Raw genomic sequence first — 107,959 nt, forward strand, 5'->3', positions numbered from 1 at the left:
TAAAGGTTAATAACCACAGACGTCTGTATTAATGTCCTTAACTAGCAAACTAGCTCACCATCCATTATTACACTGCGTTAGCTACCACTTTTTAGCCTAGTCAGTTTTTCCGGGCAACCAAATCATACGTCTGGGGAGGGCACTGGAGCTTTTACGTGCCCAGTGGGTTAGCTAATGAATGTATGATTTGTCCACCCCTGTTTGAAATAGGAGTGTTTTAGCTACAGTATAAACTTGAATGTTTGGTTTAGCCGTACGCCGTCTGGTTTCGCTGGACATGAGGTAACAGATCAAAGCACAAGGATAGGATTTACTGCCTACATTACTACTGCTACTACTGGTTTTTTTTTTCTTTGTTTGTTTTATTTTATTTTATTTTTCACAAGAATGAAGAGCAGCAATCATAAGATCATGACTGAATGAGACGTTACACATCATGCGATCTTAAGATGATCTTATTCCTAAATCTACAAACAAACATCTGAGATCAGGGTTAACTTGATCCGAGTTAAATCCAAAACCCAAGTGGAAAGACTCACAATTTGCGGTACGACGAAGATCCACTTCTGCTGCTCACGTACGAATGGCATGCAAATACTTACGCTGATGATTACACAAGTTCTAAGACACGTTCGATGATAATGGTGTGTTGTTGTTTTTGTTTTCTCACAGTATTTACAGACAGGAGCATGCGGTCAACTCAGTAGTTCAATACACAAACTAGCAAAATGAAAGTGTTTGAATGAACGCACATTAACTCAGGATATGTTTCTAAACAAAACCAAATATCACATTCATTTATGCTGGAGAACTGACCGTTTACACTTATAATCACAATAAATATGAAGTGATATGGTGAACGCTTGAAGCATTTATATGTACATTAATGGCTTATCCACCACACCACTGATGAGCTGTAAATGACATAGCCATGAATAAGATACGTATTTTAACACGGCGTTATGTGCATGTTTATGTTTGCTGCAATAAAGTACACTAGGCTGTGTGCAGATCCTTCAGTCTCGTGCGGTCCTGAGAATGCCGTTCAGCACTGTACAATTCACACGTACACGTGATCAAGGGTAGAACTTCTCTATCGCAGTATGATGTCGACTATTAGGAATATGTCTTTAGCCCTTGTATTACCCTCTCCTCTGCTTTGAATCACTTTACATTAAGGTGTCCAAAAACCGAATGACTTAACTGTAATGTATACTATTATTATCTTTGAATAATCTTCATTTGTTTTATTCATTTAAGAAAAAATTTTACTGGCCCATTTTAAACTCTTTTACACCTGTCTTCTGGAGCAAAATGGATGGAGTGTTTTAGACAAAGAGATTACTCAGCTTGGCTTGGACAGACATGTAGCAGGAGTGGACAAATCAGTAGTCAGTAGTTTAAATGTAATGCGGCACAACTCAATGGTGCAACAATAGCGCACACTTGTCGTTAAATTTCCAGCCACCCATCCATTTTCCGTACCACTTATCCTACACAGGGTCACGGCGGAGTCCGGAGTCTATCCTGGGGAATTCGTGGCACAAGGCAGGGGACACCCTGGACAGGGTGCACGCCAACCCATCGCATGGCAAAATCACACACACACTATTACACTACGGACAATTTGGACATGCCAATCAGCATAAAGAGCATGTCTTTGGACTGGGGGAGTAAACCGGAGTACCCTTAGGAAACCCCTGAAGCAGGGGGAGAACATGCAATCTCCGTGCACACAGGGCGGAGGCAGGATTTCATCCCCTAAGCCTGGGAGGTACGAGGCAAACGTGCTAACCACTAAGCCAACCCCCCATTTTAAATATAGTCAAATTTATCTAGTATTTCCTATTATAAGATGGCAATAAACCAAATATAAGATTATTAAACCTATTTCTAGATATTTTCTGGCTCATTTCAAACTTTATATCGTCTTATTATATTGGCAAATCATTTGGCTTATTTCTAGAAATAAAGGCTACAAATTAGCAAAATGATCTGCCAAAAAAACAAGATTATTTCAAGCTTGAAATAAATACAAAAATGGCTTAATAATCTTATATTTGGAGCACTGTAAATTTATCAAAGAAAATAAATCTGACTATATTCAAGGTTTTTCCAATTGCTAAGATGTCATGTCTTTTTTTTTGCAGTGTGCTGCACCGCACACATCAGCCAATCCGGTTGATACTAGAATGATTTTTACTATGCGGATTAGTTAGCAGGGACAGATTACAGACGTTCTTTACGGAATCAGGAACAGGCATGTATTTGGAAGCACGTCGCAGTTAAATATTTCGAAAATAAAGACACAAGCCAGGTACCAACCGGGGAGGGTGAAGGCTAACACGTGCTTCCTCTGAGACACATAAAGGCAGCCAACTGTATCTTTTCCCACTGTTGTTCATGCTGCATCAGAGTAACACCCTTGGACGAAAGTGCTATCCGCTCTCTTCCGCAGACATGAGCTCACAGGTGCCCCTGATTGGTTAGTGTCATTGTGATTGACAGGGGAGAAAGAACGATTTCATCCCGCCCACCCAGACAGCACGGCCAGCGGTTGTGGCATTGTTGGCATCGCGATCTCCAGATCTTTGTCAAAGTCGCAAATATAATGTGTTACATTACAAATTTGTTTGTAGAGAATCCATATCATATATCACTCCAACTAGCCATACATACATAATTACATTATATCAGCCACCACTTTTTAGCCTTAATCAAAACACAGGACTGGGCAGCACAGTGGAGCTTTCATTTGCCCGGTGGGCAAACTAATGAACTCATGAATTTATGATTTGTCCACCCCTGTGTGTATATATATATATATATATATATATATATATATATATATATATATATATATATATATATATATATATATATATATATATATATATATATTTTTCAGTCTGATTTAAGCATAATGTATAGTGATCCATCTTTGAACTAATTCTACATCCTACATATACCTTACAGGCATATGGACTGGCTTTGACCTCTTGTAGCCTGATATATACTTTGTCCTGTACAAACATCCTCTCATTCCTCGCCATGCAATATCTGCTCATGACATCACATAATCTGAAAAAATGTCTTTTTTTTTTTTTTTAAATATTGTGCTATTCTGTATAAGAAAAATCCACAGCGATATCATGTAACTGTCTGTAAAAATATTTCACTTTTCTTCCATTGCTCGGCCTGATTAAATCTGTTTAAATAAGATAACTTTGTTCTTTTTTTCTTCTTTTTTTTGCTGAAAAATATCAGTAAAAGTAAGCTTTACATAAAAATGTATAAAATGTTTAAAAACAGATTTGAAGTTTTAGTACATCTCTCTTGTCCTTACTCTAATTTGACATATACAGAAGAGTCGAAATGCTGTGGCTTTAAGGAAGGAGGAAGGGAAGGTTTGTCTCAGGCTCGTCTCGAGAGCCGACATCTCTGTTATGAAAAAAGCGGTTGGTTATTACAGTATAATTTTAAGAGCGAACCAAAGGATCTGATACGAGGGTTACGTGTGTTTGCTACAAAAAATGCATATGAAATGTGCTGACTCATCCTAACATGGATTTTTATACTGGTAGCTACTGGTTTCATTAGAACTTCAGATGTTTCATTAACAGGATTCTGCCATGCTGAGATGAAGCTACTGGTTTCATTAGAACTTCAGATGTTTCATTAACAGGATTCTGCCATGCTGAGATGAAGCTACTGGTTTCATTAGAACTTCAGATGTTTCATTAACAGGATTCTGCCATGCTGAGATGATTTGAATGCATCCGACGATGATCTGCTTCAATAACACTAAATAAGAGATGCACCGATCCAATACTGAGTATCAGCATCAGACAGATTTTGACCTGAAACAATTTGGAATTTTATACATTTTGTGCAACAGAAGATTGCACAAGAACCAGCCTGGTTACTATGACGATGTCAGTTAGAGCTTTCCTTGGGTCTTAAAATTTGGAAAACGATCCAAGAACATTCTGTCCAAGCTGTCACCCGAGCCAAACCTGCACCAACTGGACGCTAAATAAAACCCTACGCGGCGATCACATCAGATCAATAAACAAAACTGAGATGAATCATTAATATCAGTCAAATCGACTTAAAAAGTCCTCATCATCCAACCTCAAGTTTAAATTCCACCTTGCCTGTTTTTGTTAACCTTCAAACAACATCCCGAAAGTTACGTTAACGTAATTAACATTACACAACCTAACAATGCAGTGTTCTCAGTGCTGGCGTGTAGATTTGGCACGTACTATTATTTTCCAATAACAGCATGTCCCTAAACGCTTTCTTCCTCTTCCATCTTACATATTTGTGCAATTTTTCATGAGAATTTTTACATTTTTCAATTCATTTCCATTTATAGTTATGTTTGATGCTGTAGCGCGTCTGTGAACCAAGTTACTTCCTGTTATCACTTACATTATAGCAGCTATTAACAGTCTTTCCTTCACTAGCCTCTCTGTTTTTGCTCTCTTGAACATAGCAAGCTTGTCATGTTACCTCCAAGCCCTCCATCCTGAAGAAACTTAAAGTTACAGCTTTAACTCTGACTGTAACGAAGAGCTGACACTGGAGACTCCTTCCAAAAATGTACAAGGAATGTCTCATGACAGAAAACTGCACAATATGAACAATTACACACTTTTTTAATCCATTCATGTACAACAGCCTCCATAATAGTGCTTGTAAATGACCTGTTCCTATAGATATGGTAACGTACAGAATTAGAACCTGTGATTTGCCTTTCAGATGAACTACTGCCACTGTTATATACACCTTCTGACCAAACAGACTTGAGAGTTTAACAGTGCTGTGGTATAAAAAAAAAACAGGATTGAACGAGATGCTAAAAGCCAGGCCGTACTCCCTGACGTTCTGAGGAATTCTGAAATTGTAATTGTTAAGCTGTAAATTGTTCTGAGGAATTGTTGAGCTCTGTTGGGTTCAGACAGGATAATGTCAGTATCTAATCAATATCAGCTGTAAGGTGAGAATTACAGCTCTGATATCAGTATTGGATTGGGAATGAAGAAATGGGATCGGTGCATCCCCTCTTGAAGCTTCATACAGACTGATTAGCTGCTCTGTTTTTTTGGTGTTGTTGCTACAGATCTATTCTACTCATTCACTGCTACCACTAAAACTCTGCAACTTGCCTGGAACATTTGAGTTGCAGCTCAGCATTTGCAGCTCGCCTACAATTCATGGCTTTGCGTACAGTGGAGGGTGAATCCAGCCTGAGGGTGCAAGTTAAAAAAAACCCAGCATGAAGTTCGAGAGCAAACCTTCCTTCCTGGTCAGTCCATTCCCCTCCCCATGTCCCAATAGTTCATCCCTGCTGATGGAGGGCCTTGTAGCCGTATACTGTTAGATGTTAGTGTCAGTCTCCCCACAGATGCTCTGTCAGGAGCTCGAGTTTGTAGCAGAGCCAGCGGCGCAGCGGGCAGTAGTACTCATAGTGGAACTGCTCAAACTCGGGCGTCTCTCGGATGTCTTGTAGGAAGGAAACGTCCAGGTCAGACTCCAGCAGAAACAGCAAGAGGACCAATAGGAGAAGGAGCAGGATTGAAGCTACGGCTATGAGTCGGACAGCGCTGTGGAGGAATGCCTGGATCTGTGGCGTGTCGTTTGATTGGCTACACAGTGACTGACGGGCGGCCTCTCGGGTCAGTTCTCGGTGTCGCTCAGCCCAAAGCTCTGCCTGCATTTCCGGATCGGCGTGGAGTTCCTTCAGCAAACGCCCAGGGCTTTGGAACAGGAAGTCCACACCACCATGCTTTTCCTCCACCGGCGTGGGCATCACACTAGAACACGGGCTGTACGCTGTATCCGAGATGGCGTGAGACCCGTCTTCATCGTCCTCCTCTACCTCCTGCTTGCTCCTTTCTTCCTCCAGTCCGGTGCCAGGAATGGCTGATTCTTCCTGTCCTGTCTCTTGGACATGGCACTCCATCTCCTCCAGCTCAGGGTCTTCTGGCATCATGCAAGGCTTCAGTGGGGACAAGTGAACCGAGTCTTTCAAGGCCAGGAGACCTACAGAAGGACAGAAAAACATCACTTGACTTTTCTGTTATTGTATTTGGGATGAACACTTTAGTCTTTCGCCTTCTTATAGGCCAGTCTGAATATACAATCTGCTAAAACCAAGTGTACATATAAATATTTTAGCTCCGAGTACCCAAAAACACATGAAAAGACACCTGATTTACAAAAATTTTGATGTGTAAACTATGTGTACACATGTAAACATAACGGGTTGTATCAAAACTGAGTATATTGCAAATTAAACATTGTAAATATGTCTTTAAAACTTCATATTATAATTAAGCATTAATTTTAATGCATATTATTTATTTACTATAGTGAAATAATATAGCAAACGTGTGCATTTAGGCTAATGAGGAATGTAAGTGTAAATTGTCCTGCTCTCAGGGTGGACGGACGGCCATACTTTATCTTCCATTGATTAGAGTGATACTAAACATTGCTAGGCACTTTTATATGGAAGAGGGTTGGTGAGCACTTTTATATGGAAGAGGGTTGGTGAGCATTTTTATATGGAAGAGGGTTGGTAGAGCTCTCCTACAAGCGTGTTCGACTGTGCTGTGACATCACAGGAGCAGGAGTATGAAAAGATGCTCTCAGAGGAAGCATGGGTTAGCCTTCGCCCTCTCCGCTTGATAGTTGCCATGTGATAGGGGAAACCTAGCTAGTGGGTGGCAATGAAAAATTTGGGAGAAAAACGGGGTTAAAAACTGATCACAAATTAATTAAGGAATGACTCATCGGTAATACATCTTAAAACTAAAAGATATGTGTGCATGTGTGCAAAAGAACCAGGGCTTTAGCTTGTACTCTTTGGGTAACTCCAGTGTAAAAATAGACCCAGCTGTCGGGCCAGTGTGGATTAAGACAAGTCTCCTGACTAAGTCATCAGTGATGTCATCACCACTCCAAACTACTAGTCTCTCGCACACAATGTTGTAGTTTTGTGGCTCGTATTCATAAAATTTTACATATATAACACAATATTTATAAGTACTCTATAGTAGAAAACAGAATGTGGGTATAGTATAATAAAATTACATATACTGAGTATAAGTATTGCTATTTAACATACTTAAAATATCCAAATCAGCGGTCTTTCTGTATACTATAAATGGAAGAAATATTGCCTTAAGGCTTAAGCGAATGTAATAAACTGTAAGTAACAATAAGAAGATCATACTGAATTCCAGTGTATCATCTGCATTAGAGAGCTGAAAGAGCAAATGTAATACTAATCCCAGAAAATGGGGTCATTCTCGTCGCAATGTTGCATTACACAGCAGTCAAGATCAGAACACAAGCGAGAATCCGTCGCTATGGTGACACGAACCAAGAGAGACATGCGTATATCTTTGAACCTCGCAGGAGGAGGAGAGTCAGCAGTCCATCGCTGATTGGTGTCATGGCAACAGTAAGAGTCAACAAAGACCAAGTGTGTGTGGGCGACTTTCTGTAAGGATGTGAATGGGCCAGTAAAGAAAGCGAACAGATGTCGCCAAGTCGGCTTTTCAGCAAAAGAAATTCAAAGGTTGACATTGGCGTCATTCCTTAGCCCACATGTTTGCTGTTATTTAAGAAGTCTGAGAGGATGAGAAAACCTGTGCTTGGCACCTGGGGAAACCACTTAAACTTCTTGTACTTCTCAAATTCATCAATCCTAACCTCCAAACTTGTTATAACCTTTTATGGATTGTACGTTTTTATACAATCTAGATACTCTGTTGTTGGTAATGCTTAGTACTTACTCTTTTGTGACCTCACTATTCTAACTTTACGATGATTTGTGTGGAAGGCCTCCCTTCAAGTTCGTAGTGACAAAGGGAACAGAGAATATCTCGGTAGGAGTATTTCTAAGCTAAGATAAATCAACACTGAGTGGGCTAGTAACCAGTAAGATATTTATGGGATTATCATCATGATCATTGTTATCATAATCTGAGAAATATGCTTCCTTACCACTTCCTGCGATTCGTTCCCCATGGCTGAGCAGCCTCACAAACACATCCTGAGCTGTGTGATTGACCATGCGCAGCTGCAAACTGTGCCGTGTGGTGATCTTCACCTGGCAGCGCATGGTATCCATCCGCTCCTGAGTATTCAAAACCTCCTCCATGTCCACATTGTCCTCCAGGACCATGTCATGAGGCTTGTTCAAGTCCACACTGTTCTTATTTACATCCACACTGCCCTTCAGACCCTCACCTAGAGTCTTGTCCACATCAACACCGTCCTTCATCTTGTTTCGTACCTTATCCATGTCCTCAGCCTCCTCCCGAGCTTCCTCTAGAACGTTTTCCACATACACACTGCCCTCCTGAACCTTGTCATGAATCTCATCCACATCGACATTCCCCTTTACAAAATTGTCTTCTGCTGTGTTTAGACCCACACCGCCCTTCAGAACCTTGTCTTGGAACTTATCCACCTCCACACCAACTTTCAGAACTTTGTCTTGTACTTTGTCCATGTCCAAACCTCCCTCCAAATCCTTGTTCACTTCAACACCACCATCAAGAACCTTCTTGAAGTCTTGAAACGTGTTATCCTCCACGCCACCCTCCGTAACATTGTCTTGGACCTTGTCCGTATCCAAACTAGAATTTAAAACCTTGTCCACATCCACACCATCCTCCAGAACCTTGTCTTGAGACATTTCATTGTCAAAACAACCCTCCAGAACCACAGCTAGGACCTTGACAACATCTATACTGCCATCCAGAACCTCATCTTGAACCTTGCCCACTTCATTACTGGACTCTGGAACCTCATATTGAAATGTATCCACTTCCACACCTTCAAGAACTTGATCTTCATCCATGTATACACAGTCTTCCAGAACCTTGGTTTGATCCTTGCGAACATCCATAGTGCCTTCCAGAACTTCTCCCTCATCCATTCCTCTCTTTAGAATCTTGTCTGTCTCCACATCTCCCTCCAGAACCTTGTCTGGAACCTCTATGCAATCCTGCTCCGCCTTCTTCCCCACTCTCTGCTCCTCCATTACTACTCTGAGGTAGCTCCTTATCAACCCTGAGCTTCTGTTGTACTTTGTTCTGGTGTAATACTGGCTGCCATGTACTCCAACAGGGTTTAGTGTGGTCATACACATTCACATCCATACCCACACACCCCTTATACTTGGGTCCGACTGACCCCTGCTTGCCACTGAATTCCTGAGATGTCAGCAGTGTTAACAAAGACGGGGCATTAGAGACCGGATCATCCCAAATACAGGATGGGCTATTTTTACAATGTTATCCATGGCACATGGCAGTGCAAATCTCAGAGGCTGACTACGGAGATGAGAAACCCTCAAAGGATTGCTGTTAGACAGTGCATGCCTATAGGCAGTGAAAGGCCACAGTAAAAGAGAAAGCAATTATAGGCAGGGGGAGGAATGGGTCAAAACCTATAAATAAAGCCATCAAGAGTCATAGATCTCTCTTGAAAATACCATTTGAGATTATTAGATTATTGGTTGTGGAAGATTCATTAAAGAGACACATAAAGAGATAAGCCAATGTGAGGCATTACTCTTCAGGACAGATGTAGGAGATGGATTTGGAAGCAAATGGAAGAAGAAACTCCACTCATCTCATATATTCCTCTAGAAAATCTATAAATAAATAAATAAATAAATAAATAAATAAATAGAAGCTTGTGTTTGTTTCTCTATGACTTCTGACAACCTCGCCATAGGACATACCCCATGCTCAATAGGTGTCATGTTTGTATTTTGCCATTTCTGCAAATGAACTACACCACAGTTCAGAGGTCTTCAAACTGTGCGGGTGGGAGTGATGTGCAGGGTGAGATGGAAAATACCAAAAATAAATATTTGCCAACCTTTCTGCATTTTGCGTGGGGGGGATGATGGGGCAAGTGGGCCTCATGGGGGAAAAAGTTTGAATACGTCTGCCATAGTTAAGTAGAAGATGCTGATTAGTCCAAATAAAATGTGTATGTAAGTCTGGGTAAAGCAAAGGCACTTGATAAAATGGAAACAACTTCCTGGTTTACTAATCCTATTCTTAATTACAGAAATAGAGTCCTGATGCATGCATTTTTTTTTATTCAAAGACTCCTAAAATATCAAGCCCAGTTGAGGCCAGTAATCTTGCTGTTTTATGATACAATATATCGGCAAAGTATACAGTTCTTCCTGCACCTAAAGTTGCCTATAAATTAAGCCACTAGTGGCACTTTTATGTTCAACTGGCTCAATTGAAGCAATTCGTTTACACTGGTATCTGTGTTTCAAAGGTCTACAGGGGACATGAAGTAATATATTAAGCCTGTTAAGCCGCACAAAATGCAGGGGCCTTAAGATCCCAGGACATCCCCTGTATCCTCTCTCTCTCTCTCTCTCATACTCACACACATACACGGATAAGGTGACATGGCAGGTCTATGGAAGGCATCTTGGATTAAATAGCCTATTTTGCAAAGGACACAAATTCATGGGGAGTGTTGAGGATGTACTATGAAAGTTCAAACAGCACCACAGTCCTATAATAACAACTGTTTTGTTTTTCTGTGCGCGTGTGTGTGTGTGTTTGTCTATGCCAGTGACATATTTGTGCTCTGTTTTATTCCTCTTCAGACATTTATCAATGGTTTAAAAAAAAAAAAAAAAAAGATTAATTAAAGAACATGTCGTACTTTTTATCCGTTTATAGTTGCATTTCATGTTGTGGAACATACACAAAACAAGTTAGCTCCTGCTATCTTTTACATTAGAACAGCAGAAACTGGAGATGCCTGGAGATGTTAAACAAATGTCTCCTCACAGAAAACTGCGCCATATCGATTATGACGTTTTTTTTTTAAAGAATTCCAATCGAAGGGCAAAGATAACGATGGCTTCGCGACCGAATTTTGGGAAGCAATTCGTTTGTTTTTTACAGAATGTGAAGAAATATTCTGTTTGAGACTCCGCTATTCTGTACCTCAAGTCCTTCTGCTACTCATCTCAAAGAGTTTGACATGTCATCGTACATTTTCTCATGTCCTCATTGTGCACTCACTCGTGTTTCTGCATATTGCGTCCGGAGGACATCCAGTGTCATCTACAGCACATGTTTCGACGACTTTTCAGCACCTTAGAAGAACAACAGCTCAAGACTCGAGCTATATTCAGAAACACGTGTGCTCAGTCATAAGAAGTGTGAACGCTGGTGATACTGCTGTGTGCTTTCACGTGTGCCAGATCAAGCAGTTCTAAATTAGCATGTAGCTCGACACTTTCGTACACCCTCAGACGCTGTGCAAGCCCGAACACAGCTCTATTAATCAGAGCTAACGCTCTGTCCTCTCAGATAATCAAGTGCATATTTTTAACCCTCTGATTGGAGTCTCTGCAGAGACTGGGACTTCAGCTGCTCAATTCCCACTAAGCAACCAAGAACAGCGCATCTCCCACCTGTCAGCACTCTGCATGTGTGTGTGTGTGTGTGTGTGTGTGTGTGTGTGTGTGTGTGTGTTACCGCTGTCAGCCGAGGCCTCCCTGTATTCTCTGTTTGAGCTGAGCGCCGGCAGCAGCGGCTCCATGTTCATTATGAGGTGCTTATGGCTGAGCGAGGTAAAACTTCTGCTCTGACCCAATTGACACCTGCAGCACAATAAATCAGAGCAACAGAAAACAACAACGAAGAAAAGAAGGTCAGACGAAAGTAGAGTGGGATTCGTATCCACATGTGTTACTCAGATTCTGAATTTGTGCTTAAGAAAACCTGAACAGAGATCATGAGTTTGGACAAAAATACCAAAACCCTTTCTACAGGGTGTCCCAAAAGTCTCCACACATAGGCAAAATGAACACTTTTTAGCAAAATGTCTTCCAAAAGTTTTCATACTGTAGTTTATATTATATCATTTTTATTCAGATAGCATTTAAGAACGCCTTTGACAAAAGTAGAACGTATTGAAATCATTCTCATGGCTGGATTGAGAAGGTCGCGATGGACTTTAACAGGAAACATGGCGAGCACATCACACACGACACTGTTGCCAAATGCTCTTTTGATTTGCTTTTGTTCATAATATTTACATAATTTAAAAAAAAACAAACAAAAAAAAGGTGCTTTCACATCTGTAAGGTTTACACCATTTGAATCACAGCTTGTTGCATTCCCCTTCTTTTCGGTTCTTTAGGCAGGTGAGAACACAACAATCACAGATGGGTCTGAGAGCATCTGAGCGCCTGAATATCTGAGGTGGTCTCAGTCTGGTTCCCGTCAAACTGCAGTGAGGAAAAAACGATATGATTCTTGATTTGACTCAACTGCGGGAAGTAAACCAAAAAACAATCAGTGTTCCCTGTGCTCATGATTGTTTTGTGATTTTTATATGCACTTGGCACACAGAAATGTCTGTCCAATATACGAAAGAGTTTTACGAGCATTCAGCCGTACATGCCCGTCAGGCAGTTTTTTTTTACTTTCCTTTTTGGTTTACTTAATATAAATGTGTAGTGTGAAACCAAATAAACCAAATCCAAAAGTATCCATTTTTGTCTTAGTCAGACTCAGAAAAAAAAAAGACTTAATAATAGATGTGAAAGCAACTTAAAGGGTTTTCCAGTTTGTCATTCTGGGAGAACCCTAGAGAGGTTTGTGTATAATTGTACAAGAATGGGTTTTCTTTTTTAGGGTTCCATTTAGGGATGGGGTGATATCTTATCGTTTGCAATATACCGGTAAAAATTCTTCCCAAGATAAGAATTAGTCTTCCCGCGATAATAGCGATAAAGCCTAGTTGATGACGTGTGTCTGTGTGCGACGTTCTGCGGAGGTGGAGGTACAGTAGCTCCTCATTTAGCGATAAACGAGGAGGTACTGTACCTCCACAATCTGGAACCGTTTCAGTTACAGAAAATCGTCACTGATATCGTTATCGCAATACATACCGGAAAATATCGTGATATAGCTTTAAGTCCATATCGCCCATCCCTAGTTCCAATAGAACCATTTTAGGAAGTTATATTTCTTAACTATCGATAGAACACTTGAGGAACCCCTTTTTTCTAAGCATGTAATCAATGGAACCATGGCATAATTCCAAATTTCCCAAAATTGAGTCAAATTTCTATCATCTGGATGAAAATAAAAATGAAAATATTAGTCAGACAAAGTATGACATCAGATATACAAGACACACGTTTTCCTTTCAGATTAGGTTCCAAATAGAACCCCTTTAGGATACCCATCAATATCCAAGGCAGTCGCAAGGAATCCTTCTATCACGAACAATCAGAACAGTGTATGTGACAGCCTGTGACAAAATTATGAACTCAAAATCACCCAAAACTTGTTTTGAAGACTATAAATGTTCCTCTACAGACTTTGTGATACCTCAAAAACGTCATTAGACAGCAATAAAGGCACACATAATATGGAAAACAGCCTACAATGCATGTCTTTGGGCTGGGGAGGAAACCGGAGTACCCGGAGGAAACCCCTGAAGCATGGGGAGAACGTGCGAGCTCAGTGTACACAAGATGAAGGCGAATTCCTGATTTTATTAAATGTCCCTACATCACTTGTTGTAACAACAGTGTTAGTATGTACTCTCAAATATATTACATGGCCTGCATGTGTACTCGTCTGTATATGACATGGCCTGCAGTTCCACATGATCGTCTCTCGTATTTAATAACACTAGAAAGCCACCTGTTCAGAACTAACTCAGATTCGTCAAATAGGTTTTCAGCCCCTGTTTGTTAAGAAAACCTTTGCAGTGACATTTTATTTTGCTATTTGGATACTCCAGTCAATCAATCAAGTGGATTTAATCGTAAAAACATTCAGTATACAGCTTATGTAGGCTCAGTGGCCTTCGGATACATTCGGTGTAAGTCTGACCTGTGAAAGACTGGAGGCTCCCTCTGGATCTTCGAACTGGCTTCAATCACCTCTTTAGCAACACGACCGCTGTCGAATCAAGCCTTACATCATTTACTCATATGCAATACATATACTTTTCATTGTTTATATTATAATGCATATGTAACAGAGACATAACAGTGTACAGAAAATGAATTTTGAGGAATTCCCATTCATCTGAGCTATAAAGAAGTTTGAGATTCTTACCTGTAGCGAAATCTGGTCCCTTTGAAAAATATATTGCTGCTGTTGACAGTCTTGATCTGACTCGATTTTGCACATCTATTAAAAAAATAAATAAATAAAAAATCGGGAAAAAATTTAGTTAAAAAAATGAGTAAAGTAGGGCAATAAGGACTTTCTTAACAATATATAAAGTTATATTTCTTGGGGTATTTTTTTTTTTTGCCTAACATACTTTGACACCTCTACTTTAAGAAAACAGAAATACACTCACTGAGCACTTTATTAGGAAAACTGTACTAATCCTGGATAGGGCCTTGCTTTGCTCTCAAAACAGCCTCAGTTCTTCGTGGCATGGATTCCACAATATGTTATAAACATGTCTTTGAGATTCTGGTCCATGTTGACATGAATGCATCACGCAATTCCTGCAGATTTCTCAGGTGCACTTTCATGCTGCGAATCTCCTGTTCTATGACGTCTCAAAGGTGTTCTACAGGATTCAGATCCGGTGACTGGGAAGGCCACTGAAGAACACTGAACTCACGGTCACGTTCATGAAACCGGTTTGAGACGACTTTTGCTTTGTGACATGGTGCATTATCATGCTGGAAGTAGCCATTAGAAGATATTTAACTGTGGCCATGATCAGTAACAATATTCAAACAGGCCGTGGAACTCGAGTGATGATTGGTTGCTATTAACGGGCCCAAAGAGTGTCAAGAAAACGTTCCTCACACCATTACGCTACCTCCACCAGGTAGATGTTTTTTTCTTTACTGTACCATTCTGAGTAAACTCTAGAGCAGGGGTGTCCAATCTTATCCGGAAAGGGCCGGTGTGGGTGCAGGTTTTCATTCCAACCAAGCAGAAGCCACACCTGAGTCTATTGTAAGCCAAGATCAACTGATTAAACAGGTGGAATCACCCACACCCGCCCTTCGTGGATAAGATTAGACACCCCCGATCTAGAGACTGCTGTGTGTAAAAATCCCAGGAGATCAGCAGTTCTCAAACCAGCCTGTCTGGCACCAACAATCATGCCACGATTAAAATCACTGAGATCACATATTTTCCCCCATTCTGATGGTTGATATGAACATTACCCAAAGCTGCTGGCCGTATCTACGTGATTTTATGCATCGAACTGCTGCCAAATGATTGGCTGATTAGATAATTGCATGAATGTACAGGTGTTCCTAATAAAGTGCTCTTTGTGCCAAATGATATAATTTTGGCCAAATGATATAGAAATATAGAATAGCTTTACTTTTTAAACTTGCCTAGGCTTTGTGTGTGTGCATGTAGTCACTAATACAGCATTAAGTGTTCAGCGCTGTTCTTGCTGTGCACAGTGAGGCGTGTTTTCTATTCTCTCAATTGCTTCTTAATTAAAGAGCTTTAATCAGAAATTTGATTCTGCTTACGCTTAGATTATGGAGTAAAGAGCCACCTGTGTGTGTGTGTGTGTGTGTGTGTGTGTGTGTGTGTGTGTGTGTGTACACGTGCACTCACTTGTAAAATGCCTGATTTTCTATGCCACATTTCCATAGGTGTTTACAGGCTGCTGGTGTGGAGGTGTGGAACGTCAAAACCAGTTTCTTCTGCGGAGAGAAAGATGAAAAAGTGAAGCATCTGCATGTCAGCTAGAGTGCAAACAGAGAAGGGAGGGTTGGCTGAGGGGAGGAAAGAAGGACAAGAGAAGGAGAGAATGATTTAGGCATGGGAAGGAGGGAAGTCAATAAAGAACACAATAATGAAATCTGATGAGAGTTGAACAAACTGCTGACCCCGAACCTTCTGTCCCACACACACACACACACACAGAGAGAGAGAGAGAGAGAGAGAGAGAGAGAGAGAGAGAGAGAGAGAGAGAGAAAGAGAAAAAAAGAGAGTGGTCTTTAGTATTATTTACCGGTAGCGCAGTGGCATTATGGGAAGAACGAGCAGAATGTGAGAGTGGGAATCGATACTGCAGTATAAACCGCAGCACATTCATTCAATAGGCGGCATTACATGTGACTATGCAGAACATAAACTACTTAATACAATGACTATCAATACACTCTACTGTATATATTCATTTACAAATATGTCAATTCATTCAAATCATTCTGAATTTAAACTGCCTGCCATTACTTTCCAGCTATGTGACCATTGTTTTTCACCCAATATCGTCAACGTCAATGCCAATTCAGTCCACCAATTCTAAATAAACGTCATTTTGAACCGCTTTACGTGGAGCGTTCACAGTGAAGCTGCTGTGAATTAGCTCTTACTATATAAACGATATCGTATTAGAACAGGTGAATTAATATACGCAAAGCTTGCAGCCAGAACTAATGTCAGAGCAGCTGTTAGAGAAAATTAATCAGGACTTTCCGCCCAACCTGATTCAAGAATTCAACAGCGCTGTGGTATTACTTGTAGTAACTGCATGCTATAATACATTAGCCTGTGTGTTGACACACACACACACACACACAGTATGTTTTTTTTTTTGTAATACACAATTATTCCTTCAAATATTCAAGTCGTATGATATAAAATGGTTCTCCAAGCCTCTAGGTCTGACAGCTTTGAACCTGCTGTGTTGGTTCGAAGGAATACATGCAGCCTGAGCACTAAACGTGCGGCTTGATATTAAGGTTACTCTAACATGATCGTATGTCAGTAATTTAAACGAATTAGATTCCACTCCGAGTGAAACCGTATCCAAGCTAGAGTGTGCATTAGACTAATGAAGGTGCATTAGACCCGCTCTGATGCACACACATTAAAGAAACATGAAATGTAAATGTAACGTGGAATTCTCCACTTAGGTCTGCCATTTACTTACACCAATTGGCTGTTCTTTTATCTTATACACCTATGCTTTGAGTCTACAAATACTCAAAAGTATGGAAAATGATCAGCTACACATATTAGATAGACGGACTTTTCTCTGATGCACTGACAAATTGTGTAATACAATCCAACAGCCTACAATCAGTAACTGTACAACTGCGACATGACTTATATGTACTGTAAATAAAATGGTCAATAAGTGTAACGACATGGTAGATGCACATTCATTACAGGAAAAGACTTAGCTGAAAAGATATCTTTATTAGCTGCCTCTGCCATGTAGTTACACTAGGCATTTTCCTGTTCTCCTACATATATACTGATTGTAGCTAATCTATTTCGATTACACAGTTTGTCTGTCCATGTCTACCCCTTCAATCGGTAGAAACTCCATCTATCTGGTAGATGTAGCTGATAACTGACATATTTCTTGTTTTTTGGAGACTCAAAAAGTGTCAGTAACTCATCCATTCATGTTCTATACCGTTTATCCTACAGGGTCATGGGGAAGCTGGAGCCTATCCCAGGGAGTATGGGGCACAAGGCGGGGTACACCCTGGATGGGGTGCCAATCCATCGCAGGGCACAATCACATACACATTCACACACCCATTCATACACTACGGACACTTTGGACATGCCAATCAGACTACCGTGCACGTCTTTGGAATGGGGGAGGAAACCGGAGTACCCGGAGGAAACCCCCGCAGCACGGGGAGAACACGCAAACTCCGCACACACACAAGGCAGCGGCGGGAATCGACCCCCAATCCTGGCAGTGTGAGGCGAACGTGCTAACCACTAGGTAGCCATTAAATGTCGTGGATGATTGACTACATCAGTATGCCGATAGTACGTAAATGGATTACTACTGGATGGGGGTTATATATACAGTATATCATTGTATATTTATGCTGATCTGAACAGCAGTTAACATATTGCACGGATTGGATTATATATTACAGACCATTCAGAAGTGATATATGTTTTGGTTTATATTGTATGTGTTAGGCTGAACGAGGGTAAATATATGTATTGGACTGTGAATGTGTGCCAGACTGGTAGGAAGGAAATATATGTGCTGCATTAGAGCGAGTTGAACATGTGCTCCGAAGGAGGTGAAAAAAAGACAAACTGTCAAGAGAATTTGTTCCATTAGGCTCTCATGTTGTGTAATATGAGACAGAGGATCGATTCACCACTGTCTAAGCATCAGACTGGAGCTGGAAGAAATCAATACGGACCTGCATGCTGCTCAGCGCGAGAGTGCGGCCCCGGAAGAGTGGTATCGCTGCCAGGAAGTGGCCTTAGCAAGGTACATTTGGATTTAGTTGGGATCCATCCAACAGCCAGAGGAGACAATGATTCAGTATATGTCACGACATCTAATCACTCTGAAGAATGTGAGGGTGGAAATCTGAGCACACCTCGGAATTGTCGTGATTTTACCTTGTTAACAATGTACACCAAGATCTAAAACACATCTCCCCAAATTCCTCCAACAGCCATCACTATCTAGATCGCAGATAACTCCAGAGAGCCAAATATTGCTAGGTATCAACACATAAGCACAAGGTATGGCAACTGAAAATGTACTGTGAGCCACAGAGCCAAACTGTAAGCATTTAAAGTGTATTTGGACTCTGGGCCAGATTCCAGGAATCTCATATCTTTTGTACACTTTTCTGGCCACAGGCCTCAGAATCTTAAAGGCTAGAACCTGATTCGGTTGTTGGTTTCCAACTGAACTTTTCAACACCAGAATATAATGTGCTTTTTGATGCAAGATATACAGCAGTCACTGGATTGAAAAATGTCTATGACATCTTGCGTTATTATGGAACGTTATTTCCTGAAGCTACTACGAGAAAGCTAGCTACTGTTATCACTTTCATTATCAAACACATCTTTCACTTCTTTTTCTCTCTTAAAGTAATTAAAGGGGGAAAAAAAAAGGCATGATACTGTGAAACTGCAAAGCGCAGTTCTGTGATGGTAGACTGTTCTTGGCAATATGGAGTACCTTTTTTTCATAAAAAGTGTCTAAAGATAGCTAGAAGTCTGGCTAGGCTAAAGTGACCAAATTTGCATTCTGTCCATATCATCCCCGAGATAGTCTCATGAAGGTAAGGCACTTTCTGCCCTCTTCCACATACATGAGCTCATAGACTCCAACAATTGACTAGTGTCACTGTGATTGACAGGTTAGAGAGGATGCCATTCTTCTCACCCGGACAGCATGGCCAGTTTCGCTCTTGTGCTTCATCATTATTCAAACTCAAATACAGCAAACACTTTTATGTTGCGCCACTTCCTAAATCGAATGTAATTTTCATCTCTCCTAGCCCAAGTCATTGTAACTCTCTCTCCATGGTGCATAACATTGCTATTTTGGGAGTTCTTCCAACAAGCCATCATTCTGAATCACCAGCTTCAACTGGTATAGCTTATGTGGCTTTTCCTCATGCTGGATTTCTGACAGTTTAAGATTACACGGCACAGATCAGATTTAAGACCGGATGCATAGGAGCAATCAGACACTGTCTTATAAGACAAAATAGTTTCCTTTGGAACAGCACTGTCAGAGTGAACACAGATGAATATAAACGAATGTATGAAATATAATGGGAAGACACAACATAATGAAACCAAATTAGTTGTGCCTTGGGATGATGAAGTGACTAGTGTTCAATTAGCAAACCGCTGATTTTGCTGCGTCTGATATCTCTGACACTTCTGTGGAACAAATGAATGGTTCTGTAATGTAATGAATGAGATTTTCAGACCTGCAAAGCCTGTAGAGTAATAATGCATTTTCACGTGGAGAGGGGGTAACCACTGGGTACTTCTGGGTGGGAGGGGTGAGATGTTGTTCAAGTGGAGCAGTCACCGCTTGCCTAGTGGTTAGCATATACGCACACTCCAGTTTCTACAGCAACTGGCTTGACCTTGCTGTTTGACCGTGACCTTGATGACTGGCGCCGATGAGCAAGCAACGATTTTAATCACATACCAATTCTCATTCTCATTAAAATTATTTGTAAAGTGTCAGATTTTACACTTCATTGTAGGCCTATTTAGTCTTGCATGTTTTAGCATGAGGTTAATACAAACACTACCACAGCACTGCTATTTTCTACAACAGCAAAGCTCTGACAGTAGCTCCGCCTCTAGGAAATTCGCAGGTTTATATTAATGAGCCTGTTCCAAATAAGCAATAAAAGGTAACTGTTGTCGCCAGTCAATCATGTTAGTCGCTTATCCAGACTTTTATAAGCAAGAAATTTTGTTGAATACCCCTGTCCTAAATGATTAGTTGATTATAAAGTAAAAGCACAGATAATAAGGTCTTACAATTATTATAACATTTTACCTGAGCAGTCAAATTTCAGACACATTTGTGTCACACAACACTAGATATATTGCACCTATTATGCTTTGTTGGGCAAAATGACTAAGGTCTGTTTCAAATCAAGCATGTTTGGAGAGAAGGAAGGAAAGGTAAGGATGTATGAAAGTGGCGTGACTTGTATTATAGATGTTTATGGCATATGCGTGTACTTACCAGCAATGGAAAACAACACACACAGAGAAAAGAAGACAGAAGTGCATGTGAAACTGGATATTAAGCAGCAACACACAAACAGGATGATGAGCATGACAAGCTGAATCATTTCTTATACAGGAAGTCATTCTTTAAGGACATGCATGAGATGATACTATGAGTTCCTCTAGAGGTCTGAGGATTTTATGTTAGAATCACAGACAAACTGCAGTGAACTGAAGTGAAAAGAAACACTAATATTTTGTATGTAGCATGGCTGGAGTGCAGCTCACTACAGCAATAACAGCGTGACGTAACTTACCTCTCTCTGTACTCCGATAACGTAAAACGTTTTCCCTTCAAACTTAAATCTGCTGACATCCGGCCTGGGAGAGAGGAAGAGACGACCGTGTTTAGTGCGTTGGAATATTAATGAAACATCACCTGTACAAGGTTTGGACGTATTACGAAAGGTTAAAGAGTGGAAACTGTTCACCTCCCTATATAACATCCTGCACATGTTTACATATGTATAGTTCTTAACTAGCTTCCAAGCACAGATCGCTACAGAGAAGCATTATCGGAAGATGTACTACTGTAAAAGTGAAGTGAAGGAGGTAAAGACAGAGACGTGAGAGAGTTAAAAGTGGCTGAATACAGTGAGAACGTGAAGGAGAGAGGTAACCAAATAGATCGTACCATTTTAGCAAATGAATCCTCTTGTTTCCCTGGAAAACAACAAAGCCCCGGGCAGTGAATCCCAGAAATGCCGTTGCTCCGGTGAAGTCCTAAAACGAGGAATGAACATCGATCAGGGCAAGATTTAATTTCCATAAAGAGCGAGTGCTTTTGTAGACAGACCTACAAGAGTGCTGGCAATAACACAATAGGTGCAATGTAGAGCGAGGTGCAGTATTAATTCCAGCTCCACTGTCTGACAGTTAGATACAACCACAATACATCAAGCTGAAATCTATGTTTTGCACTGCCCAGAAAATCAGCATAAGCATGTGGATAACCCGACTCTCTCACCCTGTCATCAACCCTGAATATGGCCATATACTGTAGGTGTTTACTCACCATTAATGGAATAGTACATATAAAAAATATATTTCTTGTGCGAAATTTATTTTGCAGGTAGACTTTTCGTGATTAGTGTAATCTTGCCCACAGTTTATATCCTAAAAACATGCTTGATATCGAGATTTACAGTACAGAATATGACGGAGGTGGTACCTTGCAGGGATGAGGGTCCACGCCGTATGTGTCCAGGGTGTGAGCTCTCTGGAGCAGGTTCAGCTCAGCCAGGGCTGGACACTGACCCCTACAGAGGGGCAAAGAGAACAAACAGAATCTGTCACTACAATACAGCGAATATACTACAATCCATCCATTTTCTGTACTGCTTATCCTACACAGGGTCACGGGGAGCATGGAGTCTATATATCGGGGGACTCGGGTATCACAGCGTACAGTTGAACACACACTCATTCACACACTCATTCACTCACTACAGACGATTTAGAGATGCCAATCAAACTACAGTGCATGTCATTGGGCTAGTGGAGGAAACCAGAGAACCTGGAGGAAGCCCCCGAAGCACAGGGAGAACACACAGGGCAGAGACAGGATTCAAATCCCGAACCCTGGAGATGTGAGGCAAACACGCAGATGCTTAAAATGAATGGGGCCTTTCTATTTCAGTGTTATGGACCAATCCTTATTCAAGTAGATAGGAGCCTGGTCTTGTATAACTGAAAACTGGCCAGGAGTGCTGCCAAATGGCTGCCTAGTGGACAGACTTCACTATACCGGCTTCGCTCCCAATACTGTTTTTTTTAAATAGTGACTTCTTCTCACTAATTTTCCTTGGGATAGTTCCAGTCGCCAATTTAGAGGATGTTCCAATACTTAATACTTCAAGTGAAGTGTGCCAGAAGGCCCTTTGAAAGCCTGAGGGATCTAGTCAACATCACTGTAGGTTTCTGGAGCAGAACTTCCCCAGGGGGCATTACAATCTAGTTAATATGGGGGCTAGTTAGTTTGCAAGGTGATGGTAAATGAAAACAGTTTAGTATACTAATTTCTACACATTTTTCCCCCTAATCATTATACAAAAAAAATCACTTGGATGGTAGCATGTCTATTGTGTTTACTTCAAAATGCCTAATACTTTTTTTTTTAAACAGCCACCGATTTATCAGTATTAGGATACAGGACTTATCCCAAGCCCTGCTTTATTTTCTTGGCTGCCGAATTACTGCTTAGCAACCCTTGCCACTACTCCAGACAAGGTTTCATCACTTAAGCAGGCGCCCCAGTGTTTCCTAAGGTGTTTCTCAAAAGACATGACTGGAGAATTTCCAAATTCCAAAAAGTCAACTTTGGGTTTGTCTGTGCACCATAAAACAGTTCAACAATTTAATAATGTAATAATAATAATAATAATAATAATAATAATAATTCCTTACATTTATATAGCGCTTTTCTATACATAGTATGAGGGGAAATCTCCTCAACCGCCACCAGTGTGTAGCATCCACCTGGGTGGTGGACAGACATAGTGCGCCAGAACACCCACCACACACCAGCTACTGGTGGAGAGGAGTGGAGAGGAGAGAGTGATGTAGCCAATTCAGAGATGGAGATTATTAGGGGGCCATGATAGATAATGGCCAACGGGGGAATTTCGCCAGGACACCAGTGTTATACCCCTACTCTTTTACGATAAGTGTCCTGTGATTTTTAATGACCACAGAGAGTCAGGACCTGGGTTTAATGTCTCATCCAAAAGCCATGCGTATAAGAATACGCCAGTGAATGCCACATCGATCCAAAAGAATCCAACCGAAAAGCTAGCTGGCATGCTAATTGTTAGCTACTTAACGTATCTTTGCTGAAAAGTTGAAATTTGATATCCACGTTTATTATCAACATTAATGATAATGTGTTGTGCACATTGTTTAGCTAAGACTACAGGGCTAAAGCAATACTGCTTTTCCCACGTTAAGCTAATACTGGTAAGCTAGCAAATATATACCAGCTGAAACGGAGAGCAGAAGCATTTTGTATACATTTTCTTTTTCATTTCACTGTCATGTATTGTTGAAGTAATTACTTCAACAATGATCTGACTGTCTGCTTTTACTGACACCCAGATGGAGTAAATTCATGACTGACTGGCATTTTACTGAAATCTGACCTATATAGCAAGAATAACCCTGCATGGGGGCTTGGAATAAGTCAACTGTCCACTCATGTGACGAACATGTGGATGAAGACAAAATGTTATTAAATGTGAAAAAAAAAAAATTTTTTCAACATTAACCAGTGAGTCTACACTGGAAATAATTATATCTTAGCCAGTGAGCACACTATGCTAGCATGTTGTGTTTTTCTATTAATATTAATAATAATAATAATAATAATAATAATAATAATAATAATAATAATAAAAGATGGGTATACAGAATTCTAAAGCTGACACCACACCACTGTTTGCCCTCACCTCAGCTCATTCTGATGGATCTCCACGATCTTGCGCTCCAGTTTGAGGCTCTGTTTGGGGAACATTTTGAAGTCGCTGATATAGTCGGCCGGGTGCTCATCTACATCGTAGTCGCCGAGTTCAGCTACAAACCAGCAGGTAAATCATTCAGAATGACCACAACACTGATCAAGGCATTTATCTACAAGGTGAACACATTAGGTCTGATTGCTTTCTCTGTGGGTCATATTTTTACTCACGGGCATAACCACACATTCTTTGGGGGCGTCGTGTTCCCCCCCAATGTTGCGGAAATACCAATCTGCCCCCCCCCCAATATACAGTACAAAATATTTTCTATATGTCCCCATTTAATGAACCCTGCCAACTGATCTGTCTTCATTTTCTTCATCTATTCTATATTTTTATGTCGATTCCATTTTTAATATATTTCCGTTCGTTAAGGAAAATAGGTGTGCGCCCCCCCTCCAATTGTACACTTGGTTGCGCCCATACTCAACGCAAGTTTGTTATATATTTTAGCAGCTCAGTCTGTAAGAAATGGAGACAGCAGCCAAGCGTAGAAAAGTGCAGCACAACATACGAGCTTTTTTTCAGACAGTAAGTAACTAGATACCTAAATACTAGGTAACCTTAGTTTAGTATAGAAGGCATCATACCATGGCTTGGTTTGTTCTTAAGAACGTCAATTAACTTTTGATATTTGTACACCCATGAAGTAGGCTAGGCTAACGTCAGTTCCAGTTTTTGACCATTAACGTTACATTCACTTGCATATCCTCCCGCCGAGTTCATTGGACCCCCCCCAATGTCCATACCATGGTTATGCCCTTGTTTTTACTGTATTGAAGCTAATCAGCACAGAGAGATTGATTTAAAACAATCCTAGCCTTTTAAAAATTTCTGTGTTGCTACGCTGTGCCGTGTAACATGACAGGAAAAAGATATTTGATAAATGTCGGACATGACTCACAAACCTCAGTAATGGCTCTGTAAATGTCACGCTGTAATGTTCTCATTACAGAACAGTTTTCAAACGAGGACGCTTCGTATTTTAACCTAGTAACATTAGAGTGCCTTTTAGACTGTATGCACTTAGCCCTGTTTTTCTAGCTGCTGTCTTTGCTCCGATTCTTTTTATTTTATTATTTTACAGTCTTGCAATGTGACATTCATGATGATGGCATCACATAGAAGCTAAACAGTCTACTTTACACTAATGCACTAATGGTTCTGTGTAGCTAGAGTTCAGGGTTGGTTCTGAAGAGTTGCAACTAGCTAGCTAGCATAAGAGTGCAGCATCAAGTCTGCTGTTTATGTTTAAAGACAGCTGTTGAATAAATGACAAGAAAATGTTCAAACTGAAAATCAGGACATGATAAGTTTGCCACAAACTGAGAAAACTGTATTTCACAGTTGAACCAAACAAAGCTAGTTTGCTAACAGTTTAACGTGAGGTAGCATATGAGCTCTTACGCCACAGAATAGTTAGCGGCTAACTTCATCTGAAGCGAGTGTAATTGTGGAAGCAAGAAAATGGGAACAAAGACTAAATCAGATTAGCTACCATAATTTGGCACATAGTTACTGTGATTTGTTTTGGGGTTTTTTCTTAGCTTAGATATAATCATGATCTTTAACTTGAGTATATTTCCATTTAACTGAGTAAACCCTCAGAGAATTTGTAATGGTTTTAATGGTTGTAATGGGAATTGTATTGGTTTTAATGCAAACTGTAATGGTCCCTGTGGGTCTCTACTGGTAATTTGTTGCCTTCTATTGGTGGGATGTTATGTCTAGTGGATACCAATAAGGGTCAGTAATGGTAATGGATTTAACGGTTAGACGATGGTCTGTAGAGGTATTTGTTAGAATTTATATGATGGTTTCTATTTTTTTCAGCAGGGTGAAAGGTGCTTTAATTTTTTTTTTTTACAAATATTTTACAAGTATTTGAATTAAAGTAAATGATTAAAATGAAATATTTCATACAAATTCAAATCATTTTGCAACTATCAAATTAGTAGAGGGAAAGTTTTATTCTGCTTTTTAAAAGTGCTAACTAACGATGTCTTGTGGGAAGAACTTCTCTCATCCCCTCTATCTTTTATTCATTGTTAGTCCTGTTAGCTTTTTAGCTAAACGTTTCCTTTAAAGAGTGATCATGCAACATTACCCTGCACTATACAAGCGCCAAGATAAGCGGCATCGGCGAGCGGACACAGGAGCCGGCCGTGGTACAGGTCCCGCTTCAGCTGCAGGTACAACAGGTATCTGAGAAAGACAGAAAAAGGAAGCGTGTGGGAAGTTTGCAGAACGATACACAGACGAGTGATTCAGAGCACAGTCACACTGGCTGGCCTTTCGCGAACAAAGATTTCAGGTCTACTGTAAAGAGGCGTTACCATGAGAACTCTACCCCAGGAAACAGTTACCATGGAGACATGCCTTTGGACTAAAGGAGAAAACATCTGCAGCAATGACGATGTCACATGACTTGTTACCGAGTCCTGTAGAGTGCAGAACGTCTCGAAAACTCTTAACGCACCCACATAAGAGTAAGAAGTCCGCTTCTGTTAATATCCTTCAGAAGAACTGTATTTACTTCAGAAAAGACGTAATCCACCATTTCATTCCACATAGGACCTCCAGGACTCCATGATTAGTAACAAAAACTTATAGCCATCATGTGAGTATTTTAAACACACCAGTTTATGTGGGTTCGGAGATCAAATCCATAAAAAGAGAAAAAAGAAAGTCACTGAGATTTAAAAAAAAAGAAAAAAAAGTAAACATGTACACGCTAGGATCACCGTGTTCCCCTGCACAGGGCAGCAGACTTGGGTAAGAGTTATGGCCCGTGTCTGTACATTACAAATTATTTGGAAAATATTGATCTTTTGTAAGGAATAAGACACTTATGGGCATGCTGTTATAGGAAAATAATCAGCAGGGGGATGGTGTGATGCAGCCTGATGCAATGCCACCCCAACGTTGATTATGTTCCCATGGCATCATGGCATGAGAGTTTTAATCCTATTATACCACTGCAATTTGATAACGGTTAGATTTTTCTATTTATTAAAGAATGTCATCCTTTTTTTTTTTTTTTTTTAGGTGTTTATAATTGCACGTAAGGTTGAATATAATATGAAATATAAATAGAAATATAGAATTCTTGAATATTATTAAGCCACAACGTTTGCACTCAACTGTATATACACGTGTCCAACTAATGATTTTCTGGTTCCTCGTCTTTCACGGACACAAAATATTCAAAAGAGAATATGAAAGTTAGTGTCTGGGTCTTTAACGGGAGACTTTAACGGGAAACGCTGTGGCGCCGTTCACCTGCATACAGAATGTCCAGCCTCTTACACACTCACCCATACACACCCATACACACAGACACACACTCACCCAGCGCTCTGACGCTGTCTAGATGCTTAACATAAAAGAGAAAAGGAAAGATGAAGCGAGACATGGGGAAAGGGGGAGGAATAAGAGAAGAGAGGATGAGAAATGAAACGAGGTCAAGAGAGCACCGTAATTAATGATTGGCGTTTCTTATCTTCACAGCTCAGTTGGTGAACATACACCAGGGCACCCTGCTGAGAGAACCAAGCTAATGAGTTTGTCACACTACAAGTGTGTGTGTGTGTGTGTGTGTGTGTGTGTGTGTGTGTGTGTGTGTGTGTGTTAGGGTTAGGACAAAAATTGTGTCCAAGCTCGCTTTTAAACATCGACCTCTGATTTAAGTACATAAGCCTCTTAACACAAGCGCTTCTCTGTTATTGATCTCCAGTCTAAAGCAAATCTACAAAAAGGCTCAAATCAAAAACTTTTCAGACGGCATCCGCAGGAAAAATCTGCTTCTACCCGGGCCAAAAACCCGTGTCGCTGTCATTTCAAAGCTCTTCATATACTAAAACGCTAATATCTTTGTTAACGTGCTCTCTCGAAGTGATCCAGAAAGTCCGATATTTCAATAATCGTCGGAGCCCACTGTTGTCTTAACCTTTTCCCAATTACCTGGTCAGTTCCTCCTTGATCTTGATGGGTTCCTGGGGGTAGAACTTCACCCGAAAGCACATGGTGTACGGCTGCTGACCTGCAAAATAACACGGAACAGGAAGCGATAAAAGTGAAACAGATTAGAAAAACACAGAACTCGATAAGATGCAGAGAGACAGTGACGGAAAGCAGTGAGGGAAGGTAATGTAGAACTCTCTGGCGGAAAAAATGATGATCCTTGCTTCAACAGTTTGCTGACACGCTCCTATACCTGTACAAAGCACTCGTTTACTCATTCGTCTTGCCCAAATGTAAATCCCAGCAAACAGGGGACGTCCCCCGGACGTTGCGAACGTCCACTTAGGTCTGCATTTGGTCCGGTTTATAACGTTCGCTGGTGGACGTTCCGAGGACGTCAGAGGATATCAAATCATATCACTACTGAATGTGTTCATTTCAGCGAAAGTCCCCTAATCGTCCCGAATGGCCGCTGGACGTCCTGTGAACGTCCAATTGAACATCCGTAGGACGTCAAGCGGGCCCTACAGATGGACGTCCGGGGCACGTTTGTAGAGGCCATTTAGGGGACGTCCTTGGGACCTTTTTTTGTCAGCTGGGATGAAATGGCAAATGTTGCATTGCATACTAAATATGTTGTTTAAAATAATCATGGAGTACTTGAAATGGCAACCAATTACTGTATGAATACAGTAGGAACCCCGTATCCGTAGGGGATAAGTTCCAAGCCCCTCAGCCGATTGCCTGAAACCGCGGATAGTAGCGAACACTATATACTGTAGCGAACACTATATACACTATATCCTCTTTTTTCACAATTTCACAAGTAGAAGTTTCGTTCTTACCGCTTTACGACTTCTCTTTGGCACATCTAATTTGCCAGCATCACTACTCTTGCACTTTGGGGGGCATTATTAAGCAAAATAAGGCTTACTTGAACACAAGCACCGCGATACCGTAAGAGTTGATCTGATAACGGAGACGGCTACTAAGTGAGTACCGCCTGGGTAGCGTATACAGCTCGGATACGCTGGACCAAGGGATGATTAACGTCCCGGGCGGGACCGCACCAGATTTCATCACCTTACTCAGAACGGCGTGCAATTAAAATATAATGTTTACTGGAATTTTCTATTTCATTTTTTTCGGACCGCGGTTAAGTGAAACCGCTGTAACTGAAACTGCTGATACAGGGTTTTTACATATACTGTATATTATATATATATATATATATATATATATATATATATATATATATATATATATAAAGTGTATATGTACAACTGTGATGTGTACCTGAGACTACTGATTCATTTTTCTCAAGCCAAATAGCGACTTTTTTTTTTTTTAGTTCAGTGCTGTTTACTGCTCTTTATAGAAGATTTCTTTAAATGTAGAAAACATTTCACTTCATGCAAAGCATCTTTGTTAAGAAATGCATTACAGCATTTCTTAACACGTGCCTACCCGACTTTTGAAAGCAGTAAGTAAACAGACTTACATTTCATCTGCTTGACCACGGGTTTGCTGGGGTCCAGCCAATGCTGTGAGGAAAACGAAAGCAGAGAGAGACATTCATGTGACATTCATAAAAAAAAAAGACTCGAACCCTAAAGTATATTTTGTGACACAATCCCACTGCCTGTTTCGCACAAGTGCATGAACAGTTCGACATAAATGTGTGTGAATAATTCAGCATGACGCCGAGAGATTTCCCGCTTGACTGAGGAAATGTTGCCGCACAAACCTCGGCGTATAAACGCATAGAGAGCATTCAGGACAAGCGTGTCATGGCACGTGCTCGAAGAAATATCGGGGAACGGTGGACGCTGCGGTTTTAGAGGACATCCAGGCAATAATACACTTAGGAACATGTTAAAGAACGCAGTGGTGATGATTACCACATGAGAATTATTATGAGAGAAAATTCATCAACGCCTTCTGATCAGTCAGATTCGAGGATTTAACAGTGCTCTGGTATAAACATGAATAAAACAACATGTGAATGCAATTGTGTGTATGCTTACTTGCACAGCTTCTACAGCCACGCGCTACTTCAGTGTGTGTGTGTGTGTGTGTGTGTGTGTGTGTGTGTACCCTCTGCTTCTCAGGATCCACGTATCTGATGCCAAAATAATCCTTCTCCAGCAGACTGTAGTGGTTACATACATGATCCAGCAGGAACTGACCTTTTGTGTCTCTCTGCAGAAAAGAGAATAAAAAAATGAGACGGATCCATAATTAGACTATCGATACAGGAAGAAAAAAAACATATATAACAACCAAAACACACCCCAGGTAAGGTTGTAGCTGATGTACAGGAAGTGAAGCACTGACATTGTCAGCAAGTCCTGTGTGTCTACAGTAGTGTTATTCACAGTGACAAATGCACTCACACATGCAAATGTATAAGAATTCACATAAAGTTGTAATGGTGAAGGATAGATTAGGGATGGAGTAAGTGACTGTACCTTTTCTTATGGCTTCTTCATTTTCAAACTGAAAGAAATGTAAACTTTACATTGCTTTTGTTACTCACTGTGGTTGAGGCTTGATTTTTTTTTTTTTTTTTTTACGCTTGACAGGCCTGTCAGTCTCACTGAAGGAGGTACAGCCTTTGTGTCTGACAGTCCCAGTGAAGGAAACATGGCCTAAGTGCCTGACAGTCTCAGTGATGGAGGTGTGGCCTCTGTGCCTGTCAGTCTCAGTGATGGAGTTGTGGCCTCTGTGCCTGTCAATATCACTGAAGGAGGTGTAGCCTTTGTGTCTGACAGTCCCAGTGAAGGATACATGGCCTAAGTGCCTGACAGTATCAGTGAAATATGTGTGGCCTCTGTGCCTGTCAGTCTCAGTGATGGGGGTGTGGCCTCTGTGCCTGTCATGCTCATGTACGTACACACTGACCCTCTTCACCGCACTAAACACATTTTCTGCCCATGCATTAGCATGGCGTTTTGTGAAAGTGGGTTGTTCTCTTGTTCTATCTGGGGTTTCAGCTGAGTCAGGAGGCCGTACGTGCTCAAGCATGCAACTTTACACTGCACACAGCACCGCCTCGGGCTGTCTGACCTTGCTGTCATTTTCTCGAGAGTAACCACAAACCTGAGACGCTGAACCGCTAAATGCACCTCGAGGATGAGTTAAAGCCGTCCTTCATATAACCGCCATCATCCTGATCACAGCTCGCTGGATGTGATTTACACGCGAGGACACCTCGAGCTGCTCTTCACTGCGCATTGTTGACCTTGTAGCTTATTACAGAAGCTCATGATGTGATATAAAGTCAGGAAACCATTCTAGTGGAAAGGATACTGCTGTACCTGAATTGAAATGCCTGATTGTGTGGCATAAATTAGGCTTATAACAAAGGAAGTGCTGACATTTTGTACGGCCTGGCTGTGATAGCGAAACGGCGACTCCTCGACTACATTACATTAACATTTAAAGTGGTTTGCACAAGTATTCACCCTCTTAAACCCTTCCACATTTTGTAGTGTTACAACCTGAAATTGAAATGGATTTAATTGGGATTATATGTCAGGGATTTAAACCAAATAGCCCGTAATATTGAATTTGGAAATATTGTTTACAAAATGATTAAACAAACATTGAGCAAGTATTCCTTCTTGCAACTGAATAAAGTCCACATTGTTTAGAATTAAAGTGTCATGTAAACTCAGTATAAATACGCTTGTTCCTGGAAGACCTCAGCATCAGGGGGGACCAAAACAAGGAGCAATCAAAACTAACAATTATTTTCATAACTGATTCATCGGCTGAATAATTACTTCGAATTAATCGTATTAAAATTTCACGTCAGACTAAAACTTTACATTAACACAACCGTTTGTCCGTGTATATAAATCACTGTATATTTAACTAATATATTTAAAACAGAGTTTCACTTTTGACCTTTGATTACTTTAGTTACATTTTTGTTGTATGTTTTTCCTGTTAGACCTACCTGGAAAACATTGTTTATTTCATTTAATCTTTGATACTGTCTCTATGGTGTTGTGACTTCAGCTGTTTGTTCATACAGATGTGTTCAAGCAGCTCTGCTGAATGGACAAAACATTTCAGGACTCGCACCTGTAAGCAATTGCTGTTGTCAGTCTCAAACAGTAATTGTGAACGCAGCCATAGTAAACGCCTTTCCTAATAAGGCCTAGATTACATAAATCTTAACTTTTGTGATAATAGTTATCATTAGTTAAAAGTTCATACATTGATTTCATGTTGAAATATGTCACTGATATGATATTATATATATATATATATATATATATATATATATATATTAATGTTGTTTTGTTTCTCAGGAAGAGGCAAAGTTGTGTGTCAGAGTTTTTTTCATAAAAAGGATGCCACTGATATAGTTTTGATATACACATAAGTTTGTGCTTGTGCATCACTGTCGTGCTTCCGTGCTACAAAAGCTCCGCTTTGTAAAGTTTGCAGGTTACAATCTTCGCAACATTTAATATAAAATGCTCCCATGCCTTAGAGGACTTGGGTCGCACACCTTTTTCCGCTGTCACTTAACGATTACGCCTCCGTCTGATGGTGATTAAGGTCATGTTGGGTATAAAAGATAATTCTGACAAACAGTAAACTGAAGAAATGTACCATCGTTGACTTTGGATATTCTGCTAAAGCTAACGCCATCTCATTACGTGCGTTGACAGCATGTGCCATCGACTAGGAAGCGGCTTATACTTCTGGGTGGTAAAAAAAAGCTAGTGTTCCATTTGAGACGATACCACACTTCTAAAATTCATACACTAGATGGTAGTGTGCATAGTGCATAGTGTAAGTGTACAGTACGTCATTTGGGACACAACTTTGGTCTGTACTCTTCGATGTATTTTTTCGGAACAGAAATAACGCAATGAGTAAACGTACCCCGTGCCGTACGCAGTCCAACTAAGATTCGTTGAGAACTATTTTCATAATCGATTATTATCGATTATTATCAATTAGTTGTTGCAGCTCTAATCAAAACAAGTCCAGGGTTATACAAAAGTATCAATCGGGGTTTGGTTAAAAAGAAAAAAACAATTAACCCAAACTTTGAAAATCCCGCACCATTAAATCCATAACAAAAAAATGGAAGGAAAACAGCACAAACATGACTCTACCAAGAGGAGTCCTTCCACCAAAAAATCAGTGACAAATCACGTCAAAGAAGCAAACAAGAGGACAAAGGTAACTAATGATAAAGGAGCTGGAGAGATCCACATCTTGAACGGGGTGAATGGTTACACAACCAACAACACATGTCTGCTTTGTTGTCTAATTAATGAAAATAATGCCCCTCAAATATTAGACATATTGTGTAAATCAAATGGTAAAAATACCAATCAAGTCGATTTCAATTCCAGGTTGTGGCACTACAAAATGTGGAAAAGCTCCAGGGGTGGGGGATGGGCGTATGTGTGAATACTTATTCATTGCAAGTCACTGTACATACATATCTGTCTCCCTTGCTTTGAACAAGTAACATCGTAGACCAACAAGTCAGTGCCCTAGTTAGAGATTTTCTCCATAATTAATACACGCATGGCATATCAATTTTGAGTGTAACTAAGCAGAAATGAAGAAGCATAGGCCAACAAAGGCTGTGTGTTAATTGGATGAGTAGAAAAGAGTAAGCGAGCAGTGGAACCTGTTAATGTCCCACAGAGAGAGAGAGAGAGAGAGAGAGAGAAAGAGAGAGAGCGAGAAAGAGAGAGAGAGCGAGAAAGAGAGCGAGAGAGAGAGAGAAAAAGATGGCGCTGTGGGGGATGGGACTGATATTGATTTTACTGACAGAGATGGTATGATGTGACAGAATTACGGTTCAATTGAGCAGAAGAAAAGAGGAAGAGAGGATGGTAAGGAAAGACAAAGGCCAATATAAACAGAGAAGTGCTGACAGAAATGATAAAACAGCTTCCAGGACATATACACACATAGAAACGTCAATACGGGAAAAAACATATGTTTTGAAACCATCCACACAACACCGTTTTTGCTCTTTTCTTTTCTTCTATATCATCATAGCTGTCACTGTTTACAGAAAATAAAACCCCAACATTTGGCTTCATCAATTTCGCTCATTGCGTACTTGACTAATGGTGTGTGAAAGATGACCCCATTTGATGCCACCTCATTCGAACAAATGGTGCAGTCTGTCCTTGATCCAGATATATAAGTCCTGGTCAAAGTTAAACACCTGGGGGTGTGGTACTGATGGAGGAGGGCTGGTGTTGACTGGAGGGTGGAGAGAAATGATAGATGATGGGAACATATATATAAGAACAAGGCTGGGATGGTATAGAGGGTGGCTGCTTGGCCAAAAAGAACATATTATGATTATGCAAATGAATTTGCACTTGAACTATTAATTGTTTTTTTAACCCCCTCATATTGGCACCCTGTCCAGGGTGTACCCCGCCTTGTGCCCAATGCTTCCTGGGATAGGCTCCAGGTTCCCCGTGACCCTGAAAAGGATAAGCGGTATAGAAGATGGATGGATGATTGGATGGAACCCCCTCATTTCCAATTTGTTTAGGGATTCATTGTTACCGATAGCAATCCATCAAATAGCGCTTATCCTACACACGGTCGTGAGGGAACTCGGGGCACAAGGCAGGGTGACCTCTGGACAGGGTGCCAACCCATTGCAGGGCTCAATCACACACTACGGACAATTTGGAAATGCCAATCAGCCTACAACGCATGTCTTTGGATTGGGGGAGGAAACCGGCATACCCCCCGAAGCAAACTCCACACGAGCAGGGCGGAGGCAGGATTCGAACTCCCAACCCTGGAAGTGCGAGGCAAACGTGCTAACCACTAAGCGACCGTGCCCCCCACTGGCATCAATACCGTGCTCATTTAAAAAATACTTAGATACCAACATCCGATACCATATGATACGCGACCTAAGCCTAGTGTAGGTTTACTTAAGTACTCGTAGGTTCAATTAAGAGCCGACATGAAATGCAACTACAAGTGAACTCAAGTAAACACATGGCATCATGTGAGTAATATGTGGGAAACAAACCCTGATGTTTTCACCATCTGCTGTCACCGTAACGTTAGCAAAGAGACACTTTATTATAATCGTGAGGTTTCAAAAATCTGTTCGAACAAATGGCTGGATGCTGGTGTCCTGAAAAAGCATCACAGAACAGATGGACATCTGAGATTTTAATTAAGATTTTTTTTAAAACAGCCTTAAAAAAAAGCAAGTCTAATCACAGTAGCATCCTTGTAAATAATGATTACAGACGACATCAGCTAGCTAGATGACTAAGGCTTCACATCTAGCTCGGATTCATTTGGAAATCTGTTCCGAAAAGCCGCATTAGAAAAATACCCAAAAAGGAATATAAAATGAGAATTTCTTCCGAGAGCTGAGTCGCGCTATTGGCTAAAGATCTGTGCTACAGAGATTAGATGGTTGTGAGGTCAAATCTCAGGACTTCCAGAAAGCCCTTGTTGCCTTCTGAAGCAAGACCTTTGATCTTTATTATTTATAATAGTGTTCTAGTGCACACAACCACTAACTTTTCACAGGAATATAGAAAACAAAGCACCAACTGGAGCTTTTCTTCAGTTATCAAGCCTGTGAGAAGTTCAAAGTGAGGAAAGAAAAAAAAATGTCTGTTCTCACCCTGTGTGCTAAATTCTTTATTCAAGGTGATATCACTCTTACTATAAGCCCCAGGGAGAAAATCCTGTATGGCTGGCAAGACATCCCAGTGAGTGTGTGTGTGTGTGTGTGTGTGTGTTTACGAGGTCACTTGTCCCCACTGGCTAAACATGCTGCCGTCACTTAAAATATCTATCTCTCTCTCACACACACACAAACACACTGTCGCTGCGCTGCCCCAGGTGATGTACAGAAGGCATACACATTCTCACACACACACACACACACACACACACGGTTCACTGTAAGTGATGCAAACTGTATTAAACCTCTCAAAAATATTTATATTCTACACCTTTCACGGTACATGATTTTTTCCTACACATTATTATACGAAAGCATCTTTCAGCTACACACAATCCAATCCATCTGCCCTCGACTCAACATGCACGCCACGTCAGTGAGCAATCATTCATCACAAACCCCGCTCATCACTCGTCTGTCCTCCATCCCTCCGTTCATCTCCCTCCCTTTTCCCAACGTACAATCCTTCATCCCTTCTCTTCATCATAGCGGAAAATCATCAAAGGACTCGGTGGAGGATAAGAATAGCGTGACGTCTATTTATATCCTGACGAAAGAATGCCTGTACAGCAACACAGAATACGTGCGTCTCCTCTCAGGACGTTCTCGAGGAGAACAAGAGAACGCGAGAGAGGGATACGTTTCTGCAGATGAGGCGATTTGGACTGTGTGAAATCTGAGAAAAATAAAAATAGAAATGTTTAGTCAATGAATCCGCTCCGACGGAAAAGCTGGGACAGCAAGACAAGGAAGGACAGGTCACACTGTCAAGGTTCTTGTGTTTAAGTTGCCCCATGTCCAGAACTGGCACAGCAATCCATTTCAACGCTTGAAAATGTTTGCAGTTTTGGAACTACATAGAACAAAGAGTCAACCCAAGATTACAATTAATACACAACACTAATCTCACGTAAAACTTTCATAAAATATTGACATTGTTGCAGCTGGTAGTCATTTGTAAAGCAGTTCACCAAAACCGTTGTGGCTGGAGACATTTAGCTAACATTAGCTGACATGGACCACACGTCTCATTTCTCGAGATACAGTCTACCACATTTTGAAGGGTGAACACAGTGAGGTTCAATCAGATCAAATGGACACAAATCTTCATAATGTAGTACAGAATCGGTAGCGCGATAACATTATGCAGGTGTAGCATAGTGAAACCAATGATATTTACTGATTTATGTTCGAATCCGAGTAGACAGCTAGAGGGCGCTAGTCACTGTAATTAAATTAATATACAGTTGTGTTGGAGAAGACGTTGAGAAGTCACTAACGAGTCACCTCTTTCTAAGTTATAACAGTACAACGTTTACACGATAGCAAGCAACATATGATAAGTTCTTTTCAATATACATGTGTGACACAGAACCGGAATTTCAGTGAAGGGGACATTTAAACTGAGGTTTTTTCTCTATTCTATGCAAATTAGGTAGGATACTGTAAAGTGACAAATCCAAACCATTGGCTCGGTTGATTCCTCGGAACAAATCCTATGCCGCAAGTGTTCTGGCGTTTCTTCGGTTCCTCGCTCACAACTTTGTTGCCAGATTAGCAAAGCTAATCCAAATAAAGCTAATATGCAAATCAAACAACCAATCTTCACACTGATTTGTGCATAATGTACAAACTGTATGTTCTTCCCGTGCTTCGGGGGTTTCCTCTGGGTACTCCGGTTTCCTCCCCCAGTCTAAAGACATGCGCTGCAGGATGAGTTGGCATCCTGTCCAGGGTGTCGCCTGCCTTGTAACCCCGAGTGCTTGGGATAGGCTCCAGGCTCCCCCAAGACCCCGTGTAGAATAAGTGGTATGGATGGATGGAGGGATGGATTAGTGCATAATGTAATTTGTGTTAGCTTTTAGAAGCTACTATCATTTCTAAATGCATATACACAGTGTACTCCAACACGCAGATAGGTTCATTTTTGCCACCTGTATTCAAATCAATTCTGCATCCTGCGCCATGATCAGCTGGTTCATACTCACACGTCCACCAGTCCGCCAATCAAGAACTCGTTCACATGACCATAACGGCGACACAGTGACAGAAACATCAGAAGTACTTTTGGAGAAAATGCTTTCGCTGGATACTTAAGTCAATTTGAACAGCCTAGCCATGTGAGTATATAATTAGTGGACTTGCTTGTACCCTTCCAATCTGAGAAGAGGAAATGGGAATCATCGAAATACAAGAGACCGACTTTTTTCAGAAGACTTTTGGAAATAACATTGCTCTAAACAATTCCTTTTGCTCTAAACAATTCTCATAGTTTATAATAAAGTATTGATGGATTTTAAGCGTGCACCACCAATCTCGTGAACGGATGCCCTGAGCAACTCTTTTGTCTGAGGCCTACTTTTGTTATCTTGTGCAATCCGCTTTTCCGTGAACCCTCTTACGTAACTGAAGCTGGTCGAACAACGTACATCACAGTCAGATGTTCCCGTTCCCATGTTGACCGTTTTCATTTGCCACACTCCCTGATGCTTACTGTATGCTTGCTGAGTCAGACAGAACCTGGGAGCGGTTCCAGTTAATGATGAACTGGGAAGACTATGTGGCCTACTGAGACAGGAGTGTTTCTCATAGCTAAACATTGCCTCCCTTTGATACAAGGCTCAAAGAAAACTGACAGAACAGTCCTTCTATTACCGTGCCTTGTATAAGTATTCACCCCTGTTACTGTGAAAGCCCTAAATCACTCCTGGAGCAGATCAGATGTCAAGTAATTAGTTGAAAGGAGTCCATCTGAGTGCAATTAAAGTGTTACGTGATCTCAGTGTAAATACACTTTTCTAGAAGGCCTTGGAGTTTGTTGGGGAACATATTGAAGAACAATGAGTTAATAAAACAAGTTCAGGGCAATGTTCTGGAAAAACTTATGAATTACATGAAATCCGAACATCCCATAGTGCACTATTTGATCTATTATTTGAGAAAATGGAAAGAACATGGCACAACTGCGACAGAGAAGGCTGTAAACCAAAAACCGGGTAATGCCAATCATTCGCAGAGTTTCAATAGTTTGGTGTTCTATTCTTTAAACATCCTCATATCTGATGATAGCCTAGTCGAACATCATCCCCAGAGCATGGTGAAAGAATGTGAAGCGTGGTGGTGGTGGCATCTTGCTGACAGCTACTCTTGGCCTGTGAAAGTATTGGAATAGGCATCACAAAGAAACCTGACCTGAAACCCATAGAACATTTGTGGACTGAACTGAAAATCCATGTCTGAGCAAGAAGGCCCACAAACCTGACTGAGTTGAACCAGTTCTGTCAAGATGAATGAACAATATTCCAGCAAAGCACTGTGAGAACTCGTGGAAGGCTACTCCATGCATGCCACTGAATACTAACGAAGTGTATGCAAACTTTTGACCCATTGAAAATCTTGAAGAGTTTGAATGTCTTTAGCCTAGGTATATGTAAACTTTTGGCCCCTCAACTGGGGGGGGTTTCTCCCCCAGTCCAAAGACATGTGTTGTAGGCTGAACAGCAACTCTAAATAGTCTGCAGTGTGTGAATGGGTGTGTGATTGTGCCCTTCCAGGGTGTCCCCCGCCTTGTGCCCTGAGTCAGGCTCCCCACTACCATGTGTAGTGTAAGCGGTACAGAAAATGGATGGATGGCTGAATGTATGGATGGCTTCAACTGTAGGTACAAGCTGAACACAGCTCCCCAAAGACACATAAAACCTGGTATTCTCTCTTGGACTCCGAGCCACAAAGACTACACACCGATCATCCATAATGTTAAAACCTCCGACAAGTGAAGTGAATAATATTGATCACCTCACTACAATGGCACGTGTCAAAGGGTGAGATATATCAGCCAGCAAGTGAAGCAAGTCAGTTCTTGAATTTGATGTCTTGGAAGCAGGAAAAATGGGCAAGCGGAAGGATCTTTGACAATTGTGATGGCTAGAAGACTGGGTCAGAGCATCTCCAAAATGGCAGGTCTTGTGGGGATTTCCTGGATTACAGTGGGTAATACCTACCAAAAGTGGTCCAAAGAAGGTGAACCGGCGACAGGCTCATGGGTACCCAAGTCTCAGTGATGCACATGGGGAGTAAAGGCTAGCCCGTCTGGTCTGATTCACTAATGCCAGTGACCTCATTCAGTAAGATACTGCGCCCTGCCACACTGAAAAAACTGTTCAGGAATGGATTGAGGAACATGACAAAGAGTTCAAGGTTTTGACTTGGCCTCCAAATTCCCCAGATCTCAATCCGATCGAGCATCTGTGGGATGCGCTGGACAAACAAGTCCGATGCATGGAGGCCCCACCTCACCCAACTTACAGGACTTAAAGGATCTTCTGCTAAGGTCTTGGTGCCAGATACCACAGCACACCTTCAGAGGTCTTGTGGAGTCCATGCCTCGACTTGTCAGAACTGTTTTGTCAGCACAGGGCAGGTATATTACACAATATTAGGCAGGTGGTTTTAATGTTATGGCTGATCGGTGTATGTTCAATCTCTAAGAAAACAACTAAACATGCTAGCAATCACTCAGCCGTGGAGTGGGCTAGTGAAGCTTGCAGAGTGCCGACTTGTATTTATTTTTTTTTACAGACTCAGCAAAATGCCCTAAAAGGCCACAATAGCAGCATAAAAGCAAGTGTTGCGTTTATCTCAGGTTAACACTGAACTAATAAAACGGTCCATTATATTGTTTCAAAATTGTAAAAAAGAAAAAAAAATTAACAAAAAATTGAAAACTGCACTAGAAGAACACTGCTAAACAAAGATGCTTAACGAAATTCGACACCTTTTCTCACCGTTTCCCTTCCCTAGCAGGAGGACTAACACACAATGCCTCCCATTGACTAGCAGGATTACATATACAGTGTTCAGCTTAGAACAGTCTATTAAAGGTACAGAGGGTACGACGGAGGCTATTAGATCAGATCGTGGGAAAAGGAAACCGGTGGAGAAGAACACAGCATGGATAGTCATAAAATATGCAGCAGAAATCCATCACAGGACAAGAAACCATTATGGCTTTTTGGTGGTCTGAAAAATTCATTAGTCTGAAACAAAAAGGTTCCACTTTTAACAGCCAAATGCACAAAAACACAAGAGTTGGAATGACGGTGTAGAAGCACTGTTAAGGTCACATGAAAAAAAAAAAGAGATTTTTAAAGAACTTCTCAGGAGGAGAAAAAGAAGAGCCGCAAAAAGGTCCGCAAATACACATAAAAAAAGTCACGTAGTTCTTTCATCAGAACGTTGCCACTCCCTTATCTGATTCTGCTCATCCATTCCTCATGTTACTGATGAATACTAGCAAACACTGGAGATGCTGACGTGAACAACTGTATATCACCCCTGTATTATTAGATATGCTGTTATTAAGATTGGATGGGAGTTTAGAGGGGAAAAAATGTGCCTGTGATCGTAGTAAGTATTTTATTTGTTGGTTTCAGTGTTCCAGTGACTTGCTTAGTTTGCAGACTTTTTAATCACATTTTGTGACTAGCAACATTTTGATCAGACGTTAGTGACTGTCCTGCTCTCGATAAGGCTCTTCAACTCACGTCACAGCTGCTGATTATACGAGTTAACAGAGCAAGTTTAGTCGACTCACCACCAGTGAATGTAAAAAGCCTAACTGAGTTGTGCTTGTCTTATCCTATGTTCCCAATGACCAATCACTGATCACCATCAATCCTGAGTACCACTGTTCCCAGTGACCAATACCTAAGCGCCATTGTTCCCAACAACCGATCACTGAGCACCATTGTTCCCAATGACTAAACACTGATCACCATTGTTCCCAAAAACCAATCACTGGTCACCACCATTCTTGAGTACCATTGTGCCCAGTGACCAATACCAAAGCATCATTGTTCCCAACAACCAATCACTGAGTACCACTGTTACCAATGATTAAACACTGATCACCATTGTTCCCAACAACCAATTTCTGATGACCATTGTTTCTAACAACCAACCAATGATCATCACTGTCCTCAACAACTAATCACTGATCATCATTGTTCCCAAACACTGATCACTATTGTTTGGCCCACCCAGACACTACTTTGTTTTTGTTTTAATCTCTTTTCTGGCGATACTTATAAATAATAAAAACGAGCTATTCCAGCCGTAACAGATTCCTTAAGCCTTTTCCCCTGAATACTCACAATTAATAATAATTATTTTATGCTATGTCCAAAGATTTCCTCTTTTTCTATAAGAAATGTTAAGTTCTAGTATTTTCTATTTCGACGTGTCTTCAGAAAATCTTCTTCCTGCAACACATTTTGATATGCAAATGATTTTGACGATTCAATGAATATGCAAATTAGCCTATGGCATCATCTGGTGACTTTTTTAAGCATGCATTAGCTACGTTCCCCTGAAACACTGGTTGGTTTATTGTCTCTGGTCATTAGCTATATTAAGGATTTATAGTTTGATCTCAGAATGTTGGTTCAGTTTGGAAACTAACTTTTTGTTTTTGTTTACCAAAACACTTCACATAAGTTCAGTGGTGTGCCGTCATAGGAATATGCCCATCCAGCCTTCACGGCGTGACGTACTCGACACTTTTTTCCTCCTAATAGTGAGATCAGATGCTCCAAGATGAGACTGGAGGATCCAATACAGGTTGTTTTAATCAGTGATATAGCGGATGAACCAGTGAAAGTAGAGAATGCATTGGATCGGTGGTTCTTAAAGTTATCACTGTATATCCTTATATTTATTGTTGAGTTCTTATACTTATGGACCGGTTTGATTGGTTACTTGAATGGAATGGGTTTAATGTTGAATCCAAAGCTCAATAACAACAACAACAACAAAAAAACATAAAACAAAATAATAATGTCAGCTTGGACCATTCAGGAATAGAAAGATCTACATTTAATGAATAGACAATATAATATTTTAAACATTATTTAAATAATGTTAAAGAAATGCAGTCATTCTGTGCTGAGGAGGTGTGTGGAAGATATTTTACAATTAACAAAAAATCTGTGATGGGAAAAATAGATTAAAACAAACAAAACCAAAAAAAAAACAAAAAAACACAACAACAAAAAAAAAACATCAACAACAACAAAGTAACTGGTGACATGTCTGGGACGTGAGATCCCTGGTAGACCCACCTAAACCCACAGACTTACAGAGCATGTGGAAGCAGCATCTTTTATTCTGCTCATGCCTGATTATTGTTGGATTATTTCAATTGAAGGTTTTAATTCTAAGCTTGTATCCAATCATATCCAATAACAGATGCAATGCTATGCAGTTTGGTGAGTGTGCGTGAAACGTATATGCAATAAAAGGCAAAAATTGACGAATCATGAGCAGGTCCACCTCAAACAGTAAACCAGCTGGACTCATTGTGAAGCAGCTCGGAACCCCACAGTCATCTAAAAACACGTGCAGGAAACCCATCTAACATTTTCCTCTAGCACACACTGGTCGTTATAAGCAGAATAAACATGACCATGGCGTCTCCTCGGTTCGCTCGTACCTGGATGCTGCAGGCGATCTCCGAGTCGTCCAGCAGGCGCACGGTGCAGTGGATCTCCCGGCTGAGCGAGGACACGCTCGAGCTCCGGAGGCGCAGCATTTTCATGGCTCTGGATCCTACATGCCGGAAACCGGGGCCTCGGCGCCTCTCATGCGCACAGGCAGCGCGTGCACAAGCTGCGCGCTCGGTAATGATCACGGTGCATTCACGCTCAGGAGTGCTGTGTGTTCTGTGATGCTGTAAGGAAATCTGCAAATCCCCCCTTTCTCCCTCTCTCCTCCTATCTGGGTTGCCAGATTGGATCAATCTAATATAAATTTCCATCATTTTAATACATCTCACTAGCTATAAATACGTCCGAGTTGTATTGTACGTGTATATTAGTGTTCATTTCCCCCTATATTTAAGGCAATATATTTTAAATCAAATGGAGTTTATGTAGCGCTAGACGAGCAAACGGTTTATAGTTCTGCAATCTGGCAACTCTTTCTGTTGACGTAAGTGTCCCGAGTCCAGAATAAAGCGCACGCGAACGCGCGATAATGAAAAGAGCTGTGAGCTTTTACTGTAGTAAAATTTCTGTCCTCGTGTTTTCTACACCATCCCTCGGTTTCCGTGCTGTTTATATTTCAGTTGTTAAAGAGCAAATTATCAGTGTGACATCTAAACTTGTATTTACTTGACCGCGTGCACCAGCGTTGCATCACCGAGTCTGGTCACGTGACCTTCCAGAGCTGTATACCGTGTTTCTATACATACAACATATTTGTGTATATTACAGATAAAATAGATTCTCGCCATTACAGATGTGACATCATGTGGACAGTTTTGCAGAGATGACATGATTTCCCCAAACACATTTCAAAACTGTGACAGTTCCCTGGAAATGTCAGGAGTCATTGTTTATTAGAGAGACCGCAATTACAATGAAACTGGATTTTTGTTCTCATGCAGCAGGGAACTTTAAATCATTTGTTTGCAAATTTGTATATACACCTTTACTTTATCTACTGATTTATTTTCTTATTATTTTGCTTATCCAGTACGTGTCCCCATTCCCATAAAAACCCAAACATTTAAAGCAAGATAAATGTAACAACCCCCACCACACACACACACACACACACATATGCACATACTTATATATACATTACCGGTCAAAAGTTTAGAGACATTGACTGAAATGTTTCTCATGATCTTAAAAACTTTTTGATCTGAAGGTGTACGATTAAATGTTTGAAATTATTGTTGTAGACAAAAATATAATTGTGCCAATGTATTCATTTCTTTCATTAAAAAACTAACTTTATTTTTTTTTTTAAATGTAAAAATAAATAAATAAATAAATAAATAAATAATTTTAAAACATTTTAAACGGACAACTCGGAGAGAAATATTCCAATCTCAGGGGGATTCCTCAAGAAATCGGTGGAGAAAATGCCAAGAATACATTTCTGGAAATTCTAGGCAAAAAGGCCGTCTACTCTGAAGATGCTTTTGTTGTTTTTTAATATATGTATGGGTTTTTAAAAAAATATTTATAATGAATTAATTCATGGTATTAACCCTCTCCAAAACACTATATATAAAACTAAAATGCCGAAGGGGGTTACAATTAGTATCGTAATCGTGCTAATATATTTTTGTCCATTACCTCACTTGTTTGGTATGAGTGTAACAACCACGCCTCTTTTTCTGTTTAAAGTTCTTCAGCTTTCGCCCATGTTGAAAGATGACAAAACGTTGTTGTTTCCTTAGTACGGCTGTCAGTGCTTCTTACAGAGTGTACTACAGTATAACAGACATTTGGCTCTGATGAACAGGCCCCATGAAAAAAAACAAAGAACTCCGATTCAATCAACCCAGCTCGTGAATAAAAAGACACTCAAAACGATCATTGATTATTCTTTGAAAAAGTAGATTGGCGTCTTTATTAAAAAGAACTCAAAAGTACACCCTTCTGCTCGTAATGAAGTACAGAGTAAAGTGGATGGTTCGCTTTGTGGATTAAATGCCCTGGCACTTTTTCACCAGCAGCTGGCAGACCATCCCACACGAAATGACGAGACTTTAAATTGTGTTAGTAGAAGTTGCCCATTTATACTGATTTCAGTCCTGCTTGTGGCTCGGGATGGATCTTGGGTCCAGTTTTGTCTACGACACTATAAATCCTGCTCAGTGACAGCATTTATAATAGCACAACGTGAACGTCAGCAGTTCGTAACGCTTCTGGGAAACTCAACCCTGCTGAAATCACATCATATCCACCAGCCACTGCATATCAATCACCCAAAATACCAAGCAAATATTGAAATACTGAAACCAGATTTCAAAAATAACAATACTGAAAGAGGATTTCTAAATTTAGCAGCACACAAGGGCAACTTTTACCCACATAGAAGTTATGAAGCAAATAAGACTGCAGCCATGAGGGACAGGAAGAAGTGCATATGTGTGATATGAGACGAGATGAGACGAGCGAGTGGAGTGTGTGTCAGTGCTGGAGAAGTGGGAGGAATAAGACCGTCCGTTCAGGTCCATGTCAGGTCTTCATAAATCTCCCTCTGGTGCCTTCTTGCCCTTCCGGTTGGTCTGAGGAGGAAGAGAATAAAGCATTAGTCCATGTACCGGATGTGTTTACTGAAAGTACAAAAATACACAATATTCATCCAAATAGTCATGTTTCTCTTTCAGCATATCAGTGGGGGGAAATCGCTAAATAAATAAATCCTCTGAGAACATTTTCCTGTGTTAATCGTGTAACGCTTTATATCTACAGTCCATGTGCTGTTTATATTACGGTCATACGCTGCATGACTGCATTGTTTTCACTTCAAGCAACATCGTAACCTCCTGTCAGAGGCAACCAGATGGTGGGCACATGTCATGCCATTAAACTTCACCTAAACCCTCTAAATGCAATTCGAATGGAAAAGAAGAGAAAGAAAAAAAATTACAAGAAGTTGATTTTACGTTCAGTCTACTCTAACATTTTACAAGTCGTCAAACAACTACACACAGCCAAGCTCATAACCTCTTGGCAGAGGCAACCAGGGTGTTTGGCCTAAAATATCCTGGTATTTAGTAGAATTTCCTGCCATTAACCTTCACCCAAGCCCTTTTAGATGCAAATCATAAATGATCCGACAACAGATATTACACTGGGCATGGGAGCTTTTCCTTGTGTAGAGTCCCTTTGGTAACGAAACATCCAAATCTGTGAGCAAATACAATAATAATAGCAGGTTATAAAAAAACCAATGAGACAAATGAACTAAATGAAACCCTAGTAGCACTTTCTTCTGATGATGCAGTTGCTCTTATTATTGTCTATGGGGGGAAAAAAAACAAACAAAAAAATAACCCCAGCTTGTCTCGGTTCTGAATGTGCGGTGGAAAAAGCATCTTTAGATAGCACTTCTGCAGCGGTGGACTGATTCGTCACTGATTAAGACGGTACTTACTTGATGTTTCGGTTGTTCTGACTGTAATCCCTTCACCTTCGACCTCTCCTGTTCTAACGACGCATGCAGTAACGTCACCTGAGCAAAGGAAACCAAACGAAACGTAGCTTTTATTGCTCAACATACACGGTCAGCTAACGATCTTCAAAGATTCAATCCGCTTCATACAACAGAACATACCTCAGAACTCATTCCTGACTCTTAAATGTTATGAATTAAAGCACACATACCTGTTTTGTCAGCTCCTCTTTTATGTTCAGAAGCTCCTCTACTTGCTGCAAGATTTCCGCTTTGTCTTTCACTGAATGAGGCAGTTATTGAAGTGTAAACGCATTAGAAAGGTTTTCTGGAGCCTGTGCGATTTAATATACAATTCTTCCCATCCTGCTAGCGCTGTGTAATACGATTGAGTGTGTTGGGGAGGACTGTGTACTTACTCTCTCCTTGTTGCAGCATCTTGAGTAACTGGCCATTTCTTGCTTTCACTTCTTTATATCTCTCCTGGGGTGTGGAACAAACCGAAAAACAACAACAAATAATGAACAGAAATCCAAAGACACCTTTATTTTAACGATTATTTCTCACTGAAATGAGCAGGGCATTTTGACTAACATTTCCAACCTTCAGATGTCCAGCATGTCTGTATTTTATTGTGTTTACTTGCCCCACATTCTAACCAGCTTGAGTCAGGGAGGGGTTATCACGATGATCTTACCTCCCACTGAGAAATGGTCTTCTTCAGTTTCTCTATTTCCTGGTCTTTCTTTTCCAGCTCAAATTTTAACTGTTCAGTTCTTACATCCTGAGAGGAGGAATGAGAAAGAGCATGTTAATATACTAAAAGAGAGAGAGAGAGGGAGAAAGCAATTGGGGGGCGGCACAAAAAGAGAATTTGACCACAAAAACCTTAGCATATGTCTATGACAGATAACTCTGTGTGTGGAAGCAGTGATAGCAAAAGTCTGGTGTAAACAATACTGATCCTTTTTTTACTGACCAAAAACACCACAACCCTGCTTTTTTGTTTTCTACTGGCTCACAAGATCAAGGCTTTGTGTACCACTAGCTCACCAATAGCTCAAAGTTCACGAGGAGAAAACTGATGCAAAGAGAGTTGTAAAGTATTCGCTACTAGAACCCAATGTGTATTTATTATACCCTGAGCCTTTCCCCCTCCTTCAGTGAACAGGCTTTTCCACAGGGTGAATTTTATTCACGTTTGTGTCTCAAATATCTCCGTAACGCAGTAGAAACTTGTACATTCTACAGCTAAACTGTACATTTTAGCACCTCTGCACAATTTCAATGAATAATATTCAAATCAACAACATTGTGTGCGTTTGAGACTTAAACGTATGAGTCACATAGTATCCGAGAGCAGTAAGAGCAGGTGAGTCTCTGCACAGCACTTCTACAAACACTCATCTCTGACTTGTGAGTTAAGATCTCAAGTGCTTTTAAGTTTCATGAACACCTGACCCTGTCTCTGACCTGTTCTTGTTCAGAGGAGGTGTTAACCTCTTGACCTGCGCTGCAGCTGAACTGCTCTCGGCGCTTGTCCCTCTGCACGATTCGGTTTACATCGTCCTCTAGTTGGTTAAAGAATCGCTTTTCGTGCGCTGCTGTGTTTGCAGGCTTTGTCTCCTGATAAAGTGGAGAGAGGAGAGTGGGGGAGAGAGAGAGAGAAAAAATACTGACTGATAAGAAATACCTCGAAGTAGAACTGCATACACATCGCTACGTCTGCTTTACAGAAGCCGTACAGATTCATCAGTACAGTGACGTTATCTTCATTTGCACTATAAAAACTATACATCTTAAATCAGGGTTCATTACAAGCCTCATCTTTTGTATGCATGAATCCCGATCCTGATTCTTTACAACGGATTTTTAATTAGATTTTGTCACACCAGTGATATTTTAACATCAATTCCCGTCCTTGGGTCCAACTATACTGAAACTCACCTCTCTCTCTGGCCTCTTATTCGGCGGATCTGCAATAGAAAGGCTCAGTTAGTATTTCTCTCTCGCATCTCTCTCTCTCTGTCATACATAAACAAATACGAAGAAAAGAAAGAAGAAAAAAAAACCTCACGCTCACCCATGTTAACCTCCTGCTGAAAGTCTTTCAGAGACACCGTGATGCGTTTGTCTTTCCCCTGCTGGTTCTTTTTCTTCTCTTTCTTCCCTCCTCCTTTGGCTTTGGGCGATGCGGTCTCAGCGCTCACAGTATCCTGCGCACAGAGTTGTCAACTAATCAAAGCCAGAAATCTACTTCTGTATTTACATGCGAATAAATATATATATATATTTTAAACAGATTTATTTTTGAACCCTCTGCAGTTAAATAAACAAGACACAATAAACAAGTCCCAATTTCTATTCATTTTGTGTGTGAGTGTGTGTGTGTGTGTGTGTGTATATATATATATATATATATATATATATATATATATATATATATATATATATATATATATGAATGAATGAATGAATGAATGTCCTAGCTGACAGCTTATCAAAAACAGGCTGAGAAACACAATGAAATCTTTCGGTCAATCTGGGTTTATAAATATGTCGGAAATATACTTTTACACACTCGTATCAGGGTTTTTTTGCCACTAAAACAAATGAAAAAGTGTTCAAAATGCCGACTCGAGCCCATAAATACAACATACAAAATGCTGTTTTTGTCAGAAACAACTACTAATAAGGCCAAAATTGTGCACCACTACATGTGTACTGATGCATCATATGTGGTGTGCTGCTTTGACATTTATTTAGTGGTGAGTGAGTGAGGGAAGGAATGTGTGACTGAGGGGAAAACAGTGAATGAGTAACTGAGTAGAGAGACTGAGTGACCGACCGACAAGTTCCATGAGGCGCTCTGCATCAAAAAATTCCTTGTATTTGGTATAAAGAGTGTATTCAGTGCTAAATGAATAAATAAATGAAAAGTCTTGCTTAATTTATCCCAAGGTCACTATACAAGTATGGAATATATGTAACAATTTATAATATTATACATATATATATAGGGTGTGTGCAGGTATCAGTACTTCAAACTGAATACTTTTTCATACCATATTCAAGATATTTCCAAAAGATTTTAAGACCTGGACATCACTTCAATCATGCTACACAATACATCAGCTAGGATGGATTGTGTTCATGCATATACATTCATTTCTGGGTTTAAGTAAAGTATAGCAGGGTAAACCTCTGTAGAGTTATATAGGAGGCCGGAACAAATATCCTTTTCGCATTACCATTTACTCCAACAGTGAAAGAAAAAAAAAATCCAGTATTTCCTTTTCATGACTTTCCAAGAGAGGGAAAAAAAATAATAAAATAAATATATATATATATATATATATATATATATATATATATATATATATATATAGAGAGAGAGAGAGAGAGAGAGAGAGAGAGAGAGAGAGAGAGAGAGAGAAATGGATTACGGCAGTCAGAAGATAAAAAGATGTCAAATTTACCATCACTCCCTCAGCAGCGGTATTAGAAACCCCCTCGCAAGTGTTTACGTGTTGTACCCATGTCATTTAATGCCAGGGTAATGTAACTGTTATAAATATACATAAACTTTTGTAAAGAAGAAAATATATATATTAAAAAACCTTTGCTAGTTTGTAATATTACTATTGCGCTGAATAATACTTGATATTTTTTTAGTTGGGGGTACGAATAGTAATACAACAATAGTAATATATTTCTGACTTAATTCACTTTTATGCGTTAGACCTTTTGGCTTTTATTTTGGCGAAAAACCGCAAAAGACCTCCTTTTAGATGGCAACAGATTTTTTAAATCACTTCTCATTACCAATCAGGTGAAATGCTGTAAACCTCTGCCCACTAATATGTTTGATATTACGCTAAGATAAAACCAAAGAGAATCTGGCATGTGTTGTGTCTAAATGCAGATTATAAGCGACTCAAACTCACAGCACAGGCAGAGATGAAGTTGGTGTGGAGCGGTGTATACTGTGAATCGAGCCACTTTAAATCACTGATGAGCCGCACACACTCCGATTGCGACACGGTCACACGGCTTTACCATCTCAAAACAGCAACGAGCCAAAATAAAATCCAAGTCTTCTTTACGGTGTCGGTTCGGTTGCATTTTTAAGACCTTTGAAACGTGAGTTTAAGACATTTTAATGCTAATAAAGGCCTTATATTTAAGACATTTTAAGACTTTTTAAGGACCCGCAGACACCCCGAGATATATATATATATATATATATATATCTACAGTGGGGGAAATGAGTATTGAATGTGTCAAAATTTTTTCAGTAAATATATTTCCAATGAGGTTATTAACATGAAATTTTCACCAGACATCAGTATTAACTCAAGAAATCCACACATATAAAGAAATTCAAACATTAAAGTCCATAAAATGAAGTTATGTGTAATAAAGAGGAATGACACAGGAAAAAAGAATTGAACACGCTAACTGAAATTTATTTAATACTTAGTGGAGAAGCCTTTGTTTGTAATAACAGCTTCAAGACGCTTCCTGTATGAAGAACTTAACGGGCCGCAGTATTCAGGTGTGATTTTGGTCCATTCTTCTAAACATATTGTCTTTAAATCTTACTCAGGTGGATTTAAGTCAGGTGATTGACTGGGCCGTTCTAACACCTTGATTTCTTTTCTCTGAAACCAGAGTTTTCTTTGCTGTATATGATTTGGATCATTGTCCTGCTGGAAGGTCCGCCCACGTCTCATCTTCATCATCCTGGTGGATGGCAGCAGATTCTTCTCAAGAATCTCCCGGTAAAGTCTCAATTCATCGTTCCTTCAATTATATGAAGACGGCCAGTAGAATGCGATGAAAAGAAGCCCCACACCGTGATGATTCCATTTAAGGGTGATGTGCAGTGCCATTTCTTCTCCAAACATGGTGTGTAGTATGACAGGCAAAAAGTTCGATTTTGCTCTCGTCTGACCAGACTACACTCTCCCATTATTTCCCAGGCTGGTCCAAATGCGTTGTAGCAAACTTTAAAACGAGCTTCAACATGCCATTTCTTTAGTAATGGAGTCTTGCGGGGTGAGCGTGAGCAGTGGAGTGCATTGACTATTGTTTTCTCTGTGACGATGGCACCTGCTGCCTCCAAGTGTTTCTGGAGCTCTTTCCGAGTGGTCCTTGACTCTTGGGCTACTCTTTTCCTCTACTATTCCCTGGCCTCCCTGCTCAGAAATCTTATGAGGAGCTCCTGTGTGTGGCCGGTTGATGTTGCTTCCACTTGAGAATAACGGCCCCAGTGGTGCTTACTGGAAGATTCAGAAGTTTTGAAATACGTCTGTATCCGATTCCATCAATATGTTTCGCAACAATAAGGTTGCGAAGGTCTTGGAAGAACTCTTTGCTTTTACCCATCATGAGATGTTTCTTATGGGACACCTCGGTAACAAAAAGCCTTTTTATAGACCATCAATTTACTAACCCAGCTGATATTAATCTGCACAGATAGGAGGTATAATAACTTAAGGATTTCAGCTGGTTCCTTGCCTTGGAGAACTGCCTTTTTTTAGCATGTTCAATACTTTTTCCTGTGTCAATCCACTTTATTACACATAACTTTATTTATGGACTTTAATGTTGTGAATTTGTTTAATGTTTAATGTTGTGTCTTTAATGTTGTGATGTCTGCTGAAAATTTCATGTGAATAACCTTACTGGTAATATATTTACTGAAAAAAATGTTGATGCGTTCAATACTTATTTCCCCCACTGTATATATACGCGTGCGTTTGTGTGTGAGGCAGAAGCATGCGTTACCTTTTTCTGTTCCTCAAACTCTAGTTTACTCAGCATTAAGGCCTTTTCCAGGTCTGCCTCGTACAACTCGCTGGTCAGCTACAAACACATATACAGTGAAAGAAATACATCACCTGAGCTAGACAAGCACAGGGAGAAAAAGAGGCAGAGTCTAAAGTTCATCAGATGTTTTTACCCGCTCATCTCTCTGTTTCCACTCCTGCCAGCTTTCCTGGGGGGCAGAGGTGCGATCAGCGGAATTAAGCAGCTCACTGGCTAAACCCTGCAATGTCAAGGTAGATGGAGGCGCTGAGGATTTTTGAGGCAGCTTCTTAAAGGCAAGGTTCCTGAGCTGCAAACACAGAGCAAAAACAAATCCAAACAGTGGGTCAGCAAACGCAACCAGCTGTGAACATAACCCATCCTCTAAAGCATACAGATAGCAGCAACTTAAGAATGCCTTGTTGCATAAAACAGCTTCAGCTGAATTTTCCTACAAGATTACTCTTAAGTACTTGTTAAAGTTAAGTGTTTGGAACAAAAAAAAAATCTTAAGTGCTACTAGAGTTCAAGGATTTCCTTAAGTTAAATCATTATAAAACCTTGTAAGTGATCGCTTAAAACATTACATAAGTTCTGGTAAAGAAAACGTCACTTTAAGATTACTGGGCGATAATAAAAGCTGAAGAAATGGCTGAGTTTTTGTATGTGATTGACTTACAATTGATATGAGACATGAGACGGAATACTTCTGAGCAGTTCAGAGTCAACAGTTTTGCTCAAGTGGTATCTTGGTGGCACTGGGTTTTGAACTCTCTATCCTCCAATTAGTAGCCTGATATCCCAATACCTGAACCACTACTGTCAAGTAGCATCAAACTGATGGATATACGCCACCAATCAAAAATCTTGAACACCTAAAATACCTAGGGCAACTCCACTGGCCACTTTAATGGTACGCTGTGATTTTATTAGTAGTATATAAATTTGTGTGATATCTGAATAGGCTTGAAAAGATACATTTGAGAATCCCTACAGCACAGAAACCCACTGCCCTAACACTTATGCAGATGGTCCCAAATAACTACGGGTGCATCTCAAATCAGTTCCCCAGTTCAGTATTCAGGGCACTGATCGGGGAGTCGGCCATTTTAAGTTCCGTCTCAGTGGGATCTCTGTCTCCGGCGCACTGAAACGTTCGCTCCTTAAAAGAATCCCAGAATGCACCGCAAAAAAACAGGGAGCATCGATGCTCATTATGTTTCCTTACTGGAAATGACATCATATTTCACAAAGCCTCTCAGCTCATAAGAAAATGGGGGACGAACTCTCAGCCAACTTCGTCTACAAATATATCGTTATCGTTGCTGCGCCTCTCAACTGATTACTTACGTTTGCGATTTTTTATTATTTTATTTGACGTTCTGTATACGGTTTGTTCGAGTCTAACGGCTTTTAAGTGTTTTTAACAATTTTAAAAAATCCACTAGCTAGCCTACGACCTTGCTTGATCCATGTCCCATGACAGAAATGTGTGTGATTGAGCTAACAAATTTATATGACAATGTCAGAAAGATATCGGTCCTGCCTGCTGTTGATAAACACCAATGGTGACAATTCATAACACGAGTCATGTCACCGGAAATTGAGTCATCAGCGACTACGTTTACATGGACAGCAGTGATGTAATTATTGACTTTATTCTGAATAAGACAATATTCTGATTAAGGTGTTTACATGAGTTGTTTTAGTATACTCCTTTCATGTTAACGTTTTACATGTTATAGAACATAGATCGATTAACGGCACACGTCATTACGTCCCCACGCCACGCCGTCCGACATTCCCTCCCAAATTTCACGTATCAACATATAATTCGTCTTCGTTATGGTACCGTATACAGTTTCAGGTGTTTCTTTTTAAATTTTACGAAAGCTTCAAGTGCAGTTAATCATTTGTCATGCTGTACGTGCAAATAGACGACTGCTTGAAGCCGTGGGCTGAGTCCGAAACCGCGTACTTACCTACTATACATTAGCCGTAATACATGTATTTCTCCTATTATATAGCAGGTAAGTACGCGGTTTCGGACGCAGCCGTGCTCTCGTTTGCCGTCAAACGGTCGAGCACTGCCGTGTGTGTGTGTGTGTCCTGTCGCAAAATGCAGTGAAAACTCCCACACGACGTTAATAGTGTGATTAAGGTGTGTACATGTCTGTAATGCACTTCCATAATGCGACTAAAACAGGAATACTCCACACGTCTCAATTCGATTTGTGTTTAATTCGAGTATGACTTTAGCCGGATTAAGGTCATCAATAATCGCTGTTTGCATGCTAGTTTCTTAATCAGAATGTAATCTTAATCGGGTTAATAACGGAATATCGTTGTCCAGGTAAACGTACTGACTGTCTCAATGCGTAGTGAGCCAGGGTGCTTATAACCAGTGCCCGAACTCGTGTACACGATATTCACGACCTATTAAACTAGAAAGGTGATTGAGGTTAACCCACCTAACATCTCCCTTCGACATCAGCATGGGGCAACCTCTAACTTCTGAGGGGAATAATGGAAATATACCAAACACTTCACCAAATAATTCCTGAACAGATCTCTCTCTCTCTCACTCACTCACACACACACACACACACACACACACACACACACACACACACCACATTATGAGCACAATTTTAACGTGTTTCAGGGACTGGACCGTTCCTCTAGTCACCTCATTGGTTTCACTTTGCTGCTGCTCCTTCTTCTTTTTCTTCTTGTCTTTCTTTTTGTCAGTGCTCTGATTGCTCTTGGCGCTGGCAGATTTCCCAGATCGTGAGGATTTGCCGATTTCTCGAGAGGATTTGGCTTTTCCCGTGTCGGAGTCGCTGTCTGAGTCCGAGTCCACCTGCAGCAGGGCGAAGCGCGACGCTGTGGTCGGGACTGAGATCAACGTAGATGCCATGCTGGAGCTGGAATACAGATGTCTGCTGTGATGTGCCTGAAACAAAAGAGGTGAAAGAACTGAAACCTGCCCTATTCCTGCCAAGGCTTTAAATCGCACCCTTAATGTAGGCGAGGAAAGATGATGTCATGGTTAGGATGAGAAATCAGCAAGGCTGCGCACAGTCATTACGTGTACGGTATATCTTCAATAAAAATGCTAATAACAATGCAACTATAAAAAAAAAAAACCCTCACTAAGTCCTTTATTAATAATAAACTTTGGTGCAGCAACAAATACGCTTTTGGGAAAAAAAAGTGTGTTTCGTATTTAAATAAAACAAAACACGCACACTATTAATTACACACACGAGACATCTGAGCTGCTAGTAACGCTAATATTGTTTGGCGTTATTAGCTAGCTAGCAACTAGCTCACCGCGTCAGTACTTTTTTTATATAAAGAATTCAGCATTCATCATTTAAAAAAAAAACTATCGTTAACGTTTTTACGTAAATTATCACAAATGCTTCCCAAACACCCCTTATGTCCACTAGAACCTAACATAAATAAACTTTCACCTCCTGAAGTCTTTGTACAGCTGCTGTAGGTTTTACTGTCTGCAACAGTCTCTATGGCAGCCGGAGTGGGACAAATGCGTTTAATAGTAGTAACGCGTTTCGAAAAACGTCACAGTTCTGTTCAACCATTCATCCATCTATCTATCTTCAATACCACTTATCCTACAGGGTCGTGGGGAACCTGGAGCCTATCCCAGGTTGCATGGGGTACAAGGCAGGGGACACCCTGGATGGAGTGTCAATCCATCTCAGGGCACATTCAGACACCCATTCATACACTATGGACATGTCAATCAGGCTACCATGCATGTCTTTGGACTGGGAAACCAGAGTACCCGGAGGAAACCCCCCAAACTTCACACACAGGGCAGTGGCAGGAATCAAACCCCCAACCCTGGAGGTAGGAGGCGAACGTGCTAACCACTAAGCCAACTCTATTCAAACAAATACCAGCAGATGCTTATCAGATATTTTTATTTATTTATTTTTAAAAATGTAACGTCTGTAGACGTTTCAATAATATATACAGCGCGTGTGGTGTATGGGAACATGAGCCATCTCTCCATGGTGTTGTTTTGCATAAGGCCACAGGTAAAAGTCAATGAGAGCCGAGTTAATGTCACAGCTCTTCCCATCTCTTTCCCTCACAAGCTGCCACAGGTGATTCTTGATTTTCTCCACACACCAGATTGAACAGCCACGAATTTCCACTTCTCTCCGCTCACCTGAACTCAGCAACTCACCTGGGAACAGAAAACAGCTCTAACATAACACAAAGTTGCTCATATAGTATATTTTTAAAGCAAATGGTATATACTAAAAAGAAAGCATGGAGTGAATCAGTACGCTAAGGTTAAACAATTAAAAGTAAGATTCAAATCATGTGTGACCAATATATAAGGTATTAAAAGAGAAATGAGTATATTAATCAAAGAAACTGAGATCATTTTAGGTCGAGCTGGTGAGATCATTGAATACGTATAATCTTTTAGGTCTGCTCTGTTATTTCTCAGAAAAATCATACTCTGTTTTAATCTGTATCCTTTTTTACCAATTTGATTTGAATTACTTCTTTAGATAAAAACCTTTTTAAAAAATAAGCTGATTGAGCTTGAACACTTAAGATGTGGAGGAAGAAACATTGTATGAATTTTGGTGAATCATCAGAAATATAATCAAAAGGAGAAAAAAAAAAAAAGGGAAACCCCTATGGAAGTATAATAGTGCCAAATGTCCTCAAGGCAAAATGGCATGTTGAATTACATACATTGAATAAAAACATATCGCAATAACAATACTAGTATTTTTTTTGCCCAGCAATTTGACACAAATTGAAAAAAAAACCCACAGAAATATCAATGCCTGAAATAGTTTCCTCTGCAATTCATTGGGTTTGTATATTTTGATTGAAAACAAAATTCCAGCATTCAAAATTCAATGCACACATTATTCCCCTTCCTAAAATCTGACCAATTCAGACTGCAAAAATTCAGGTCTTAAAATTCAAGTCTTCACATCCGGGTCTCAGAGAAAGAGCAATGGATGAGATCATTGATTTAGCATTGTATAAAACCCTGAGCGGTGATGATCGGGAACGGTCAGATCATCTGCAGACATCTCGGCTTTTGTGATTTTTCGATAAAAGTCTCATTTTTGGCATCTTAAACCCCTGAGAGATTTTATTTTAAGCTAAGGTGATTTTCCACAATACTCACTAAGGCATGGCAGCACCTAAACATGTCTATAACATAGTAGTGCAGTATGTGCAGAATATCTGATTTGTTCCTCACTTCATAATTGGTCTATAGTTTTTATGATTAAATTCCAGCCTTAAACACAGTAAATATGTTTATATTGACTTTTTTTGTGATTCGTTTTGATATTCAGGTGCTAATTTGTTGGTTAGTGATGTATTTGCATTATTTCTGTGTTGTCTCCGACGCTGACGTCACAGGGGAACATTGCTAAAGTCCCCATGAAATCAAAATTGAAGTTTTGTAGTTTTTTGTATGAGTATGTTAGCCTTAAGCTTATCTATAAACTAGTGTGCTCCAAAACAATGGCAAAATTCGCATTTAGAATTCATATGCATTCAAAATTGACAGTCTCTCTCTAACACCGATACGCATGAGCAGTTTTGATGACATCATTCTGCACTTCAGCATCTCATCAGATTTTCTGTCCAATCAAATGCGCTCTAGAATTGGAAGTGTCCCGCCCCCAACATTATGAAAATCACATCGGCTGCGTCCGAAATCGCGTACTACCCTACTGCACAGTAGGAGAAAAGCAGTAAAGCAGGTCAGCTCTTTTTAAGTATTAAACCTTGGTTAAACAAGGCTTGTTTAACAATACCCGAATAAATTGTTAACTTGTTAAAGTTTTAAACAGGAGAACAGTTGTTACAGCTTTTGAAATCTTTTTTTTTTTTGTGATCTCCATCATGCCTTAGCCGGCCAAGCTAACGGTAACGAATTTACCTCAGCCTGTTAACACCGCCCACATTAAATTGGTAATTCAGTTAACTTTCGCCATTGGTGCGGTTGTAAATCTGGTGGTCCCTTGAAGATTTTTGTGTTTATGATGAAGTTGAAGGTCTAGTCACAATGCCAACATGGTGGACGTAGTATGTCCGGGACTGTAGTCATACTACACACACATACTGATTAGTACGGACTGTTTCAACGGCCGTGAAGTTAGAGACAATTCCATGTCAATACAGAAAACATCTCGAGACCAGGCCCAAATCCTACAGCGACATTCAATGTCAGTAATGAGAGATGTATGAAATGACAAGTACAATGGTGATTTATGGTGGTATCAGCATGAAAGTTAAAGCTTTTGAAGCTAATCTGTTTGAGCGGAGTGTACAAATGAGAAGGTCAGAGAGCTGGACAGACTAAAGCGCTGCTGAATCCCAATGGCACCACTTTCAACAGGTACTCGAACTGTTAACCAAAGTGAAAATGGACCAATGTCAATGGAAAAAGTTTCAACCAAAAAAGTCAACTCTGAATTTATTTACAAAATAAAATATTGGACGCCACTGAAGATCACATGTTCATTATAAAGATTAATATGATAGTTGTTCAGGGTGACAGGGTTTATTTCAACGGTGGTGAACACCCTCTAAACGTCCATGTCGGTATTTATAAATAAGAACTGGGTCAAGGTAAGAACAGAACACAACCCACCCTTACCCTTTTTCAGTGCCTCCATGAGAGCATCTGAGTAGCGTAGCGCCTCCAGGTAGACGAGGGCCTGTGGCACTCTGTAGTCAGCAAACATGGTCAGGTAGTCCAGGTTGGGTATGTTCCCCTCACCTCTGGCCTGCATGATCCCCCAGAAATCCGCCACCAGGATCTGAGCCCTCTTATAGAAGGAAATCCTCTTGCCCTGGTTTATCAACATTACATTTATTTGGTGAAAAGGACATTTTAAAAAATAATAAAAATGTATTGTGCTGTTACATAAAAATAATCAACGATGGGGTGGTGTGATGTGGTCCCATATGAAATGGAGTTACTGTTACCACCCCAAGGTTGATTATTTTACAATAACAGCATGCCACAAACTGTCTACTTCCTCATATCACAGAGACGAGGACAATTTCTAATTCTTTAGTACATTTTATCCGTTTATACAGTCATTCCTTCACCAGCCTCTCTTTGTTTTTTTAAAAAAAACAATGCTTGTCATGTTACTGAGAAAACACAAAGTGCAAAGACAGCCGTACTATTTCTGTATACCTCAAAGGTGGCCTCGTCCCTGTAGGAGGGTATGTTATCCACAATATACCGCACCATTTTCTCAGCATCATTCTGCCCGTGGCTTATGAAGCTCCGGAAAGATCCGCCATGCTGCAGGAGCACACGGCCAGCCTCGGTGAGGGCCTCGTGACGCTCCTTCAGCATGGGCATGGGTGTGTCATTATCTGACCGAAGGATACGCGCCAAGTCAGCCTCGCTCATCTGGGAGAAGTAGGCAGGGTCGGTGATAGGCACACCTATCAGGAAAGGAGGTCAAAACAACCAGATAAAGGTCAAAGGTAACTTATCAGATGCACAAATGCTCACTGAGTGCATCCTGTAGCACCATTTACCCTCGTCCATAGCCCTGGTGATGGCTGCACACAGCGACATGTAGCCACGATATGTGGTTCCTCTGTAGTTCACTTCACACTGCTGGTCCTCTCTATCAGGCCAGAAGGAGAAGTTCATAGTGTCGGTCACAAACACCCAGTTAATGGCTTCATCTGTGTCCGGAGAGGGAGCAAGTGGGTTCATCATCTTCCAGCCAGTGGCCGTGAAAGCCTCGCTGTCTCTTAGCATGTAGAGCATCTCTGCCACCTTCTTAACACCTTCCTCGTCCACAAACACGTCCCGGCTCCGCTCCGCCACATACTGGCCAGATTCCCGAGGCATCAGTGGCTGCTCCATTCTGTGCCAAAATGATGATCATATTCATGTTCAGCATATTCAAATCAGCTCCAAACAATACGTTGCAGTTATGAAACGTTAGAACATTACAGTATTTTGGCTTTATCGGTATTCACAAAGGTGGCACGATGGCGCAGTGGTTCGAACCTGAGCTGGGGTTACTGTCTGCGTAGAGTTTCGCATGTCTGTCTCGCTGTTTCCTCCAACCTTCCTAAAGCATCTGGCTACACTAAACTTTCACCAGGTGTAAATAAACATGTGAATGTGTGTGTGGTGTCCTGTGATGGATTGGCGTCCCATTCATGCCGTATTGCTGCTTCACGCTCAGTGTTCCCAGGATATGTGCCACCCTGACCAGGATAAAGTGGTTACTGAAGATGAACGAATGTATTCAGAAAACATTTTTCCCGTAGCACAGCTATCTCGAAGTAAAAAGCTTGAGCAGGTATGGCAACTCACATTGGCACTAGATCAACAAGGTCATATTTGGAACAAAATCTTGGACTCTCTTTTATATTTAGTTAAGCCATGTGGAGGTCGAGCTGATGAATTCAATGAAATAAAACGATCAGACCACATTTAGGGTTTGGAAGTTTTCCTCTCACGTTTACAACCAGCCTACTGTGCTCTACACACATCATTAACAAAGACATCCGTCAACCCTGCTTTAAAAAAAACCCCTAAAACAATAGAAACAATCACATAAATTCTAATGGTTTCCACTACAAATACCATTACAAACCATTAGCATACTTGGTCCTTAATGGTATCCACTAGACATAACATGCCACCAATAAAAGGCAAGATATTACCAGTAGAGACCCACAGGGACCATTACAGTTAGTATTAAAAGCCATACAATTCCCATTATAACCATTAAATACATTACTAAATGTATGTATTACCAAACCATATTAAGAAGGTAGGTCCTTAATGGTATCCACTAGACAGAACATGCCACCAATAGAAGGCAACAAATTACCAGTACAGACCCACATGGACCATTCCAGTTCCCATTATAACCATTAAAACCATTACAAATTCTATGAGGGTTTTTATTGTGGGGTTTTTTCAGCAGGGAAAACATAACTCATTCATTCATAATTTTAAATCTAACTACATTATTAATCATTTTAAAGCATACACACCAGAAATAAACTCGAGAGGCGTTGCATCCAAAAGTAAAGATCTCGAAATGAATTCTAGAAGTTCTGGAGAAGTTTAGAGATGAGGAACAGCATGCAGACACCGCACACTTCCGCACTACATACTACACCAAAATATCCGAATGTCCGAAGTGCATCCATTCACAAATACACAGCTTTTCTCTTCCTTACTCAACGGCTGGACATGAGCAACAGCGCCACCTAGTGCAACGGAGATTGATTGATATGACGCGTTCATATGCTGTAGTTTTCGTTTTAAAAGTGCAATAGGTCAGGGGTTCACAAACCTTTCCAGGGCAAGGCCCCCGAAATGGCATTAACATTTGACCGAGGCCCCCCTTTTGCAAGATGTCTTTAAAACACATTAAAAATACAGACTTCTGAATATATCCCCCTTTTTTAATTAATAATTACATCTTACATCTTTACATTACATTACATTAGGAATTGACTGATTGTGTGTGTGTGTGTTTGTCTGAGAGTGAGAAAGAGAAAAACATACATTTATTTATTTTTCACACCAAATTGTTGAGGCCTCCCGGGCGCCCCCTGGCGGCCCCCAGTTTGAAAACCACTGCAATAGGCGATTTGTTTTTATTCCGTACTTGTACAAATATCCTGGATGATATGTAGAGCATGATAAAAACTCTGGATTAAGCCGTGGCCTTCGTAAAAGGTTATTGCTTGTTTGGGTTTGTGTTCGGATGCGCTTCCTATTAATCTTTTTTATTATTATTTTTTTTTTTTTAAAGCAAAGCATCATTTATACACATATACGTGTGTATATTCCATACACATATATACAAACACACATACATTTAAAAAAAAAAAAAATACTGAAATAAATTACAAGGGTGAAACAAGTTTATTGCCTTAAGAGCTTTAAGATTCTTAGATGATGAAATAATTTGGATGTACTGCCTTTTTATAGACACTATGTTCTACAGGCCACCTAAGAGCATAAAGGCGGAGCTTCGTGAACATGGGCGGGAACGGGGGCTCAAGGAGTTAGGAAAATCATTCAATGTCAAACCCCAAACCCACCTACATTTCAGGTGATAAGTTTACATACCCCTTGCAGAATGTTCATAAAAATAATAGGGATAATAAAAATGGCTTCTTTTTGTTTTTAAGTTTTAAACCGGCAACTCTTGAGCCACATTAGACAGATCACACAAATTAAGCCTGGGCAAGATGATTATATATCCATATTGTGATAAATTATGTCACAATACATGTTTCTGAAATATCAGGGATAGTGATCTTTTTAGAAAGTAAATGTTTTAGCTTTTTAATAAACAAATATTTTTCAATATTAAAAATCAAGTATGCAGTGATAAGTTGTATGTAGACATTAAAGAAAGTACCCCAATTATTATTATTATTATTATTATTATTATTATTATTGGAATATAGCACTACTGTAATTGCTGGGGAATTGTTAGCAAGCCTATACATAGTGCTAAATCTCATCATAGAAATATCTTCAACAATCGTGATTGATTTCCCTCATATTGCACATCTCTAACTTAAACATCTGGATTCTATAGTATATAATGCAAATTATGCCTGAATTCCCTAATGAGTCCCAGTATTTTTGCACTACATAATGTAGAATAATGGCTTCCAAACCCGATGTAGTGTGCTGGTTCAAAGAAAAGGATTTGGGTTTCAGCCTTTAACGAAAAAATTGGCACGAACTGTTGAGAATTCTTCATCACAGCTACTGCACTACATCAAGACAAAACACAAGTTTCATTAAAAAAAAACTGGCATAACTTTTATTATTGTCGACAAATGACAGTCTACAAATGTATTGGGGCGAGGAACCTCAGACAATTTGAATAAGAAAAAAAACCCAAAACAAAACAGAGGGAGAAAACCTCCAATTCACTGTTCTGTCCTGACAAACACATCTAAAGTAGTAGAACTTCACACCCACATTTTCAATTTAAAAAGAAGGAAGGAAGGAAAAAAAGAAAGAAAAAGAAAAAAGAAAGGGCCCCATTTCAGCGTGGCAGACCTATGAAAAAATTCCAGAGGTAGAGCAAATTTGATAAATACCAGGTTTTAAAACCCAGCATTAAACTGGGGAGAGAAAACTGATACACAACCTACAACATTAATCTGTAAAGCCTGGATCTTCAGAAGAGAGCGACACACAGACAGAACAGGTACGGGATTTCTGATTCATATACCAATTCGTCTTTTTTGAATATAAATGACTGGATATTTACACACCATGTTCTCCATACCGCCACAAGAAAGTTTTCCCCCGCTTCACCTCCATAAAAGAAAACACAGTAAATCTTTATAAAAAAACAAAACAAAACAAAACAAAAAAACAAACAAGAAGTGTATGCACATTCTGGATTGATTTGGGATGGTTGAAGAAAAGCAACACAAAACCCAACAGCAGGCTTTTCTGTGAAGCGTTGCAAGCATGGTGCTTAACAAAATGAAAATAAAATCTACATTTTTTCAATTTTTTTTAATTAATAAAAAAGCCAAGCAAAATATGAACTCAATCCTAGATAACAGGGAGGACATTCCCAATCGATTCATCCGCTGAAGCTGAAAGCTCGGGAAAAGATCTCACGCAAAATCTAAGATGCCGCAGAGTAATGGAGGTGGAGGGGTTGCAGGGTTTCACACGTGGAGTGGTGTGGCAGGTCCTGAGAGAGGTGGAGGGCGAGTCAGGTTAGTCATGGCGTCCCAGGATGTGAAGAGCACTGCAGGGGAGAGGAGAACAAATAGAGGGGTAAGTACTGACTAATATGCTCACTTCTAAATCCAAGTGCACATCACAGTTGAGGCAATGGCTTCTGCATTAGATGCTGTTTGGATGCAAGCGGAATCCGGTTGTGCACATTATTCATGGTCAGAAACTCCCTGGTGCGAGGCTCATGTAAAATCTTTCACACCACATCCCTGGCTTTTATGCAGCTCTTTCAACATGCCACGGCCGGGTGTATTGCTTTGTTAGGAGTTTCATAAAGATCAAATTAAAAGATTTTCAGTACGAATTGTAAAAATCTGCCTGGATCCACGGAAATATTTTAATAATAATAATAATAATAATAATAATAATAATAATAATAATAAAATAAACAAAGACATTTCCATTTTGTTACTTTTGTTGAAAACAGCACCTATTCAAAAGAAAATAAACACCACACCGACAGGACTTGCCTGTTCTGTAGCAGGTACTGCGCGTTCTGAATCTGGTCCTGCGTGCCAGCGATGGTGATGATGCGATCTTCAGAGCCCTGGAGCGGGTCGTCGATTTTGATCGACGCTCCAGATTCTCGGCGGATCTGCTTAATCCTCTGGCCTCCCTTTCCAATGATGGATCCAGCCAACTAGAAACGCAGACACGGATGAAGAAGCAGGCTAGTACGTGTACATGTGCCTCATGTAAGGGCCTGTAATGTAATGTTTAATGTGTTCAAGGCCATCGGTGTGTTCATACGCACATCTTTGGGAATAGTCACTTGCGTGGTGATGACAGGACCTCCCATGTCACTGTAGCTACCTCTTCCACCTGGAGGACACACGGAAGAGATGAGCCATTTATTACTATTCCATTCAATTCAATTTTATGTGTATAGCACTTTTTACAACAGTCATTGTCTCAAAGCAACTTTACAGAAATATAAAAACACGGGATACAGATTTCAAGTGTGTGAATTTATCCATATTGAGCAAGCCGGTGGCGAGGAAAAACTCCCCAAGATGATATGAGGAAGAAACCTTGAGAGGAACCAGGCTCAAGGAAACCCCTCCTCATCTGAGTAACAACGGATAGTGTGAAAGTAAAAGAAAGTTCATTGTGGTTTGTACATGAAATCTTTGTTGATCTGCTCCACTGTTCACTAAAGGAGACCCGAGTGCAAAACTGCATGTGGTAATTGCAGTCCCAAGGCCATAGCAGCAACCGTAGTCCCCGCAACCACAGCAATAATGTCCATGTGGAATTTAGGTCCAAAAACCACTGTCATGATACTACAAGCGGCACCATCCTACCATTACTACAGATTAGAAGTAAATGCTCATCTAGTGTATAGAATGCTTACCAGAATGATAGTTATCCCAGGATGAGCTGTTGTCTAATGTTTGTTTGAAGAGAGACAGAGAGAGACAGCATGAGAAAAACAGGTGATTTGTTTACTGCAAATGTGTACAACTACTGGCCTAAACAGGAGTCAAACAGACCTTGAGGATCTGCTGCTAGATTAATTTCTAGATTCAGGATGGTCACAGGGATGACAGTAAGTGACCATCATTACAACGCACTATTGTTAATTTCAAATCCAATCATTGTTAATCGTCAATCCAATAACAAAATTAGACAAAAAGGCTCACTGACTAACAAAGAGAAATCTACAACAGGACAAAAACTAAAATGTGTTTAATTACATTGCAAGGACACTAAGTGTGCACTAAAAGTCCCACTCAATACAATCAAGAGTATTTGTTCATGTATTATATTTTCTCTAAGTATATTTAGTGTTTATCTGTATATACATAAGGTTGCAAACTGAATATTAATAATAATTAATATAATTAATAATATTAACAGAAATGAGCAGTTCTGCTAGCTCCTCAATCGTGTTTTTGTTGGTACCAATTCCAGTTTTTTTGGTGCTTAAATTTAGTGCTTTTCGCCGTTGAAAAGGCACTCAAATGGCCACATCAACTCCAGTAAAAAAAAATATCTAAACGCTATAAAATGGACACCTACCGTAGCCGCCATCATTCTGAAAAAGACAACAACAAAAAATCGTAAGGGTCTTAAAACACAGTTTTAGCCAACTAACAAATGAATGCCTTCTTCAGCTGTTTCAGTCTTTTTCCTGTCTCTATGGAAACTAGCAAATCTGTTGCCAAGTAACAACTTGGGGGCTGCTTTTTCCCAATCCAACCATCTGTCCACTAAAGACTACGAGAACACATTTCATATGAAAACGAGCCCTCGACTTTGGTGTAACGGCATTAAGACTTTGGCATGAGTTTAGGCAAAGCCCAATATCTTTGGTCACTAATAAAGCATATATTTTCTAGATAATTTTTGTGTATCATATGCAGGATATCCACATTTGCTCTCACCATACTGCCACCGTAGCGATCCCCAGGTCTTCCTCTCCTGTCCCCACTAAAGATGAAAAACAAAACAAATGCAACATTTAAGGACAAACTGCATATTTGTGTATTAGGTGCTAATGGTGTACTGGGTATGATTAGGAGACGCTGTAGTGCTAGCGTAGAAAGCTCATAGAAATGCTCCGCTGCACTTAAAAACAAACTACATCGCAGAAGAGACTTACTGCCGCCTGTCGTCCGAGTGACTGCGGTGGGAACTGTAGGAATACTGGTCGTCACTGCAAACACACATGGCCACACACAGTCAGCAAATTTTATCCAAGGTTAACGAAGCTTACTTCATAAATCCATTAACTTGTGACTAAATTCCCAACGAATGCTATTTTGAATAGGCGGCCCGCTCACCCTCGGCGATGGTGGGGAGGTCCCATCGGCATGTTGCGCGGGGGTCGGGCCCCACCTCTGCCTCCCCTCTGGGGTGGCGGAGGGCCTCGTCTCGGACTCATGTCATCGTAGTCTCTCCCTCTTGGCGGCATGTGGTGAGCCCGTGGGCCGGAGCGAGGGGGCATGCGATCAAACCCACGGTCCCGCGAGGGGAACCCCCCTCCCATTGGCCGGCGGCCACGTTCTTCGTACATCACGGTGTAGCCACCATAGTCGTACGTCTCATCGTAAAAGTTTGGATCGTACGGCTGTGCACGGCCTTTAATGGGCGCCTATAGAGAAACGAATAAATTATTACAAAACAGAGCCTTCACTGACATGATGTAGTAAGTGAGCAGACAAATGTTTTACCTCAGCAATGAGCTCCAGCATGGTCTTAATGCACTGCACAACCCTGTCTGCTTTACCACCAATCAGCACTACGCGGTCAGTGGACTGAGGACAGCACTCCTGGAACAGCTTGATGGTAGTCTGGGTGCTCTGGTATAATACACCACAATATGCACATGTAAAATCAGTTCTTTGAGGAAGTTTCATAGTCAGTCTGTAAGAATTTCACTTTGTGAACCTCACCTCACGCAGCTCCTTAATTTTGGCCCCCTTCACGCCAATGATGCTCCCTGCTAAACTCTGATGGATCAGCAGCCGCAACTCACAATCAAAGTCCACCCCTTTATGATGCTGATACTACACCAAAAAAAATAAAGTGTCAACTCAACATTCAGATGGCGTTTACCCAAATAAGCAACTAAGATAGGTACCCTTACCTCCTCTAGTGTAGGGATGATCTTCAGCAGGATATCAGCTACAGTCGGGATGTCTGCGTTGATGCTCAGGATCCTTTGAAGTGTGCCGTTGTGAGTCGTCACACAGGAAGACATGAGAGCGAGAATGACTATTAGACGTGTGGCGAGTACTCGTGGGTCATTGCACTCAGTGTGCGCCCCCTGTGCTGTGTATTAATGATATTGTCATGCACTCCCTCATGCACAGAAGAAAATAAAAAGGAGTGATGCACCACAGAGAAAGAAGAAAGCAAAAATAATGCTGTGAGGCTCCTTCCGGTCCCTGAAAAAGCAGGGTGGAGGAGAAGAGGTGTGCACTGCATGATAAAGCAGCACTTAAATGCTTTAGCGCATAAAAAAAAAAACCCAGGAAACTGAATGGAACAAGAGACAGAAGGAGGACTCTAATGCAAGTGTAATGAGTAAATGAAGCAAGAAATCGTTTAGTGTTACAGGAATGAGAGACAGGATTTGAAATAAACAGAGAGAATGATGAGGGGATGCATGGCATGGATCACTGGTAAATTTTTTTTAGGCTTTCCAAATAAGCCAAACACCATATCACAATACAAAAGAAGAAAGAAATAATTAATGCATTTTGTACTGCTCCATCACCCTTATATCATAAATCTCATTGTTGCATTAGGAATAAATTAACTTGTGTTAATATTATGCTCTGCAAATATTTCACTGAATCTCTAACAGGTCAAATGAAGCACTTCTAATACAACTTCTGGTCTTTTCGATTAAGGACGGAAAGAAAAAAAAGGGGTCAGAGTCATTAAAGGACTGAGATGACACTAGTACAGGCACTTTGCATAACATTACGGCACTTAAGATTGACAGTCATGACATCACTCTAACCATATTTATGAGAGGAGGTTTATGGCAGTAGGGAGTTATCTGGTACATGAAGGACATCATTAACAGTACTGATATAGTCAGTAACAGTGTGGATAGTATTTGGAGGTTGGAGTATCTTGAGTGGCACGTACCGCTCGGGCCCACTGCTGTCTGGGACTGACACAGTGGCATTGTACTGCAGGGGCGGGGCCAAGCACCCAGAGCAATCAAGTAAGGCGCCCAAAAGGAATGGGCGCGATTATGGGCAGGGCCAACCAGGGAGTCAGGAGGTCAGGCAGCAACGCAGGTGGGCGGGACATGTCGATCCAGAATATTGGAATTGGCCAAAAAATAAACAACAAATACAAAAACAAGGAAAAAGGGGGAGAGGGAATGGAAGAGGAGTACAATTTTTAATTGGAAAAAAAATGTCAAGTGTGATTTCATATTCTGATATTGCTGGAGGAAAATGGAGGACAGGACAAGAAGAAAGCAATGAATATGTATTTTTTTGACCTTTATAAATTACTTTTAGCATCTAGCTTGCTGTAATTAAACGTTAAAGAGTATATTTCACAGGAAAAACACAACTAATGACCACAACGTATAACATTCTAACAATTTCCCCAGTACTCTAGAAACTAAAACATTATATTCACAATTATGGACCAGGGGAAACAATGATAAGAATATAAGTTATTGTTTTTGTCCCCCTTTAAAAACATTGATCCAGCTTTACACTGTACGATATTCAGCCCGATTTCACAATCACATGCACCATCGCACATTGTATAGGATAATCTTTGGTTATGACACCTGTCTAAAATCTACCAATAGGAGGACGGCATGCGATTACACAAAACTCGGCTACATGGGACGGCTACAAACACGGTAGTGGCAATGGCGAAACGTAAACAAAATGTATGGGATTTAAAAGAAGAGCAGTTTGTTCAATTTCAGCAGTAGACAGAATATCTCTCTGTTTCATTACAGTTAAATCATGACAGGACCCAAACATTTTTTTAAAAAAATAAATAAAATAAGGCAGCGACATGGAAAGAAACAGAATGAATTACAGGTTTCACGTGTGTAGCTAGCGAATTAATGAGCAAACGCTCTGCTCATAGTTTATTCGCAATTATGACAACGTGAAACTATTTTAATGCTTTCTAGTTAAAGAGCCACAAACCCGTGTCGGTACGTTCGTAGCTGAGCAGTCTTTGTTGTTTAATCTGACATGCAGTTATCGCGGTCCGTTATCGAATTCTTACAGGGGGCATCTTGTACGGCGTGACGAGTAATCATAAAAAGCCGCTGGAATCGCACAGTGTAAAACCAGCTTTAGGAACACGCAAGACTAATCTCAATCCACCGTGTTCGTAGTGTGTGTGCGACTACCATGAACAAGATTTAACCTGTTTCCGTGTACTGAGAAAAACAGGACATGTTTCTTCGACTTTAATCATCAACATTTTATGAGTCAACAGGTTTTCTTGTCTTTCATCAGTAAAGAGAAACGAGTTTCAGTGGTGATCACACAGAGTCTACAAATGGTGGCTAGAGATTAGATTAGAAAATGACTGTTTTTAACATTGAAGAGAAAAAAAAAATAAAGTGTTACAGATTTCTACGTACGTGTGATTGTGAACATGCAGGACACAAAGACAGAAAAGTCATTTACTCACATCACTACGCAGCGCTTTAATGTTCTTGCCCCCCTTTCCGATCACGGCTCCAGCATTCTGAAATTGTGGATGAGGGACACGCGGTTATCCAAAAACACTACTTTTGTGAAAGAATTCGATCAGTTAAATGAAGCCCTGTCATATTCCAGTGTACGAGTGCTCACTTTGCTCTGTAACAACACACGCAGTTCCACCATGTCATCAGATTTTCGCGAGCGCTTGTACGTTGGCTCATCGTCAGCATCCTCTGCGGGGCGCTTACCTGAAATACACAAAACACAAACTATAAGCATCACAGCATACGCGGACTTAAAAGTTTCAGCACATAAAAACTGAAATTTGTGAAATGTCAACCAATATATAAAACACACACACACACACACAATTCCTTGTTCCTACCCCTTCCACTATATGAGCTCGCAGCCTCCCATGATTGCCTAATGCCACACCAACCCCCCACCCCCCCTGATTGCCTAGTGCCACACCAACACCAATCCCCCCTGACATTTTGCTCTCTTGGACTCCCGGCCACAGACCATGTCTAATGCTTAACTTTTAACGATTAGTCCATAGTTAATGTGGTTGTGTTTCAGAGGCGTGTCACGTTATACTGCTTTTGACCGATTAGCCTAAACATTCTGTTTATACTTCAGCAACGGTCTTTTAACCAGAGAAGGTAAATAAAATGAAAAGCTACATTTACATACATTATTAGTTTAGCGGACGCGTTTATCCAAAGCATATTACCAATGAGGAAATACAAGTAAAGCGATATCAAGTGGAGAACACACAGTGCAAGCATGCAAGATTTTTAATGGAGTTCTAGAGTAGCGAAGTGCACAGAATAGAGGTGTAAGAGCCAGTGTAAGTGCAGATTTATTTTTGAGTGGGGACAAGTTAGGGGTTAGTTAAGTGTTCATGGAAGAAGTGGGTCTGTAACCATATTTTTTTTGTTGTCAAGATAAATGACTGGGGACGTGATTGTGAGGAAATTTTCCCACCGGTTAATCGTTTCTGAATGCCCGTGTAGCCGTGCACATTTCACTTTCCAATTAGCAGCAATTCAGGGTGGCAATTGCTTGAATGGTGGATTCATTATTATTCATAATGAAGAACACAACAACTATAAAACAGTACAATGACAAACTCCCTTATATTAAACATAGAACTTTTGAAACCAAATTTTTCACCATCGTCTCGTCAGTCAGCTCGCCTCACTCTCACTCATGAAGAATGAAATCTGACTCCTGGTGATCTGATCTGCGACTCGGATTCATTCGGCTCGTGAGGAATTGAGCAGACGCGTTCAGTTTTTAATTCCAGCGTCCTTTCTCTACCTGAACCAAAAGTTTTTTTATTACTATAAAAAAAGGAAAAACGACGGTGGGGCAGTGCCGCGGTGGCCAAGTGACGTAATCGGTGTGGGGACGAACACCGTGTAACACCGATTATCACAGGAAGCCCAACAGTGACTGATTCTGCTGTCCGGATTCAGGTCAGAAGTCTCTTCCACCACTAAGGGACAGACATTTTGAAGCTTCATGCCTCACTTTGTAGGCACTACCAGGCGTCGGTCGTTAACCGATCGCAGGCTGCGTGAAGGGACAGAACCTCAAGGAGAGTATTGAGGTAGGAGGTGTTGTTCCATAGACAATCTATGAACATCTATGGAAACACTCCCCTTTCTGAGCTAATGTGTCTAATCCTGTAGCTAGTCTCTGGTCTGATAATCTGCCAACAAAAAGATCTGCTACACGAATCGCACCAGCTTGTGTTTAGAAACCTATCATAGCTGAACTACTAAAGATACAATCATACATTACCGGGCTCTGTTGTTTGGTATGTGGAAATACTTGACACGAAAACTGCACTACCAGTTTTCTACTAAGTCGAGGTAAAAGGTCTCAAGACGTACAAACACTGACCATTACCATTGCTCTCCGTGCTGCTGAAAGTCTCCTCTTCTTGCTGGTCGTTTTCCGTGTCCATTATTTAATTGTACTGGAGATCCTCGCTGGGCTTAGTAAATCTGAGGGTTAAAAGAAACACAGAGAGAAACGTAATTTACAGCCTAATCTAAAAAAGTTTGACCAAAAGAAAACTAGAGTGAGATTCGAGAGGACATGAGCTCACATTTAAGCTACTGAGCTTTAAAAGAAAACAATCTGCATCAACATGAATTGATTTAATTATAATATTTTTACAGATTTGGCTCTGGTTCTGAAGAGAAATCAACTAAACTTTAAAAGACAAAAAAATTGCTCTTTAAATGTTGTTAATCAAACCGACATCTTTTCTTTGGCTTGCAAACACACCAAAGCCACAAACATAGCAACAAGGATTACACAACACAAGCTGGCCAATTATTAAACAAGGAAGCGGTGTAGAGAGTGTTTAGGTTGCTAAGTGTTAAGGTTTACTCTGAAAAACAATCATTATACCAGGAAAAATCTCAGAGATGTCATCAAAATTAAAATTTAATCCACGCATTTGACTGTCTTTTTTTCTGTTGTAGCGAATGTAAGTGTTTTATAAGCATAGCGCGAGCTCGGCTAATCTCACTCAGCTGCATTAACGAACATTCACACTAAAGCATTCATGCTAGCTAATTTAATAAGAACAAAGTAAACAGTAGTAAAATCCGCCGTATGAAACCATAAACACGTTGGCCTTTTACAAACTGCTCTTTTCAATCTCGTTTATCGAGCCGTAATAAATACCAAGCATTCAAAACACAAACTAGCATTAGCAAACTAGCTAGCGTTCCTAGCTAACGTTACCTAATTAACAATAGATAACCCGAGCTAGCGAGCTAGCTGGCTAACTTCCGCCTATTAGGAATCTTCTCGAATTAAACGAATTTAGACTCACGCGGTGGTTTATTGTCTGGCCTGATTTTGTATATAAACCTGAAGTATTAAATTATATCCATACATGTATAGTAAAAGCTAAATATTTCTCCCATAAACGAAAATGAAACCCTCGGCAAAGCAGCTAGCTAGCCAAAAACACCGCGACTAGCATGAACGCTAACGTTTTCTCGTGAACTAGAATGAGACTCAAATAAAGTCAAATGCGTAGAAAAACCGTGCACATCGATCAACAAATATTTCAGTATATTTAAAATAAAAAATATGCTATTTTGCTTTGTTATTGTTGTTTTGTTTTTTGTTTTTTCCACTCACACCAGGAAACAGCAACCAACCTTAAATCTATCGTCCAGAGTCCTCCTCCCCTAATAACACCGCGCGCGCACACACACACCTAGGGAAAACCCGCCTTGGCGTAGACCAATGAAAGCACAGCCCTCCAAATGAGAAGCGCTCTGATAGGGCTAAAGCGCGGGAGACTAAATGCTCATTAGACAAAGTAGCCGTCAATCTTAAACATCCCGCCCATTTAATTCTCAGCATGGTTGTTAGACTGGGGCTGTATTGAAGTTAGAAGCTGCTTGGTAATATCTATAGAAATATGGAAATGCAATATATTAGATAACATTTAGCAAAAATATATATATTTAGGCAGTGCTGGGAAACTGTTTGAAACATAGCTGCTGAAGTTGTTCTACTTGTCTATTTTTGTGAGTATTTAAAAAATATATATATCTACTCTGAGAAATAGAGTTAGTTAACTGGTTATCTAATGCTAATTGCTAATTGCACTTCTGTAAATGCTTCACTTTATCAAGATAACTTTATGGTTGATTTTTCGATTTGAATTTATTAGATCTGAAATAACTGAGGGTAATCTGAGAGAGTCATATACATTTGAAATGTGCATGTGTATTCTATATTGACATAATGTAAACATAGGCAGATTGGTTAAAATGAAAGCTTCAGCAGTTAGTCAATGATGATATCTGTACAGTCTAGGAAATGACCATGGTTGAAGCATTGCATAAACTTCAAACCTTCTTTCTTCATGTTTTTAGAAACCTTTTTTTTTTTTTTTTTTTCCCTCCATATTAAGAAAATCATCATTGGCTGCTGAATGTCACATGTCTGGAGTCAGAACAGTGTTTTATGACTGTTAAGCCGGCTTTATACTATGATTTCGATGAAAAAACAAGACAGCAAAATTCCTTGGTCATGAGTTGAGGTTGGCGATTGTAGGACACATAACGTGATGTGCTCACCAAAAGACAGTCGATGATAATTTTAAGAGTGTGAGCACTACTATGATGCTTGCTAATAGGAGGATGGGATAGGATTGCGCGAAACATACGGGACAGCTACAAATACTACTGAATGAAACATGCTAGTGCACAGAAGAATATCCTAAATACCTCAAGCTCACTTTGAAGAATATTTGATTGATGACATAAGCAGTATGTACTCATTTTCTTTAATCAGAGGTCTATCGTTGGAGGATCTTCGTCGTATGTTCTTACAAGGAGAATACATTATCTCAGCTCCAAATTTAATGGGATCATCTCGTACAGGGTCTACACACAGTCTAAAATGGGCTTTATTGAATCATTTAGTGATTTAGTAATTTACTTCCTATTTGTTTAGAACTGAGAGCTGCGTCAGTGAACAGGAAGAGGATGCCAGTGGACGGTGGTACCCAGGCCACCCAGGCCTGGCTGCGCTCCACATGGCACATCCAGGTGCCCCAGGCATGGCTGGATGCCTGTGTTGAATGGGTAACGGAGGAGGCAGGTGGCATGGCCTTGCCTCAAGCCCAGCTAAACCAACAAGTTCTGGACCAGTGGCTTCTTACAGACCTCCGTGACTTGGCTCATCCCGTCCTGCCTGCTGGCATTTCTGAGGCCGAAAAGATGGAACTGAATGGCTGCTACTGCCTCCAGGTGGACTCGCTCTTGGATGTTAGCCAGCCGGCCTATTCCCAGCTCCAGCGTGTCCGCGGCTCTCGTTGCTCCAATGATGAAGTCACAGCCGTGACGCAGGCCACCCAGAAACCATGGGAGGCGAAGCCGACTCGAATGCTGATGCTGCAGCTCACTGACGGTGTTCAGAACCTGGAGGGCATAGAGTACCGACCTGTTCCAGCTCTCAGTGCCAACCTGCCCCCAGGCACAAAGCTGCAGGTGGTGGGAATGGTGATGGTACGTCTGGGGGTGGTGCTGCTCAAACCGGAGAATGTGAAGGTTCTTGGTGGAGAAGTAGAGGAGCTGATGGAGGTACATTCTCAGAGCAGGGTGCTCTACAGAACCTTAGGGTTGCCTGAGGAAAACCATCAGCAAGAAGCAGAAGATCAAGAGGTCAGGCAAGGAGCAAGAATCGAGGGAACCCTGGACAGCGGATATGAGAGCATTCAAAGCAGCCTGAACTTGCAAATGATCAGCAGAAATGAGCCTAGTCATTTAGAGAACTCTAGATTAAGCACCCTCGAAGCGGCACCCATTTCTAGACAGAGTGGGACAGATGTAACCAATATTCCAGACGAGGACTTTGATAACATTCCGGATGATTTCATGGATTATCCAGAGGACATTGGCAGCAATTGGCAAGAAGACTCTAACCATGGGCTAGACGACTGGGGCAACAATCCAGATGACTTCAGTAATGGTCCAGAGGACTTTGATGACATTCCAATGGAGGAATTGGATGACCTATTGTCACCTACCGATTCTGAAATCCTACCTAGCAGTAGACCTGTGGAAAATGGAGGAACACAACAACAGGATGTTTCAAGTTCTGACTACGTACAAACAGATGGTCAATTCAACCAACCCCAAGCATCAAATCATCTTCGTTTACCCTCCAAAGCTCACCTCACTGAGGCAAATCCAGTTGAAGTTATTGAAGTTGATGCAGATGACTACTTCTCCCCTTCCCCAGAACCAAAGATAGCCAGATATGAGTCCAGATTGCAGGTTCCTGCAAACAACTACAGCAAAAAAGCTGACACAACAATCCTCAACCAATCCCGACCATCAAATCGCCTTAGTTTATCCTCCAGCATTCCCCTCAGTGAGGCAAATCCAATTGAAGTTATTGAAATTGATTCAGATGACAACTCCTCCTCTTCCCCAGGAAAAAAGATGGCCAGATATGAGCCCAAATCACAGGTTCCTGCAAACAACTGCAGCAAAAAAGCTGACACGTCAATCCTAAACTACCTTTGTATTTTGAAGGCTGGTGTTTGGCCACCTCATAGTACTCAAGTAGTGCGGCTGCATGCCTTTATAGTCACTCTGCTGGGGAGCCTGCGCAGCAGTGGTGGGGAATGGAAAGTCAGGGCCACCATATCAGACGGGACTGGATACCTGGATGTGGATCTATCAGACAGTTTGCTGGCAAATCTGATTGGCTTCTCAGCAGCAGAATCTAAAGTTCTAAGGAAGGATCCAGCAAAGCGTGGTGTGGTGGACGCTGGATTACAGAACTGTCAGAGGGAGCTGGTGGATATGTGCTGTGTGATGAGTGTGCAGGTAGATCCGAACGGGACAGGTATGGTGCTAGGAGCCGACCCACTGACGGACAGAGAGTGCTGTGAAATACAGAAGAGGGTAACAGACAGGAGGTCCTAACACATGTGCTGCTGTGATATCTGTTATCTTAAAATGTTATTGTTGCTATTGAATGAAAGCAGGCAGGTGTCAGTTAGCATTGTGCAACTTAAATAATGATAACTGAATGACTAAATGCATTAAAAACAATTGTAATCAAAAATTCCATCTGATTTTAATACTTTTTTTTTTTTTGCATTCCTGTACTATATAAAATGTATAAATATGCATTTTTGCAATCTGAATTTTGTTTTCCAAAACAATTAGCAACAAAATAATAATTCAGATAAACTTCCAGGGCTAACTCTAATGCACAGTCCAGAACTTTCTGAAAATGTATGCTTGGCATTTAGCGAGTGTTTATTTGATTTATTTATTTATTTTTTTAAAGTTGTTTGTTTTCTTTTAATGTTTTTTTTATTATTATTTCTACTATAATTGCGAAAATAAATGTATAAAGCTCATCATCAATTGTGTCATATAGTGACTAGATGATTGTTTTATATTTTCATCAATATGGCATTTTACGGCGGACACACCAATTTTTTCGCTCATCTCAATGCAATGCAATGCAATATTCATGCTATATTCTGCAATGTGAGTCCAGCTTTTTATCTTTTTTTCTTTCTCATTTTCTTTGTCTTTATTTTTCTGTCTTTTTCTTTCTTTCGTTCTTTCTCATTCTTTGTTTATTTATTTTTCTTTCTGTCCCTTATTTTTTTTCTTCTTTCTTTTGAATCCACCCTACTCCATCCTACTCCATCTTACACCATCCTATTCCATCTCACTCCATCCTACTCCATCTTACACCATCCTCCATCTCAATCCACTCCATCCTACTCCAACTTACACCATCCTATTCCATCTCACTCCATCCTACACTCCATCCTACTCCATCCTACTCCATCTCACTCCATCCTACTCCATCTTACACCATCCTCCATCTCAATCCACTCCATCCTACTCCATCTTACACCATCCTACTCCATCTCACTCCACCCTACTCCATCTCACTCCATCCTACTCTACCCCACTCCATCCTACTCTATTACGCTCAAATCCATCCCACTCCACCCCACTCTGTCTCAATCCACCCCATTCTATCTCACTCCATCCTACTCCATCTCACTCCATCCCACTCCATCCCACTCCATCTCACTCCACCCCACTCCATCACATTCCATCCCACCTCACACTGATTCTGGTGCAAAACCGGCTTTACAGTGGTGTTAAAGGGTTAGAATCACAGCAAAAATCAAGTTTAAGTTTGAATGTCTGTTCTTTAATGTCCTGCTACCTTTGACTAAGACTTGCTTTATTACCATCATGTGCTCTATTACTTTAGATGAAATGCTCAAAAAAGCAGCAGATTTGATCAATTTGTTTATTCACATAGGCTACTAAACCAAGTGTTACTGCAGCCTATGCATGCAAAGTTTGGCCTAAACACTAACAATAAGCATTTGTCCTATTTATTAGTCTCAGCTGATATTTACTGATTGACATTTGGTGAAAGAAGTGTTTCCTGTTTTCCATCTGCCACTGTAATGGGAACCAGTAGATGGTAGCAGAGGAGCATGCATCACTCTGTCACTCTATAATGGTGCCATTTAGGCATCAATTAGAGCCAAAGCACTTCTCACGTAATGAAATTGCCAATTCCACTGCTGTACCATGTGCTGTCCTACTGCTAGACCACCCTGAGCTTGATTTATACAAATAAGTTTACTAAGCTGTACCATTCATTGTCACTGGGGTGGTCCATCAAGTGTTTAAGAGTTTTACCTAGGAATGTGTGTGTAGTGTACCTTTTAAAGCTTTACCGTAAAATGTATGTAATATACCTTAACTCTTTTCTTTTTCCATATACAGTACTGTGCAAATGTTTTAGGCACATGCAAAGAAGTGCTGTTGAACAAAGATGCCTTCAAAATAATGAAATTAAATCATTGTGTGTGTATGTATGTATGTGTATATATATATATATATATATATATATATATATATATATATATATATATATATATATATATATATATATATATATATCTCAACATAAAGAGCAGTAAACAGTAGTGAATGAAACAAAGACAATGTTTGGTGTGACAAAAATAAATAAAAATACTAGTTTTGGGTAGAATTAGTGCAGTTTTATAAGGAAATATAAGTTTTATTGAGCATCTTGCAGAACCAGCCACGGTTCTTCTGGAGACTTTGACTATTTTTGCAGCAAAAGCCAACAACCTTCATTGTGTTTTTTTTTTTTGTCTGAAAAGTGTCTCTTACATAATACGTCGCTTTCTTTACTGGCAAACAAACATTTTCCTGTAACATTTAATTTTGTGCTGGAAAACTAATGTTTGGGAATCTAAAATTTTTTTTGTACTGACTCGATAATGTAGGAGTCGTAAAATAAACATCTATAAGAAAGATTATCAGCCTACAATCTAAATCTTTTTTATTACAAAAAAAAATAATGTGCCTAAAACTTTTGCACAGTACTGTATAATGACATTTCCAGGTTAAAGATATATAATATACACACACAGTATAAAGGTATCACCACAAAGTCAAGAAAATCCGAGTTTAGTACCCCCCTTTTTTTTGAGAGTGTAGTTTTCCATGTCTTATAGCTGTAAATCCTCTTCTTTTGTTATTAGAATATGTGTGTATATATAGACCGTGAAATGAATCGATATGAAAACGACACGTCCCTTTGTATATGCTAAAAATGGCAAGGCTGTGTTTAGAAAGTAGCTACCTCCCCTTGAGAAACACCTGTTTTCATAACAGTCCTCCTACTCCCCCCGCAATACCTGCAACTCCTCGTGCGTCATGGCTCACGTCACACCAGAGAGACTCAAGCGCCTGAGAGTTACGGCACAGCTACAGGTTGCCAGATCTGCTTCCAGTCCACACATTGTGTAAAACTCAGCTGCTGTGCTTGCTCTTTGATTCCCAGTTCATCATAAAAATCCACCGCAAGCCTGACCAAAATATCAGGCTGTACATCAAAACAGTGGAAAGGTGAGGGTGTAATCACGTATCAGTAGTGGACAACATCAGTGTGGGTTAAATGTTTCGATGATCATCTCGTTGTAGAATTTATGTAGAATATTTCTGGGGGATATTGTAAATTCTGTGTACAACAGAAGTGATTTTGCCTAATTACATAGCGCTGCTGAATGCTTGATTCTGATTGTTCAGAAGGCGTCGATAATGATAATGAGTCTTTATTGATCACATATACACAGTGAAATTCTTTTCTTCGCATACTCCGGCATGTTAGGAAGCTGGGGTCAGGCATGATGCAGTGCCCCTGGAGCAAAGAGGGATCAAGGGCCCAACAGTGGCAGCTTGGCAGTGCTGGGGCTTGAATCCCCGACCTTCCGATCAGTAACTCAGAACCTTAACCACCAAGCCACCACTGAGAAGCTTGATAAGCTTTTATAAGCTGTAAGCTCAGTCTGATACGTTATACTTTCTATAGTAGCAGCTTACACATGCATGTTCGCCTCACACCTCCAGAGTTGGGGGTCGATTCCCACCGCTGCCCTGTGAGTCGAGTTTGCATGTTCTCCCTGTGCTGCGGGGGTTTCCTCCGGGTACTCCGGTTTCCTCCCCCAGTCCAAAGACATGCATGGTAGCCTGATTGGCATGTCCAAAAGTGTCCATAGTGTATGAATGGGTGTGTGAGTGTGTATGTGAGTGTGCCCTGAGAGGGATTGGCACCCTGTCCAGGGTGTACCCCACCTTGTACCCGATACTCCCTGGGATAGACTCCAGGTTCCCCATGACCCTGAAGGATAAGCGGTATAGAAAATGGATGGATGGATGAAGTTGTCAGCACTTGGTAGCAGTCAGAGGCAAAGTTTTAAATTTAACTTGAAATTTTCCACCATGGAAGAGTCTTCAGGATGGAGGACTTCCTGTTTAACATGACATGATGCATTTATTTTGGTCTAATTTACTTCAAGAGAGGCCTGTGAGGGAATAACTCTGTAGCTGCTGTAATGTAAAGGATGACAGGATCTCACTTGTTTCACGGGCGTTCACAATATTAATCATAGCTATAAAAGAATAAACAATATGACGTGTCGTTTTTTTGGAATAAATAAAAATTGCAATCATTGGAAAATTGCTGTAGTATAAGAGGAATAAAAGACTTCGGAACGTCCTATTATTGGGAAATAACTTTGCATCAGGCCGAATCGCACCACCGTCTTCTTGAGTGTTTTCCTGTAGCAGCAACCAAGTGTTGTATTCCTGACTTACCGTCAGATTGTTGCTCTAATCAAAGTGAAGTCATATTTTTGGCTCTGATTGCAATTGGGAAAATTAGGCGAAAAATAAGAATGCGCAACGTAATATTTGTGCAATATAAAGCGGACATGATTGATATGAGTTTGTTTTAATTAGATTTATGCTTCATAATCAGCTTGGTAGAGTGAAGTCAGGACAATAGAGCTACTTTTTGGCCTCTAAAGAGCCATTTAAAAAGAACTCCTCACATAATGCATTGCTTTCAAATGCGTTTATTAAGACGCATTTATTAAAGTGTCCTCTGTCATTATATGTTGAAAATATATAACAACATATGACAAAAAGTCCTACAGTTATATAAATGTCAGATGTCTGTCTTACATTCTGAAATACCATGATGAGGTCAAATGGGTTACTTTTTTCAGTCACAGTGTACAAATAAATCATCATTCTGAACAAATTAAAACACACTGTTGACACAATTCTTTTCTTCAGTTTCTTTTGAGAAATTCACCAAAATTGCTTGTTTGTTTGCGTAGCACGTGTCTGAATGACGTAGCAGATTTTTGTTCCAGACAAATGTAATTAAATTGAACTGATTCATTAACATCACATATATTACATAGAACTATTGAAAATAAATTATATTAATTGCATTAAAATACAAGTGATAGTCAAAACAAATGTCGTTTCATTTCCTGAATGTGTGTGTGTGTGTGTGAGTGTTTATGTTATAGTTTTTTTTTTTATTATAAAATACTTTATTTATTTAGAAAAAAAAATTATTTTGCAGAGCTTACCTTTTTATTCTAGAGACCATAAATATGTTACTCAGGAAAAAATCACTTAGTGATGTTCACTTCCCTTCAGTAAGTCATTTCCTTTGCTAGTCTCTAAAAAAAAAAAAAAAAAAAAAAGGCAATGCCACGCCCATAGCATCCTCAGACTTCAGAAATTTTACATGATGGTTAAACCACAGCCTAAATATATTTGAATTAAACACAATAAGGAAGACATAATATGTGACAGTAATGTGATTAAATAGGATGGAAATGTTTCATGTAAATGAAGTTTGAGATGCATAAAGTGTCTCTGAGATCGAATTGTGCTGCTTCATCCTCATCTGTTTTGCTTCTTGCTCTTGGTTTTCCTCACCATTGTATTGTGCAAAAATACACAAATACAATATATACTGCATACATACATTAAAAAAAAAAAACACTACCCTTGCAGAAAAATCCCATACATTTCACGTGAAAATGTGTTATAACGTATGTGATTAAAAGTTGGAAGAAAAAAAAAAACGTGGAAAAAGTCCACTGAAAGGAAACGTGACATCATGCGAATGCCATATGTGTGAAACAGGATCACGTAAAAATAAATGAATCATGGGATAAAAATCACAAGTGAAAATAAATGTGGCCTGCTTAAAAATGACTGTACATGTGAGAATAAACGAAACGTAAAAAACAAAAAAAATCCTCAATTGTGTGTAAAAAATCATATGTGAAAATAAACGAATAACGTGTAAAAATCACGTGTGAAATGTAATGTAAAGTCACTGTGTGAAACGTGAACATAAATGGAATCATGAAAAGCTTCCTTGTGAAATTTTTATATTTATAATACGGAAAAAAAAAAAAGTCACATAAAAATGAATGGACCATGTGAAAATAAATGAACTAAACAAAAATTCATGAATCATATGTCAAAATTGAATGGGGGAAAAAAATTAATGAATTGTGTGTGGGGGAGCGGGGGGGGGGGGGGGGGGGGGTCAGGTTTGAAATTAAGTGAATCCCATGAATCACAAAAGAAATCAAATGTGAAAATGAAAGAATCATGTAAAAAAAAAAAAAAAAAGTGAAATGTAATTATTTATATGAAAAAAAAAAATAATCCTGTGAAATTAAATGATTGTTTAAAAATCGCATGTAAAAAGAAATGAATCATGTGGGGGGAAAAATAAATGCACTACATGTGAATCATCCACATGGTAAATCTTCTGCACTTTTTTAATCTGAGCGGTTCTACAAAGCACTTTACACCGTGTCTCATTTACCCATTCACACACACACACCAATGATAGCAGAGCTGCCATGCAAGGCGCAAACTTGCCATCAGGAGCAACTTGGGGTTCAGTTTCTTGCCCAAGGACACCTCGACACGTGGAGTCATGTGGGCCGGGAACCGAACCACCAACCCTATGATTAGTGGACAACCCGCTCTACCACCTGATCCACATGTTTGTGCGACTTTTCTTTTCTGCAAGTGTGGGCCACCATTAGCCTTAAGAACAGCTTCAGTGCTCCTTGGCATCAATACCACAAGTCTTTGGGACTGTACTGGTGCAATGACCTCTGTTCTTCTAAAACACTTTCCCTCAGTTTGTGTTTTTTTTTTAATGATGGTGGTAGAGAGCGCTGTCTAACATGTTGCTCGAAAACCTCCCATAGATGTTCAATGTGGGTTGAGATCTGGAGATCTGGTGGATGGGGCGGAGTCATCCTGGAAGAAACCACTCCCATCGGGATAGAAACGTTTCATTATAGTATGATGATCAGTTAGATGAACTTCTCTCCAAGGCAAATATTCCCAACCCTGGTCCTGGAGTACCTCCTGTTCCATACATTTTAGTGTTACCTGTTAATTAGCTGATTCGGTGTGTTAGTTCAGGGAAAACACTCAAATGTGCAGGGAAGGGGGTTTTCCAAGCTACTCTAAAAGAATTTAGTATATTTCAATTATATACTGTAGTACATGTCACATAAAATTAATAAAATGTTTTCTGTGGTGTATTTTATAGATTGACATTTTTGTCAGTGTTTCATATTTCTTCTTCGTTTTGAACTAGCTAGGAGTAAGATTCGCCTTTAAAAACATGTCATTAAAATCAGAATCTTACAAGCAAATCTCAGAACTACAGATTTTATGGAAATCAGGCCAAAGGCGAAGCATCCAGGGTTAGACGTTTTCAGAGTGTGGACACATTTAGAATTCGTCCAATCAGAGCAATCGGCCACGATCACTTTCATGAAGGGAAAGGGAAAGACTTGGATCAGATTTCAGTGAAGTCGAAACAGAAGATATGAAGAAGAGCCTTGAAAGTGTTCATTCTTATTAAAGCAGCTAACTTTGGCTGTTAGCTGCTAATGATTGCCAACAAGCTAACACTGGCATAGCCTAACTAGCTACAGTAGAACATTCCCTAATCATTTCACTGGCTTTTTATTAAGCATCGAGTGAACGTCTGTAGCAAATGAACTTTTTCAGTAGAACACGAAAACTTATTTGTTGCACCGCACTACTTTCCGCCCAGGGAATCCTGGATGCTCCACCTTTGACCTAATTTACATAAAATCTCTGTTTTTGAGATTTAAATGTTTGAGATTTGTATTTAGGGTTCTGATTTCTTTTTGTTTTGTTGTGTTATTAAATCTCACCTGAGATTTAGAATGAAATGTTTTTAAAGAGAAATCTTACTCCTAGGAATTTCAAAACAGAAAAAAAACCCATGTAAATTTATTACATACACCACTGAAAAAAAATGATGTAATGTTACGTCTATACAGGAGGGCACGGTGGCTTAGTGGTTATCACGTTTGCCTCGCACCTCCAGGGTTGGGGGCTTGAATCCTTCCCCTGCCCTGCATGCACGGAGTTTGCATGTTCTTCCCATGCTTCGGGGGTTTGATTGGCATGTGGGCGGCTGTGGCTCAGGTGGTAGAGCGGGTTGTCCACTAATAGTAGTGATGGCGGTTCGATTCCCCACATGACTCCACATGCTGAAGTGTCCTTGGGCAAGACACTGAACCTCAAGTTGCTCTTGATGTCAAGTTAGCACCTTGCATGGCAGCTCTGCTACCATTGGTGTGTGTGTGAATGGGTGAATGAGACACAGTGTAAAGCGCTTTGGAACCATTAAGGTTAAAAAAGTGCTCTATAAGTGCAGACCATTTACCATTTGGGTGTGTGATTGTGCCCTGTGATGTGTTGGCACCTCGTTCAGTTTGTACCCGGTCTTGTGCTCCCTGGGCTCCAGGCTCCCTGCAACCCTGTTTCGAATAAGTGGGATGGAAAATGAATGGATGGAATGGATGTGTATATAATATACGAAATTCATAACTCATATACTATTGTCAGCTTTCAAGCGCCATTACAATATCCTGTGTTCTAAAGGGGCAAATGGAGCCAAACCACAACAATGAAAAATGCCTAGAAGTATCTACGTACACGCACTCGTTTACTCGAACATGTCCTAAACAAAGATTGGCAGGATGATGCTCCTGCGTGTCCAATCCTGCTTTAAGATCCCGTCTGTGAGGAGTTGCATGTTCTTCCGGTGTCCACATGGGTTTCATCTGGGTTGTCTGGTTTCCCCGAACTGTCCACATGCATGTCAGATTGACTACGCTATTACCCCGCTGTGTGAATGTGCATACGGTGCACCTAGTCTTCCAGGGATGAGCTTTGGATTCACCACTGCCCGATTAAAGCACAACCTGAAGCCTGAACATCCTAAGAACATGAGCAATGCAATGGACTTGAGTTGTAAGTGTACAGGACACGTGCATAAGTCATAACTCAATATACATCCCAGCTCTGCAGAACCTCTTCCCAGCTCTTACTAGACCACGATGCGTTTGGTAGCCTTTCCACTACGTGACGCGTGCGCTGTCCAGAACCCATCCTTCGCGTGTACTGTATGATGGTCATGTCTCCCCTCACGCGCGCCCCAGCTCCTCCCCTTTTCGTCGCGCTCGCGCATCCGCTCCTCCGACAAGCGGCGCTTCTTCCCGACGCGCGCGCGCTATACTACGCCTCGTCTGTAATCCTCCTAAAGCGAGCACCTCGGCGCGCTCTAAGCTTTTTGCAGGAGGTCGGCATATCCCAGACACGGAAACAGCTAGAAAGAAACGCACTTCAAGAACGTGGAAAGGATTTTAAGGGACCCGTTTAAAGACACACACACAGACAACAAGTGGCGCGTGAGAGGCAATCCTCAATAAATCTGGCGTCGCAGAAGCGGGGATGAACCTGCTGCGCCCGGGCTCCGGTTTCGGCATGGCGGGCTGGCGGCTGGTGTGCGCCGCTGTTGCGCTCGCGCTCTGGAGGCCCGCGGAGTCGTGTCCCACCGCCTGCACGTGCACGGGCTTCAGAATTTACTGCGCCGACACCGAGCGCAGCATTGCGGCTTTCCCTGCGCTCAGCGAGCCCGAGATGGAGAACATCACCGACATGTGAGCGCGCAGCTTTTCTTCCTTATCATTAAAAAACAAAAAAAAACAAAACCAACCTACCTGAGTTTAACCATCACTGAGGTATGTGGGATAACACAATAATAATCCTAACAACCGCACTCAGCGCGAGCGTGTTGTTCAGTCATCACTTGTATCATCAAGGACGAGGAAGGAAGCTGACATGAAAGTCAGTTAGACATGCACCGAATGCTTCTGTGTGACACATGTCACAAACGATGTGCGTTTCTGCATTAGTGATATTGCAGCTTAAACGAACCTGAATGAAAAGAAATATGATTTCAGAAGATATTATTACACGAGAGAATAGAAGGTGAAAGATGGGTTGCTTGTTTCTGTGGTTGACATGTTGTAATTAAAGTGCTGCTTCCAAAACAACCAACAACCATCTGACAGAATGTTTCGGATGTACTGCACAACACAAGGCCAACCTTTTACTGTCTAGGCCTATAGCATGAAACATGGATTTGATCTTAAAATCAACTGATCATGAAAGCTTCAACAAGAAACAGTGCACACAGACAACTTTGACATTTGGTGGAAATTCTTACCTGCAGTGTTGGAACCAGTTCTCAAACACTTGCATCGAATAATTACGTTACTAGATCGTTAGATACAACTTTACTGTCATTGCACAGTACAGGTACTCAGCAAGGAAATAATGCAGTTTAGCATTCACCAGAAGTGCAATAGTAGTATTGTGCGAATGAACAAAGCGCAGGTCGAATATGTCAAATATGTATTTATTGTGTCGCCTATATTTACATTTACATTTACATTTATTCATTTAGCAGACGCTTTTATCCAAAGCGACTTACAGATGAGAAAATACAAGCAAAGCAATATATCAAGCAGAGAACAATACAAGTAGTGCTACCATACAAGATCCATGAATTGAGTTCCAGAAGAAATATATATATATATATATATATATATATATATATATATATATATATATATATATATATATATATATTCAAATATATACACAGTAAATAAACAGTAAAATACATAAATAAATAAATGCAATGTTTCAGAGTTCGAATTATGAACCATTGTGAACCATAATCTTTATTTCGTATGAGGTTAATTTTATATAATAAAACATATTATTTTTATATATGAGTAAAGATTTTGGTTCATTCCACTGTAAAATATCATTTATTCACTATAGGTTTTTTTTGTTGTTGTTACGCTGTTGTATAAACTCTTTATCACAGTGTTCAAACACTTACTTGTCGAATTAGCGCCAACGTGTCGCATGAATTTCGAGCTTTATTTACATTACGTGATTAGAGTCCGTTCCACAATTCACGTTTTGTCGTGTGATGATATAGGCCTAAAGTCAGCTTCCGGTTCACCCTGAAAAAGCAGCTTTGGAAATTTAAAACTTGCGATCGAGCATAAAACGCTAAGATGTAGTGAATGCGTTCAGTTGTGAAACAAGGGAACAGACGTGGTTTCAAAGGCTGCGAAACAGAAAAGTCAATTCACTGTTCAAATGTAAACCATTGATGATTTGAATCCTTTATTTAACGTGTATTACATGCGCTTTGCTCCAGTTTGGCTCCTGTTGCAATGCAAATAGGAACTATTTAGATAGCTTTAATGTCGCTGCTGGTTTTTGGATTGAGGACAGTGACTTGAAGGTCGTTGCACTGAAGCCCCCCATGCTTTCCTGTAGTTTTTTTTTTTATTTTTATTTTTATCCCTCTGTGTTTATTTGATTAACATTTCATCCAGTAAAACAGAATCAGGCGGAAAATTTTGCAATAACATGAAAGGAAACCACAGCAAAGGCATGGTGACCTTGTTGACCGGGTATCAAAGGAAACCACAAAAAAAAAAAAAAAGCAGGAGGTTTAGTTGATGCACAATACATCACATCAGTGATTGCACAATAGGCAATCTGTGCAAACCAGTCACAAATTATTTTAACTGTGTTGCACAGTGAGCATCCAAGCATCCTTCTGATTAGTATTTATATGAGGGGTGTTTCATCACATAAAAATCACACTGTAAAAAGTTGTGTGGTAAAATGTAATCAAAGTATAAATAATATTAGCTTATATACTTCTGTAAATGCAATTACAATTAAAATTCTTATATTAACAACAACAACAACAATGATAATAATAATAATAATAATAATAATAATAATAATAATAAAAATAATAATAATAATAATATTGCTTTATTTAAAGAGCATTTTTCATACACATGGTAGATCAAAGTGCTGTACAATAAGTAAGGAAACATAAATGAATAAATGTATACAATAATAAAAGTAATGTGAATTTTAAAAAAAAATGCACCAAGTATGAAATGAAAGATGAAGTCAAAATATATATAAGTACAAAAATAAGGAGATAAAAAGTACACAAATATAAAATAATTGTTAATATTCATTTAATGCACATACACTTCATGTTCACATTAAATATCAGAATGGGGGGGAAAATGTGATCTTGGTGGCTGTGGCTGTGGCGTGGTCGTTGGTGCCAGATGGGCTGGTTTTGAGTATTTCAGAAATCTGCCGTTCTCCTGGGATTTTCACACACAACAGTCTCTAGAGTTTATGCAGTTCTGTGGGAAGAAATGGCTTTTCAGCATCTTAGATGACAGAGGAGCTCAGAAGAGCACAGCCAGACTGGTTTAAGCTGACAGGGAGGGTCTGGTAACTCAAATAATCACTCTTTACACCCATGGTGAACAGAAAGTAGCTCAGAACAGGAAGAACATGTCACACATCGAGGTAGATGCACCACAAGAGCAGAAGACCACATCAGGTTACATTCTGTCTATGATGAACATGAGTGGGAGGCTACAGTGGGCACAGACTCACCAAAACTAGACAGTTGAAGATTGGATAAAAGACCAGCTGTCGTTTATCCAGATTTAAAAAACGAAAACGAAAGAATTTGAATAATGGAAATGAAGTTGCATGTTTTCATGCCCAGCTTCTAAGCATATTAATATGTATTCATGTGATCATGTTAAACCATTTACGATATAGGCCTAGGTTTATTTTTCCCATACTGCGTTTAGTTATTCTACCATATATATTATATAGATATTAGTATTTGCATTGTAAAAATAAAAAAAAGTTGTTCTAGTCATGCCCCTGTGGCCTTCAGAGCAGCATTAACACTACCAGGCTTGAATTCCTCAAGATGTTGGAACATTGTATCATGTGTAAATGACTGACGGCTACAGATCTCAACGGCAGTGTAGTATTTTGTTCAACAACTGTCCACACCCATTTGTTTGTTTCTTTGTAAGATCTGCTTTCTGGTCTAATTGACAGATATATTGCTAACCAGAGCAGCTTCTCCTCCATCAATGATAAAGACCTGACCTTCTACCGCAACCTCAGAAATCTGTAAGTAGTTCAGGACAGTCGAGATTGCAAATTCGAGCTCTTCACGTCTATACAGATTGACATTGTGTTTATCGTTGCTTTCCCCAACAGGACAGTGACCAACACGAGGCTTACGTACGTGTCACGGAAGGCATTTCAGAACAACGTCAAACTGCAATACCTGTATGTGCGATATATATTTTCATCACTATGTTTAATAATTACATGGTTCTACTTTTGAGTATTGGGGGGGGGGCAAACAAACAAAAAAAAAGTGTAACAAGCTCCAGGAATGAAATCATGATGAATGGTTTCAAAATCTCCTCCTAGCATGTCGTTTTTGTAGTTGCAGTGATGATTGTAACTGTCATGTTGCAGGAACCTGAAGGATAACAATCTGTCATCACTCTCCTGGAAGACCGTTCACCATCTGAACATTTCCTCCCTGTGAGTCATATCAGTGATATTTGTTTGGTGGTCTAGGAAAACCATTAGTATGGTCAGATTGTGGCATTTAATGCTATATATAGTTCTGAAATCTACTAAAGTATCTTTCTCTTTAGCAATAAGAAGTAAACTTCTCGCATTCTGTTGCATTTAAAGATTTCATTCAGAGAATTCTGCATCTACCTTTACATTTATAATCTATTACATCTACTTGTGGGAAAAACGACATTACTGGCCAATTTTGAAGAATTAGAAGTTCAGGAAATGAGTTCTCACTTTGATTATCGGCATCAGCCACATCGGCCTCTGTCTCATCACCCGAGGTAAAAGGTGATTCGTTGTGATTCGATTAGATTCATTCAGTCAGTTCTGTTCTGTTGACTAAATTTCTCACGATTCATTTCTTTTCATTAGGTCATTAAAGCATTTTAAACCTCTTCTGTAAGTGCTCTTCTCTGTTTTGATGAGGATTTGATGGCGCAGGAGCGGAGCGGACATTTTGATTGCCAGTATCTGCTTACAAATTGAATTGATTAGGCTTCTGTCCATTTTGCTCTGGCACGTAGCAATCCACCAACTTGAAAAATTCACCGTGTGCGGAAATCACTCTTAGCTAGACATCTTAACGCCAGACTATTTTTTTTTCCCACTGTGCTTGTTAAACTTGCTCCCTTTTTCTTAACATCTTTACAGGCAGAAAGGTTATAAAGAAGTCTAAATAAGAATATTTCCTCATAACTCTGGTAAAATGCATTTTGGTTACCTTAAAATAGAGCATATTAATGGCAGAAAAACACAATCCTGGTGAAGTTTGGTTGTACTCTTTTCCAGAATTTATCCGCAATGCCATCTTGATGCGTTTCCCAGTTTCATATTTGTGAAATTAAAGTGTCATGTGTATATGTGTATAAAATCCTTGTCTCCTCACATGGATGGTGTGTTTCAGGCTGCTGTCTGGAAACCCGCTGCAGTGCTCGTGTGAGAACATGTGGATGAAGCAGGGGAGAGGCGACGAGTCCGAGGCAGCCGAGCTCATGTGTGTGGAGGAAGGAGGGAAGAGGAGGCATCTGTCCAAGCTCACTCTGCCCAACTGTGGTACGAATCCATTTTAATTAAAGGAGCATTCCAGGTTTTCGGTGAACTGCACGGTCACAGATAAAGAGATTTGTGCAGGACTGTGCATTAACATGCCAGTGGACTGGAGCTCAAGTTGTTTGCAAGTCTGGAACAGATTTGTAGCAATTGCATTCTAATGATAGGTTGGGGGGTTTTTTTCCCCCCAACCATTGAACCTATCTAAAATACAAGTTCTTGCTCTGATCCTATTTAAAAAAAACAATTAAGGATCGTCAGTGCTTTAAGCCTACCAAATTATATCAGATATAAATTCACAAGTTATTGCTTCTATTTACTGTCATTGTCCTTAGTGATTGGCATTTTATTCATTAATTGCTGATGAGTGACTATAATGTCCTGACAATCTCTCTCTCTCTCTCTCTCTCTCTCTCTCTCTATATATATATATATATATATATATATATATATATATATATATATATATATATATATATATATATAAAGGAGGATCGATTATCAACCTACAGATCTTATGGTTACACATTCATAATGATTATTAACTGAACTTGTAAGTCTTTGCAAGTTGTTAATGATTCCTAGTAAGCATTTTTGAGAATAGAAATGTTTCATAAAGCTCTAATAATGTGCTGTATGAAATTCCTTCATAACTCATAATCATGTAATGCAGAGGATCCCAATCGAGGGGTCACGAGCCCATGCAGGGTCGTTTGATTTGATTTACAAATGGGGTTGTAAGAGAAACTTACACTCACCTCTTTTGTTTTATTCTTTTTTTGACCAATGAATATTACAGGTATTGCTCTAATTATGAAGATGAGGTTGTGTGCTAAAATGTTCAGTAATCAAGCGAAACAAGCGACATTTCAGTTAAACTCAGGAGTTCAGCAATAACAAGTGAAACTGAATATTTATTGAATATGTATTTACTCTTCCTCAATAAAATGATGAAACGATAAAATTATAAATCCTCAATTAAATTCTTTTTTTGTGTGGTCAGGGCAGAAAATTCATATTTATATTATTCATATGAATTCAAATTGCAGCCAGTTAAGTGTCATTATTACATTATCATAATTACCTTATTATTATTACAATGCCAAATACTGTACGTTTAAAACTGCTAATAATCTGTGCATGATTAGAAAGCAACTGTAATATATATGAACTATTATAAAAAAATATTTTTGACATTTAAAACGTCATCTTTGAATGCTTCGAGTAAAGTGAATGTTAAATTATTCACGTTTCATGCAGTTTGAAAGCTTACAGTACATCCAAAAAAGACAAGAACAACACCAAGTTTCCTGTTCCTTCAAGGTTAAGTAGGTGCTACATTTATGTGGAATTCATCTGAAATTGTTTCCATGTTGCATTTAAAAAAAATTATAGCTAATAGTGTCTTACAACATACCAATAATATGAATGACATTTTAAAGATAACAAATAGACCATTTGTTTTGATAACGGTTATGCAGGACATCACATGGCATTATATGGAGCCTTATAGAAAGTGTTACTTATCTTAGTTTCATTGCCACATATAGGCAAATTAAACCAACAGGTGACGAATCCATTAATCAGGTCTTTACTGGAGATTTTATTATCAGTATTTTATAATTTGATTATTTTTGTAGTTTGGTGCAACGTTGAAGGCTACTGACGAAGCGTGTTCAGAAAGAATGTTTTCGATATTAATTTAGGTATCAATCGATGAAACCATTTTGTTAACATAAGACCAGTCAAGTCACATTATCATGAATTAATTGGAAAAACAAATCCGAAATAATCTGGAGCCTCAGGACAAAAGGCGTTCTTGTCCACCATTTAATTTTTGGCCCCAAGTTCTTTCAGCTGTGGAAATGTCAGTCAGACTGACTAACAGTGCTGTAATAGCTATAATCTGAGGTCATTTTGGCTGTTAATTCAGAACAATATAAAAACCAGAATGTGCTTATTAAAACTAAAACTTTTTTCAGCATTGCATAGTGCATCAAAACCTCACCAGCTGCAGAAAACACATGTAGGCCTACATATACTTGGTCGTTAATTGTCACTAAACGTACTCAGTCACTCAAGTGTCCAAAGTCCCCATTAAATCAGAATTGATGTTTTGTGCATTTTAGTATGAATATGTAAACCTTAAGGTTATCTATAAGCTAGTGCGCTCCAAATCAATGGCAAAATTCACATTTAGAAGATATATGCATTCAAAATTTACAGTCTCTCTCTACCACCAATACGTATCAACAATTTTGATGACATTCTGTCCAATCAAATGCTCCCTAGAATCTGAAGTGTCCCGCCCTCGACATTATAAAAAAATCCATGGTACTAACTGTCAAGCACGGCGTATCCCGGGCTGTGAGGTAAGCTAAACACTATTGGTTATTTAAAAAGGGGGAGGACCCACTCCAAATGTCACGCCCTGACTTCCTGTTTCAGTGGAAATTATGTTGACACATCGAATAACGTTACGCGTTTCAAGGCACTTCGTGGGGACTTTAAGTGGTTGCTAAATGTAAAGATTTTTATATTTAATATTTTTAGAATTTTATAAATGTTAGTAGTTTCGAATTTTTTGTATTTATAAGTGTTAGTATTTTAGTACTTGGTCACTAAAAGGTGCCAGTTAATACTTCTCTAGGTACACTCTTAGTAAAACAGATAAATCTATCACACTTTCTATTAGAATTATGTACAAATCAATTTTGGGTTGCAGTTTGGCTTGAGTGGACAATATTCTAATATTATTATTATTGTTGTTATTGTGCTGAGACACTAACAAAAAATCTGTTTACTTTAAACTCACGTATAATAGAAGTTTAAGGGCAGTTGTCAATTTCTGTCAATGATATAACAAAAACTCAAAACTACAACTGGCATTCTTTGGCTGCTCTTAAGTCGTTTTATTTAACCTTCAAACTCTTTGGTTTGTTGGTCTGAAGGATCTTTTAACAATTCTATGTATATAACCCTAGAGGAGAGGATTTCCCATTCGCAAAATGGTTTCAGATAACCCAAAACCGTTAACCACACAAAGAACTCCTGAGAGACTCCTCTTTTTTTTAAAGAGTGTAGGCGAAAACATTTGGAGAAGCTCAGTGATTAGCGACAAGCAGATGATGCTCGAGAATGTTCTCTCGAATGGCTTTTGGGACTAAGCCTAACCCAGACTATGGCTATATTGCTTAAAATGCTAATTTTCTAAAAGCTAGCAAAGATCCGTTAGCATTTATCTCATTTGAATGAACCGGAATAACTAGCATTTATGTATTTTTGTGTGAAATATCTCATTTTTCAGTATTGTAGTAATTAGTAAGTCAATCTATCTGTGTTTGTACAACCCGGAATGTTGTTTTCTATGATCTTGCTAATTAGAGATGTAACACACAAGTTCGGTTAACTTGACGTACTACTACTACTACTATTCAAAATGTCCTGAAAGAATGAGAATCTTCGTAGACATTCCTTCCATCTATGTAATATGTGGTTGTCAGACAAGCCGGGTCTCATTCAGCGGTAATCCTCAGACTGAGGGCTAAAGACCCTGATACTTATTGATCCACAACTGTCTATTTTAAGCAATCCTAGCCTAAAGGGGCAGAGAAAGAGAGAACAAGTGACTGAGAGAGAATAAGGAGGCTGCGAAAGGCTGGGAGAGAGAGAGAGAGAGAGAAAGAGAGAGAATCCCCAGATTACAAAGACAAAGACACATTTAGCAATGACGCTCCTCCATGGGCATCTTCTGGGTTGTGGCCAAAAGCTCTCCGTTTCCATGTTCTCCCCGAACGAGAAGAAAAATGGGCAATAACTAATGCAAACATGCTGTTTTGATTCACACTGGCTTGCAATACAGGTCAAGTGTCATTAGTGCACAGCTTGATCAAGGTCAAGTAGGTGCTGTGTAAGATACTCACAAAGATTATGCAGCTATTTGATGGTTTCCGACGGAATTTTGGAAATAACATTGGTTTTGAGGAGGATGTTTGTCTTCAATGATGGAAAGATTGTCATCTGAGGAGCTTGGAAGGAACTGGAAAGTCCCAGAGAGTCGTAGTAGCTGTGTCGGAAGACACCTTGGACATTAGGATTTTCACCCTATGATTATATGCATGAAGGCCTCTGTGTTGTTCATTATAGTTGTCACTGGCAAAAGAAAACCTGACTTGTCTTATCCGTGTCCGGTCATGACTTGACAAGAGTTCAACACCTGTGGTAGAACATAGTCTCAACTTGTTTGTCTATTTTTCTCTACAGTTGTCCCCACAGTCAGCCTTCATCCTAAAAGCGTCACCCTGATGGCAGGTTCGAACATAACACTGAGCTGTAATGCCTCAGGAATGCCCACGCCCGATCTCAACTGGATCACCTGCCCACTCAATTCCAGCCATGAGGTAATCCATGCCTTGCTATCTGTCTGCAAATTGATCATTGTTTATTTTTAGCAAGTTGCATTTACAGTCTCCATATACCTCATGTCTCTCTCTCTCTCTCTCTCTCTCTCTCTCTCTCTCTCGCTCTCTCAGATTGTGACTACGGGACAGACCTCTATACTCAGACTCAAAGATCTCTCATCCCTGGACAACGAATGCAAAATCACTTGCAGCTCTGACAACACAGCAGGGGAGAGTGAAGCCTCTCTGCATCTCGACATTCACTGTGAGTTCAAAATGTAGGGACGCGGCGCCGATGCCGATATTGCGGACCGGTCCGATACAGTGCTCATTTACTCGTTCTTGTAAAAAATGCATGATACCACGTGATACTCTGTGACGTAAGCCTAGTGTACTTTGGTGTGCAAATGACAGATGACACAAAAGCTGGAAATATTTCATGACTAATGATAAAAGCAAAGCACTCTGTTCTGCAAAAATATAAAGACGAGGCGTTACAGTCTCTTCAATACAATAATCCGGATAAAACGTTATGGCGTTTAGCTCGGTGATTAAAAATGAGCATAAGTACTTCCTTTACTTCACTTTAGTACTTCCTGTGAAGAAATCACTCCGTTGAGTCATTTTCTGTAACAGCACGTCCCTGAGTGTTTTATTGCAGATTTTTGTTTGATTTCAAACGTTGTAAAAAAAACAAAAAAACGTGAAAACTCTTTCCAGCCCTCAGTATTAAAATGAATATAATTAAAGGAACTCCAGTGTTTTTCAATCAGTCTCCATCCACTGCATCTGTAGCTTATATTTAATCACTATACACAAGTATATCCCTGTTTTGAGACTCACATTAAACTCAATTATTATAGAAGTTTAAGGGTAGTCACTGAATTCTGTAAATAAACCTTTCAAAACATGGATCTCTCTCTCTCTCTCTCTCTCTCTCTCTCTCTCTGTATATATATGTAACTGACATGCTCATGAAAAAACCATGAATGAAAACCCTATAAAAGTTTTTAAACTTTCAAACTTTTGGAGTAATACAATTAAAAAAGCAATTCTGATTACTGATGTATTCTAGAAGGGCTTCTGGTGTCAATGCTCAATCAGAAGGAAATCCTTCCCTCTGAAAAAGTAGTCAGTTTTCTGAAAGGACTAATTCTGCAAATTTAGAGCTTAGTTGAAGAGTTTGTTAACATATTCTACAAAAATGTGTTACCTGTAAATGAAACCTCACAATATAATGCAAGAAATGTTTAAAAATGAGAGCGTGTTTGTTCTGTTTCTTTCGCATGTTGGCGCCAGTCGCTCCGACAATCAGCAAGCTCATGGACGCCATCTCCGACCACCACTGGTGCATTCCCTTCAGTGTATCTGGCAACCCACAGCCGAAGCTGCAGTGGCAGTTACGGGGTGAGCCTCTGATTGAGGGGGCCTTCATCAGAACCCGGATCCACGATTACTCCGAGCACGAGTACCACGGCTGCCTGCAGCTCGACAACCCCACGCACATCAACAATGGCGAGTACAAGCTGCTGGCCAGCAACCGTTACGGCAACGACTGCAAAGTTGTAAATGCCCACTTCATGCACAACCCCTGGAACGGTGAGTTCTCTGTCAAAAATCCAAGTTGAGTCAATCTTTAGCATCACTAATAGTATATCAACTTAGATTACTTATTTAATGAGTTGCTAAAAAATGCCTACCTTTGTTAGGTTTAAACTTCCTGTGTCTGAATAATTTAAGTTTTACTAACTTTACCTTACTATCAAGTACAATCTGTCAAGTTTTACAATGTTGCAGTATTTAAAAAAAAAAAAAACAGAAATCTTTGTTAATACAAACATTTGTACCGGGTTAGTTTTTTGTTGACCTGGAAACATTCCAAATATCGCACTGAAAGTTTTTGTCATGTCGGAATTACGGAAATTACGAGAAGACAGAGCGGCTAATCTACTCCTAGCTCTTCATATATTTCTTCGAAAATGTCATGTCAAAGGTTTTCCTTTTACTATAACTGTAGAAACCGCTGTCATTGTTTTTTTAATTTTTAATTTTTAGTATAATGTGATATCACGCAGAGTCAAGTCAGAGCTTTCAGTGAGTGATTAGAGTGATTAGAGAATTTGATAAGGACAGGAACAATCGTTTCTGTAATTCTGACATGATGTTTGTAATGTTACAACACGACCTTCTTAGAACCTTTTGAATACGTTCCGAAATAACATTTGCTGTTAGTTGAGAAGCAACAAACCTTTACTAAATTGACTAGAAATGTACAGCTTGAGATGGTTTTACTATAACGAGAGTTACTAAACTCTGAACCATGATACTAACAAAATTGTAGCGTGTTACCTCATAGTAGCTGTTCTTCACACTATGATGGCGTTACTATAGTACGGAAGCCCTTTTCTGACACGGAGACAAAAAATAAAAAAAGGTACTGTAATTGCGACTTTATATCTCGCAATTCTGACTTTATTTCCTGCAATTACGAGTTTATATCTCGCAATTATGACTTTATTTCCTGCAATTACGAGTTTAAATCTCGCAATTCTGACTATATTTCCTTCAATTACGAGTTTAAATCTCGCAATTCTGACTTTATTTCCTGCAATTACGAGTTTAAATCTCGCAATTCTGACTTTATTTCCTGCAATTACGAGTTTAAATCTCGCAATTCTGACTTTATTTCCTGCAATTACGAGTTTAAATCTCGCAATTCTGACTTTATTTCCTGCAATTACGACTTTATATCTCGCAATTCTGACTTTATTTCCTGCAATTACGAGTTTAAATCTCGCAATTCTGACTTTATTTCCTGCAATTACGAGTTTAAATCTCGCAATTCTGACTTTATTTCCTGCAATTACGACTTTATATCTCGCAATTCTGACTTTATTTCCTGCAATTACGAGTTTAAATCTCGCAATTCTGACTTTGTTCTCGCAATTTTGAGGTAACAAAATCTCAAATTTTCTTTTCAATTCTGACTTTTTTCTCACGCAGTTACGAGTTCATATCGCACAATTTTGACTTTTTTATCCTCGCAATTTAGACATCCATGTGACATTTACAAAGAGTTACAAAGAATGCACTGACAAGGCATCAATCATTGTCTACGAACAGGCTATATACAGTAAGAACAACACTCATCAGCTAGTCAAGACAAGGACAACCGGATGCTAGCACACGCTCGTTACCTGAAGTTAGTCACATTTCAGGTACTGCTTCAAGAGGATGTCCAAATCGGGAGAAAATACAGTCAGAATTGTGAGCTGTAAACTCGAACTTGCGAGAAATACAGTCAGAATTGCGAGATGTAAAGTCGCAGTTACCTTTTAACATTTTTCCCCTCCATGACGGAAATGGGTTTCCGTACGACGGTGCTTTAATGGTAAATTTTTGTATGGTAACTAAGCTTATTTTTAACCATGACATCACTACAGGTTTACTCTGGAGATGTTTATTTAACATTTTTTGAAGGAGTCTCCAGCGTCTGCACTTTGTAACAGTCATGTTAAAACATAGTTAAGCTTCATATCAGAAATACATATTATATAATGGAGGATAAACAAGGTGCATCCGTTTTCTTTTCGCATCAAACCCAAAGATACAACAGCCACGGATTCACTCTACTACGGTGAGTTGTTGTATTTTATATTTGACAGACCACATACAGTCTTGTGTATAAAATATGTTGTGTACTGTATTGTGTAAATTTTTGGCCTTTATTCATTTTCAATTTTCTCCATTCTTTTCTTTTTTTTGGTCTCCCTGCATCCTTTCAAGACCCTACTACAGGTACAATGAAAGTACACATCTACACTCACACACAAATAGCATGACACCACTAATGAGTGTTATTCAAAAGTTTAAAAAATAATAATACAAAAAAAGATACACAGTCTCCTGGCCAGGAGATTAATATTGTTTAGATTGAAGGATCCTGCTCCACCAGTGTATGGTCATTGGGTAAAGGAAGTCATGTCTCATCTTAAGTTGGAAAAGATTAGGTACACTGTCAGGGGGGAAACTGGGAAATTTCACAGAATCTGGCAACCTTTTTTGTTCTTTGTCAGAGACGTGGATGCTGACAGTATTGTTATGTGATCATTGTCTAGAATATTGTTTCTTTTGCTCTCTTCCATGGTGGTCTGGCTTTATAATATGTAACATGTATGTCTGGCACGGGGGGGGGGGGGGGGGGGGGGGGGGGGGGTCGGGGGGTTTCTGTCTGTTTGGCTGGTGTTGTATGTTTAATTTGAAAAATGTTAATAAAGAAACCTTGATCCAAAAAAAAAAGATACACAGTACATTCCCATCGAGTGGACATTTCCTTATCGTCGCTCTTTTTCTCGACGCAGATGACACGCCTCTTGAGCCACCTGAGGACCGAGTTGCTGTGAGTGTTTCATTCACCATGCACTAATGAGAATGGCCCAGTCTTTGTAGTATTTGATATTCAGAGTGTCTGTGTGTGTGAGAGAGAGTGTGGGAATGCCGTCTATACACGCTGTGTTCCATCCCGTAGGTGTACGTGGTCGTGGGAATCGCCGTTGTTACATTCACCGGCTTTGTCCTGATGCTGGTCGTCCTCAAGTTTGGCCGCAATTCAAAGTTCGGAATTAAAGGTAAGCACTCGTCTGGGCTCTCGTCTCCTCCAAGTGTCCCAGCTCCGGACAGGACACATTGTGTTGGGTTTGGAAGTGGGTCCTTAGGGATGAAAGCTTCAGAAATGCTTCAATAGAAGGGATGAAGTGGGAGGCTGTTCCTCATCTTGTTCTCTGTGCTCTACTAATTGCTTAACACTCCCCGATTCTTTCTTTAACCAGCTAATCTCGGAGAGCTGTACGTCTTCTCTGCTGCTTTTGTACCACCTGTGGGCTTTCTACTGACGCTTACGCTTACTAGAAGGCTTAACGTTAGAGGTGCTGGTTTTGAAACGTTGCACTGGGCATGTCACTTACGTTGATAGCAGGTTTGTGTGGAGAAAATCTTTCATATTTCAGTTCATTCAGATGATTGTTTGACAAAAAGTTTTTACTCTTGATGCGAAAACGTTGATGGGTTCTGGACCTCTGTACTGTTTGTCTGTAGCCAGGTTTTCATCAATCCAGTACATTTACGTATATGCACCCTACATTTAGCAATTTATATCCATGATACATGCAATCCAAACTGATATCATGTTACAGTTACAGTAATGACAATATGTCAGCTTAATATATTTCAGTCATTTATAGATAGAAAGCTCAACAACACAACTACTTTAGGCAGCGTTGAATCTTTGCAAACAAAAACATAAGGATGAAAATTCAGCATAAGCGTCCCAGCAATACATTATAATATCCGTCCTCTAATGATGATAACTCAGTAGATGCATTTATCCAGGAATGTCTCAATGAGTAATTGAAATTAGTAACAGTAACTCTGAGTGGTTTATCTCCGGCATATTTTACTGATTTCCCTAAGCAATATAGCCCATCCTGAGCACTTATTACGACCATTGTTAATATATATATATAATATATATATATGGATATATAATACAGTATAATACAGATTGTCTGTAGTGGATTATAGTAGATCATAATACAGATTGTCCATAGTGTGTGAATGACAATCTGGGAACGCCAATCAGCACAAGTCTTTGGACTAGGGGAGAGCACCAGAATACCCGGCAGAAACCCCTGAAGCACGGGGACATGAAATCTGTTCACACAGGGTGGAGGTGGGAGGCAAATATGCTAACTACTAAGCCACCATGCCCCCCTTCCTATGCCCTGAGTTCCCTGGTTTAGGCTCCTGGCTCCCCTCGACTCTGTGTAGGATCTGTGGTATGGAAAATGGATGGATAAATGGATGGAAGTACTGAAAAATGGTTGAGATCAACCAGTAACGATACATATTCCTGCTGCATGTTTGTTTTTCCATAAAAGTCGGCAAAAGAGAGACGGTCAGAATAGATACGTATACTGTATACTGGATATCGTTCACCTATAGTGACTGTAATGAAATGAATTATCCACTTCCTGTTATTCTGTTATTCGGTTTGAGCTTTGAACCAGATTACTGGTACTGGCCTCCATGTAAACATAGCTTGTGGATATAACGTTAAAAGGCGCTGCCTTATGAATGAGTTTGCGATTGTTTCTCGCGTTTTTTTTCTGTCCGGAAGTGCCGGATTAGATATCCTAGATATCCTAAGAGGCTCTTTTTCCACACTGTGGTCTGCTTTACAATATTTGTGCATGAACGTCGTTGTCTCTCAAGGGCGAAATGCAGGGCGTAGCTCCTCTGTCCTGACCTTGCTGTAACTGCAGAGAAAAGCTGGATCGCAGTGGAAGTACGGGGAAGATGAGGGGTGAAATTGAAGCCCTTGAATTCAGGAAGTCTGGGTGTGCTGGTCTCTCTCCACAAAAAAGAGGAAGAGAGAGAGGAAAAGAGAGAGAGAGTCCGAGTCAGCAACCTTGTGCTTATCAATGATTCAAAGAGCAGGTATCAGTTTTCTTTGGGGAATTTTTTTTGGTCCGGAAATCAATGGAGCTTGTCAAGGTCAGAAGTATCGGCCCTCCACTGGCTCAGCACTCTCAGGGACCGCTTCTTCCTTTTTTTTTCTTCTTCCTACTTCCCTTTTGTCTTTTTTAAGTCGTTCATCATCACCTATAAGAGAAGCCGCATGAGGTCGGTTTGAGGAGGACAGACATTTTATACATTTATAATAGATTCAATTTCGCAAGCATGTTTCGTCGTCACTTTGAAGGATACATTTGTGATGAAACGAATCCATGTATAATAGCGTCTTCAAATCCAATGACTGCAAAAGCATCACTAATGACCAACGACTGCCAAAAAAACATATTGTTTTATTTAACACAATACCTCCGGATGTATTCCAGGCGCCTCATGACCCAACATTTCTAAGGTCGATGAAAACAGTTGGTTGTGTAACGCAGTGTTTCATGCTTTTGCACTGCATGTGTTATCTTGCGCTGGAATTCCTTTGGAAACGAAAAGCGGCTCGGGAAAAATCATTTGCATCATTAGCCGTCGGCAGACATCTACGCAGACGTCTGCTTTTTCTTGGCTGAGGTTATGAAGACATTATTCTAAAAAATAAAAAGACTTTAAGCTTCCCTCATACATTTAATTGTAAACTATTAAATTATATATGAGGGTGAGCGGAATGAAACTCTTAAAAGTGACAATTTTTTTTTTTTTTTTTAACAAAATAAAATGGAAATTTTGTAGAAAAATTATACATTTTGTGACACCTATTTGCAATAAATATATAGTGAGTATTAGGATGGATGCAGTCGCAGTTAAGAGCTTTATTGAAGAGCGTAATATCCAGAGGGCAAGGCAAAGAACATCAACAAAGACAGGAAGTGGTCAGGCGATCACGTAAACAGGCTAGAGCAGGTAAGGCAGAAATCAAGGTCTATGGTCAAGCAGAATCATAACTGGAAAAGCAACACAACAGCAAGGCTTATTTAACGACAGAGACAATAGAAACTGAGTATATCTCTTCGCAAATATAGAGTGACTGAACAGTCTCTTATATAGTGTGGTGTGATTGTGAGCAGGTGTGTGTGTTTAGTCCTCAGGACAAGGTGACCTGTCTGTGTGTAGTTTCGGGAGTGTTTGTAGTTTGCGGTGCATTCTGGGAAATGGAGACGCTAGTTTGCCATGACATGACACCTAGGACTATATTTCTACACATTTACCCTAAATATAAATGGCAGTATCTATTAATATTCCCAAATATTACACATGAAATGGTTCTCATGTCCTAATGTACTCAGGTAATAAAAAAGTTTAAAAAATCAATGTTTTTAACTGAGGAAATTAAGCAAATAAAAGTAACTTACTGAAGGTAACATTATTTCTCTAAAACAGTTAGAAGATGATTTTCGCTTGAAAGCAGCTACATCGTTTTGCCCGAAAACAACATTCAATCTCTGCCTGTTTGCAGGATATATTCATGACTAACGCTTACACTAAAGTCAAATATCCTGTAAAGACACCCACATTTACCATTCAGTAGAATTTGACTATCTGCCTAGCCAGTTTATGTTACGTGCTAGAATCGATGCTAGTCTAACCTGACATTAGCAGAAGAAAACAAGCTAGCTTAGTTCAATATAGCCAGTTCATTTTTGCAAATAAAACGTACTGTACTTCAGCATGCTTTGTGAAATTAGATTCAATAGCGTTCAAGTCTTCTAAAGAGGCAGAGGAGAATCCTTGAGTCTTTGCCACAATTCCACTAGCCTTCCATGACTGAAATACAAAACCGGCTTCCGCTACTTATCCTGGGAACATTTAGATGTCAGGAAAAACTGCATGTCTAAATGAACCACATTGTTCAGTATCATAGACAGACTTGGTACATGGTTTCCAGCACTGTGATACACTAGACAGAGATCAGGCTAAGGCAAATAAATGCCTAATGAATTAGCTGCCACTAACCAAAGTCAATTTCTTCCTCAGAATAATGTTTGATTTTAGTCCAGCAGACTCGGCTAGGAGGTGGACGATAATGTATTTAAAATGAGATTTACGTTGAATTTTTTTTAGTCCAGTGATAAAATAGTTAGCTATAAACTTCCCCTACTTGCTAGCAGCATTATTATCATGTCTCCAGCTTTAGCAAATCTAAAGAAACAAATACAGACACCGAACATGCCTATGTTTAGAGTACAGGGGCGGAAAACTAAAAGTAAATTTCATTTTGTCTAAACTGTTCCTAATGTACTGCTTCTTTCATGATGTCCATATTAATGTGCTTTATTTATACACCATCCTGAACTTTTATTGCTTTGTGGTTTACCAGTATTTGGATCATGGCATTGATTATTCCGAGCTCATATTAATTCCTCCAAAACCCAGGGATAAATAAAAGTGGCACGTTTTTTTTTTTTCTTCGTGATTTTGCCACTTCCTCCTGTGGTCTGTGACAGATTTGCGTGTTTAACGTGGTTTAATCGCTGGTTTAAACGGCGAATTCAGCCTGCGGTGAGTCACGGATCCGAAAACTGTTATCACTGAGCTGCAACTTCCGTTGGCCTTTCAGAGCACGCTCCCGTCTCGAACACTGTGTGTTTGTGTGTGTTGGGAGGTGGTCCTGCCTGCCCACCACATGCGCCGTTGTCATGGAAACGAGAGTCATCGCTCGCACTCGAAAAATGAATCATTGCCACAAAGTATGAATCACAAACTGCAGGGTGCAAAGCTGCACAGCGGAGTTCGTAGAAAGAAATCGTTCTCGTACATTCTCATATTCGTAAAGAAGCTCTGAACACAGAAGCGTGATTTTTAAATGGCTAACTTCTATTAGCTTGAACTGATACAGGTTACTGTGTTGGTCAAATTTGTTAACGCAGAACTCTTGCATTGAAAATAGAGAGGTTTTTTAGCACTTATGGTAAAAAAAATTAATTCGGTGATCGTTACATAAGAGTTCAGTTTGTGATTGCATGAAACAGACTTAACGGCTTGAAATTATCACAATAGGAAAATATCGTTAGCACTTTCCACGAACGCCATTTGTGTAATGACTAGGGGCGTGACACATTGACACTATCTATAGCTGTATCTGTTTTGTGATCCAAATATCCGCATCTGTTTCTGTATTTAGAGTGAAACCCCAAGTGGGCGTGGCCTTAATTAAATATTCTTTTTTTATATTATTATTATTATTATTATTATTATTATTATTATTATTATTATTATTGGCTTAATGGTTAGCACATTTGCCTCGCACCTCCGGGGTTGGGGGTTCAAATCCCAACTCTGCCCCAAGTGCACAAAGTTTGCATGTTCTCCCACGAGCTTCGGGGGTTTCCTCCGGGTACTCCAGTTTCCTCCCCAGTCCAATGCCATGCATTGTAGGCTGATTGACATTTCCAAATTTTCCGTGGTGTGTGAATGGGTGTGTGAATGTGTGTGAGATTGTGCCCTGCGATGAGTTATTATAATAATAATAATAATAATAATAATAATAAACTTTATTTTATATAACACCTTTAAAAAGGCCTCTCAAGGCGCTTTACATAAGAAAAGAAAATAGAACCAGAAGTAAATGGTATGAAACAAAGTATATAGGCAGTTAATAATAGAATACAATTCAATATTAATAACAATAATAGTAATAATAATAATTAAATAACAAAAAAAATAATAAAGTCATCAAGTAAAAGATATCCTAAAGAAATAAGTTTTGAGAGAATTTTTAAATACAGTAAAATACTGGGCTTCTATAAGGTCAGATGGTAGTTTCGGAGCATAAGAAAAAACTACTCTTGGCACCTTGTCCATGGTGTACCCTGCCCTGTACCCCGAGTTCCCTGGGGTAGGCTCCAGGCTCCCTGCGATCCTGTGTAGGATACCCAGTATGGATGGATTATTATTATTATTTATATATTATTATTATTTTTATGATTATTTAATATGTTATATATAAATAATAACTGGAAGGACTGGGGGAAAAAAAAGCTAGCATGGTGTGTGAATCCAGGCTCTAACAGTTCCTCGACCTCAGCTACATCGCTCGAGTTCTGAGACTGTTTTATAATCCTGCTCATACAGATATGATTTTTGTTTTTTGTTTCTAATGTATTTAGCTGGTTCTATTTCCTAAATGATCAACAAACTACTAGATAATTTAAACACAGTTGTTTATTAAATCACTTCCATTTCCTTTTTTTTATTCTACATCATTTTATCAGGTATATTTAGAGCACTAAATGAAAAAAAAAGGTTTTTTTTGTAGTGGAATGAGAATCAGTTCACCTCGTACTCATATTAACAACTCTTCAGTTATTCAGTTCATGCGATTCACTCAGTTTAACAACTCTTCAGTTATTCAGTTCATGCGATTCACTCAGTTTAACAACTCTTCAGCGAATCAGCTCACCTGATTCACTCAGTTTAACAACTCTTCAGCAAATCAGCTCAGCACATTCACTCAGTTTAACAACTCTTCAGCAAATCAGCTCATCAGATTCACTCAGTTTAACAACTCTTCAGCGAATCAGCTCACCAGATTCACTCAGTTTAACAACTCTTCAGCGAATCAGCTCACCAGATTCACTCAGTTTAACAACTCTTCAGCGAATCAGCTCACCAGATTCACTCAGTTTAACAACTCTTCAGCGAATCAGCTCACCATATTCACGCAGTTTAACAACACTTCAACGAATCAGCTCACCAGATTCATTCAGTTTAACAAATTCTCAATGAACCTGTTCACATGGTTTGCACAGTTTACCAACTATTCAGTGAATCTGTTCACCTGATTGTTATTAAAAACAGTGAATCATTCACATAATCCCCAATCACTATCAGTATCCAGTGCCTTAGCATGTTTGCTCGTAACAGCACGTTTGGTTAACCGCAGAGGATTAAAACCCACAACCATGTAATCCTATTAACCCTGACGCTGCCTAGCTACAGGATTTACATGTTTTGGTATCCATGCTTTCTTTGCTCTTGTTGTGATTAATTTTGCCATGTGGCTTTTATTTTAAAGACATGAAGAAACGCTCACATTTTGTCTGCACAGTGTGAGGAACTGTGTGTGAAAAGCTCAGAGGGAAAAAAATGTCTGCGGCAGATGGAGACTTAGTATTGAGAACTTTTAGGAACCTTTTGTGGATAGATGTAGTCATTTTAATATCACTCTTACCTATCTGAAGCACATTCTCACATAGCACTCTCTCTCTCTCTCTCTCAGTCTCTCTTACGCTCATCTATCAAGTTCACTTCAGACTCAGAGGAATACTGTTAGTCAGAAAGCACTTCTGAGACTCCATGTAGGCCTGTAAAACATTTTCCAGGCCATAAGCACCTGTAAAAGCATTTCTGTCTGACTTTGGTCCAATACAAATTACAGTACAGTATGCATTGATAAAGTTGAGTGTTAACCCAAGTCCAACTTCACTTTGTGACTTTATACTGGTGTACGGTTACCATGGCAATTTAGCTTTTACCAATGTACAGACTAACAACAATTGCTAAGTTTGCTTTATTAACAGAACCATAAGGACCATGCGTGATGTGATCACCATATAACTCAATATCACTGCTTCATATTTCCAAAAAGAGGCACTTAATCACAGTAATAGTGTGATTTTGCCTGACAAGA

General features: G+C 39.9%; 7 protein-coding genes across 15 annotated transcripts in view; 2 read left to right on the forward strand and 5 right to left on the reverse strand.

Moving 5' to 3' along the window:
* Positions 1 to 2,900: 2,900 nt before the first annotated feature.
* On the reverse strand, positions 2,901 to 43,506 carry frmd3 (FERM domain containing 3). Of its 2 annotated transcripts, none has more exons than XM_047155441.2 (14): positions 43,279 to 43,506; positions 30,161 to 30,265; positions 29,565 to 29,607; positions 28,064 to 28,142; positions 26,208 to 26,305; positions 24,032 to 24,155; positions 21,760 to 21,847; positions 21,223 to 21,311; positions 20,846 to 20,909; positions 15,648 to 15,733; positions 14,157 to 14,231; positions 13,929 to 13,997; positions 11,553 to 11,677; positions 2,901 to 6,051 (listed from the first exon to the last, which is right to left on the reverse strand). In XM_047155441.2, exons 1-14 carry the CDS (start codon positions 43,381 to 43,383, stop codon positions 5,399 to 5,401), a joined length of 1,803 nt encoding a protein of 600 aa, XP_047011397.1. In that variant the 5' UTR covers positions 43,384 to 43,506; the 3' UTR covers positions 2,901 to 5,398. The 2 variants fall into 2 exon arrangements, with proteins under 2 accessions (XP_047011397.1, XP_017322662.1); XM_017467173.3 differs by having other exon boundaries at positions 15,648 to 15,736.
* Positions 7,849 to 9,577, reverse strand: LOC128632834 (uncharacterized). Its single transcript, XM_053680120.1, has one exon. The coding sequence runs from the start codon at positions 9,173 to 9,175 to the stop codon at positions 7,922 to 7,924; it is 1,254 nt and encodes a 417-aa protein (XP_053536095.1). The 5' UTR covers positions 9,176 to 9,577; the 3' UTR covers positions 7,849 to 7,921.
* Positions 43,507 to 45,175: 1,669 nt separating the features above from the next.
* Positions 45,176 to 56,158, reverse strand: gkap1 (G kinase anchoring protein 1). 3 transcript variants are annotated; one of them, XM_017468879.2, is made up of 12 exons: positions 56,054 to 56,158; positions 55,264 to 55,530; positions 52,729 to 52,884; positions 52,554 to 52,631; positions 48,844 to 48,976; positions 48,708 to 48,736; positions 48,234 to 48,386; positions 47,458 to 47,544; positions 47,180 to 47,243; positions 46,973 to 47,043; positions 46,743 to 46,820; positions 45,176 to 45,870 (listed from the first exon to the last, which is right to left on the reverse strand). In XM_017468879.2, exons 2-12 carry the CDS (start codon positions 55,492 to 55,494, stop codon positions 45,829 to 45,831), a joined length of 1,122 nt encoding a protein of 373 aa, XP_017324368.1. In that variant the 5' UTR covers positions 55,495 to 55,530; positions 56,054 to 56,158; the 3' UTR covers positions 45,176 to 45,828. The 3 variants fall into 3 exon arrangements, with proteins under 3 accessions (XP_017324368.1, XP_017324369.1, XP_017324370.1); XM_017468880.2 differs by lacking the exon at positions 52,554 to 52,631; XM_017468881.2 differs by lacking the exon at positions 48,234 to 48,386.
* Positions 56,159 to 56,510: 352 nt separating this feature from the next.
* On the reverse strand, positions 56,511 to 61,738 carry qng1 (Q-nucleotide N-glycosylase 1). Its single transcript, NM_001200438.1, is given in 5 exon segments — positions 56,511 to 56,796; positions 59,254 to 59,449; positions 59,803 to 60,059; positions 60,156 to 60,493; positions 61,641 to 61,738. Coding segments are annotated over 4 exon segments (1,020 nt in total). The 5' UTR covers position 60,493; positions 61,641 to 61,738; the 3' UTR covers positions 56,511 to 56,566.
* A 1,673-nt stretch (positions 61,739 to 63,411) lies between these two features.
* hnrnpk (heterogeneous nuclear ribonucleoprotein K) lies at positions 63,412 to 73,752 on the reverse strand. Of its 3 annotated transcripts, none has more exons than XM_017468409.3 (16): positions 73,724 to 73,752; positions 72,450 to 72,547; positions 70,683 to 70,780; positions 70,519 to 70,575; positions 68,986 to 69,029; positions 67,973 to 68,045; positions 67,779 to 67,892; positions 67,557 to 67,685; positions 67,167 to 67,477; positions 66,986 to 67,039; positions 66,768 to 66,813; positions 66,403 to 66,418; positions 65,735 to 65,767; positions 65,135 to 65,202; positions 64,851 to 65,020; positions 63,412 to 64,390 (listed from the first exon to the last, which is right to left on the reverse strand). In XM_017468409.3, the coding sequence occupies exons 2-16, from the start codon at positions 72,505 to 72,507 to the stop codon at positions 64,360 to 64,362; spliced, it is 1,302 nt and encodes a 433-aa protein (XP_017323898.1). In that variant the 5' UTR covers positions 72,508 to 72,547; positions 73,724 to 73,752; the 3' UTR covers positions 63,412 to 64,359. The 3 variants fall into 3 exon arrangements, with proteins under 3 accessions (XP_017323898.1, XP_017323896.1, XP_017323899.1); XM_017468407.3 differs by having other exon boundaries at positions 72,444 to 72,547; XM_017468410.3 differs by lacking the exons at positions 68,986 to 69,029; positions 72,450 to 72,547; positions 73,724 to 73,752 and having other exon boundaries at positions 70,683 to 70,765.
* A 151-nt stretch (positions 73,753 to 73,903) lies between these two features.
* On the forward strand, positions 73,904 to 77,464 carry rmi1 (RMI1, RecQ mediated genome instability 1, homolog (S. cerevisiae)). 2 transcript variants are annotated; one of them, XM_017467065.3, is made up of 2 exons: positions 73,904 to 74,098; positions 75,033 to 77,464. In XM_017467065.3, the coding sequence occupies exon 2, from the start codon at positions 75,065 to 75,067 to the stop codon at positions 77,012 to 77,014; it is 1,950 nt and encodes a 649-aa protein (XP_017322554.2). In that variant the 5' UTR covers positions 73,904 to 74,098; positions 75,033 to 75,064; the 3' UTR covers positions 77,015 to 77,464. The 2 variants fall into 2 exon arrangements, with proteins under 2 accessions (XP_017322554.2, XP_053536097.1); XM_053680122.1 differs by having other exon boundaries at positions 73,929 to 73,972.
* Positions 77,465 to 86,008: 8,544 nt separating this feature from the next.
* Positions 86,009 to 107,959, forward strand: part of ntrk2a (neurotrophic tyrosine kinase, receptor, type 2a) — a 56,856-nt gene continuing 34,905 nt past the window's right edge. The window contains exons 1-12 of one of the 3 annotated variants that reach the window (XM_017468708.3): positions 86,009 to 86,496; positions 89,822 to 89,896; positions 89,987 to 90,058; positions 90,254 to 90,322; positions 91,269 to 91,417; positions 95,678 to 95,814; positions 95,947 to 96,079; positions 97,114 to 97,413; positions 99,422 to 99,451; positions 99,601 to 99,612; positions 100,176 to 100,213; positions 100,343 to 100,442. In XM_017468708.3, the coding sequence (XP_017324197.1) occupies positions 86,288 to 86,496; positions 89,822 to 89,896; positions 89,987 to 90,058; positions 90,254 to 90,322; positions 91,269 to 91,417; positions 95,678 to 95,814; positions 95,947 to 96,079; positions 97,114 to 97,413; positions 99,422 to 99,451; positions 99,601 to 99,612; positions 100,176 to 100,213; positions 100,343 to 100,442 (1,324 nt within the window). In that variant the 5' untranslated portion in view covers positions 86,009 to 86,287. The remainder of the gene's footprint in view (positions 86,497 to 89,821; positions 89,897 to 89,986; positions 90,059 to 90,253; positions 90,323 to 91,268; positions 91,418 to 95,677; positions 95,815 to 95,946; positions 96,080 to 97,113; positions 97,414 to 99,421; positions 99,452 to 99,600; positions 99,613 to 100,175; positions 100,214 to 100,342; positions 100,443 to 107,959) is intronic. The other 2 variants (XM_047155443.2, XM_047155444.2) reach the window with 2 other exon arrangements.

Source organism: Ictalurus punctatus, chromosome 5 (assembly GCF_001660625.3).
Source record: "Ictalurus punctatus breed USDA103 chromosome 5, Coco_2.0, whole genome shotgun sequence".
Classification (NCBI taxonomy): Eukaryota; Metazoa; Chordata; class Actinopteri; order Siluriformes; family Ictaluridae; genus Ictalurus; species Ictalurus punctatus.

Bases quoted from the DNA above. Each gene is read 5' to 3' on its own strand.
- LOC128632834 (XM_053680120.1), bottom strand. From the start codon at position 9,175: ATGTGTATGACCACACTAAACCCTGTTGGAGTACATGGCAGCCAGTAT.
- frmd3 (XM_017467173.3), bottom strand. From the start codon at position 43,383: ATGAAAATGCTGCGCCTCCGGAGCTCGAGCGTGTCCTCGCTCAGCCGG. The intron at 29,608-30,160 runs GTACACACACAC...TTTTCCTCACAG, and splicing joins TGGATCCTGAGAAGCAGAGG to CATTGGCTGGACCCCAGCAA. The intron at 24,156-26,207 runs GTAATGTTGCAT...GCTGGTTTGTAG, and splicing joins TGGCGCTTGTATAGTGCAGG to CTGAACTCGGCGACTACGAT.
- gkap1 (XM_017468879.2), bottom strand. From the start codon at position 55,494: ATGGCATCTACGTTGATCTCAGTCCCGACCACAGCGTCGCGCTTCGCC. The intron at 52,885-55,263 runs GTGACTAGAGGA...CTGTGTTTGCAG, and splicing joins AGCAAAGTGAAACCAATGAG to CTCAGGAACCTTGCCTTTAA. The intron at 48,977-52,553 runs GTAACGCATGCT...CTCTGTGCGCAG, and splicing joins AGTTTGAGGAACAGAAAAAG to GATACTGTGAGCGCTGAGAC.
- hnrnpk (XM_017468407.3), bottom strand. From the start codon at position 72,507: ATGGACACGGAAAACGACCAGCAAGAAGAGGAGACTTTCAGCAGCACG. The intron at 70,576-70,682 runs GTGAGCACTCGT...CCACAATTTCAG, and splicing joins GTGTGTTGTTACAGAGCAAA to AATGCTGGAGCCGTGATCGG. The intron at 65,203-65,734 runs GTAAGCATTCTA...TGTGTCCTCCAG, and splicing joins CTGGGATAACTATCATTCTG to GTGGAAGAGGTAGCTACAGT.
- rmi1 (XM_017467065.3), top strand. From the start codon at position 75,065: ATGCCAGTGGACGGTGGTACCCAGGCCACCCAGGCCTGGCTGCGCTCC.